We start from the raw sequence: 144,179 nt of genomic DNA on the forward strand, positions 1-144,179 counted from the left end.
ATATGTATAAACTAAAAATTATTGATAAATGTAAGAAAGATATTTTTATGTAATTGATATAAGACAGGGGTGTCAAACTCAATTTCATTGAGGGCCGCATCAGCATTGTGTTTGCCCTCGGGGGGCCGGGTGGGTATGGCCAGGGTAGGCGTGGCCTACTGGGTAGGCGTGGCTAGTGTATGACCTACTGGGTGGGCGTGGCCAGCTCTACATCATTTGTATCAAGGGTGCCTATGGGGGTCTGGGCAGGAGTGGGACGGATCTGGGGGTCTCTGGCAGAAGGAGGGTCTCTGGGCCACGGCCATGGGGGCCGTTCCCTCACTGTTTCCAGGATGGCTTTGCGGGCCGGATCCGGCCCCCGGGCCTTGTGTTTGACATGTCTAATATAAGAATTGTATTAGCTTAAACATGAGACAGTAAACACTAAGGGGAAAAGAGAAGAAACATTTAATGTAGTAATCTGAAAGTTGTACTAAAGATATTTGTACGTTATTGAATTATTGATTAACTCAGCCGCCACGTTGCTTTTTAAATATTTAAATGTAAAACTAGAAAATCAATACAACTTTTTTTTAAAAAAAATCTATTACCAACACTCACCTTCCTTTTGGGGGGGGCTGCAGTCTGGGATGTTTTTCTGTTTATCTCAGGTGTGTTTGTTGATGTGACTTTTTTAGGGATATTTGAAGTGACCTTTTAAGGGATATTTGAAGTTGTTTCTTTGCTAGGTGTCTGCATGTTTTCTTTGAGGGGGAGGTTGTGGGTCTGCATGTTTCCATCTAAGGGGAGAAATCAATTGCTCAGTTTTAATGGGGCTGCTTCTGTTTCGGTTGGACTGGGCAGAAGGGGTGAGTTGTATGCTGCTTCTTTCTCTGAGTATTGTGTTTCCTTCTATGTGTGACATACCTCCATTTGTCTTCCTCCAAGGGTTTATCAGTACGGTCAAATCCACTGGGTGTCATTTGTTCATTATTTGGTTCAGGATTTGCTTTTAGCTTTCTGCTCTCTGCCTAAAAAATCATCCCTTTTCTTAATTTGCTCCTTATTCATCTCTATCCTCTATGCCTTGCTTTTTTGACTGCCTTCCTGTGCTCAGCCGGTCTAATTGCCCCCAGTTGCCTCCAGCTATTACTCCTCTGAGGTCTTTTCTATGTTCAGCTCGACTTTCTGTGCTGAGCTGGTCAGGTTTGCTAGTTGGTTTTTCTCTGAGCAGGTTTAATAGCCAGGTTTTCTCTGCTGGGCCTTCCTACCAACTGCTTCCATCTGCTGCTCCGCCACGCCGGTGTTCTGGTTCCTTCAGCAAACAGGGCTGCCTGGATGGTTCTGTTGAAAGAAAAATCTTCATCAGGCTCCATTCCAAGCTGGGAATAAACAAAATGGAGACTGCTTTAGAAAGAAGGTTGTAGTTTATTGAAGAGCAAAGCCAGACAGAAAGGTGGCTCTGGGAAAGCTGACCACATGTTGCTGTGAGTGGTGGGCTTTTATACCTTCCTGGGCTTTTGTGTTTGGAGTTGTTCCTGTTCGAGGCTTTGTATTTTCTGTGTCATGTACTTTGACCTGAGTCTGAGTGTGCCTTTCTGGTATTCTCATGGTGGTGGGTTAATCCTACTATGTCCTAAAGGTCATATCCTGCTTCACTGTGGCTGATGGCTATATCCTGTGTTGCATTTTGGGGGGGGGGGGGTGAGGGGTTATTGATTCTAGGGATCCTTGTCTTCCTAATCTCATCAGCTTCTAAGCTTCCTGGTGCCAACCTTCCTGAATGGATTATTACATCTGCATTTCTAAAAGCTGGTTTCTGCTGAGTTTTGTGGCTTTGGGGGGAGGGAGAAGTTTCTGCCTTTGGGGAAATATATTCTGCCTTTTTAATATTCCCCAAAATATTTCTTTCTCTGGATTCTTCCCAAAGTTCACAGTAAGCTCTCCTCTCTGCTCCACTATCTCACCGGCTCCTGTTTCTCCTCTCTGCCGGTCTTGTGCTGCCCTCAGTTGGCTTTCCTCTCTGCCCCACAGCTGATTCTCCTCTCTGCAAAACAAGCAAGCCCAAAGAACACCAAGGACCCCACTCATTTCAACCCTGAGCTACAAATATTCTCCTTTGTCAGCAACCAAATTGTTAAAAACAATCATCCTGAGCTGGGTTCCTAAACGATTGCTGGTCTAGGCTCAGGTATGCTCCACCCAACTGTCACATGAGATGACACGGTAGCATTCTGTATTGGTAACTTGCCTTTCCCTGAACTTGCCAACTTCCCGAAATTGTCCCCCCCCCCCCCGCAAAACAGAGACCAATTGGGAAGAGATGGAATGAGGGAAGCAAAAGCTAGCACCCATACTCTCTAGGGACAGAGTTTACTTCAGGGGCAAAGTAACAAAGCAGTTATGTAGAAGACCCCATTAGGCCACGTGTGCATCCACAATGGAGAGAAAACACACCAAATATACAACGCTTAAAGAAGAATATCTATGCCCCCTTTCTCCTTTCAGCTCCGAAAATCGAAACTAACTTGCAAGCAAGACCGGTAACCCCCATCAAGAAACAGGAAGCCCACCTGCTTTGCTCTCTCTACGCACTGATTCTGATGTATAGGAGAGAAGAGGATCCCCTGGATCCAGGAACCGACCTGCTCCACCCCATCTCAGATGACTTTAAGCATACGAAGGCGATCATAGGAGCGTTGCATGCAAAAACGAGCCCGCACAGGAAACAAAAGCCCTCCATGCTGCAAGGGGGTAGAGGTGAATTAAAAATAACTCACAAACATCGTCCCCATACCACCTGGAACCACCGGGGCACCCAATGCCGCAAGTCCGTGAAGTGCCTCCTCCAACTGTTCTTGCTGCAGCAGCGCCCGTCTTGCCCGCAGAAAGAGAAATAGGAAGCGCCCGGGGAATGTATAACGGAGCTGCCACGATTCGGACTTATCGCGGCAGTGTCGTAACCTCTTCACATCCGTGTTTACAACGGCGGCGGCGGCGACTGCGCCCACCCCGGTCGCCGCCATCCCCTCTGCCTTCTTTAGGTTCCCGCGAGCCCTGCTCCTTTTTGACTTCTGCCGACGTGGAAATTTTGGGTTTGGAGACGAGCTGCACTTCTATTGGCTGGCAGAGAGCTGGGTCGGAGGTCATGGTTGTTGTCACTGCTCCGCGCCAAAGAGTCTCTTCCCGCCTCCCCACTCTCAAAAAAAAGGGGCGGGGGAAGAGTCAGAGCCTTGCAATTACGCTCACACGGGCCAAAGCTGAGCAAGGTGCAAAATGGAGGTAGTACCTCCGCGGGCCATCAACGCGCTGCGGTCCGCCTAAGTTATTGCACTGACCCACTAGGAGGGCTGCCAAGGCGGCGGGAGAGGGGAAGGCAAGGACGGTGTCGGTGGGTGGAAGCGCGAAAGGGATGTGTCCACACTTCAGGGTGTCGTTGTTAGCTGCGAAGTCGTGTCCGACCTATCGCGACCCCATGGACAACGTTCCTCCAGGCCTTCCTGTTGATAAAAATGCATTAGTTTAAAAATAAAATAGTTCTTTAAACCCATTCCTATCCTATGTTTCCTGGAGGAAAAGGGGGAAGAATGTATTGCCTCCTATGCAAACTATTGTTTATTGCTCTTTGATCTGTATAACCTTTTCTCACCATTGTATCCGCTGAGAGAGAGACTGATGTTAATTCTTAGGAAGTACTTAGCAAAACAAATGTAAACCAAAAGGTTTTTTTATGTACTTTGATTAGGCGATCTGGACAAGAATGTCACCTTTGAAGTCTTTCAAATGGACTGAAAGGGAGGGGAATGGGAAGGCATGGCGATAGGGATGTATATAATGCTATGGATTTGAACATTTGAGTGTGGTCTCTGTTTTTAGATGCTTCCTGTTGAAGTACAGGTGAAACTCGAAAAATTAGAATATCGTGCAAAAGTTCATTTATTTCAGTAATGCAACTTAAAAGGGGAAACTAATATGTGAGATAGACTCATTACATGCAAAGCAAGATAGTTCAAGCCATGATTTGTCATAATTGTGATGATTATGGCGTACAGCACATGAATACCCCAAATCCACAATCTCAGAAAATTAGAATATTGTGAAAAGGTGCAATATTCTAGGCTCAAAGTGTCCCACTCTAATCAGCTAATTAAGCCATAACACCTGCAAAGGGTTCCTGAGCCTTTAAATGGTCTCTCAGTCTGGTTCAGTAGGAATCACAATCATGGGGAAGACTGCTGACCTGACAGTTGTGCAGAAAACCATCACTGGCACCCTCCATAAGGAGGGAAAGCCTCAAAAGGTAATTGCAAAAGTAGTTGGATGTTCCCAAAGTGCTGTATCAAAGCACATTAATAGAAAGTTATGTGGAAGGGAAAACTGGAATTACCACCTCTTTTTGACGTAGGGTTGCTAGGAGCTGGGGCAGGAGCTAAGCCAAGAGCAGTACAGTAAAACAATATGGCACTAAGAATTTTATCATGGAATGTGAATGGTTTAAATTTGAAACCTAAAAGAAACCAAATCCATCACGTGTTGCAAAAACAGAATTTGGATGTGATATGCCTACAAAGAAACACATGTGATGAGAACTCATAGAAAAATCTTGCAAAATAAAAGATTAGGTCAAGAATTTATTTCGGCAGACAAAGTTAAAAAACGAGGAGTAGTGATTTATGTTAAAGAGAAATTTGAAGCAAAATTATTGTTTAAAGATGAGGAGGGAAGATATCTTGCAGTTGAAATAAACAGCACAAGGCGATAAGTTGCTCATGCTTGGAATTTACGCACCAAATGAAGGTAAGGCTGAATTTTACAAGAAGATACACGATGTACTTTTGGATTATATGGATTATAAGATAATTTTGATGGGAGACTTGAATGGAGTAGTCTCCACATTGATGGATAGATCACAAAGACAGAAGATTTCTAATGATGGAAGACTACCAAAGACTTTCTTTGAAATGATGGATAATTTTGATATGATTGATACTTGGAGATTGAAAAACCCATTGGAGAAAGACTTCACATTTTTCTCTGACGCAAATAAATCGTGTTCCCGTCTCGATTATATATGGACAACAAGAGATTTGGCCACGAGAATAAACAAATCAGAGATTTGCCCAAAGACTTGTTCTGACCATAATGCTGTGCTGCTGGAATTAAAACTGTTTCTACAGGGTTCGTTTAGATGGAGAATGAATGATGCCTTGCTGAGAAGTGAACATATTGTTGAGAAGGCCCAAAAAACCATAAGAGACTATTTTGAGATAAATTTGAATACAGAGGTAGAAAAAAGGGTCATTTGGGACGCAAGTAAGGCGGTCATGAGAGGGTTTTTTATTCAACAGAATGTAATAAGGAAGAAGGCTCAAAATGAAAAGAAAGATATCATTTTGAACTAATTGAAAGAGAAAGAGAAAAAATTGAGGAGTAATCCAAAGAATCAACAGGTTCAAAAAGAAATAAAAGCCCTTCAATCACAATTCTCTCAGATAATTAATCAAGAAATTGAATGGAAAATAAAAATGATGAAGCAAAGGTCTTTTGAATCGGCAAATAAATGTGGCAAGTTACTAGCTTGGCAGTTGAAAAAGAGACAGAAACAAAGTACAATAACTATGATAACGCAAGAGGAAAAGACTATTGAGAACCCTGCAGAAATTAGGAAATGTTTTCAGAAATATTATAAGCAGCTATATAAGAAAGAAAAAGAAGACTTAATTAAAACAGAACAGTTATTGGACAAATATGGATGGCAGAAAATTCCTGAAGAGAAAAGGACCCTACTCAATTACTGGATTACAAGACAAGAATTGGAAGCAGCAATTAATCAAATGCAAATTGGCAAGGCACCAGGACCTGACGGATTGACAGCAAAATATTATAAGACACTGAAAGACTGGCTGATTCAGCCACTGATGGAAGTATGCAATGAATTACTAGAGGGGGCTAAGGCACCTGAGACCTGGAGAGAAGCATTTATTACGCTGATACCCAAACCAGATAGACAGAGCTCAAGTAAAGAATTACCGGCCAATCTCCTTGTTAAATGTAGATTACAAAATTTTTGCAAATATCTTGGCTACAAGATTGAAGAAGGTCCTTCAAGATCTTATTCATCATGATCAAGCAGGTTTTTTACCTGGTAGACATATGAAGGATAACATTAGGAATATAGTAGATATTTTGGAAAGGTTAGAGGCCAAAAAGAACTGTAAGGCTATATTAATGTTTATTGATGCAGAGAAGGCCTTTGACAACATTTCTTGGAGTTTTATGAAGAAGAATTTTGAAAATATGGAGGTTGGGCAGAGTTTTATGAATGGCTTAAATGCAATCTATTCTGAGCAAAAAGCAAAAATTATAGTTAATAATGTGGTGTCAGAGGAAATTAGAATTGAAAAGGGTACCAGGCAAGGGTGCCCACTCTCCCCTCTGTTGTTTATTACGGTTCTGGAAGTCTTGCTGAATATGATAAGGAAAGAGGAAGGTGTGAAAGGGATTGTAGTGGGTTCGAAACAATATAAGCTAAAAGCCTTTGCTGATGATTTGGTGTTAACATTACAAGATCCAGACTTCCGGGTGGCAAGGCTCCGCCGCCGGCAGCCATTCTGGCTGTCAGCCCCGTCGTCTCCGTAGAGCCGCCAAAAACAGCGCCGATCAGCTGTTTTGACGGCTCAGAAGCCCGCTCCTCGGGAGAAGAGGAGGGGGTGAGCGCCCAGGCAGGGGTAGAGCTCTCCCGGGCTGCCAGAGTTGAAACTCTGGTGGCTGAAGGATTGAGCCCCCCCGAAGCCTGAGTTTGCTCCGGACTTCAGGACGCCTCTGCTCCGGGGCTTTGGAGCAGAGCAGGGCGTCGCAACCATCCCTGCCAGCAAGAGTGAACTTCAGATAACTTGGATGCAGGCAGAGCAACACAGGAGAATCAGGTGAAAGTGAATTTATGATCTTTAACTCGGTGGACTTTGTGGAGTTTGATAAAAGTGAAAGTGCGTAGCAGGCAATAGTGGGTGAAAATGGCTGCCAAATCTTCTAAAGTTCCTAGAAGTGCGGGGGCTTCTCCGGTGCAGCAATCTTCATTACAAGCTTTAATGCCCCCCCTGCACCTGCACCTGCACCTGTACCAACTTTTACAGTGAAAGATCTGCAGGATGTTTTGCAAGAGGCTTTGAAAAAGCAATCTCAACAATTAGCTGAACTTATGGAGGAGAAGCTTACAGAAATGAGGGCAGACATCTTACTTGCATTTCAAGGCATGGCTGTATGTATAGAGCGTTTGGACGAGAGAGTGGAAGATCTCAGCCAAAATAATATCAGACTAGATGCAAAAATGACAGAGACTGAAAATGTGGTGGATAAAATTGACGATGATTTGACCTTGGTATAGTACAGAGAGATGGAGTTCGCTGTGAGAATTAGAGGCTTAAAAGAGGATTCTAAGGAAAATTTGAAAAAAATAGTTTCAGAGGCTTTGGAAGGTGTTTTGGAGCGACCAGCAGAAGAAATTATGGAGGATATAGACAAAATATTTCGTGTTAATTCGTGGATTGCAAGACAAAGGAAACTACCCAGAGATGTGGTGGTTTATTTTACAAAGAGAGCAATTAGAAATGAGGTTATCCAAGCTTTTTACAATAATAAATTTGCAATTGCTGAACAAGAAGTTTTGATTTTAAAAGAGATCCCTCCAAGAATTTTAAGGAGAAGGAAGGAATTTGCTTTTTTGGCACAAGAGTTAAGAAGAAGGGATATTCAGTTTAGATGGGAGATACCAGTGGGTATGGTGGTGATGTTTGCAGGCACGAGACATCGTCTTCTTACAGTGTTGCAGGCACGTGATTTTTATACTAATGTTTTAAAAGCAGTCCCCATACCACTTTTGGAATCTAAAAAGAAGAATGGTGAGGGAGAGTGCCAACCACAAAGTGAGAACCTACAAGGTGCTGAAGGAGTTACACAGATGAAAGATGGAGAATTCCAGAAAGTTACAGGAGTGGATCAAATTTCAGTATCATCGGAGGAGGTTAGAGACCAGAGAATGACACGTGCTGCTGCTAGACGAATGAGACGAGAGCAAGAACAAGAACAGCAGAGAGTTATGATGGCACCTCCAAAACTTACTGACAGTGAAGCAGTGGGAGGAGCGCGACCTAAGAGAGTGCAGGTGATTTTGGAAGAAGCACTCCAGGTCACGAAAGATGGCGACAAAGTTTCTAACCTGGAATGTTAATGGCTTAAATTCACCACAGAAGAGAAAGAAAGTATTTCAATATTTAAAACAATTTAAGAATGATGTTATCTGTCTACAAGAAACACATATTAGAGCCACGGACCAAAAGTATTTGTTAAATTCAAGGTTGGGTACACAATTTATTGCTTCTGCAATGGACAAGAAAAATGGAGTGGTTATTTATGTTAAGAATACTTTGACAGCGGCTTTAATTGAAGCAGATAAGGAAGATACGTTATAATTGAACTGTTAATAGAAGGCAAGAAAACGCTTTTGGTTGGATTATATGCTCCTAATCAACAACAAGGAGATTTCTACAGTTTATTACACAGCAAGATTACTCAGTGGGATTATAAATCTTGTATTTTTATGGGAGACTGGAATGGCATTTTGGATGTACAAATGGACAAGGGGTTTTTTTTTAAAAGCACCTCAAGTCATGCTAAATTGCCTAAATCTTTTTTTGAGATGAAGGATGACTTGGAATTGCGAGACATTTGGAGAGAAAGAAATTTGCAAGAAAAGGACTATACTTTTTTCTCCGATAGACATCAATCTTTCTCCAGGATTGACTTTATATTAATCACTAATGATTTTTTTTCTAGGATTAAGAAGATCAAGATTTGTCCAAGAACTATGTCTGATCATAGTCCAGTATGGTTAGAGATAGAAAAAGATAATAGGGATAGGCGCTCCTGGCGCTTAAATGAACATTTGTTTAGATATCAGGAAAATGTGGAAGAGTGTAAAAAACAGATGAAGGAATTTTTTAAAATTAATATGTATAAAGGTACTTCTATTGAAATGGTTTGGGATGCTAGTAAAGCTTATATGAGAGGTGTACTAATATATTTGAACAATAAATATAGACGTAACTTGGAATTTAAGAGGAAAGAATTAGAGAATGAAATTAAGGAAAAAGAAAAGGCTTTAATTTTGAATCCATTGGATGGGAAGATTAAAGAGGTAATTAATTTACTAAGGGGCCAGTTTGATAAGTTGATGGCTGACCAAGTGGCAACTAACTTACGGTATGTTAGACATAATATTTTTTGTAATGCTAATAAACCAGGTAGATGGCTAGCTTATTTGTTAAGGAAGAAGCAAAGGGCTTCTAATATAGATAGAATAGAACACAAGGGTAAGGTAGTGTACCAGCAGAGTCTTATCAAAAAGACCTTTGTTGATTTTTATTCTAAGTTGTACGCTAGAGATAAGATTAGAGATGCAGATATAGATAATTACTTGGCAAGAGCTAATATTCCTGTTCTTACGCAAGAACAAAAGGAAGAGATGAACCAATTGATAACTGATGAAGAAATTTTTTCAGCAATCAAACAACTGAAAGTGGGCAAAGCGCCAGGTATGGATGGATTGACTGCTGTGTATTATAAAAACTTACAGTTAGAGATGGTGAAGCCTTTAAGGGAACTGTTTCAGACAATTCAAATGGGAGGAGGGGTACCTCCGTCTTGGAAAACTGCTTTTATTTCCTTGATCCCGAAGGAAGACCAGGATGTCACCCAAGCAAAAAATTATAGGCCAATATCACTTTTGAATACGGACTACAAGATATTTGCTAAAGTTTTAGCTAACAGATTAATGAGGGTAATGCAACAAGTAATTCATGGTGATCAAACTGGGTTTATAAGTGGTAGACAAATGAAGAACAATGTGAGGCATATAGTAGATTTGTTGGAATTTTTGGAAAGAAACAATCAGATCCCTGCAGCGTTGATTTTCTTGGATGCTGAAAAAGCCTTTGATCAATTGGACTGGCAATTTTTGTTGAAAGTATTAGACAAAATGAAATTTGGGGACAAATTTTTACAACCAATCAGGGCAATATATCAAAAGCAAACAGCCCGCATAATATTTAATAACAGTTTGACTGAAGTATGTAATATTGAAAAGGGTACAAGGCAGGGGTGCCCGTTGTCACCTTTATTATTTGTTTTAACATTGGAAATATTATTGACTAAAATACGGGATTCGGATAAAATTAAGGGAATTCAAATTAGAGACCAGGATTATAGATTGAGGGCGTTTGCAGACGATCTGGTTGTTACAGTGACTCAGCCTGATTATTCAGTTGTAGAATTGATGGAGATAATAACGCAATATGGGAAAGTTTCTGGATTTAAGGTTAATATACAAAAAACTAAAATGTTGTCTAAAAATATGACAGTTTCACAAAAGGCTGTCTTAGAAGAGCTAATGGGATTTGAAATAGTTAAAAGGGTTAAATATTTGGGGATATATTTATCACCCTCAAATGTAAAGTTATATAAAAATAATTATGAAAAGTTATGGGGAAAAGTACAAAAAGAATTAGATAGTTGGAAAAAAATACAATTATCTTTATTGGGAAGAATTGCAGCTGTGAAAATGAATGTTTTGCCAAAATTTTTATTTTTATTTCAAATGATACCTATACTTAAAAAGGATTTAAATTTGGAGGAATGGCAAAAAGGAATTAATAAATTTGTTTGGGCAGGGAAAAAGCCACGAGTCAAATTTAAGATTATGCAAGATACGCGTGAAAGAGGTGGTCTTAAAATGCCTAATTTTAAATTATATTATGAAGCTGCTGCCTTGTCAGCGATAAGTGATTGGTTTAATTTAACACAAGCGAGATTATTAAATCTTTTTTTTATTGAAAAGTTTTAACATACATTTTGTCTTTAACAATCCCCCCTCCCCCTCCCATACCCATCCCTCCCTACCCCTCCCCCCTTCCCCCCCCCCCGACTTCCCAGAGCTAAGTACAGGGTATAAAAACAAGAAAAAAACAATCATAAACATCCAAATGCTAACAACCACAAACTCTAAAATCTATCACTCTCTAGCTCATATAGGATAACTACAAACACTATTACTATTAAATATAAAAAAAAGAAAAAAGAAAAGAAAGGAAGACTTATTCAAATGCTACATAAAACTTTTTAGTCCCGTATTTGTTCTGGATATACTCAATCCATTTTCTCCACTCCATAATGTAACGTTCTTGCGAGTGATCTTTCAAATAAGCCGATATCTTTGCCATCTCTGCCAGGTCTGAAACCTTTAAAGTCCATTCTTCTATAGTCGGCAGTTCCTCCTTCTTCCAATACTGACCTATTAAGAGTCTTGCTGCCGTAATTAAATTCAACATCAACTTAGTGTCCACAACAGTAGCGTCTGTAATTATACCCAACAGAAAGAATTGCGGACAAAACTTTATCTTTTGCTTGAAGATCTTCTGCATATTCCACCAAATTTTTATCCAAAAGGCCTTAACCTTTTTGCAAGTCCACCATATGTGAAAATATGTTGCATCTTCGTCACCACACCTCCAGCATTTGGGCTGATAGTTCGGATACATACTTGCAAGCTTTTTAGGATCTAAATGCCATCTATAAAACATTTTATAAAAGTTCTCTCTTAAATTTTGAGCTTGTGTAAATTTTACGTTCCTCACCCAAATCTTTTCCCACGTGTCCATTGTAATAACTTCTTGGATATTTTGGGCCCATTTTATCATGCAATCTTTAACAAGTTCTGTTTCTGAATCAATTTCTATCAATGCAAGATATATCCGTTTGATATGTGCAGGACCCTGATTTCTAATTTGCTTTATCAGATTTTCATCAGTCATTGTAAAACCAATTTTCAGATCTTTCCACCTGGCCCGTAGCTGAATATATTGAAACCAAGTTTGAATAATCTTCTCATCTCGCAAGAGACCGTACGGTTTCAGACACCAGACATTTCTTTCCAGACTTAAAATCTCCTTATACGTAGTCACATCATGTTTAAAACCAACATTTATATTTTCTATTGCGTGTTTTGGAATTGCCCACAATGGTATCTTACAATCTAACTTATGTCTATACTTCTTCCAGACTCTCAACAATGCCTGTCTTAAAATATGCACTTTGAACACATTATCTACCTTCTTATCATACAACAAATATGCATGCCAGCCAAATAACAAGTCGTGGCCCTCAAGATTTAATAATCTCTCTTGTGTCAAATTAATCCAATCACTTATTCCTGCTAACGCAGCAGCTTCATAATATAATTTAAGATTGGGCATTTTAAGGCCACCTCTTTCACGAGTATCCTGCATAATCTTAAGTTTAACTCGTGGCCTTTTCCCTGCCCAGACAAATTTATTGATACCTCGCTGCCATTCCTCCAGATTAGAATCTTTCTTAAGAACCGGTATCATTTGAAATAAAAATAAAAATTTAGGCAGGACATTCATTTTCACTGCTGCGATTCGCCCCAACAAAGAGAATTGCAATTTCTCCCAGCTCTCCATTTCTTTTTGAACTTTTCCCCATAATCTTTCATAATTATTTTTATATAACTTTGTATTAGAGGGTGACAAAAACACCCCCAAGTATTTGACCCTCTTGACAATCTCAAATCCAGTTAATCCTTCTAAAAGAGCCCTTTGCGATACTGTCATATTTTTGGCCAGAATTTTAGTTTTTTGTGCATTAACTTTAAATCCAGAAACCTTCCCATATTGCATTATTATCTCCATCAGGTCCACAACAGAGTTCTCCGGCTGGGTCACCGTAACAACCAGATCATCTGCGAACACTCTCAATCTATAATCCTGATCTCTAATTTGTATACCCTTAATTCTTTCCGAATTCCGTATTTTTACCAATAATATCTCCAATGTTAACACAAATAACAAAGGCGATAACGGACACCCTTGCATTGTGCCCTTCTCAATATTATAAGCTTCAGTCAAGCTATTGTTAACTATTATTCGGGCAGTTTGTTTTTGATATAATGTCCTAATTGGTTGCAAAAATTTATCCCCAAAATTCATTTTATCTAGAACTTTCATCAAAAATTGCCAATTCAATTGATCAAAAGCTTTTTCAGCATCTAAAAAAATTAGCGCCGCAGGGATCTGGTTGTTCCTTTCCAAAAACTCTAACACATCAACTATATACCTCACATTATTTTTCATTTGCCTACCACTAATAAACCCAGTTTGATCCCCATGAATCACCTGTTGCAGAACCCTCATCAGTCTATTAGCCAAAACCTTAGCAAATATCTTATAATCTGTATTTAAAAGTGATATCGGTCTATAATTTTTAACTTGAGTAGCATCTTGATCTTCCTTCGGTATCAAAGAGATAAAAGCAGTTCTCCAAGACGGAGGCACCTTTCCCCCTCTCTGAATTATCTGAAACAGCTCCTTTAACGGCTTTATCAACTCCATTTGTAAATTTTTGTAGTAAACCGCAGTCAAACCATCCGTACCTGGTGCTTTATCCAACTTCAATTCCTTAATTGCTGTAAGAATTTCTTCTTCTGTTATCAATTGGTTAATCTCCTCTTTTTGTGCCTGCATAAGAACCGGGATGCTAGCATTCTCCAAATATACATCAATATCTTTTTCATTAATCTTCTCCTTAGCATATAATTTAGAATAAAAGTCCAGAAAGGCCTCCTTAATAAGATCCTGTTGAAACACAACCTTTCCCTTATGTTCAATTTTATCTATATTAGAAGCCCTTTGCTTTTTCCTTAGTCTATAAGCTAGCCATCTACCTGGCTTGTTAGCATTGCAAAAAGTATTATGCCTAGCAAACCGCAAATTGGTTGCCACTTGGTCAGCCATTAATTTATCAAATTGTCCTCTTAATAGCTTAATAACCTCCTTAGTCTTCACATCCAATGGGTTCAAAATCAAGGCCTTTTCTTTTTCCCTAATTTCATTCTCCAATTCTTTCCTTCTGCCTTCCAAAGTACGTCTGTGTTTATTATTCATATATATCAACACCCCTCTCATATAGGCCTTGCTAGCATCCCAAACCATGTCCATAGAAGTATCCTTATTCATATTAATTTCAAAAAAATCCTTCATCCGCTGTTTACATTCTTCCACATTTTTCTGATTTCTAAACAAGTTCTCATTTACGCGCCACGAGCGCCTATCTCTATTGTCCTTATTGATCTCTAACCAAACTGGACTATGGTCAGAAATAGCTCTTGCACAGATCTTAACCTTCTTAATCCTAGAAAAAAAGTCATTGGTCAGCAGAATAAAATCAATTCTGGAAAAAGATTGATGTCTATCAGAAAAAAAAGTATAATCCTTTTCATGCAGGTGAATGTCACGCCAAATATCTCGCAGTTCCAAATCATCCTTCATTTCAAAAAAAGATTTAGGCAATCTGGCATGACTCGGAGAGCGCTTAAACAGACCAGCCTTATCCATCTGTACATCCAAAACACCATTCCAATCCCCCATAAAAATAAATGATTTGTAATCCAATTGGGTAAGCTTTGTATGAAGTAAGCTAAAAAAATCAGCTTGCTGTTGATTAGGAGCATACAGTCCAACTAAAAGCGTTTTTTTGCCTTCTAGCAGCAAATCTATCATAAGATATCTACCATGCTTATCTGCTTCAATTAGTTCCGCTGATAAAGTAGTTTTAACATAAACAACCACTCCATTTTTCTTATTCATCGCAGAGGCAACAAATTGCGTGCCCAATCTTGAATTGGATAAATACTTTTGGTCCATAACCCTAATATGCGTTTCTTGCAAACATATAACATCAATCTTGAATTGTTTTAAATATTGAAAAACTTTCTTTCTCTTCTGTGGTGAATTTAGTCCATTAACATTCCAGGTTAGAAATTTAGTCGCCATGCGTGGCATCCCGAAGCTGTTGGAGCAGATCTTTAATAGCCCCTCTGTCTTCTTTGGGCCGTGCTCCTCCCACTGCTTCGCTGTAAATACGCTTTGAGAATTCCATAAACTTCTGTTGGTCTTGCTCTTTTATTTGTTTTGCTCGTTTTAAAGCAGCACGTGTCACCCTCTGCTCTCCAGCAACAGCCGACGAGATTGTACTTTGATCCCCTCCAGCACCATTCTCCTCTTTCTGTCCACCTTCAGCCTCTTGAGATTTCCCTTCTCCAAATCCCTTTGCAGCTTCCAGAAGTGATAGTGGGGTCGCTTTTAAAACATTATTGTAGAAATCACGCGCCTGTGTCACAGTAACCAGACGGTATCTTTTGCCTTCATGCATCACCACCAATCCGACAGGAATCTCCCATCTAAACTTTATTTCACGTTGCTTAAGTTCTTGCACGAGAAATGCAAAATCCTTCCTTCTCCTTAGAATCTTTGGAGGAATTTCTTTTAAAACCAAAACTTCTTGGTCAGCAATCACAACTTTAGTATCATAAGCGGCTTGAATAACTTCATCTCTGGTTTCTCTCTTTGTAAAATAGACCACCACATCTCTAGGTAGCTTTCTCTGTCTAGCAATCCATGAGTTTACATGAAAAACTTTATCCATGCATCCCTTTATTTCAGATGCTGGCTGATCCAATACTGCTTCCAACGCCTCAGAAATCAACTGCTTTAGGTCTTCTTTAGGATTCTCTTTTAAGCCTCTGATTCTGATAGCATGCTGCATCTGATGATACTGGACAAGACTCAATTCTCCGTCCATTCTATCCCTTAAATCTTCATTCTCCAGTACCTTTACTTCTAATATAGCATTCTTTTGACTCAGATCCTCCACTTTTTCATCCAAACTTTGCACACATTCAGCCACGCTTTGCACTGTAGACAAAATGTCTACCCTCATCGCACTAAACTTCTCTTCCATCCTCTCCTCCATTACTTTAAACTTCTCTTCTATCCTCTCCTCCAATTTCTCCAATTCCTCCACCTTTGCCAACTTGTCACCCAGCATTTCTGATATTACCTGGGATTGTTTTTCCAAAGCATCTTCTAGCTCTTTCGATGTCAATGCAGCAGGAGGAAGCAAAGCTTGCAACGATGTCTGTTGCACCGGGGAAGTTCCCGCACTCCGAAGAGTTTTTGAGGGAGGTTTAGCCGCCATCTTTTCACTTTCACTTGTTGCGCACTTTCACTTTAGGTTTATAAAGTCCATTAAGGTAGAGAATAAGAATAAAAGTCCTCTTCACCTTGACCTCCTGTACCGCTCTGCCTGCTCCTTTTTATTCCAAGGTCTTTCCTTCTGGCAGGGGTGGTCGCAAACGCCTGGCTCTGCTCCAAAAATCCCGGAGCAGAGACGCTGAACAGCTGGAAGCAACCCAGGCTACGGGGGAGTTCAATCCTTCAGCCGCCCAAGCTTTAAGCTCAGGCGGCCCCGGAGAACTCAACCCCTACCTGGGGCCTCACCCCCTCCTCTTCTCCCGAGGAGGGGGCTTCAAATCCACCCGAACAGCTGATCGGCGCTGTTTCGGGTGAAAACAACTCAGCTGAGCAGCGGGCAGCCCGAAACGGCTGTCTCCGGCGCCGCGCTGCCACCGGAAGTCCAAGATTATTAAATCTTGAGGGCCATGATTTGTTATTTGGATGGCATGCATATTTATTGTATGATAAGAAGGTGGACAATGTGTTCAAGATACATATTTTAAGGTATGCTCTGTTGCGAGTTTGGAAAAAGTACAGACACAAGTTAAATTATAAGATACCTATTTGGGCAATACCTAAACACGCAATAGAAAATATAAACGTGGGATTCAAACATGATGTGACTTCATATAAGGAAATTTTAAATTTGGAAAGGAATGTATGGCAATTAAAGTCATATAACATTTTAAAAAAAGAAAAGATAGTACAAACTTGGTTTCAGTATGGGCAATTACAGGCTAGGTGGAAAGAGGACCAGAAAATTGGTTTCTCAATGATTGATGAAAATTTGGTAAAGCAAATTAGAGATCAAGGTCAAGCACATATCAAAAGGATATATCTTGCATTGATAGAAATTGATTCAGAGACAGAACTTGTTAAAGATTGTATGATAAAGTGGGCTCAGAATTTTCAAGAAGTTATTACAATGGATACTTGGGAGGGGTTTTGTTTTTTTTTAAAAAAATGTACTGTAAAACTTTTCAATAAAAAAAAATTACAAGATCCAGAGACCAGTGCAATTAAAGCACTGGAAATAATACAAGAGTTCAGACATGTTGCAGGTTTTTATTTATTTATTTATTTTATTTAATTTTTATACCGCCCTTCTCCCGAAGGACTCAGGGCAGTGTACAGGGTAATACAATAAAATACAATATATAAAAATTAAAAAATATTAAATACAACGGCCCAATTCAATAAATTAATACAAAAGCGTTAAAATACCCCTAAACCCATCAGACCAGGCCGGCTTGTTCAAATAAATATGTTTTTAGGTCACGTCGGAAGGAGCGAAGGTCGGGAGCCGTCCGGAGCTCCACCGGTAAACAGTTCCAAAGGTCTGGCGCGCCCACAGAGAACGCCCTCCCCCTGGGGGCTGCCAGTCGACACTCTTTGACCGACGGCACCCTAAGGAGGCCCCCTCTGGGAGCGCACTGGATGAAGGGAAGTTGATGCCGGCAGCAGGTGCTCCCGTAAGTAACCTGGACCCATGCCATTTAGGGCTTTATAGGTCGTAACCAGCACCTTGAATCTTACCCAGAGGGAAACCGGAAGCCAATGCAGCTCACGGAGTAGAGGTGTTACATGGGAGTATCGGGAAGCCCCCACCACCACTCGTGCGGCTGCATTCTGCACCAGCTGGAGCCTCCGAGTAGTCCTCAAGGGCAGCCCCATGTAGAGAGCATTGTAGTAGTCCAAACGGGAGGTCACGAGTGCATGAGTGACTGTGCGCAAGGCAACCCGGTCTAGATAGGGCTGCAACTGACACACCAGGCGAACCTGGGCGAAGGCCCCCCTAGTCACAGCTCCTATATGATCATCCAAGGAGAGCTGTGAATCTAGGAGGACACCCAACTTGCGAGCCCTATATACGGGGGGTAATATCTCACCCCCCATAATTAACGATGGAATATTCTGAATTTCCCGAGACGCCGGCACACACAGCCACTCAGTCTTGTCAGGGTTGAGCCGAAGCCTGTTCCTCCCCATCCAGACCCGGACCGCCTCCAGGCAACGGGACATCACGGAGAGGGCATCACTGGGGTGGTTTGGGGTAGAAATAAAAAGCTGGGTATCATCAGCATATTGATGATACCCAACCCCAAAACCACGAATGATCTCACCCAGCGGCTTCATATAGATGTTGTACAGGAGAAGCGAGAGGACCGACCCCTGAGGAACTCCACAAACAAGAGGCCTCGAGGCCGACCTCTGCCCTCCTGCCAACACCGACTGCAAACGTCCCAGGAGGTAGGAGAACCACCGTAAAACAGTGCCTCCCACTCCCAACCCCCGAAGACGCCGCAGTAAGATACCATGGTCGATGGTATCAAAAGCCGCTGAGAGGTCTAATAGGACTAGGACAGAGGAGCAACCTCTGTCCCAAGCCCGCCAGAGATCATTCACCAGCATGACCAATGCCGTCTCCGTGCTGTACCCGGGCCTGAAGCCCGATGGTACGGGTCTAGATAATCAGCTTCCTCCAGGAACAGAGGGAGCTGCTGCGCCACCACTCCTCTCAACAACCTTCGCAAGAAAGCGAAGGTTGGAGACTGGACGAAAGTTGTTTAAAACAGCTGGGTCCAGGGCAGGCTTCTTGAGGAGGGGTCTCACCACCGCCTCCTTCAAGGCGGCGGGAAAACTACCCTCATTCAGAGAAGCAGTTATCACTGCCTGGAGCCAGCCTTGTGTCCCCTCCCGAGCTGAATAAACCAGCCAGGAGGGGCACGGGTCCAATAAACACGTGGTGGAGCTCAGCCTCCCCATAATCCTGTCCACCTCTTCCGGAGTCACAGGGTTGAACTCCTCCCAGATGACATCGACAAGACCACCCATGTTCTCACCGTCAGACTCTGCCCAGTCGGAGGCCAAACCGGTCCGGATCCGAGCGATTTTATTTTATTTATTTATTTATTTTAATTCCATTTATATCCCGCCCTTCTCCGAAGACTCAGGGCGGCTTACAAGCTTAGCAGTAGCCTTCATTCTATCTATATGCCTGCTTATTAGGGCTTTCACACACACCCCAAGCGGCATTATTACAAAGTCAGCTTAATTGCCCCCAACAATTTGGGTCCTCAACAACTTGGGATTTTGTCCAACAGATGCTGGCTAAACTCCTCGGCACAACCCTGCAAGGGCTCCTCCCTCACCACCTGATTCAGGAGGGAGCGAGTCACCCTAAACAGGGCGACCGGGCGATTATCTGCGGACGCGATGAGGGCAGCAAAGTAGTTTGACCTTGCTGTCCTCATCGCCGCGAGATAAGACCTAGTGAAGGACCTTAGTCGCAATCGGTCGGATTCAGACCGGCTGGACCTCCAACAGCTCACTAGGCCCCGTCTCCGACGCTTCATCTCCCGGAGCTCCGCAGAAAACCACGGAGCCCACTGGGATCTGCACCGGGTCAGGGGCCGCATGGGTACAACTTGGTCGAGTGCCCTAGTGGCTGCCTTTTCCAAGGCTTCCACTAGGGCCTCGGCCGAGCTGTGAACTAAGGCGGCAGGTGGGGACCCAAGGGCCGCCTGGAACCGCTCAGGGTACATTAGGCGCCTGGGGCAGAACCATCTAGTTGGTTCAACAGCCCCACGACGGGGATTGGCAAAATGGAAGACCAGCCGCAGGAGATGATGACCGGTCCATGACAGGGGCGTAACAATTGGAGAGCCCCCACCCAGATCATCCAACCACCGGCCAGATAGAAAAATCAAATTGAGCGTGTGACCCCCCCCCCATGAGTCGGGCCCTGAATTACTTGCGTCAGGTCCATGGCCGTCATGGAAGCCATGAACTCCCGAGCTAACTCAGATGATCCCCCCAGGGATGGCAGATTGAAGTCACCCAAAATTATAAATCTGGGGAACTCAATCACCAACCCCGAGAGGATATCGAGAAGCTCAGGCAGGGCTGCTGCTATGCGATTAGGCGAAAGGTACACAAGCAGCAAGCCCAACTGAGCCCTAGGGCCACATCTCATGAGGAGAGACTCACACCCGGCTATTTGGACAACGGTGGCCTCCCGCGGACATAAGGTCTCCCTCACGACTACCGCCACACCCCCGCCACTACCCTGAGCCCGAGGCGCAGCACCCGGAAACCCGGTGGGCAAATATCAACCAGGGGGACACCTCCCTCTGGGCCCAACCAGGTCTCCGTGATGCAAGCCAGGTCCGCACGCTCCTCCTCAACCAAATCACGGATGAGCGGGGCCTTATTAACTACAGACCTGGCATTGAAATACACAAGCCTGAGCTCAGGTGGCTGCTCATCCCTGTTCCCGGGACCACGGGACGAAACCAGAGGGTCGGAGCGCATCACTGCTTGAAGACAGCGGGGACGCACTCCCGAGTATTGATACGGCCCTCTGTTCGAGCATCTGCTGCCATTCCCTAACGTCGTGGGAATAGGTACTCCCACACCCCGCTCCGGGGCCCCGGAGGCAACCCGCCCAAGCCCCGTCCGACCGTGATCTATTCCAGGCCTGGCCTGAACAGCGAATGGTGGACACCTCCCAAAATCCAACCAAGAACGCAAACCCTCCCCCCTCCCTAACCCTATAAAATATTTAGATAAGAAACAAATCAGGAGCCTCTTCTTAAATTAATACAAGGGGTTCCTGTCCCTACCCAACCATCTCTCAGGGTCCCAATAATTGGGCCCGTCATCAAGAGGAGAAATAGAAAAACAGGCGGGTCGCACCCAGGAAGGGGGGGTACCCCTGAGAGCGAGTAAATCTGTGCTGGAGTAATGTAAACAAGCCATAATTGTCCATGAGGGTCCAGCAGAGGCAAACCCATAATTAAAAGGAGGATCTTAAATCAGAGGATAGATAAATGTCCAGACCACCTAACCAACTCCACTGCCACTCGAGTTGGATAACCTCTGAACAGGTCGGCCACCATTTAAAACCGTCGGTTTTAAATTGAATAAGAGTAAAACCAAAGTTTTAGGGAAAAACCTGTCATTAGAGGAAAAAAATAAGTTACAGGAAGCCACTGGTTTGATGTTTGTAAAAAAGGTGAAGTATCTGGGTGTAAATATGACGGCAAAAAATTTGAATTTGTATAAAGATAATTATGACAAAATGTGGAATGAAATTAAGAGAGATCTAGATATCTGGACAAATTTGAAATTGTCTTTGATGGGCCGAATCTCAGTTGTTAAGATGAATGTATTGCCAAAAATGTTGTTTCTATTTCAAGTACTTCCAATTATTGAAAACAGTGATGATTGATTGGGCTAATGATGTGGGGCATAACATTATGATGTTATGGGAGAGGATGTGGAAAAAGGGTATTAAGTTTACAGCATGTAATGTTTTGAAAGAAAATATGATGAAGATGATGTATAGGTGGTATTTAACACCGGTTAAACTTGCTAAAATTTATCATACATATGATAATAAATGCTGGAAATGTAAAGCTGTAGAAGGACCTTTTACCACATGTGGTGGACTTGCCCCATAGTAAAAGACTTCTGGGAAAAGATTTATAATGAATTAAAGAAAGTTTTGAAAAATACATTTATTAAGAAACCAGAAGCCTTCTTATTGGGTATAGTCGGAAAAGAAATTCCCAAAAAAGATGTTACTTTCTTTCTGTATGCCACAACAGCGGCGAGAATTTTGATAGCTAAGAATTGGAAGACACAAGATATACCAACGGTGGAAGAATGGCAGATGAAAATGATGGACTATATGGAACTCGCTGAACTGACAGGGAAAATCCGTGACCAGGGAGAAGAGTCGGTGGAAGAAGATTGGAAAAAATTCAAGAATTATTTGAAGAAATATTGCTATACCAACTAGTTTGAAATGGACTTGGAGGTGTTTATAGGTTGTAGTTTTAGAATTTAATGTTTAGTATTAAGGATAATATGAAATAATGATTGTTAAATGATAAGAAATTAAATATAGGTAGATATTAAATATGATTTAAAATTATGAAATAGAAATTGCTAATGAGGATTAACGAAGAAACGCAGGTAGGGGGGATTCGAGGAAGTCACCTGAAAATGATTAGAAAGATTAGGAATAATGGAAGTTAAGTATTCTTTTTGTATTTTTGTTGTTGATTGTATTGTTTATGTCATGTCTTGTTTTTTATATGTATTTTTGTTGTTTAAATATATGTTTATATAAAAGCAATAAAAAATTTAAAAAAAAATAAAAGGGGAAACTAATATATGAGATAGACTCATTACATGCAAAGCAAGATAGTTCAAGCCATGATTTGTCATAATTGTGATGATTATGGCGTACAGCTCATGAATACCACAAATCCACAATCTCACAAAATTAGAATATTGTGAAAAGGTGCAATATTCTAGGCTCAAAGTGTCCCACTCTAATCAGCTAATTAAGCCATAACACCTGCAAAGGGTTCCTGAGCCTTTAAATGGTCTCTCAGTCTGGTTCAGTAGGAATCACAATCATGGGGAAGACTGCTGACCTGACAGTTGTGCAGAAAACCATCACTGACACCCTCCATAAGGAGGGAAAGCCTCAAAAGGTAATTGCAAAAGAAGTTGGATGTTCCCAAAGTGCTGTATCAAACCACATTAATAGAAAGTTATGTGGAAGGGAAAAGTGTGGAAGAAAAAGGTGCACAAGCAGCAGGGATGATCGCAGCCTGGAGAGGATTGTCAAGAAAAGGCCATTCAAAAGTGTTGGGGACTTTCACAAGGAGTGGACTGAGGCTGGAGTCAGTGCATCAAGAGCCACCACACACAGACGGATCCTGGACATGGGCTTCAAATGTCGTATTCCTCTTGTCAAGCCGCTCCTGAACAACAAACAAGGTCAGAAGCGTCTTACCTGGGCTAAAGAAAAACAGACCTGGTCTGTTGCTCAGTGGTCCAAAGTCCTCTTTTCTGATGAGAGCAACTTTTGCATCTCATTTGGAAACCAAGGACCCAGAGTCTGGAGGAAGAATGGAGAGGCACACACTGCAAGATGCTTGAAGTCCAGTGTGAAGTTTCCACAGTCTGTGTTGATTTGGGGAGCCATGTCATCTGCTGGTGTTGGTCCACTGTGCTTCATTAAGTCCAGGGTCAACACAGCGGTCTACCAGGAGATTTTGGAGCACTTCATGCTTCCTTCCGCAGACGAGCTTTATGGGGATGCTGACTTCATTTTCCAGCAGGACTTGGCACCTGCCCACACTGCCAAAAGCACCAAAACCTGGTTCAATGACCATGGGATTACTGTGCTTGATTGGCCAGCAAACTCACCTGACCTGAACCCCATAGAGAATCTATGGGGCATTGCCAAGAGAAAGATGAGAGACATGAGACCGAACAATGCAGAAGAGCTGAAGGCCGCTATTGAAGCATCCTGGTCTTCCATAACACCTCAGCAGTGCCACAGGCTGATAGCTTCCATGCCACGCCGCATTGAGGCAGTAATTGCTGCAAAAGGGGCCCAAACCAAGTACTGAGTACATATGCATGCTTATACTTTTCAGAGGTCCGATATTGTTCTATGTACACTCCTTGTTTTATTGATTGCATGTAATATTCTAATTTTCTGAGATTGTGGATTTGGGATTTTCATGAGCTGTACGCCATAATCATGACAATTATGGCAAATCACAGCTTGAACTATCTTACTTTGCATGTAATGAGTCTATCTCACATATTAGTTTCCCCTTTTAAGTTGCATTACTGAAATAAATGAACTTTTGCACGATATTCTAATTTTTCGAGTTTCACCTGTATCTCTGAGATTCACCGCATTTTGCAAACTGCTTTTTCTATTTTCTGCAGAATAAACTCTTTTTTCCCAATCCAATTTTGTTAGTGTTTTAAACGCATTTCTAACACTTTCAATTTTATTTAGAGATTTGCATTAACTCTAAATCTTTGCACAACTTAACTTTGTACGTCACACAAATTAAATATTTCCTTTCTGCTCCCCCCTTGAATAACGCTTTGGGATGTATCAGATGTTATCTGCTTATCAGCAGCCTTCGGCGAAAAAATAAGTTTTCTTCAGTACGTATTTTTGTTGTTGTTGTTGTTAGTTGCGAAGTCATGTCCGACCCATCACGACCCTATGGACAATGTTCCTCCAGGCCTTCCTGTCCTCTACCATCTTCTGGAGTCCATTTAAGCTCACGCCTACTGCTTCAGTGACTCCATCCAGCCACCTCATTCTCTGTCGTCCCCTTCTTCTATTGCCCTCAATCTTTCCCAGCATTAGGCTCTTCTCCAGTGAGTCCTTCCTTCTCATTAGGTGGCCAAAGTATTTGAGTTTTAGCTTCAGGATCTGGCCTTCTAAAGAGCAGTCAGGGTTGATCTCCTCTAGGACTGACCGGTTTGATCGCCTTGCAGTCCAAGGAACTCGCAGGAGTCTTCTCCAGCACCATAGTTCAAAGGCCTCAATTCTTTGGCGCTCAGCCTTTCTTATGGTCCAGCTTTCACTGCCATACATTGCAACTGGGAAGACCATAGCCTTGACTATACGCACTTTTGTTGACAGGGTGATGTCTCTGCTTTTTAGTGTGCTGTCTAGATTTGCCATGGCTTTCCTCCCAAGGAGCAAGCGTCTTTTAATTTCTTGGCTACAGTCCCCATCTGCAGTGATCTTGGAGCCCAGGAAAATAAAATCTGTCACTACCTCCATTTCTTCCCCATCTATTTGCCAGGAATTGAGAGGGCCGGATGCCATGATCTTGGTTTTCTTAATGTTTAGTTTCAACCCAAGTTTTGCACTCTCCTTCTTCACTCGCAACAAGAGGCTCTTTAGTTCCTCTTCACTTTCTGCCATTAGAGTGGTATCATCTGCATATCTTAGGTTGTTGATGTTTCTTCCGGCAATCTTAATTCCAACTTTTGATTCATCTAGCCCTGCCTTTCTCATGATGTGCTCTGCATATAAGTTAAATAGGCAAGGCGACACTATACAGCCTTGCCGGATTTTTAGTTTTATTTATTTATTCAATTTCTATAGCCGCCCAACTGAACCAAATGACTCCGGGTGGTCTACAATTCTAAAGGCTTCTTCCACCACACACACCCCGTCGATCCTTTTCAGTGATGGGATGGTATTTTCATGTTTTATTTTCTCCCTGCCCTTTTTTGTTTTTGGTTCTCACTTGAGGCAAAGAGAACTCCGCGCGAACGCGGAGACATTGACTTTTAAACACAACGCGCTGGCCAATCAACGTTTTCATTGTAACGTGAGAGCATTCATTCGCCCGGGACCTGGGTGGTGGGGGGAAGGCAATGATACAGCGGGCAAAACAAGAGATGACGACGGACTAAAGTTCTTTAACTGCTGCTCGTAGAACGGTGAGAGAAAGGATCAGAGAGAAAAATCCATGAAACAGGAAGCCGAGGAAAGCCGCGCGCTATCGCGCGAGAATTTCTACACAGGCGCATTAATCGTCTTACTCAAAACTAGCCAGCGAGGGACCCTTAAGGAAAAGCGAGTGGGGTGGCGGACGTAATCCTGAGATTGAATGTCTGACTGACTTGGTTGGCTGTGGCAAGGGTCACGTAGCGTTGCAGCGTGAGCGGCGGGGAGGGCGAGCGAACGAAGGATAGGCAGAACCATGGTAGAGGTAGCTGCAAAAGGGGCAAGACCTGCCCTTTAAAACAGGCGGGTGCTCTAACCAGGGGAGGGTAGGCAGGAAGGAGGGCCCTGGCCGCCCTCTCCATTCCCCCTCCCCTAAGCATGGATCAACGTCGCGGCGGCGGTGGCGCTGATGGAGCTGTAAAGGCGACGACAGGCGGATGATCCCGGCCTGGGTGAGTTCGTACAAGGCAAGAGGCCCAGTAGTTGGCAGAAGGGGTAGATCAAGTTTTACTTGATGGGCCCCCGAACCTCATTTGTTTGTTACCTCCCACTTTTCCAGGAAGTTCAGTGGTACAGTTTTCCAGCACAATAAAAGTATGTTTCGTCAAATGTACAAAGTAACTGGTATCGATAGGCTTTGGATAAAGTTAGCAAGATTTAGCCCAGAGGACATGGGTTTCAGGTAGGCATGGTCATCTTGAAACTCTTACATTTGGAGCAACATTTCTTGCAGCGATCCTTAACTGTGCAGAAGTAGAGATTATAATTCTAATAGAGATGATTATGAGTGTTGAAGACTTGAAGGTTATTTGAAACACAAAATTTGGAAAAGTTGAGATAAAAGTTGGGTTGAGATAAATGTACAAAAAGTATTTACTTTGACATGTTAAAAATGGTTGGACTGCATCACCTGAAATGTTTGGCATTGAAATATCTCAGGATTAGGAAGCTGCATTATGTGTACTTTGCATCCTTACATTAACAATTTGTTTTCTGAATTCTACCTGGAAGCATAGACGTTCTTGGTCATTATAAACAAGAAATATTATATTTTTCTGACATGCATGGTTTTTTTTCCTGAGCTATGGAGACTGCATTATATGTCTACTAAAAATAATTCCTATTAAATATGTACTTAAAGATTTGCTGTTGTTCAAATAGTGTAAACAAAAGAAATCCTAAGTTATTTTCCTTTCCTTTCTTCAATTCTGAAGTATACTGAAGGTGCCCAAATAATGTCAATAAATAATATTTCAACCTGTGCATGGTTATAAAATACTTGACAACATGTGGTTTTCATAAAATATGGCTGTGTATTAGGCTTTTGATGATGCATTCATATGAAATTCGAGTTCAGACAAGAATGCTTCAAGTGCTAATCCTTGTATGTTGGAAAACAGTATATTTATTTTGATGATAGATGTTCAGAATGATATTATGAGAGAAATTCAGAAATTTTATTTGGGAAGCAAACATTGTTCTTGATGTTCTGCCTGACAGTATGGTGTAACTTCTTTCAAGTGAGTTGATCTTTGGGGTTTCATTGCTTGTTGAATAGGAAGAGATGGAGATTGGTGTGGGATTTCCCAGAGCAAGAACAAAATGGAGACAGATGCATCTGTTGAAATGTGTGGAGTGAGGAAGATTCTATACTTACAAGACTCTAAGTCTGCTATAGATTACAGGCAACAGATGTTAAAGGTGGCTGGCAATAAAGAATAAACAAGATAGTGGCTGGTATTATAGAGGTGCTTAACAACCTGGAAATCAACTCATCAAGAGTTATTCTGTTTTCTCTATTATCTTTATGTGTGATACAGTGAGGGGGAAAAATATTTGATCCCCTGCTGATTTTGTACATTTGCCCACTGACAAAGAAATGATCAGTCTATAATTTTAATGGTAGATTTATTTTAACAGTGACAGAATAACAAAAAAAATCCAGAAAAACGCATTTCAAAAAACATGACTTAGTATTTGGAGGCAAAACCCTTGTTGGCAATCAGAGAGGTCAGACGTTTCTTGTAGTTGGCCACCAGGTTTGCACACATCTCAGGAGGGATTTTGTCCCACTCCTCTTTGCAGATCCTCTCCAAGTCATTAAGGTTTTGAGGCTGACGTTTGGCAGCTCGAACCTTCAGCTCCCTCCACAGATTTTCTATGGGATTAAGGTCTGGAGACTGGCTAGGCCATTACAGGACCTTAATGTGTTTCTTCTTGAGCCACTCCTTTGTTGCCTTGGCCATGTGTTTTGGGTGATTGCCATGCTGGAATACCCATCCAGGACCCATTTTCAATGCTCTGGCTGAGGAAGGAGGTTCTCGCCCAAGATTTGATGGTACATGGCCCCATCCATCGTCCCTTTGATGCGGTGAAGTTGTCCTGTCCCCTTAGCAGAAAAACACCCCCAAAGCATAATGTTTCCACCTCCATGTTTGATGGTGGGTATGGTGTTCTTGGGGTCACAGGCAGCATTCCTCCTCCTCCAAACACGGTGAGTTGAGTTGATGCCAAAGAGCTCGATTTTGGTCTCATCTGACCACAACAGTTTCACCCAGTTCTCCTCTGAATCATTCAGATGTTCATTGGCAAACTTCAGATGGGCCTGTACATGTGCTTTTTGAGCAGGGGGACCTTGCGGGGGCTGCAGGATTTCAGTCCTTCACGGCATAGTGTGTTACCAATTATTTTCTTGGTGACTATGGTCCCAGCTGCCTTGAGATCATTGACAAGATCCTCCTGTGTAGTTCTGGGCTGATTCCTCACTGTTCTCATGTTCACTGAAACTCAGCGAGGTGAGATCTTGCATGGAGCCCCAGACCAAGGGAGATTGACAGTTATTTTGTGGTTCTTCCATTTGCAAATAATCACACCAACTGTTGTCACCTTCTTACCAAGCTGCTTGTCGATAGTCTTGTAGCCCATTCCAGCCTTGTGTAGGTCTACAATCTTGTCCCTGACATCCTTGGACAGCTCTTTGGTCTTGGCCATGGTGGTGAGTTTGGAATGTGATTGATTGCTTCTGTAAATCGGTGTCTTTTATAGGTAACAAGCTGAGATTAGGAGCACTCCCTTTAAGAGAGTGCTCCTAATCTCAGCTCATTACCCATATAAAAGACACCTGGGAGCCAGAACTCTTGCTGATTGATAGAGGATCAAATACTTATTTCATTAAAATGCAAATCAATTTATCACTTTTTTGAAATGCATTTTTCTGGAATTTTTTTTTTTGTTATTCTGTCTCTCACTGTTAAAATAAACCTACTATTACAATTATAGACTTTCTTTCTTTGGTCCCATTGTAACTTTGAACGGTCCCTAAGTGAACTGTTGTAAGTTGAGGACTACCTGTACTAGTTCAGATTTTGTTTCAGTGTACAACAACTTTATGGAACAAGGTAGTTTACAGATGCATAATTTACCTCATTTAGAAAAATGTTTCCACTTTATGTTGAGGTATGTATATATTTCTTCTAGATGCAGTTCAAGGTGCTGGTTGTCATCTTTAAAACTCTTCAGGTCCTTGGACCAGGGTATATTTGGGATCGCCTAGTTTTGATTACATCTGCCCACCCAATGACCCCTCCCCCCCAGAATAATGTTCATACACTGCTGATTCTACAGAGCAGACATGTGAAACACAAGGCCCGGGGGCCGGATCCGGCCCGCAAAGTGGTTTCATGTGGCCCACGACGCCATCCTGGAAACAGTGAGGGAACGGCCCCCACTGCCTTGGCCCTGGCCCAGAGACCCTCCTTCTGCCAGAGACCCTCATATCTGTCCCACTCCTGCCCAGGCCCCCATAGGCACCCTTGATGCGAATGATGTAGAGCTGGCCATGCCCACCCAGTAGGCCATACGCACTCTAGCCACGCCCACCCAGTAGGCCACGCCTACCCTGGCCATACCCACCCTGCCCCCTGAGGGCAACCGCAATGCTGATGCGGCCCTCAATGAAATTGAGTTTGACACCCCTGCTACAGAGGCTGTTAAAAACTTGCTATTCCATTAGGCCTTTTGGGATGGATATGTTATGAGTTTGGGTTTTTTGAAGTAGGGTTGTATTTGTTGTTGATGAATGATATAGTTACTTGGTCAATAAATAATGGATGATTTTGTGGTTTCTTTTTTCTCTATTTTTCTCTATTGTTTTAATCTGATTTGCAAAGGAAGTAATGTAAGCCAGGGCTTTTCAACCTTTTCATCCATTGTACCACATTTAGGATATGGCAACATCCGAGTACCACCAGTCGCCTAGCAAGGTGTCAAAAACTTAATGACCAAAAAAAAGGAAAAAAGTGATGAAGTACAGGTAGTCCTTGACTTACAACAGTTCGCTTAGTGACTTTTCGAAGTTACAATGGCACTGAAAAAAGTCCCCTCCAAGCCACAGCCGAGCAAGACACCTGCCTGCCCGCCCGGCGGCGCTCTTCTCCTGTCCGAGGTTTTCATTGTTGTGAACATTTCTGTTGAGGATTGGCAGCGGGGGTGGGGTGGAGGTGTTTGGTTTTTATTCCCCCCATCTGCTGGGTGGTTGCAGCAGGTTTTGGTCACTTCACATGACCCTGGGACACTGTGACTGTCATAAATATGAATCAGTTGCCAAGCATCTGAATGTAAATCACAAGACCCTGGAGATGCTGCAACATTCCAGCTGATTGGCGCTTCTTCTGGGCTCAGCTGGAGCCTGGCGCTGATCCTGGCGCTTCCGCTGAGCCCTGACAGCCCTGCAGCTCCAGCCATCTCTCGCTCAGGCTTGTCCGGTGCTGCCATTCCCCTCCCCTGCTACCACTTTTCTAGGATGGTTGCGTACCACCTGCCAGGTGCCAATGTACCACAGGTGGTACCCGTACCACTGGTTGAAAAGCTCTGATGTAAGCCACACAGAGTCAATAGCAATTGGAACAGCATATCAGCCTAACAAATAAAATAATAAATGGATAGGTGGTAAAAAATAAGTAAAAAATATATTCAGGTCAGTGTGTGTATGAGTAACACCACTTTCAACAGAAAGAGAACACTTTTAACAAGAGAAAGATGTTTATCTAAGTTGCACTTGTATTCTGTAATATTAATTAATATTAATATGGTTTTAACAAGAAGCAGCTGGGAGGTTATGTTCGGCTGGGAGGTCATCAGCGGTCATTATGGCCTCCTCCAAGGGATGACTTGATTCATTTAAGTCCTGCATCAGCTCCTGAGGGTCTTGTTGAGAGTGGATAACAATGACACCATTTAACAACGCTTCCTTGTGGAGGGCTTCTCCAGAGGTGTTGGGCAAAGAAATGTTAAATCATGCTACATTTGGCTCTGTGTCATTGAAATTGGTGAAGATTTATTTATTTAATTCAATTTATATACCGCCCTTTTCCCGAAGGACTCAGGGCGGTTTACAGGGCAAAATTAAAACAATACAATATAAAAATTAAAATTAAATTAAATCAATAGCCCCAAAATTTAAAATTAGAATTTAAAAACCTTAAAACCCCTCAGTTCAGGCCAGCTCGATTCCCCCCGTCAGTCTCTGCCCAGTCAGAATCCAAACCAGCCCGAATCTGAGCGATTTTGTCCGTCAGATGATGGCTAAACTCCTCGGCCTGCCCCTGCAAGGGGTCCTCCCTCACCTCCTGATTAAGGAGGGAGCGAGTCACCCTAAACAGGGCAGCCAGGCAATTATCTGCGGACGCGATGAGGGCAGCGAAGTAGTTAGACTTCGCCGTCATCATCGCCGCGAGATAAGACCTCGTAGAGGTTCTTAACCGCAATCGGTCAGATTCAGACCGGCTGGATCTCCAACAGCTCTCTAGACCCCGTCTCCTATGCTTCATCTCCCAGACCTCCACGGAAAACCATGGAGCCCACCGGGATCTGCGCCGGGTCAGGGGTCGCAAGGGTACAACACAGTCGAGCGCCTCGGTGGCAGCCCATTCCCAGGCATCCACCAAGGCGTCGGCCAAGCTGTGAGTGAGGGAGATAGGTATGGACCCAAGCGCTGTCTGGAACCGTTCCGGATCCATTAGGCGCCTGGGGCGGAACCACCTGGTCGGTTCCACAGCCCAGCGGCAAGGGGTGGCATAGCGGAAGACCAACCGCAGGAGATAATGATCGGACCATGACAGGGGCACAATAGTTGGTGAGCCCCCTCCCAGATCATCGAACCACTGTCCAGATAAAAAAACTAGGTCGAGAGTGTGACCCCCTCCATGAGTCAGACCCTGAATTACTTGGGTCAGGTCCATGGCTGTCATGGAGGCCATGAACTCCCGAGCTAATTCTGACGACCCTCCCAGGGAAGGCAGGTTAAAGTCGCCCAGAACTATAAGTCTGGGAAACTAAACCGCCAACCCTGAGAGGGCGTCGAGAAGCTCGGGCAGGGCCGTTGCCACACAGCTGGGCGCCAGGTATGTTAGCAACAAGCCCAACTGAACCCCAGGGCCACACCTCAGAAGAAGTGACTCACTCCCGACTATCTGTACGACAGTGGCCTCCCGCAGACATAAGGTCTCCCATATAACCACCGCCACCCCACCGCCCCTGCCCTGAGCCCGCGGCTGGTGAAGCACACGGAAACCTGGAGGGCAAAGCTCAGTCAGAGGGACACCTCCCTCTGAGCCCAACCAGGTTTCCGTAATGCATGCCAGGTCCGCGCGTTCCTCCTCGATCAGATCGCGGACGAGGGGAGCCTTGTTCACAACGGATCTGGCATTAAAGTACACCAGCCTGAGCTCAGGGGCCTGATCCCCCTCAACCCCGGATAAACGGGTACTAGACGGAGGGTCGGAGCACGCCACCGCTTGAAGACAGCGGGGGTGTGATCCCAGGTGTTGATGTGGCCCTCCGTGTAACCGCCTGCTGCCATTCCCAATCATCTTGGGGATTTGAGACCCCACCCCACTATTGGGAAAACCAGGGGCCCCCAACCCCATCTCGCCGGGAACTGTCTCAGGCCCAGACTGACAACCGGTTGGTGGGGCACCCCCCAATTCCCACCCAACCCTACCATTCCCCTCCTTCCTTAACCCCTTAAAACAACCGGCTAAAATACATACCAGGGGCCTCTTAATATATTTCCACCAGAGGCCCCTATCTATGCCCAACCACCTCTCGGGGTCCCAGCAATTGGGCCTGTCCTTAAGGGAGATGATGGAAAGGGCGGCAGGTCGCACACAGCAGGGGGGGGTCCTCCTGAGGGTGTACAGGTCCGCACTGGAGTAGCGCAAACGAGCCATATAATAATGTCCACGTAGGATGCTGAAAAAGCCTTTGATCAATTGGATTGGCAATTCTTGATGAAAGTATTAGATAAAATGAATTTTGGGGATAAATTTTTACATCCAATTAGGGCATTATATCAAAAGCAAACAGCCCGTATAATAGTAAATAATAGTTTGACCGAAGTATGTAATATTGAAAAGGGCACAAGGCAGGGGTGTCCTTTATCACCTTTATTATTTGTTTTAACATTGGAGATATTATTGCTTAAAATACGGAATTCGGAAAAGATCAAGGGAATTCAAATAAGAGATCAGGATTATAGATTGAGGGCGTTTGCAGACGATCTGGTTGTTACGGTGACCCAGCCAGAAAATTCTGTTGCAGAATTGATAGAGATAATAATGCAATATGGGAAAGTTTCTGGATTTAAGGTTAATATAAAAAAACCTAAAATGCTGTCTAAAAATATGACAGTACCACAAAAGGCTGTTTTAGAAGGGTTAATTGGATTTGAGATTGTTAAAAGGGTTAAATACTTGGGGGTATATTTGTCACCCTCAAATGCAAAGTTATATAAAAATAACTATGAAAAGCTGTGGGGAAAAGTTCAAAAAGAATTGGATAGCTGGAAAAAATTACAATTGTCTTTATTGGGAAGAATTGCAGCAGTGAAAATGAATGTCTTGCCGAAATTTCTATTTTTATTTCAAATGATACCTATTCTTAAAAAGGATTCAAACTTGGAGGAATGGCAAAAGGGTATTAATAAATTTGTTTGGGCAGGGAAAAGGCCACGAGTCAAATTTAAGATTATGAAGGATACACGTGAAAGAGGTGGTCTCAAAATGCCCAACCTTAAATTATATTATGAAGCTGCTGCTTTGTCAGCGATAAGTGATTGGATTAATTTAACACAAGGAAGATTATTAAATCTTGAGGGTCATGATTTGTTATTTGGTTGGCATGCTTATTTATTGTATGATAAGGTAGATAATGTGTTTAAGGTGCATATTATAAGACAGGCTTTGTTGCGAGTTTCGAAAAAGTATAGATATAAGTTAAACTATAAGATACCTTTATGGGCAATACCGAAACACGCAATAGAAAATATAAATGTTGGGTTTAAACATGATGTGACTACATATAAGGAAATTTTAAGTTTGGAGAGGAATGTATGGCGTTTGAAGCCGTATAACTTTTTACGAGGATAAAAGATTGTTCAAACCTGGTTTCAATATGGGCAATTACAGGCCAGGTGGAAAGAAGATCAGAAAATTGGTTTTTCAATGACTGATGAAAATTTGGTAAAGCAAATTAGAAATCAGGGTCAAGCACATATTAAACGGATATATCTTGCATTGATAGAAATTGACTCAGAAACAGAACTTGTTAAAGATTGCATGATAAAGTGGGCTCAGAATATTCAAGAAGTTATTACAATGGACACTTGGGAAAAGATCTGGGTGAGAAATGTAAAATTTACGCAAGCCCAAAATTTAAGAGAGAATTTTTATAAAATGTTTTATAGGTGGCATTTAGATCCCAAAAAGTTAGCAAGTATGTATCCGAACTACCAGCCTAAATGTTGGAGGTGTGGTGGTGAAGATGCAACGTATTTTCATATATGGTGGACCTGTAAAAAGGTTAAAGTATTTTGGATTAAAATCTGGTGGAATATGCAGAAGATATTTAAGGAAAGGATAAAGTTTTGTCCGCAATTGTTTTTACTGGGCATTATTACTGATACTACTGTTGTGGACACTAAGTTGATGTTGAACTTAATTACGGCAGCAAGACTTTTAGTAGGGCAATACTGGAAGAAGGAAGAACTGCCGACTATAGAAGAATGGACTTTAAAAGTTTCTAACCTGGCGGAAATGGGAAAGATCTCGGCGTATTTGAAAGACCATTCGCAACAACGATATATTGTGGAGTGGAAAAAATGGATTGATTACATTCAGAATAAATATGGGACTAAAAAGTTTCATTTAGCATTTGAATAAGTATTCAGGTGATATTTATATTGCTTGTAGTCATTTTATAAGAGCTAAAGTGCGATAGACCTAATAGTTCATTGTTGTTAGCATATGGTAGTTTATGATTGTTTTATACTTTTATACCTTGTATTTAGCTCTGGGAAGTCGGGGAGGGGGGAAGGGGAGGGGGGAGGGCTGGGTTGGGTTGGGAAGGGGTTGTTTTGTTAAAGATAAAATGTATTGAAAAACTTTTCAATAAAAAAATAATAATAATGTCCACGTAGGGCAGCTGTGGGCAGATAGATGGTCAAGATGGTATTAAAAGATGATATTAAGATGATGTTAAGTCTGGGAAATGTCTCAAGTCCACCAATCCGGCTCAGCTCTCACCCGAGCCGGTAACCAGGCGAAAAAACCACAACAGCCCTCTCACTACAGCTGAGGCATCCAACCTGGGGTAGACAGAGTATGAACCACTGGGATAAACCTATCCCAACTGATCTCTCACATCAGTGGGGTGGTTGATGGCCAATCCAAAAACTGCCCTCTCACCACGGTCACTTCCCGGGTTCTTCCGGACTATTAATGGGTTAGTCACAGGAGCAGGGGCATATGACCATGCCCAAATAACCAGCCAAGCTGACCCAGGTGGGTTGCAAGATGGTATCGTTGGCGCAGATGTTCCAGGGGCATGTAAGATAAGCATCGGTTGGCAGCCAGCGGGTCCGCCCACCGCCACAGTCCAAGCTGCAAGCCTCCAGGCCATCCCAAGTTCGAGCTCCCTAAGGCCACAGCAGCGGTCGGCCATCGTCCACACTGCCCAGGCCGTGACACCAGCGCGCCGCAAACAAACAGCTCCAGAACCGTGGCTACGGCCGTTCTACAGGTCGCTATCATCCAGGATTGCCATCCCAAAGGGGGGGTCTCCGTGTCATAGAAGCGGCACCCACCGTCATGCGGCTGATCACCAAGCCGCCATAATCTCCCAGATGCTCCTGCTGTTGCGAGGGGGGGCAAAGCCGCCCAAAGCCCCGGATCCAAGGTGCCACAGCTGCAGTTCCAAGGCCACTGCGTCCACGGCCGATCTCAAGGCCGCCATTGTCTCCTCGCTGCTTCTGCTGTTCGGGGGGGCCACCGTACTAAAAAGCGGTGCCCACCAGCTGCTCCCTGCTCCAACCTCCAACCAAGGCGCTAAAATCGCGGCCGTGGCTGATCTTCAGGCCGCCATGGTCTCCCAGCCGCTACTGCTATTCTGGAGGGGGGGCCTCCGCGCCGCAAAAAGCGGCGCCCACCAGCTGTTCCAAGGCCACTGCGTCCGTGCCCGATCTCAAGGCCGCCATTGTCTCCTCGCTGCTTCTGCCGTTCGGGGGGGCCACTGTGCTAAAAGGCGGTGCCCACCAGCTGCTCCCTGCTCCAACCGAGGCGCTAAGGTCGTGGCCGCGGCCGATCTTCGGGCCGCCATGGTCTCCTGGCCGCTACCGCCATTCTCGAGGGGAGGGGGGCCTCCGCGCCACAAAAAGCGGCGCCCGCCAGCTGTTCCCTGCTCCAACTCTCCGTTAGGCTTCACGAGCCTCTGTTGGGCTTCCCGAACTGCCCAACTTGCTAAAGCCCATTGCGGAGCTCACAGAGCTCAGCCGAAGACCGCCGCCATCTTGGGCTAAAAAAAAAGATCACCTACCCATTTTTTATTTTTATTTTATTTTTTTTATTTTAATCCCATTTATATTCCGCCCTTCTCCGAAGACTCAGGGCGGCTTACAATCTAAGCACAAATCAAATGTGCTTAGCAATAGCCTTCATTCTATGTATATGCCTGCTTATTAGGGCTTTCGGGGGGCCCCCAAGCGGCATTATTACAAAGTCAGCTTATTGCCCCCAACAATCTGGGTCCTCATTTTACCTACCTTGGAAGGATGGAAGGCTGAGTCAACCTTGAGCCTGGTGGGATGCAAACCTGCAATAATTGCAGGCAGCTGGTGTTACTTAAGGAGGCATTAGCCCACTGCTCCACCAAGGCTCTTACCCATCCTGATTTGTTGCTGGAATCCCTATGGAATACCCTGATGAAAGTAATGACTTCTCCTCAACTGGAAGATCCTCTATTGGCCCAAGAGGATTCAGACTTCTATTTTTATAGGGCCATTTTCAGGCAATCTGTTATTCGCTGAGGGGAAAGTGAACAGCTCAATGTTTCTCCCAGGCACCGTTTCCCCCAGGCTCAGTGAGAATGCTGCCGAAGGAATGCCTGCACCCTACACGCGTTCCTCTCTTGAACCCGTTGTATTTTTGGTGGTTGGGCTTACATATTCCTTCAAATTGTAGTCACTCTGTCATGCCTCCGTCGGAGCCTGAATCTCTGGAGGAAAATGAGCTGGAACGGAACCCTATGGAGGGCAAGGGAGAGGTGTCTGTGGCTTCAAAGGAATGTGGGGAAGAGCAGGCCAAGGCAAGCCAGGGCCTTTCAGGATTGGGACAGGATGAACAGGAGAGACAGAGTTCAGGCGATGAGCAAGGGCCACCAACTCCTGATCCTAGAGCACGGAGAGTGGAGAGAAGGAGGGAACAACGCAGGCAGGCTCAACTACTCAGGAGGAGAGCACCTTGCCCCTCTGCACAAGGCACACCTGGAGACTGAGACTTGAGACGCTGTGGGGAGAGTCATTTGTCGGGAACAAACACTGATTCCTTGGAGTTTTGTGTGTTGTTGCTGATCTCTTATTCTGTGACTTCTGGTTGGAAACCTAGAAACTGACCATTGGTCTGACTGACAATGGTGCTTGGATGTTCAAAGACCTCGGACTGTATTTTGGCTTCTCTTCTGAAACTGCTCTGGCAAGTTTGTATTCACACAGACTCATTAGGTTTACAATGTATGTGTCATTCCTTGTTATCTCTGTGGCCTTCAGTAAATTCCTCTTCTAATCAGACTGTATGTTAAACTACTTGCAGCCAGAGGCGGCTGAAAGTGTGTGTGTGTGTGTGTCTTCCTTTGTTTGGAGGCTTTCCAGAAACGTGGGAGCATTTGGGAAAAATTTGGCGCAATTAAAGGGCAGTTTGAATTGCCAGCTGACTGCATTGCCTCTGTGCTGTGCTGTCATCACACGCTGTGCTGTGCTGTGCTGTCATCACACGCTCCTGGAAGTCAATGAGCTGCATTCTTTTTTTTTTTAATCCCATTTATATCCCGCCCTTCTCCGAAGACTCAAGGCGGCTTACAATTTAAGCACAAACCAATGTGCTTAGCAATAGCCTTCATTCTATGTATATGCCTGCTTATTAGGGCTTTCAGCCCCCCCCAAGCGACATTATTACAAAGTCAGCTTATTGCCCCCAACAATCTGGGTCCTCATTTTACCTACCTCAGAAGGATGGAAGGCTGAGTCAACCTTGAGCCTGGTGGGACTCGAACCTGCACTAATTGCAGGCAGCTGGTGTTACTTAAGGAGGCATTAGCCCACTGCTCCACCAAGGCATTCAACCTCGGCCTTCCACCTTCCTGGCTTTTGGAGTTCTGGCCATGTGGAGGAGGGGACGGGGGTCTTGAAGAGAAGCCGAGGGGTGCAGGGAAAGCACAAAGCAGCAGGTTCTGTTTTCTCGAGCGCCCTGGTTTCCCACGGAATTTCTCCATGGTAGCCTCTCTATGTTCTGACTTTTCTTATTATTTTTGGGCTTTGTTTCAGCTCCCCAGGAGCAGGTACCTGGGTTGGTTACTTGTAATGGTGACTGGCTATCTTTTTGCTCTTCCCCAAGAAATGAGGAAAGGTCTAATAGTTGTTTTGCCAGCTCTGTTTGGAGGTCCCATTCTAGTGCTTCAAACTTGTTTGGGGGTGGGGGGGAATTTGTTTTACTTATAGTTCTGTTTCATGTGAAGTGCTTCTCAATTCTGGGCTGTTTTGCAGACTTCAAAGGAGGGAGATGTCCTGGGCTAACACCATGGTGTTTCTTTCTTTTCCCCATAACTATCAATTCCAGGCAAAATCTGTTATCTGTGTATTTGTCTTCACTATCGTCTCATCCAAACAAAGTTAATTAAATAAAAATAAGTCCAGTAAAAGTACTAAAAAACTAATTATGTAATAAAACTGAGCAGAGCTGTGTGAATGTGTGTTTCTGGGCTGACAGCTCAGGCTCCTCCCCTACCAGCTTTCAGAAGGCCATGAGAGTGGAAGCCATCCTTACCTCAGGGGATAGGTTGTTGCCCAGAAACAGCATAACCCCAAAGCCCATATGGTCCCACCTTGCGGGGCTTCCACAAAGACCTGGAGCAGGGTAGAGTGATCTGCTCTCTAATGGTAGTAGGTGTGGAATATATTTGGGTCAGCTATCCTCCCTAGTGCATATCATGTATTCTTCTACCGATTGTCCCAAAGGTGGTTTTCAAAACGCAACTGGACTTTCTTAGTTTTTTCTTGAAAACATTTCACTTCTCATCCAAGATGCTTCTTCAGTACTGAATGAATGGTGGGGAATGAAAGGATTTATATTCCTTGCAGTCATCTGGTTGTTAGCACTCTGAAGGCCGGTCATTAGCTGTCTAAGAGTTGTTAAGGCAATACGTTGTCTACAACACAGTTATTTCAGCAGTCCCAAAAAGGTTCCACACCCATTTGCACTCTGATTCAGGTGACCCTGAGGATACAGATAAACCCACAAGTGGCCTCAACAACTCTCAGAGAGCTAACAACTGACCTTCAGAATGCTAACAAATTCAGTCAAGAAATTCCAGCTGGCAGGGTCTAGGAGAAGAGCCTTCTCTGCTATGTCCCTGGCCATTTGGAACATTTTGGCTCCTGAGGTGAGATTGGCCCCCACCCTCCTGACTTTCTGCAACAGTCTGAAGGCCTGGCTCTGCCAGTTGGCTTGGGGACCCAATGGGGGAGTATCATGCTGGAGGTGGTTGATGGACCACTAACAGCTCCCACCTCCCCCCCCGTACATTCTGCTCCCTCCCCATCTTTTAGTTATCCTGTAATTTTATTGTGATTTTATACATAGATATATACATACAGTACACACATATATGGTTTTATTGTGATGTTGTAAATCTTCCCAGAGTCACCTTGCAGCAAGATGGGTGGCAAACAAGTTTAATAAACAAAATAAATAGTGATATGTACATTGTCAAAGAGAAGGGGGAAAACTTCTAATAAGTGCTCTAACAAAAAAGTGAGAGAAACACAACAAAAAAAATGCAGGTAGAGACTTCACAATATTTTGATTTGAATTCAGAAGTATTAAGCACCTGAATTTTTGAATAAGAAGTATGTAAAGCATATACAGTATTTGAAATACAATTATTGCTTATGCATCATACAAAAAGAAAATTAAAAATAAAAGGGGAAATAATTTGAAAGATGAATGGAAACATTTATGGGCACAGAAGGCTAGATGCTACAGTTTTGTACAGAGAAATACAGAAAAAGAACTATGAATTAACTACTATAATATCACAGTAGACAGAATTTATGCTGGGAGATACTGGGAGAATGGCAAAAGACCCAGTAAAATCTTGGCTAATCGCTTACATAAAAAAAAAGCTAGGGCAATAATTCCAATCAATAGAGGTGAAAGAGATGAAATCTATAAAACTACAGTGGATTTAAATGGTCATTTTTTTCAGAATTATATAGTAAATCAGACTGTATTGAAGATATAGAACCCTTTTAAAACAAAATTAATCTACCACATTTAGATGAAATAAAAAAACCTTATTTTTTCCACTATTGGAGATAGAGATTAAACAAATAATTTTGAAAATGGCAAGTGGTAAAACACCAGGATTAGATGGGTTACCTATTAAGTCAGACATGTCAAACTCGCAATGTCACATGACATCATGCAATGTATCGGGACAGTTTTGCCATTGCCGGCAATGAGGTGGGCACGGCTTCCGAATGACGCATCCGGCCTGTGGGCCGGCAGTTTGACACCCCTATATTAAGTGGTATAAAACATTTATAGAATTTTGTGTGCCAAAGCTTTTTCAAGTGTATGAAAAGATACTAGTTAAGGGAATTTTATCATTGGCATTTAATCAGGCTTGTGTTATAGTTATACCAAAAGCAGGTAAAGATCACACTCAGGCTGCTAAGTGTGATGGAGCAGTGGGCTAATGCCTCCTTAAGTAACACCAGCTGCCTGCAATTATTGCAGGTTCGCATCCCACCAGGCTCAAGGTTGACTCAGCCTTCCATCCTTCCGAGGTAGGTAAAATGAGGACCCAGATTGTTGGGGGCAATTAAGCTGACTTTGTAATAATGCCGCTTGGGGTGTGTGTGAAAGCCCTAATAAGCAGGCATATACATAGAATGAAGGCTACTGCTAAGCTTGTAAGCCGCCCTGAGTCTTCGGAGAAGGGCGGGATATAAATGGAATTAAAATAAATAAATAAAAATAAAATAATAATAGTCCAAGCTCATTGATTATTGTTGATACAAAGATGTTAACAGCTATGTTAGCAAATAGATTATAGCACATGATATTTATTAAGAATGATCAAGCAGGATTTATAAAAACCTGACAAACAGCAGACATTAGATTAGTTGTAAATTTAATAGACTTGAATAAAGATCAATTGATAATCTTAGCGTCAGATGCTAGAAAAGCTTTTGACAAAATACATGTACAGTACAGGTTTGCTATACTAAATAAATTTGGATTTTCTTTGGAATTCATAAAATGGATTACATAGGACACCCACATCTAAAGTAAAGGCTAATAGCATGTTTTCTCCTGCTTTTCCACTATTCAGAAGAACCAGACAAGGATGTCCACTTTCACCCTTGCTTTTTAATATCTGCATGGAACTCTTGTCTTGTGCTATTAGAGAACATAGAGAGATCTATGTAGTAGTAATTAACTCAGTTGAACACAAATTAGTTTTCTTTGCTGACAACATTCTTTTGTTTGCAAACCTCATACTACTATCGCAGGGTTGATGCAAAAGAAAATAGCAGAATGCTCTACAGGTGAAACTCAAAAAATTAGAATATCATGCAAAAGTTCATTTATTTCAGTAATGCAACTTAAAAGGGGAAACTAAATTACATGCAAAGCAAGATAGTTCAAGCCGTGATTTGTCATAATTGTGATGATTATGGCATACAGCTCGTGAAAACCCCAAATCCAATAAGAATAAGAAAAATGGAGTGGTTGTTTATGTTAAAAGTGCCTTAACAGCAGACTTAATTGAAGCAGATAAGCATGGAAGATACGTTATGATAGAGCTGCTGCTAGAAGGTAAAAAGACGTTTTTAGTTGGATTATATGCTCCTAATCAACAACAAGCTGACTTTTTTAGTTTACTTCATACAAAGCTTACCCAGTTGGATTATAAATCTTTTATTTTTATGGGGGACTGGAATGGTGTTTTGGATGTACAGATGGACAAGGCTGGAGCTTTTAAGCGCGTCCCAAGTCATGCTAGACTGCCTAAATCCTTTTTTGAAATGAAGGATGACTTGGAACTGCGAGATATTTGGCACGAGAGACATTTGCAGGAGAAGGATTATACTTTTTATTCTGACAGACATCAATCTTTTTCTAGGATTGATTTTATTTTGTTGACTAATGATTTTTTTTTAAGGACTAAAAAGGTGAAGATTTGTGCAAGAACTATCTCTGATCATAGTCCAGTTTGGCTAGAGATTGATAAGGAGAATAGAGACAGGCGCTCGTGGCGCGTAAATGAGAATTTGTTTAGAAATCAGAGAAATGTGGAAGAATGCAAACAGCGGATGAAGGATTTTTTCGAAATTAATATGAATAAGGGTACCTCTATGGATATGGTTTGGGATGCTAGCAAGGCCTACATGAGAGGGGTGTTGATATATATGAATAATAAACATAGACGTGCTGTGGAAGCTAGGAGGAAAGAACTGGAGAATGAAATAAAGGAAAAAGAAAAGGCTTTGATTTTGAATTCAGAGGATGTGAAGACTAAGGAGGCTATTAAACTGTTAAGAGGACAATTTGATAAATTAATGGCTGACCAAGTGGCAACCAATTTGCGGTTTGCCAGGAATAATACTTTTTGCAACGCTAACAAACCAGGTAGATGGTTAGCTTATAGATTGAGGAAAAAACAAAGGGCTTCTAATATAGACAAAATTGAGTATAAAGGAAGGGTTGTGTTTCAACAGGACCTTATCAAGGGTGCTTTTGTGGATTTTTATTCTAAATTATATGCTAAGGAGAAGATTAATGAAAAAGACATTGATATATATTTGGAGAATGCTAGCATCCCGGTTCTTACGCAAGTACAAAAAGAGGAGATTAATCAATTAATTACAGAAGAAGAAATTTTTACAGCAATTAAGGAATTGAAGGTGGATAAAGCACCAAGCACGGATGGTTTGTCTGCGGCTTACTACAAAAATTTACAATTAGAGATGATGAAACCGTTAAAGGAACTGTTCCAGACAATCCAGAGGGGGGGAAAGGTGCCACCGTCTTGGAGAACAGCTTTTATTTCTTTGATTCCGAAGGAAGACCAAGATGCTACTCAAGTTAAAAATTACAGACCAATATCGCTTTTAAATACAGATTACAAGATATTTGTTAAGGTTTTGGCTAATAGATTGATGAGGGTTATGCAACAGGTGATTCATGGGGACCAAACGGGGTTTATTAGTGGTAGGCAAATGAAAAATAATGTGAGGCATATAGTTGATGTGTTAGAGTTTTTGGAAAGGAACAACCAGATCCCTGCGGCGCTAATTTTTCTAGATGCTGAAAAAGCTTTTGATCAATTGAATTGGCAATTTTTGATGAAAGTTTTAGATAAAATGGATTTTGGGGAAAATTTTCTACAACCGATTAGGGCATTATATCAAAAACAAACTGCCCGAATTATAGTTAATAATAGTCTGACAGAAGTATGTAATATTGAGAAGGGCACAAGGCAAGGGTGTCCGTTATCGCCCTTGTTATTTGTGTTAACATTAGAGATATTATTGGTTAAAATACGGAATTCGGAAAAAATTAAGGGGATACAAATTAGAGATCAGGATTATAGATTGAGAGCATTTGCAGATGATCTGGTTGTTACAGTGACCCAGCCAGAGAACTCTGTTGTGGACCTCATGGAGATAATAACACAATATGGGAAGGTTTCTGGATTTAAAGTTAATATACAGAAAACTAAAATTTTGGCCAAAAATATGACAGTTTCGCAAAAGGCTCTCTTAGAAGGATTAACTGGATTTGATATTGTTAAAAGGGTTAAATATTTGGGGGTGCTTTTGTCGCCCTCTAATACAAAGTTATATAAAAATAATTATGAAAAATTGTGGGGGGAAATTCAAAAAGAATTGGAGAGTTGGGGAAAATTGCAATTGTCTTTGTTGGGACGGATTGCAGCAGTGAAAATGAATGTCCTGCCTAAATTTTTATTTTTATTTCAAATGATACCGATTCTTAAGAAAGATTCTAATCTGGAGGAATGGCAGCAAGGTATCAATAAATTTGTTTGGGCAGGGAAAAGGCCACGAGTTAAACTTAAGATTATGCAGGATACTCGTGAGAGAGGTGGTCTCAAAATGCCTAATTTTAAACTATATTATGAAGCTGCTGCATTAGTAGGAATAAGTGATTGGATTAATTTGTCACAAGAGAGATTATTAAATCTTGAGGGCCACGATTTGTTGTTTGGCTGGCATGCATATTTGTTGTATGACAAGAAGGTAGACAATGTGTTTAGAGTGCATATTTTAAGACAGGCATTGTTGAGAGTTTGGAAGAAGTATAGACATAAGTTAGACTGCAAGATACCATTGTGGGCAATTCCAAAACACGCAATAGAAAATATACATGCTGGCTTCAAACATGATGTGACTACGTACAAGGAGATTCTAAGCTTGGAAAGAAATGTTTGGTGTTTGAAATCATATAGCCTCTTGCGAGAAGAGAAGGTTGTTCAAAATTGGTTTCAATATACTCAGTTACGGGCCAGGTGGAAAGAAGACCAGAAAAATGGATTTACAATGACTGATGAAAACTTGATAAAGCAAATCAGAAATCAGGGACCAGCACATATTAAACGGACATATCTTGCGTTGATAGAGATTGATTCAGAAACAGAACTTGTTAAGGATTGTATGATAAAATGGGCCCAAAACATCCAGGAAGTTATTACAATGGACACGTGGGAAAAGATTTGGGTGAGGAATGTAAAATTTACACAAGCTCAAAATCTAAGAGAGAATTTTTACAAAATGTTTTATAGATGGCATTTAGATCCTAAAAAGCTTGCAAGTATGTATCCGAATTATCAGCCTAAATGTTGGAGGTGCGGTGATGAAGATGCAACATATTTTCACATATGGTGGACTTGTAAAAAGGTTAAGGCCTTTTGGATAAAAGTCTGGTGGAACATGCAGAAGATTTTTAAACAGAGGATAAAGTTTTGTCCGCAACTTTTTTTGTTGGGAATAATTACAGATGCTACAGTTGTGGACACTAAGTTGATGTTGAATTTAATTACGGCAGCAAGACTTTTGATAGGTCAGTACTGGAAGAAAGAGGAACTGCCGACCATAGAAGAGTGGACTTTAAAGGTTTCCGACCTGGCTGAGATGGCGAAGATTTCGGCCTATTTGAAAGATCACTCGCAAGAACGCTATATTATGGAATGGAGAAAATGGATTGAGTTTATCCAGAACAAGTATAGGGTTAAGAAGTTTCATGTAGCATTTGAATAAGTCTTCTTTCTTTTCTTCTTTTTCTATTTTTGTTTTTCTATATATATTTAATATATATATATATATTATCCTATATAAGCTAGAGAGTGATGGATTTTAGAGTTTATGGATGTTAGTATATGGTTGTTTATGATTGTTTTTTTATATACCTTGTATTTAGCTCTGGGAAGTCGGGGGGGGAGGGGGGGAGGGGGGAGAGGTAGGGGGGGAGGGAGAAGGGAGGGGGAGGGGGGATTTTTAAAGGAAAAATTGTATGTTAAAACTTTTTAATAAAAAAAAAAAAAGAAAACCCCAAATCCACAATCTCAGAAAATTAGAATATTGTGAAAAGGTGCAATATTCTAGGCTCAAAGTGTCCCACTCTAATCAGCTAATTAAGCCATAACACCTGCAAAGGGTTCCTGAGCCTTTAAATCAGACATGTCAAACACAAGGCCCGGGGGCCGGATGCGGCCCGCGAAGTGGTTTCATGTGGCCCGCGAAGCCATCCTGGAAAGAGTGAGGGAACGGCCCCCACTGCCTTGGCCCTGGCCCAGAGACCCTCCTTTTGCCAGAGACCCTCAGATCTGTCCCACGCCTTCCCGGGCCCCCATAGGCACCCTTGATGCGAATGATGTAGAGCTAGCCACGCCCACCCTGGCCATACCCACCTGGCCCCCTGAGGGCAACCGCAATGCTGATGTGGCCCTCAATGAAATTGAGTTTGACACCCCTGCTTTAAATGGTCTCTCAGTCTGGTTCAGTAGGAATCACAATCATGGGGAAGACTGCTGACCTGACAGTTGTGCAGAAAACCATCATTGACACCCTCCATAAGGAGGGAAAGCCTCAAAAGGTAATTGCAAAAGAAGTTGGATGTTCCCCAAGTGCTGTATCAAAGCACATTAATAGAAAGTTATGTGGAAGGGAAAAGTGTGGAAGAAAAAGGTGCACAAGCAGCAGGGATGACCGCAGCCTGGAGAGGATTGTCAGGAAAAGGCCATTCAAAAGTGTCGGGGACTTTCACAAGGAGTGGACTGAGGCTGGAGTCAGTGCATCAAGAGCCACCACACACAGACGGATCCTGGACATGGGCTTCAAATGTCGTATTCCTCTTGTCAAGCCACTCTTTTTTTTATTGAAAAGTTTTACAGTACATTTTTTAAAAGACAAAACCCCTCCCAAACCCCCTCCCCTCTCCCCAAACCTCCCCAACTCTTCCCTCCCCTCCCCCTCCCCCTTCCCCGACTTCCCAGAGCTAAATACAGGGTATAAAAATACAAACAATCATAAACTACCATATGGAAACAACAGTAAAATATTAAATTCTATCGTACTTTAACTCTTATTAAAATAACTACAAGTAATTTTTATATCACATAAATCCAATACTTATTCAAATGCTAGGTGAAACTTTTTAGTCCCATATTTATTCTGGATGTAATCAATCCATCTTCTCCACTCCACAATATATCTCTGTTGCGACTGGTCTTTCAAGTACGCTGAAATCTTTGCCATTTCCGCCAAATTGGAAACTTTTAAAGTCCATTCTTCTATAGTCGGCAGTTCTTCGTTCTTCCAATATTGCGCTACTAAAAGTCTCGCTGCCGTAACTAAATTCAACATCAGCTTAGTGTCCACAACGGTAGTATCTTTGATAATGCCCAATAAAAACAATTGCGGACAAAACTTTATCCTTTTCTTGAATATTTTTTGCATGTTCCACCAAATTTTAATCCAAAATGCTTTAACCCTTTTACAAGTCCACCATATATGAAAATACGTTGCATCCTCACAGCCACACCTCCAACATTTGGGCTGGCAGTTCGGATACATGCTTGCTAGTTTTTTAGGATCTAAATGCCACCTATAAAACATTTTATAAAAGTTCTCTCTTAAATTTTGGGCCTGTGTAAATTTTACATTTCTCACCCAGATCTTTTCCCAAGTATCCATTGTAATAACTTCTTGAAAATTCTGAGCCTACTTTATCATACAATCTTTAACAAGTTCCGTCTCTGAATCAATTTCTATCAATGCAAGATATATCCGTTTGATATGTGCTTGACCTTGATCTCTAATTTGCTTTACCAAATTTTCATCAATCATTGAAAAACCAATTTTCTGGTCTTCCTTCCACCTAGCCTGTAATTGCCCATACTGAAACCAGGTTTGTACAATCTTTTCTTCTTTTAAAATATTATATGGCTTTAATTGCCATACATTCCTCTCAAAGCACAAAATTTCCTTATATGTAATCACGTCATGTTTAAACCCAACATTTATATTTTCTATTGCGTGTTTCGGTATTGCCCAGATAGGTATCTTATAATTTAACTTGTGTCTATACTTTTTCCAAACTCGCAACAGAGCATACCTTAAAATATGTATCTTGAACACATTGTCCACCTTCTTATCATACAATAAATATGCATGCCATCCAAATAACAAATCATGGCCCTCAAGATTTAATAATCTCGCTTGTGTTAAATTAAACCAATCACTTATCGCTGACAAAGCAGCAGCTTCATAATATAATTTAAAATTAGGCATTTTAAGACCACCTCTTTCACGCGTATCTTGCATAATCTTAAATTTGACTCGTGGCTTTTTCCCTACCCAAACAAATTTATTAATTCCTTTTTGCCATTCCTCCAAATTTAAATCCTTTTTAAGTATAGGTATCATTTGAAATAAAAATAAAAATTTTGGCAAAACATTCATTTTCACAGCTGCAATTCTTCCCAATAAAGATAATTGTATTTTTTTCCAACTATCTAATTCTTTTTGTACTTTTCCCCATAACTTTTCATAATTATTTTTATATAACTTTACATTTGAGGGTGATAAATATATCCCCAAATATTTAACCCTTTTAACTATTTCAAATCCCGTTAGCTCTTCTAAGACAGCCTTTTGTGATACTGTCATATTCTTAGAAAACATTTTAGTTTTTTGTATATTAACCTTAAATCCAGAAACTTTCCCATATTGCGTTATTATCTCCATCAATTCTACAACTGAATAATCAGGCTGAGTCACTGTAACAACCAGATCGTCTGCAAACGCCCTCAATCTATAATCCTGGTCTCTAATTTGAATTCCCTTAATTTTATCCGAATCCCGTATTTTAATCAATAATATTTCCAATGTTAAAACAAATAATAAGGGTGACAACGGGCACCCCTGCCTTGTACCCTTTTCAATGTTACATACGTCTGTCAAACTATTATTAACTATTATGCGGGCTGTTTGCTTTTGATATATTGCCCTGATTGGTTGTAAAAATTTATCCCCAAATTTCATTTTATCTAATACTTTCAACAAAAATTGCCAATCCAATTGATCAAAGGCTTTTTCAGCATCCAAGAAGATCAACGCTGCAGGGATCTGATTGTTTCTTTCCAAAAATTCCAACAAATCTACTATATGCCTCACATTGTTCTTCATTTGTCTACCACTTATAAACCCAGTTTGATCACCATGAATTACTTGTTGCATTACCCTCATTAATCTGTTAGCTAAGACTTTAGCAAATATCTTGTAGTCCGTGTTCAAAAGTGATATTGGCCTATAATTTTTTGCTTGGGTGACATCCTGGTCTTCCTTCGGGATCAAAGAAATAAAAGCAGTTTTCCAAGACGGAGGTACCCCTCCTCCCATTTGAATTGTCTGAAACAATTCCCTTAAAGGCTTCACCATCTCTAACTGTAAGTTTTTATAATACACAGCAGTCAGTACAACTTAGAATAAAAATCAACAAAGGTCTTTTTGATAAGGCTCTGCTGGTATACTACCTTACCCTTGTGTTCTATTCTATCTATATTAGAAGCCCTTTGCTTCTTCCTTAACAAATAAGCTAGCCATCTACCTGGTTTATTGGCATTACAAAAAATATTATGTCTAGCATACCGTAAGTTAGTTGCCACTTGGTCAGCCATCAACTTATCAAACTGGCCCCTTAGTAAATTAATTACCTCTTTAATCTTCCCATCCGATGGATTCAAAATTAAAGCCTTTTCTTTTTCCTTAATTTCATTCTCTAATTCTTTCCTCCTAAATTCCAAGTTACGTCTATATTTATTGTTCAAATATATTAATACACCTCTCTTCTTGTCAAGCCGCTCTTAAACAACAATGTCAGAAGCGTCTTACCTGGGCTAAAGAAAAACAGACCTGGTCTGTTGCTCAGTGGTCCAAAGTCCTCTTTTCTGATGAGAGCAACTTTTGCATCTCATTTGGAAACCAAGGACCCAGAGTCTGGAGGAAGAATGGAGAGGCACACACTGCAAGATGTTTGAAGTCCAGTGTGAAGTTTCCACAGTCTGTGTTGATTTGGGGAGCCATGTCATCTGCTGGTGTTGGTCCACTGTGCTTCATTAAGTCCAGGGTCAACACAGCCATCTACCAGGAGATTTTGGAGCACTTCATGCTTCCTTCCGCAGACGAGCTTTATGGGGATGCTGACTTCATTTTCCAGCAGGACTTGGCACCTGCCCACACTGCCAAAAGCACTAAAACCTGGTTCAGTGACTGTGGGATTACTGTGCTTGATTGGCCAGCAAACTCGCCTGACCTGAACCCCATAGAGAATCTATGGGGCATTGCCAAGAGAAAGATGAGAGACATGAGACCGAACAATGCAGAAGAGCTGAAGGCCGCTATTGAAGCATCCTGGTCTTCCATAACACCTCAGCAGTGCCACAGGGTGATAGCTTCCATGCCACGCCGCATTGAGGCAGTAATTGCTGCAAAAGGGGCCCAAACCAAGTACTGAGTACATATGCATGCTTATACTTTTCAGAGGTCTGTTTTATTGATTGCATGTAATATTCTAATTTTCTGAGATTGTGGATTTGGGGTTTTCATGAGCTGTACACCATAATCATCACCATTATGACAAATCACGGCTTGAACTATCTTGCTTTGCATGTAATGAGTCTATCTCATATATTAGTTTCCCCTTTTAAGTTGCATTACTGAAATAAATGAACTTTTGCACAATATTCTAATTTTTCGAGTTTCACCTGTATTAACTGATCCAAATCAGAATTGATGGCAATAGGTGAAAATTGGGTTAGCCATCCATTTAAGGAACATCAATTCCATATTTGTATTTGTACCAACTCCATTAAATATTTAGGTATTAAGGATATAATTCAGTTACTAATATGTAATATAAATTAAGCATATACAGAAGTTTCTTCAGATATTGATAGATGGGAGTAATTAAACCTTAACCTTTGGGGAAATGTGAAAGCTCATAAAATGAACATTATTCCCAGATTAATTTGTATTTTGAGAGGGTTATATATCTGGAAAATATTTTCAGAAAATAAATTAGTTTAGAAATTTTCTAGTTCTTTGATCTTGAGATCATCTTTACAGAAAATGCAATTACCTTAATGATGGAGGACTTGGTTTTATGAATCTGGAGCTATAGCATCATGCTTACCTATTGTCAAGTATTAAATACTGGAAGCCAACAATTGGTGTTAATTTTCTGACTTGGGCATAGGACCTTTGGTTGGAGGGACAGGATTAGGATCTAAGTATACTAAAACTCTAGTATCTCTGGAAACAGTTAGAAAGTTATGGAATGGAATGTCTAATAAAAAGATATTTGACCCTTTTTCCCATGCCAAACTAGAGGCAGTTACAGTGGAATCTTTTTGACATTTGGACAGCCTGTAGTCCCCACCATGCTCTTTAAAATGAAACCTTTTTTGAGTACTTTTTCAATCTTTCCAAGCTGTGTTTTTTACTCTGAGGAAGTCAGTCCACTTCTAACTCAGTGCAGCTATGAGGGTACTGGTACACATAAAAGTAAAACTACTCAGACAACCTCAAGGATGCTGTATCAGACTTACGGTTCTGCCCTGTAGTGACGCGGCCGAGGGACCATGGGGCTCCTTACCCCACGGCTGATTTCGCCCTGCTAGGGGACCCTAAATGGGTCAAAAGTCACCCTGGAGAGGCGACGAAGAAGGAGGGGCACCCCGATGATCGCCGAACGACAGCGGTTGATCCGCTCGATCTGGGGGAAGCCTCTGAGCTGTGATCTTTAAGGTTAAGAACTGTCTGTAGAAAAAGAAAAACTTTAACTATTGGCTAATCTTCTGGCGGGGGAATTTTACTGGATAGTCAAAACATTTTGGACTGCAACCTTGGCTGGAAGATATATTGTAAGACCCCTGAACAGAAGAAATGTTATAAAATACTGCCTTCAGTGGTGCTTTGATAATTGGAAACACATTGGATTATAGAAAACCATATATAAAAAAATATGTACTATATAAAATTTGGTTGTTTGGATTTAAGATTGGCTGGTTTAAAAGGCAAAACACAAAGACTATGGTACCGGTGAAAGAACATCTGGAAGGGGGAGATAAAATGGATGCTGCCCACCTATTAAAAAGTGGCAGGAAACTACATCTAATATCCTCTTTTGAAGGCCCCAGCCTGGAACATCAGAGATCTGCAGGAGCAATAATTCAAGACAAGGCAAATACTTTCCAGGAGGGAATGTATGCAATGCTGTGACAGATTCAAATGACAATAATTTCAAATCATGATGAGATTAAAAACAACTTTGATGGCATAAACGAGCACATTTCCAGCTTAAACTTACAAGTAAAAAATTCTCAGAAAATGATGAAAAAGAATGAACAAACAGACCAGATAACAGGATATCAATCAGAGGTCAGCGATTCAAAAAGGGAAACTATAGATCAAGAGAACTACAAATTAATACAAACAAAAGAAAACTTGCAAGGTTTTACCACAACAATGGAAATGGAAAAGATATTCTATATTTCAGGACCTCAAAATCAACTTGAAGATTGGAAAGAAAATCTAACAAAATGGACTATAGAGCAACTAGGACAATCATTAAAAGTTTGGGAGACAAAAAATACATGTCTTACCTAACTTGTTTTTTCTATTCCCAACAGCATTCACAAAAATACAGGAAAAACTCCTGGGCAAGTTGAATACACTAATTTGGAAAACTGCTTGGCAGAAGAAGAAGGCTAGAATCAGATTTGAGAGATTTGATGTGATCTACCTGAGGGAGTACTATATGATTAAACACTTGTTTGAATATGGTTAAAAGAATAGATAAATTGTGGATATACAGGTGAAACTCGAAAAATTAGAATATCGTGCAAAAGTTCATTTATTTCAGTAATGCACCTTAAAAGGGGAAACTAATATATGAGATAGACTCATTACATGCAAAGCAAGATAGTTCAAGCCGTGATTTGTCATAATTGTGATGATTATGGCGTACAGCTCATGAAAACCCCAAATCCACAATCTCAGAAAATTAGAATATTGTGAAAAGGTGCAATATTCTAGGCTCAAAGTGTCCCACTCTAATCAGCTAATTAAGCCATAACACCTGCAAAGGGTTCCTGAGCCTTTAAATGGTCTCTCAGTCTGGTTCAGTAGGAATCACAATCATGGGGAAGACTGCTGACCTGACAGTTGTGCAGAAAACCATCATTGACACCCTCCATAAGGAGGGAAAGCCTCAAAAGGTAATTGCAAAAGAAGTTGGATGTTCCCCAAGTGCTGTATCAAAGCACATTAATAGAAAGTTATGTGGAAGGGAAAAGTGTGGAAGAGAAAGTTGCACAAGCAGCAGGGATGACCGCAGCCTGGAGAGGATTGTCAGGAAAAGGCCATTCAAAAGTGTTGTGGACTTTCACAAGGAGTGGACTGAGGCTGGAGTCAGTGCATCAAGAGCCACCACAGACAGACGGATCCTGGACATGGGCTTCAAATGTCGTATTCCTCTTGTCAAGCCGCTCCTGAACAACAAATAATGTCAGAAGCGTCTTACCTGGGCTAAAGAAAAACAGACCTGGTCTGTTGCTCAGTGGTCCAAAGTCCTCTTTTCTGATGAGAGCAACTTTTGCATCTCATTTGGAAACCAAGGACCCAGAGTCTGGAGAAAGAATGGAGAGGCACACACTGCAAGATGCTTGAAGTCCAGTGTGAAGTTTCCACAGTCTATGTTGATTTGGGGAGCCATGTCATCTGCTGGTGTTGGTCCACTGTGCTTCATTAAGTCCAGGGTCAACGCAGCCGTCTACCAGGAGATTTTGGAGCACTTCATGCTTCCTTCCGCAGACGAGCTTTATGGGGATGCTGACTTCATTTTCCAGCAGGACTTGGCACCTGCCCACACTGCCAAAAGCACCAAAACCTGGTTCAGTGACCGTGGGATTACTGTGCTTGATTGGCCAGCAAACACGCCTGACCTGAACCCCACAGAGAATGTATGGGGCATTCCCAAGAGAAAGATGAGAGACATAAGACCGAAAAATGCAGAAGAGCTGAAGGCCACTATTGAAGCATCCTGGTCTTCCATAACACCTCAGCAGTGCCACAGGCTGACAGCTTCCATGCCACACCGCATTGAGGCAGTAATTGCTGCAAAAGGGGCCCAAACCAAGTACTGAGTACATATGCATGCTTATACTTTTCAGAGGGCCGATATTGTTCTATGTACACTCCTTGTTTTATTGATTGCATGTAATATTCTAATTTTCTGAGATTGTGGATTTGGGGTTTTCATAAGCTGTACACCATAATCATTACAATTATGACAAATCACAGCTTGAACTATCTTGCTTTGCATGTAATGAGTCTATCTGATATATTAGTTTCCCCTTTTAAGTTGCATTACTGAAATAAATGAACTTTTGCACGATATTCTAATTTTTCGAGTTTCACCTGTAAAGGGATCTCATAGTAAGAGAGATAAGACATACAAGTAGTATAGTAATTTTTATAATATATGAAATGTGAAAATATTGGGATGGTGTATATGAATGAAAAGGTTGGATATTTAAAGGTTACTAACAGAAAACTATGACTGATAAGAATGGTTTGAATACAGAGGGGAAATTAAGTTTAAATAAGAATTTTGAAAACAGGACATACAGGTGAAACTCGAAAAATTAGAATATCATGCAAAAGTTCATTTATTTCAGTAATGCAACTTAAAAGGGGAAACTAATATATGAGATAGACTTATTACCGTACATGCAAAGCAAGATAGTTCAAGCCGTGATTTGTCATAATGGTGATGATTATGGCTTACAGCTCATGAATACCCCAAATCCACAATCTCAGAAAATTAGAATATTTTGAAAAGGTGCAATATTCTAGGCTCAAAGTGTCCCACTCTAATCAGCTAATTAAGCCATAACACCTGCAAAGGGTTCCTGAGCCTTTAAATGGTCTCTCAGTCTGGTTCAGTAGGAATCACAATCATGGGGAAGACTGCTGACCTGACAGTTGTGCAGAAAACCATCATTGACACCCTTCATAAGGAGGGAAAGCCTCAAAAGGTAATTGCAAAAGAAGTTGGATGTTCCCAAAGTGCTGTATCAAAGCACATTAATAGAAAGTTATGTGGAAGGGAAAAGTGTGGAAGAAAAAGGTGCACAAGCAGCAGGGATGACCGCAGCCTGGAGAGGATTGTCAGGAAAAGGCCATTCAAAAGAGTTGGGGACTTTCACAAGGAGTGGACTGAGGCTGGAGTCAGTGCATCAAGAGCCACCACACACAGACGGATCCTGGACATGGGCTTCAAATGTCGTATTCCTCTTGTCAAGCTGCTCCTGAACAACAAACAACGTCAGAAGCGTCTTACCCGGGCTAATGAAAAACAGACCTGGTCTGTTGCTCAGTGGTCCAAAGTCCTCTTTTCTGATGAGAGCAACTTTTGCATCTCATTTGGAAACCAAGGACCCAGAGTCTGGAGGAAGAATGGAGAGGCACACACTGCAAGATGCTTGAAGTCCAGTGTGAAGTTTCCACAGTCTGTGTTGATTTGGGGAGCCATGTCATCTGCTGGTGTTGGTCCACTGTGCTTCATTAAGTCCAGGGTCAACGCAGCCATCTACCAGGAGATTTTGGAGCACTTCATGCGTCCTTCCGCAGACGAGCTTTATGGGGATGCTGACTTCATTTTCCAGCAGGACTTGGCACCTGCCCACACTGCCAAAAGCACTAAAACCTGGTTCAGTGACCGTGGGATTACTGTGCTTGATTGGCCAGCAAACTCGCCTGACCTGAACCCATAGAGAATCTATGGGGCATTGCCAAGAGAAAGATGAGAGACATGAGACCGAACAATGCAGAAGAGCTGAAGGCCGCTATTGAAGCATCCTGGTCTTCCATAACACCTCAGCAGTGCCACAGGCTGATAGCTTCCATGCCACGCCGCATTGAGGCAGTAATTGCTGCAAAAGGGGCCCAAACCAAGTACTGAGTACATATGCATGCTTATATTTTTCAGAGGTCTGATATTGTTCTATGTACACTCCTTGTTTTATTGATTGCATGTAATATTCTAATTTTCTGAGATTGTGGATTTGGGGTTTTCATGAGCTGTACACCATAATCATCACCATTATGACAAATCACGGCTTGAACTATCTTGCTTTGCATGTATTGAGTCTATCTCATATATTAGTTTCCCCTTTTAAGTTGCATTACTGAAATAAATGAACTTTTGCACGATATTCTAATTTTTCGAGTTTCACCTGTATAGTGATTTAATAAGATGATTACTATAAATACAACTGAAATATAAAATGATAAAAAGATGCTATGTGCTGATGTTACTATTATTTGTATAAATACAAGAAGAAGGTTTATATTTATTTATTTAGTTAGTTAAATTTCTATACCGCCCTATTCCCGAAGGAATATTTAACTTTATATGTATTGATATTTGCTAAATGTTGATAAAAGAATACCATTGGATGAAGAGAAGGTCAAAGAAATATATTACTAATTAACATATTGATTGTGGAATTATAGAAATTAATTATTATTGATTGTTTTTTAAACATATGAACCCAGAGCAAACCGTCCCAACTTGGTCACTTTTGGCCAGGCACCAGATTCCAGCTGGGTTCCCTAGCTTCCAGCCTGAAACTCCGGGGCTTTGGCTCCTGCCTTTGCTCCCAGGTTCTTCTTCTCTTTGTCCTTCTCCAGAGCTTTGCCTGGGGGAGACATCTCTTCTCAGTCTCCACAGTGGTTGCTGTCTCAGGTAGACTGCTAGGACAGAGTCGGCTTAATGTCAGCCATCCCAACTTGGTCAATAGGAAAGAAAGACTCCCACAGCCATAGCAAGTATTACTTTATTAAGGCCAAGTTGTTACAGAGTAGCAAAGGCAAATTGAATGTTTCACACCCAAACAAAGCAATTATCTTTTCCCTTGGGATCCATCCCCCTCCCCTTTATCAGTGAATGTCCAATCACTTTGAAATAAATTGTTTTGGTAACAGTCCCCAGCTGCATGGGCTTGAAGCTCTTGCATTCCATTGGGTGACCTTGGAACAGGCTGCAGCTTCCACAGTATGGTACGGAAGCTTTCACTTTCCTTTCCTTGTCTACTTCCCCCCTTCACCCAACCGGCGCTTGTTGTGGAGAAAAGGTCAGTCACCACCCAGATCACTGTATTGCTGGGGCTTTGGGGCAATTCTACAATGAAGTCCATGGATATTTCCCTCCATGGGGCTGAGGGGGTCGGTGACAGGTTGCAATAGGCCAGGGGTCTTTCCAGGTTGTGGCACATATCAGACAGCTTGTTATGTAATAATAGAATAGAATTAGAAATTAGAAATTAATTAGAAATAGAACAGAACCTTGTAGGTATTCTAGTCTAGCCTCCTGCTGAAGCAGGAGAACCTATGCCATCTCAGAGAAGTGACTGTCCAGTCTCTTCTTAAAAACCTCCAGTGATGGAGCGCCCACAATTTCTGAAGGCAAGCTGTTCCACTGGTTAATTGTCCTCACTGTTAGGAGGTTTTCTCCTTGATTCCAGGTTCCTTCTCTCCTTGATTAGTTTCCAACCATTGTTTCTTGTCTTGCCTTCTGGTGCTTTGAAAAATAAGTTGACTCCCTCTCCTTTGTGGCAGCCCCTCAAATACTGGAATACTGCTATCATGTCACCCCTAGTCCTTCTTTTCTCTAGACTAGCCATACCCAGTTCCTGCAACCCCGCTTTATATGTTTTAGTCTCCAGGCCTTTAATTATCCTAGTTGGTCTTCGCACTTTTACCAAAGTCTCAACACCTTTTTTGTAATTTGGTGACCAAAACTGGATGCAATATTCCAGGTGTGGTCTTACTAAGGTTTTATAAAGCGGTACTAATACTTCATATGATTTTGATTCTATGTCTCTGTTTATACAACCAAGGATTGTATTAGCTTTTTTGGCTGCAACCACACACTGCTGGCTCATATTTAAGTGATAATCCACTAGGACTTCAAGGTCCCTCTCACAGTTACTGTTTTTGGGCCAGGTTTTGCCTAATCTGTACAGGTAACCCCCGAGTTACGAGCAATCACTTAATGCTCATTCGAAGCTACGCAATAATCTTTCGCTTTCTTGGCTGCCCCAGGCCTTTGGTGCATTCACAGAGAATGTAGACCTAAAGTAAGAGAAGAACATGCAAGATCAGTGGGGCGAGATCTCACGCTACTGATCTTGCATGATCTAATGGTACTTTAGGCCTCTGTTCTCTACAACACAGAATGGAACCGAAGCCGGGGGACGCTTCCGTGGCCCTCCAGGGGCCCGATCTAGGCGCTGGAGGCCTTTTCTAGGCCACTGCCGCTTAGATCTGAGGCTGGGGGACGCTTCTGCGGCCCTCCAGCTGCCTGATCCTGGCACCAGATGCCTTTTCCAGGCCGCTGCCACCCAGATCTGAGGCCAGGGGACGCTTCCGTGGCCCTCTGGTAGCCTGATCTGAGCGCCGGACACCTTCTCCAGGCCACTGCTGCCTGGAAACGGGCTGCCGGAGGGCCGCAGAAGCGTCCTGCAGCCTCAGATCTGGACAGCAGCAGGAACCGAGGCAGAGAGGAGACAGATCTTTTCCAGGTAAGTCCGGCGTGGCAGGAAGGGAGGGGAAAGCATGAGGTATCTTAGTGGGTAGGAAAGACCTTAGGGGCCTGTTCCATCACTAGGCCCTCCATGGCCTTCCCCACCCCGAGATACCTCATGTTTACTTAACGAGCCACATGCGTCTTAATGAGCAAGGGAGTGATCTTGTTCGAGGTACAAGATTCACTCCCAGTTTTCGAGTTACAAGTGGAATGGGCAGGCTCCATTACACTCGTAACTACCTGTACTTGTAGCTTTGGTTTTTGCTGCCTAAATGTAAAACCTTGCTTTTCTCCACATTAAATTTCATTTTGTTGGATAGGGCCCATTGTTCAAGTTTGTCAAGATCTTTTTGGATCCTGTGTTTGTCTTCTGGAGTGTTGGCTATTTCTGCCAGCTTAGTGTTGTCTGCAAATTTGATGAGTTCCCCTTCTATTCCCTCATCTAAGTCATTGATGAAGATATTGAAGAATACTGGGCCTAAGACGGAACCTTGTGGTACCCCACTGCTTACTTTGCTCCATGTGGATATAGTACCATTAAGAACTACACATTGAGTATGATTTGTCAGCCAGTTACAAATCCATCTGGTGGTGATGCTCTTTATCCCACATTTTACTAGCTTACCAAGAAGTAGGATGTGGTCTACTTTGTTGAATGCCTTTCTGAAATCTACGTCCACAGCATTTCTCTGGTCTACTAATTTAGTCACTTTGTCAAAGAATGAAATAAGATTGTTTTGGCATGATCTGTTTTCGACAAACCTGGCTTCTGGTTATAACTTTATTTGTTTCTAGATGTTCGCAGATAGTTTTTTGATTATTTTTCTAGTACCTTCCCAGGTATTGATATTAGGCTGATCCCTAAAAAGCTTGCAAGTATGTATCCGAAATACCAACCTAAATGTTGGAGATGTGGTGGCGAAGATGCAACGTATTTTCATATATGGTGGACCTGTAAAAAGGTTAAAGCTTTTTGGATTAAAATCTGGTGGAATATGCAGAAGATATTTAAGCAAAGGATAAAGTTTTGTCCGCAATTGTTCTTATTGGGCATAATTACAGATACTACTGTTGTGGACACCAAGTTGATGCTGAACTTAATTACGGCAGCAAGACTTTTAGTAGGCCAATATTGGAAGAAGGAGGAACTGCCGACTATAGAAGAATGGACTCTAAAAGTTTCTGACCTGGCGAAAATGGCAAAGATTTCGGCTTATTTGAAAGACCATTCGCAACAACGTTATATTATGGAGTGGAAAAAGTGGATTGATTATATCCAGAACAAATATGGGACCAAAAAGTTCCATTTAGCATTTGTATAAGTTTTTTTTATGTGATATTAGTATTGCTTGTAGTCATTTCATATGAGCTAGAGTGCGATAGACTTAATAGTTTATTGTTGTTAACATATGGTTGTTTATGATTGTTTTTTACTTTTATACCTTGTATTTAGCTCTGGGAAGTCGGGGAGGGGGGAGGGGGAAGGGGGGGAGGGTTAGGGAGGGTTAGGAAGGGTTGGGTGGAGGGAGGGGGGGAGGGATTGTTAAAGATAAAATGTATTGTAAAACTTTTCAATAAAAAAAAAGATATTAGGCTGATTGGTCTGTAATTTCCTGGGTCTTTTTTCTTCCTTTTTTGAAGATGGGACCCAACATCAACTCTTTTCCAATCCTCTGGTAGTTCCCCAGTCCTCCAGGATTTTTGAAAGATATGGTAGAATGGTTCTGAGATAACATCTGCCAGCTCCTTCAGAAGTCTGGGATGTAATCCGTCAGGTCCTGGTGATTTGAACTCATCTATAGCAGACAGATGTTCTCTTACCATTTTCTTGCTTATTTTAATTTTTATTTCTAGTCTGTCTTGTGTTGGGTTTTTTTGTTTTTTTGTGTGTGAAGACTGATGCAAAGAATGAGTTAAGCAGCTCTGCTTTTTCTCTACTGCCTATTATTTCCTTGCCATCTTCTCTCTTTAGTGGACTGAATGCTTTTTTTCTTGTTATTTATATGGTGAAAGAAACTTTTTTAAAATTATCTTTGACTTTTGTTGCAAGTCTTTGTTCATTCTGAGCCTTTGCTTTCCTGACTTTTATCTTTACAGATTCAGGCTATCTGCTGATATTCTGCCTTAGTTACGTGTCCCTCTTTCCATTTTTTGTACTTGTCCTTTTTGTCTTTCAGGTTGTCAGGGAGATCTTTTTTGCAGCCATGCTGGTTTCTTCTTGAATTTCTTGTTTTTCTTTTTCAGTGGTATTGTGCTGGACTGGGCTTTTGTGATCATATTTTTCAGAGTTTCCCATGCTTCTTGAGTTGTTTTCCCCTTTAGGATTTTCATCCATGGAATGTTTCTTAGGCTGTCTCTGAGTTGGAACATATTGGCTGGAATATGTTCTCCTGCTTGTGTTTGCATTATATTGAATTCCAATGTGACATGATCACTCTTGCCCAAAGTTCCAGCAACTTCAACTCCCTCTATCATTTCTTCTCTATTAATAAGAATTAGGTCCAGTATAGCTTTTCCTCTAGTTCCCTCCTCTACCTTTTGGATGACAAAGTTGTCAGCTAAGTTGGTTAGGAATCTGTTTGATCTCTCACTTGCTGCAGAGTTTGTCTTCCACTTCATGTCAGGGTAGTTAAAATCTCCCATTACTACTGTGGTATGTTTCCTACATACATTTGTTAATTGATTAGCAAAGAATCCATCTATTTGTTCTGCTTGGTTGGGTAACCTGTAGTATATGCCTATGGGAATGTCATTCTTTTTTCCTTTTATATTGAGCCACATGGATGCTAGGAGGTTTTCATCCTCGGTTTTGTGCATTTCTGTATATAGTGCCTTTTGGATGACAAAGTTGTCAGCTAAGTTGGTTAGGAATCTGTTTGATCTCTCACTTGCTGCAGAGTTTGTCTTCCACTTCATGTCAGGGTAGTTAAAATCTCCCATTACTACTGTGGTATGTTTCCTACATACATTTGTTAATTGATTAGCAAAGAATCCATCTATTTGTTCTGCTTGGTTGGGTAACCTGTAGTATATGCCTATGGGAATGTCATTCTTTTTTCCTTTTATATTGAGCCACATGGATGCTAGGAGGTTTTCATCCTCGGTTTTGTGCATTTCTGTATATAGTGCAAGTCCACCTCCTCTTTTGTTAGGTCTGTTTCTTTTGAATAGTTTGTATCCTTCCATCAGTACATTCCAGTCATGAGTTTCATCCCACCATGTTTCAGTAATGGAAACTGTATCATATCTGCCTTCATGTACTAATACTTCAAGTTCACTCTATTTGTTCCCTAAACTTTGAGCATTAATGTATAGCCATTTGAGTCCTTTATGGGTCTTGGTTATATGTCTCCTACTTTGTAACTGGGATTTCCATCCTTCCCATCACTGTCTACTTCATTATGTTTTTTTTAAAAAAATTTCTTTCTCTTTACTCTCTACCTGCTTATATGATTAGTTTCTAGTGGTTTTTGCTTGGAATTAGGTTCTAAAGGTCGTGAAGATTGGCCTCCCTCCCACCTTAATTTTAGTTTAAAGCCCTTTTGATAAGATGAGCCAGTTGTTTTCTGAATATATTCTTTCCAGTTCTTTGAGGTGCAGTCCATCCCTTGCCAGCAGCACGATCATGTAGTTAATGCAGACCATGGTCTACAAAGCCGAAGTTCTGTTAACAACACCAGTTTTTAAGCCAGTGGTTCATTTCTATATCAACTATATCATATCTGCCTTCATGTTCTAGCACTTCAAGTTCACCCTGTTTGTTCCCTAAACTTTGAGCATTAGTGTATAGGCATTTGAGTCCTTTATGGGTCTTGGGTATGTTTCTCCTACTTTGTAACTGGGTTTTCTATCCTTCCCACCACTCTCTACCTCATTATCTTTCTTCCCCCCCCTTCTTTCTCTTTAGTTTCTACTTCCTTATGTGATTGGTTATCTAGAGGTTTTTGCTTGGAATCAGGTTCTAAGGGTCATGAAGTTTGCCCCCCCTCCCCCCTGGATTTTAGTTTAAGGGGGGGAGGGGGCCCAATTTTCACGACCACACAATTATTCCAAGGATAATTTATTTCAGCTATCCTTAAGGCACTAACTTAATTTTCTCTTTCTTTTTCTAGACAAAATGTTCAGCTATTGAATGGCAGCTTTCTTCCTGTGAACTGCTGTCGATGTCTTCATGGTATAAAACCAAAGTTCCATGACCTACACGTGCTTTTGTGCTCTGCTCCCCCAAAACAGACATGAATTAGTTAGTTCCAGCTATTCATCTTGTTCCAAAGGAATTACTTCACTGATATTCTGGAATACAAGGTGCTCAATGAATCGGGAGCCCCCATGAATAAAACAGTCAGCTCTTGCCAGCAGATGGCTAAAAATTGCACCATACATGTAGCAGGGATGGCACAGGAGGACAGGGCTCAAGTACCACCCACTTTCTATCATGGTGCCAGCCAGGAACTTGATTTGTCCACCAGGGTGTACAAAAGGGAGTCTGGGAGTCCTTATTCTGTACTGGTGGACCCAAAAGCATGTAAGCCACATCTCCATGAAAAAGAGGAGCAGCCATATTTCAAGGAGGACAGAATAGTAGGAGAGGCTCAAGTTGTGAAAGAAGACAGGGAGAACTCTGACGACTTGCAGGAGGAGGACGAGGAAGAAGATGAAGTGACTTACAAAAGGGAGCAGATAATAGTAGAGGTAAACCTTAACAACCAAACATTAAATGTATCAAAAGGGGAAAAGGGGGTCCCCTCCCAATCCAAAGAAACTGCTGTTCTTAGGACCAGCAGTGAGGAAGAGGAGGGTGACAGTGGGGAGGAAGCGGCCACTGAAGACAGTAATGATGAAGAGGAAAATGAGAGGCAGAAGAAAAAAAAGCAAAGAGAGGAAAATGATAGTGTTGCACAAAGGAGGACAAGGAGAGCTGCATCTACTGCAGCCGCCACATCTTCTCCTACTTCCAGAGCTACAAGGGGCCATAGAAAGAGCGTTGAGCCCCCCAAGCGTAAGAAGAAAGCTGCAAAGGAGCCCAGGGCACCTGTGCAGAAATCAAAGTGTGAAGAAAAGGAGACTTTGACCTGTGAGAAGTGCCCCAGGGTGTTTAACACACGCTGGTATCTGGAGAGGCACATGAACGTTACTCATAGGCGCATGCAGATCTGCGACAAGTGTGGGAAGAAATTTGTTCTAGAAAGTGAGCTCTCCCTTCATCAGCAAACAGACTGTGAAAAAAACATTCAGGTAGGTTCTCTCACTGGTTTGCCAGATTTCCCTACCTTCTGCTGTCCCGTGGACACTTTGCAAGGGGGGAAATCCTTTGAGGAAGACAAGTTTCCAAGCTTTTCTACTTTCAACATTTTGTCTTGCATAGTCAAGGAAATTGACCTGCACAAATGTGGGGAGGAGAGGGAATAATGCCTCTACGCTATCTTGCAGAAGAAATGGAACATCGGGTACTAAACATGCACACATATTATACACTGGTTAGCATTAAATGGAAAATAAAGGTACATTCTGCATTTTCCTATAATTAAAAAAATATTCAGCCATTGAGCTAGACATGACAGAAATGCAAGACTAATTTTTAATAATGAAATTGTGTAAATCTATTTAGCTATAAATTATTTAGGAAATACTGTATATGAAGCAATGGGTCATCTCATTTAAACTAAACAACTTGTACTTTTCAGTAAATGTAAGAAACACATTGATCTGTAAGTTTGTCAAATACCTGTTTGCTGTTTAGCATACTATGGACTGTTGTTAGATTTTGAAATAATTATTTATAAATGGGAGGGTTATGTTTGGGGACCAAGAGCTATATTCCTGCAGAATCGTTTTGGAACTGCATGAATGGATAGAGCTGGGTGAAAAAGGAATAGAACATTCAGCCAGGAAAAACAAGCTCAAACCCATTCACAGTCTCACAGTTTAGGAAACAGTATTTTAGCCTTCCCATTTTTAGCCTTCCCTAACCCATCTTATCACAGATTTTCTTGTACCTATTACCAACATATATCCAGGATCTTCATAAAGATTGTTATGATAGAATGCTTTTCTTCTGCCTCCAGATGTCTGGAACAGATGGGGGGGGGTGAGGTTAACTAACCATAATCATGACGGAGGCAAAATATGGACTTCATGGCCATTAGTAGCAGATTGGAAACAACAGTTTCATAGCAGAACAGTTAGCAAGAAAACAGTTCTGGGTTTCATGATTATACCGAAAATAGTTGTGAATTATACACAAATAGCTCTGAATGAACTATTTTATCTAAACTATTAGATAAAATACTTCATTTTTATATGTAATTTATTCAGTTTAGTTCTTGCAATGAAACTGAATAAAGTATAATTAGATAAATATCTAAGAAATTCACATACTACAGTAGGTGTTGTATAGAGAGGCCATAAATGGATTTATACATCAAAGTGATAAGCTTTTTGGAGCAAGTTCCCTAAAAAAAAAAGCATTTTTTTGGTCATTTCCCTACAGCATTGGAAGTTGAATTCAAGTTAGTGGGTTAGTTAATCAGCAAGAAGAACCTATAGCTTATTCCTCCTGAGATTGTTGGTCCTGAAATGATAGAGAATGAACATATCCAAAAATCTTTGGATGAATATAAATGAAGAATCTTTATGGAAAAGTTCAGCATATATGTATGTTTAATAAATGGATCAGCCAGATGTTGCATTTGCAGCTACAAACATGATAGCATTTACTGTATACTTTTTATTGTAAGCAACTTTGATCTTCTAAAAAATATTTTAAATAAATATGATATAGTAATACAGAGTAACCTTCAAATTCTCCTTCTGTGGGTTTGTACTTTATCTTTTGCCTATTAGCTATGAAATGCCCAGTATGAATTAAAGGACAAGTGGTCCTCAACTATGTGAATGGTTTGTAGTTGCTTCCTTCAGTTTACTCATTGTAATTGCTGGGATTGAACAGTGGGATTTTGGTTTACTATACTGTTATTCCAGGTTCTGATTTTTCTGTCTCTTCTGTAAACTCTGATATTTTTGACACACAGGTAAAGCCAGTGGATTAAGACACAGTATTTCCTCCTGCTGCTGCTCTGTTCAATTTTGTCAACAGTTCCAGTTCCTTATTATTCCCCTGTGTCAGCTTTAACAATCCTCTGGTCCAGAATTCTGTTATGCCCTTGAAACTGGAATCCACTTACCGGTACTTCTGTCTTCCAATTTGAATGGAAAATGATAAAGAGTATCACGTCAGATGACCCTAACCTGCATTTTGTAGTAGGTTTATTATTTTTAGAGTGCTTTGGAGTAACTTAGAAATCTTCATTGAGCTTATATTTTTTCCTATTAAATGGGTTGCTTAAAATTATATTTTGAGGCTTCCAGTTTTGCACAGTTAGCGTGACAGCTGAGGGATCGTGAGGCTCCGCACCCTACGGCTGATTTCTCTCTGCTAGGGGACCCTAAATGGGCCTGAAGCCACCCTGGAGAGGATGAAGAAGGAGGAGTGCCCCGTCGACCGTAGAGAGACGGCGGTTGATCTGGTCGCCTGGGGAAAGTCCTCCAGAAACCAGCAGAAGAAAGGCTAGCTTCATTCCAGAGTCTAGCCCAAGCTACAAGCAGCCTAAGCCAAAAAGCACTAATTTAAGCTTGATCGTAAACAACGTGATTGGAACTGGATAAGAACATCAATTTTCTCTCTTCTACTTGATAATTGATTTCCTGGGAAAAAAAAACCCAAGAAGCAAACCCTCCAAAAGTGAGAAGGAAGCGGAGCTTTGACCTACCCTCCCACATAAGGAAGCGGTGAATTAAACTTTTATGGGGGACAGGACTTCTGCTTTTGTGCCCATAGCGCATGGCTGCAGGAGAGTGGACCTCCGCTCCTCACGGCTGGCTTCGTCCTGCCAAGAGGACCCTAGATGTGTCCAAAGTTGCCCCGAAAAGGTGACCGTGAAGGAGGGGCACCCCGTTGATTACGAAGCAACGGCAATCGCTTTGTTTGATCTGGGGGAAGCCCTCCGACCCGACAGGAGAAAGGCGTGAGATCAGCATCTAGTCCAAGCTACTTGCAGCCAAAGTCCCAGAGCACGAACCTGAACATCGGTGAACAGCATGCTTGGAATTGGTGAGAGTATTGATCTTCTTTCTTCTAACTACTAATTGAATCCTTGAGAAAGATCCCCAAAGCAAGAAAACCTCCAGAAGTGAAGGGAGGGGACTATATCCCCATTCCCTTATAGACGGAAGCGGCGAATTAATATTAAGGAGGAAATAGATATATTAAAATTCAATTTAAAATACTACAGTCTGGACAAATTTAGGAACTAAAAAACTGTCAAGATTATACCCTAAAGAGGTTTTGATGGAATTATAAAAATATATAACAAAAATAACTTTTGGATTGAAAAAAACATGAAAAAAGAAACAACTGCTGACATCTAGTGGAGAATCACAGCATAGAATACTAACAATAAAGACTCAGAAATTGGCAGAATGCCTAGAAATAAAGAAAAAGCTGTTCCTTTGAATTGCAAATAACCTTGAAGACAGCTGGGAACAAAGGAAGAGCCAGCTATAAGATTAAAAAGTGTTTGAAAGAAAAAAACAACACCTGGACTGTTGCTTAACTCTAAGAACTGTTTATGGAAAAGTAAAACCTTGGCTTTTGCCTAATCTTTTAGAGAAGAATCTACAGGAAGGATTTAAAGTGGCTTAACACACTGAACTGTAATTTTGACTGATAAATTGACTCTTGAATTAAAACATTGATGAAATATTATTTGAAGGGGGGAGACAACATGGATATCACATACATACGAAAAAATGACAGGACGCCACATTCAATATTTTCTCCTGAAGGACCTAGCCTGGAAAATCAAGGGCCTCCAGAAGTAATACTTCATGGCAAGATAAATACTTTCTAGGAGGAAATATATGTAATGTTAGGACAAATAAAAATGACAATCGACCCAAACCACGAGGAAATTCAAAATAACCTTGATGATTTAAATAAGCATATTTCTAATCTAAATCTACAATTAAAAAACACCCAGGAAATAACGAATGGTCAAATAAATCAGATAAAAGACCACAAATTAGAAGAATATGTTCAAATTGATGAAATAACAAATGAATTACAATTTAACACAAACAGCAAAAAAATCTACAAGATTCTGATACAACAAGAAAAATGGAATGGACCATAGAATTACCAGGAGAAGCATTAAAGTTTGTGAGACAGAAAGTATTCATCTTACTTACTTCTTCTTTTATATTCCCAACAACATTTGCAAAAACACAGGAACCACTGGGTAAGCGGATTACATCAACTTGGAAAACTACTCGGCAAAAGAAGACCAGAGACAGATACAAGAGATTTGACTCACCCTACCACATGAACAAACATTTGTTTGAATATGGCTAAAAGAATAGAGAACTTTGAACATAAAGGGGCCCTATAATAAGAGGGATAAGAGATTTAATTAATTTAATATGTTCCATAGTATATGAAATGTAAAAATAGTAGGTTGATGTAACTTTCATTAATATAAGTGATGTTATACCTAGATATTTTAAGATAGATAAAAAGTATAGTATTTTTATAATGCATGACATAAAATATTGGGATGATGTACTTAAATGGGAAAATTTGAACAGTTAGATGACATGAAGAAATTATGACTGATAAGAATTGGATTGAATATAAGGGAAATTAAGCATAAACAAAAATTATGAAAATAGGATGCATGCTGAACTAATGAGATGATGGTTATAAGAATAATATTAACTGTAAAAATGTCATACATAGATATTATTATTATTTGTATAAATATAAAAAATGCCTATATATAATCATTTACAGTTGCAAGAAAAAGTATGTGAACCCTTTGGGATTACGTGGAGTTTTGCATGAATTGGCCATAAAATGCGCTCTAAACGTCATGTAAGTCACAACAATAGAAAAACACAGTCTGCTTAAAATAATACTACACAAACATTAGCTGTTGTCATGTTTTAATTGAACATAACATGGAAACATTCACAGTGCAGGGTGGAAAAAGTATGTGAACCCCTAGCCTAATGACTTCTCCAAGAGCTAATTGGAGCCAGGAGTGAGCCAACCTTGACTCCAATCAGTGTGATGATATTGGATGTGTTGCTGACAGCTGTCCTGCCCTTTAAAAACACACACCTGCTTTGGGTTTACTGGTCTCAAGAAGCACTGTCTGATGTGAACCATGCCTCGCAGAAAAGAGCTCTCAGAAGACCTACGATCAAGAATTGTTGACTTGCATGAAGCTGGAAAGGGTTACAAAAGTATCTCCAAAAGCCTTGATGTTAATGTGTCCATGGTAAGACAGACTGTCTACAAATGGAGAAAGTTTAGCACTGTTGCTACTCTCCCTAGGCGTGGTAAAAATGACCAAGAGCACAGCGCATAATGCTTAATGAGGTAAAGAAGAATCCTAGAGTGTCAGCTAAAGACCTACATAAATCTCTGGCACATGCTAACATTTTTGTTGACACATCTACAATAAGGAAAACATTAAACAAGAATGGAGTACATGGGAGGACACCACGGAGGAAGCCATTGCTGTCCAAAAAAAAATTGCAGCACGTTTGAAGTTTGCAAAAGAGCACCTGGATGTTCCACAGCACTACTGGCAAAATATACTGTGGACAGATGAAACCAAAATTGAGTTGTTTGGGAAAAACACACAACACTATGTGTGGAGAAAAAAAGGCACAGCACACCAACATCAAAACCTCATCCCCACTGTAAAACATGGCGGAGGGAGCATCATGGTTTGGGGCTGCTTTGCTGCCTCAGGGCCTGGACAGATTGTTGTCATTGATGGAAAAATGAATTCCAGAATTAATCAGGACATTTTGCAGGAAAACGTATGACCATCTGTCCGCCAACTGAAGCTCCGCAGAGGATGGGTGATGCAACAGGACAATGACCCAAAGCATACAAGTAGTTCAACAAAACAATGCCTTCAACAGAACAGAATACGCCTTCTGGAGTGGCCCAGTCAGAGTCCTGACCTCAACCCGATTGAAATGCTGTGACATGACCTTAAGAGAGCGATTCACACCAGACATCCCAAGAATATTGCTACACTGAAACAGTTTTGTGAAGAGGAGTGGTCCAAAATTACTCCAGATCGTTGTGCAGGTCTGATCTGCAACTACAGGAAACGTTTGGTTGAGGTTATTGCTGCCAAAGGAGGGTCAACCAGTTATTAAGTCCAAAGGTTCACATACTTTTTCCACCCTGCACTGTGAATGTTTCCATCTTATCTTCAATTAAAACATGACAACAGCTAATGTTTGTATAGTATTATTTTAAGTAGACTGTGTTTTTCTATTGTTGTGACTTACATGACGTTTAGAGTGCATTTTATGGCCAATTCATGCAAAACTCCATGTAATCCCAAAGGGTTCACATACTTTTTCTTGCAACTGTATATATTGAAAATATTAAGAATTATATTTTGGTTAAGGTTGAAGGAGAATATAAATGGGAGAAGGGAAGATCAAAGAAATATATCATTAATTAATATACTAATTATGGAATTATCAAACAATCATTATTGATTGTTAATTAATTATTATTGTCTTTTTTCTTGTTAAAATATAAACCACGACAACACGTTGTACACCAGGCACTGGAGATTGTTATAGTTAAAAACCAATAAAATATTTATAAAAAAATAAACTTTTATGGGGGACAGAAATATATTGAAATGAATATAAGACTTAAATCTGGATAAGTTTGAAATTGGTGGAATTTGTTAAGATTTTCTTTTCAAAAGTTTATTGAAAACAAGAAAGTAATTGTTTTGAAAATTGAAAAAACAAACTGGTGCTGACATCTAGTGGTGGAGGAAAATACACAACTGTAGTTGCTCTAATACAGGAACTGACAGAAAGCCCAATAAAAAATATCTTGTTTTTGTGACCTTCAACGTCTTAACTAAACAAAGAACAGCTGCAACAAAAAGAAAACATGTTGGGCTATTTACAAGGCAAGAACTATAAACCTTAGGGGAAAAAATTGACCTTCCTGGATTATAAATAGAATTGTGACTTTAAAGTTGTTTGCAGAGAAACGAAAACTTTGATTCTTGACTATCATGGAACATCAGAGACCTGCAGAAAGTACATATCAAGAAAAAAACAAACACCTTCCAGGAGGAAATGTATGCTATGAAGCAACTAATTCAAACGACAATGCAAACCACAAGGAAATTAAAAACAACTTTGAAAATTTAAATGAACACTTCTTCAATTTAACCTTACAACAAAAAGACTCTCAGGAAATAAAAAAAGCGATCAGATAAAGCAGACAACTGAATATAAACCAGAGGAAAGAGATTTAAAGATGGAACTCAACGATGGAAAGAATTATGATTTAACACAGGCAGAGAAAAACTTGCAGGAAATATTGGACATGGAAAAGATAACTTACACTTCAAGATTGCAAAATAAGTCTGAGGACAAGAAAAAAGATTCTACAAAATGGATTACAGAGCTGTCAGGAGAACTACGAGAACTTGAGAGACAAAAAATGATAAGAGAAATTAAGAGAGAAAGAAAAAGATTTTCAATGAATACGAAGGGGTGAAACCCACAAAAACAATTTAGTGGATTTGTCTCTTGTACCTACAACAACATCTACAAGACTATGGGAAGACTTTTTGGTCCAGCAGAGCACATTGATTAGGAAAGATGTTTGGCAAAAAAAAAAAGGGCTAAACTTAGAATTAAGAAATTGAATGATGGGACCTATCAGATGGAATATTTAAACACTAAGCATTTTGTTTGAATATGGTTAAAAAAATAGAAAATTTCTGGATATAAATGTATTTTAGTTTAAGAGGGATAGGCCCCTCAAGTAACATAGTATTCCTTTTTTTTACGATATGAGAAACATAAAAATGTTGGGATGGTTTATATGAGGGAAAGGTTTTAGATATTTAAGTGTAGTTGAACTTGAGAAAATCTCAATTGATAATGCTCTGAATAGATTCAAAAGATTAGATGATTGGCTTTATTAGATGGAATATTTAAAGATTAAATATTACTTCTTACACAAGGGCTATATCTATATTGGTATGGAATGCCAAAAAAATAATGATGCTTATAGAAATGTAAGAATTTTTTACATTTACATTTCTCTTGTCTTTGTTAATGTACAAGGTGGTGAACAAGCCTAATACTCCTCCTTCCCGTTTTCCCCATATCAATAACCACAAGATGAGTTGGACTGAGAGTGACTGGCCCAAAGTCACCCAGGCTTTCATGGTCTCCATATTTCTAGTCTGGTGTCTTAACCAGTTATAATTATTTGGAGACAGAACACAAACAATTTAAACAGTTTATTGAAACAAAGTGTACATTATTCTTTAAGGCCATTGTCCTCCCACAGCTCATTAGGCATTGATATTTGGAATTTGTACTTGAACTAAAATATTTTTTCTTGCAGTTTGAGAAACTTATTTTTTGTTTTCAGATAACATTAAAACTCCCCACTAATCATGGATTTAATTAATCCATAAGAAAAACTGACTTACACATCTCTCAAAATTGCATAGCATTTTTCTAGTCTGTTATATATAATTCAAGTTTTATCTGCCATTTATCTGCCAGGTTTATGATTCATTGTGATAGATGCAAGGAATGGTTTCACGGGGATTGTGTAGGTATTTCAGAGGCCCGTGGGCGCCTACTGGAAAGAAATGGAGAATACTATATCTGCCCAAACTGCACCATTTTGCAAGTACAAGATGAAATAGTGACAGAAACAGATCGACAGAAAACTGCTGGGACAGGTAACAGGTGATGGCACAGAGTTCACAAGCATAGGAACTATTGAACAAAAGTCCATTGAGGATCAAGGCATCAAGGGTCATATTGAGAAAGCTGCAACTGCAAGTGGAAAGAAAAAACTCAAAATATTTCAGCCTGTGGTTGAAGATCCCGAAGCAGCCAATTGCATTGGCCCAGGATGCTCTAAGGTGGCTCAGCCAGGTTCAGTATACTGTGAGAATGAGTGCATCCTTAAGCATGGTGCTGCTACCATGAAATTCCTCAGTGAAGGCAAAGAACAAAAACCCAAAGAGAAAACCAGACCCAAGCCTGCTCTGATAAAACCTCAGACTATGGCGGGTACCAAACCTTTGTTCATGCAGAAGAGGCCAGTTGCTGAGAAGAGAGATGATCATGAAGAAAACACCAGTGGCCATTATTAAGACAGAAGCGAACGCTCAGACAGTTGCTAAAGAGCCAACCCCAGAGAGTAGCACGCCATCCTGGGCCAGTGATCATAATTATATTGCAGTAAAGCCAGAACAGACTCCTGCCATTTCACTGCCACTGTTATTCAAATGACAGGTAGTTCTCAACTTATAATCATTCCTTTAGTGATGGTGCCTGGAGGAGTAATACCTCCCTAAAAATCCTTGGTCTGGCTGGTAGCACCTCATAAGGGCCCCTTTCCAGGGTTACAGGAGAAGACGGTCAATGGTTTTGAAGGCGGAAGAGGGCTTTATGCCCCAATAGCGGATAAAACGGCAGAACCATATTCTAGGAGAAGGGAAACTGATTTCAAACCTCCACTGCCTTGTGGCTATATTTACTACTGGAAAAGGCTTCAGGAGTCAACCTTGAGGCAAAATCTGGAGCTGGAGTCCCGGAAGCAGTTCGTGACTGTGTACAATCACGTTCTGGTAACTCCTGCGACGCAGCTGGAACTAATTGTATCGGCCTCGCTGTTCCATTGGACTATTTCAGCGATGTGGAGAGGGGGGATCTGCTGCTTGGGTAACAGTCTATCCTCCATATTAATCTACCAGGCCTCGTGCTCGTTGCCCTTCAAGAGACAAGGCTGTCTTGGGATCTGTTAAGGAGAGAAACTTCTCGTTCTTCTGGCAGGGAAAACCATCGAATGAGACTAGGGAATATAGGGTTGGCTTTGCGGTCAGAAACACCCTACTAGGATTCATTACTCCACCTGCTGCAGGAAGTGAAAGAATTCTGTCCTTGCAGCTCCACTCATCAGCAGGGCTGGTCACTCTTAATAGCACATATGCACCGACATTATCAGCCTCAGTAGAATCCAAAGACAAATTCTACGACAATCTGGCTGCTACTATCAAGAAAATCCCTGAGAAAGAACTACTGTTTATCCTTAGCGATTTTAATGCCAGAGTTGGAGCTGATTATAGCTCATGGCCCACTTGTTTAGGTCAGTTCAGCGTCGGGAAGATGAATGAAAATGGCCAACGCCTGCTGGAGCTTTGCTGCTACTATGTTTTTTTGTGTTAGCAATACAGTCTTTAAAACAAAGCCTCAACACAGAGTCTCTTGGAGACATCCAAGATCGAAGCATTGGCACCAGCTCGACTTGATTCTTACCAGGTGCTCCTGTTCTGTTCCAGCCTACTACCGGCCCTGCAGAAAAGGCAGGGACAACCCCTTTACAAAAGGCAAAAGGCTGGAAGTAAGCCTGCCAAATTTATTTACACAAAACAGATCCAAAACAGAGCAAACTGAGCAAAACAAAATACGAACCACTAAAACAGGAGCTATTCAAACGGTTGCCTTCAGCAAACCAGCCCTCCCACACATTCCCCTTTTAAACAGTTCAAGGCGTGGCTTCTCTCTGCCTCCTTCCGAGGTGCCCCATTGCCTTCCTCTGTTTACTCCTGATTGACTGCCTCCTGCGTCGGGCATCCTTGAACAGGGCCAGCTGTGGGTCATCTTCATCCACGCTGTCAGGCTCACACAGCTGGGTCTGCATAGTAACCAGATGGGAGGGGCCTGGCTGAGAGCTCTGTGAAGCCTCAGAACTGTGCTCTGCAGGCTCTCCAAACCCCTCCTCCTCCTCCTCCTCCTCTGAACCGTCCGACCCAACTGCCGAACCCACAGGCTGACCCTGAATCACAACAGCTCCAACCTTCCCAGTATCACAGTCACATGCAGCTATCAGGGTGCTGATTGCGATACAGACCACTCTTTGGTGTGCAGCAAAATAAAACTGAAAACAAAGAGATTGCATCACTCAAAGAAGGAAGGAAGACCACGAATCGACATCAGCAAGACCATCAGGGCAAAGTTGATTTGCACAAGCACTTAAGGAAACTCTCCCAGGCCCGGCTGAAGCAAATGCATCTGAACAATGGGAACATTTCAAGAATGGTGTTTATAACACCGCCTTGTCACCATTTGGTAAAGAGATCAGAAAGATAGCAGATTGGTTTGAAGCCCATTCGGAGGAACTGACGCCAGCCATCGAAAAAAGGAGAGCTTTAATTGCATATAAAGCCTGTTCCAGTGAGCGCAACTTACAGGCTCTGCGAGCTGCTCGTAGCAAAGTCCAACAGACCGGCAGGAGATGTGCTAACAATTATTGGCTGCAGCTGACACAGGCAACATCAAGGTGAACACAGAAGAAATCTGCCCCTCTGAAGTCTGCTACAGGGGAGGTTATCCAGGACCGAGCACAGCAGATGGCACGCTGGGTGCAGCATTACTCTGAGCTATATTCCAGAGAAAATGGGGTAACTGAAGAAGCATTGAATAATATTGAGTGCATGCCTGTCTTGGAGGAGCTTGATAGTGAACCAACTTTAGAAGAACTAAACACGGCCCTGGATTTCCTTGCCTCTGGCAAGGCACCCAGGAAAGTTAACATCCCTGCCAAAATTCTGAAGTGCTGCAAAAAGAACATCCTCACTGAACTGCATGAAATCTTCTGTCTTTTTTTTAAAGTTTTTTTATTGTTATTTTTTATTCTCTACATACATATGTTAGTTTTTCAAACAGCATGTGAGCTGGGTTCATAACATGCTAATACATATACAAATTCTACTCTTTGGTTCTCTCTTCCAACCATTTATAAAATAGATTCCAGCTTTTATAGTATTCTGTTTCTTCTTTGTCTTTTAGTCTCATAGTTAATCTGTCCATCTCTGCGCATTCCAATATCTTCTTTATTACCTCTTCTTCTGACAGTATTTGTTCATTTTTCCAGCATTGCACATAACTTATTCTTGCTGCAGTTACAATATGTAAAACCAAGTATAAATTTTGTTTGTTAGTCTTTTCTGGTACTATACCTAATAAAAAAAATTCGGGATTAAATGCTACATGTTCTCCTAATATTTTTTCTATCCAAGCATGTATTTTTTTCCAATAAGCCTTTATTTTATCACATGTCCACCAAATATGATAATATGTACCTAAGTTATGGTTACATTTCCAACATTTGCCTGATACATTTTTAAACATTTTTGCTAATCTAGGTGGAGGTAAATGCCATCTATAAAACATTTTATACAAATTTTCTTTGTATGCAGTTGACATTGTCAGTTTGTAATTTCTCTCCCACAATTTTTGCCATTCTTCTAGTTCTATGTTATAACCAAAGTTTTCCGCCCACCTTATCATTGTCCCTTTAATTTGTTCACTTTCCATCTCTAAAGTTAACAAAAAAATATACAATTTTTTAATTAATTTCTCATCAGAAGTTAATAATATCAAACATATTTTGTTCTTTATAAAATCCATACATTTTCATATCTTTTTCATATCTGTTTTGTATTTGTAAGCATACCCACCATGACATGTTGATACGCTGATGTTCCAGTTCTTTTTTCGATTTTAATGTCCCATCGATATTTAAAATGTCTCTATACATCCAAGTTTTTTCAAAATCTTAACAAGTTTACATGTGAAAAAGCTTCAATTGTTGATAACCACCCTGGAATTTTACATATATTTTCATTTTAATTTTTCCCTATACTGTTATCAAAGCATTTCTAATACAATGGTTTTGAAAATATCCATGAATATTGTTTTTCCAATACCACAAAAACGTGTGCCATCCCAGCTGTAAATCATGTCCCTCCAAGCATAACAACCTTTTATTCCTAAGCATTATCCATTCTTTCACCCATGTCAATACAGATGCTTGATAGTACAAAGCCCACTCAGGTAAACCAAAACCTCCATTTTCTTTAGTATCTTGCAAAGTTTTCCTCTTTATTCTAGCTTTTTTTCCTTGCCATACAAACTTCAAAACTAAAGAATTCAACTCTTCAAAAAAAAATCCAAGTTTTATCGGAATTGTCTTAAACAGAAATAAAATCTTAGGCAATATATTCATTTTAATTGTAGCTATCCTTCCTAATAGAAACAATTTTAAATTCTTCCATTTTTCCAGGTCTAACTTTATTTGTTTCAATAACCTTGTATAGTTATCTTCTTTTAATGTTGAATGTTTAGCTGATAGATATATACCCAAATATTTTACCTTTTTCACTATCTGTACCTCTGTCACTTCTGATATTCGGCTTTTTTGCTTATCTGTAACATTTTTAACTATTATCTTAGTTTTTTCCTTATTAATTTTTAATCCCGCTACTTCACCATATTGTTCTAATTTCCCCCACAATTTTGGAATCATCTCCAAGGGATCTTCTAAAATAAATACCAAATCATCAGCAAATGTTTGTAATTTATATGTTTCACCCTTTATCTCCAAACCTCTAATTTCTGCATCTTGTCTTATATTTCGATTTAAAACTTCCAAAGTGAAAATGAATAACAGAGGCGACAGAGGGCATCCTTGCCTTGTGCCTTTCCTTATTTCAAAGCTCTCAGTACAATCTCCATTCACAATCACTTTGGCAGTTTGTTTATTATATATTGTTTTTACCATATTTATGAAAGTCTGTCCAAAATCCATTATTTGTATTTGATGAATCAAAAACTGCCATGAAAGATTGTCAAATGCCTTTTGAGCATCTAAAAATATTAATGCCATTTGTTTCCCTGGATGTAGTTCATAGTATTCCAATACATCTATTATCATTCTTAAGTTGTTTTTGATTTGTCTCTTTGGTAAAAAGCCATTTTGATCCAGGTGTATAAATTCAACCAGGTATTTTTTCAGTCTCTCCGCCATTATTGAAGTAAAAATTTTATAATCCACATTAAGTAATGAAATCGGTCTATAATTCTTAATCTGAGTCAAATCTGAATCACCTTTTGGTATTAAGGTAATGTTTGCTTCAATCCACGTCATCGGCATTTTAGCTTCTAATAAAAGTCCATTACAAACATCTTTCAACGGATCACTTAATATCTCTTGTAAACTTTTGTATAGTTCTGCCGGACGTCCATCTGGACCAGAAGCTTTACCATTTTTTTGTCTCTTTATAGCCTCTGTTATTTCCATCATTGTAACTCCTTCATCTAGCATATTTTTAAATGTCTCTGAAATCTTCGGAAGGTTACTATCTTTCAAGTATTTTACAGTTTTCTCTCTTGAAGTCTCCTTTTTATCATACAGTTCCTTATAAAATTCTTTAACTATCTTTTTTATTTCTTCATTTTTTATTGTAAATAACATTTCCCATCCAGTAGATTATATATCTTTTTTTTTCTTTCTGTTTTTTAAGTTTGTAAGCTAACCATCTTCCCGGCTTGTTAGCACTTTCAAAAAAAAATCTGCTTCACTCTTTTTATCTGTTCTGCCATTTTTTCTGAATCTAACAAATTTAATTTATGTTTTATCATATCCATATCTCTTATTAAAGTCTTTTTTTACAGATTTTTTTGCAATTCTAATTCTAATTTTCCAAATTCTTTTCTTAATATTGCTGTTTTCTCTGTTTATTTTTCCTTGCCATATACGATGTAGCTATACCTCTAAAGTATGCTTTAGCTGTGTCCCGTAGATTTTGTACCGTAGTATCTTCTTTCTTATTTTCTTTAAAAAAGAGTTCCATTTCTTTTTTTAACTCTATAAATTATTTTTCCTTTAATATGGAACAGTTTAAAGTCCATCTTATCCTTTTTTGTGTCCCTTTCCAAGTCATTTTCAGAGGGTTATGATCTGCCCATGTGCCTATTTCTATTTCAATGTCCTGCACATTCATTCTCAAGTCAGCAGTCATCCAAATCATATCAATTCTTGACCAGGATTTCTGGCTATTTGAGTAAAAAGTATATTGTAATTTTTGTGGATTTATTTCCCTCCTAATATCTTTAATTCCAATTTCCTCCGCCATATCAAAAAATGTCTTAGGTAATCTTCCTCTACCATTTTTCCTTGTTTTGTTACTTTTATAGTCAATTTTTCCATCTGTTATTGCATTGAAATCTCCTAGTAAACAGATATTTTGATACTCCATTTCTATTATTTTTCTATGTAGGTTTTTATAAAAATTTTCTTGATTGTTATTCAGTGCATAAATTGCCACTAATAATATTTGGTTTTGATGCAGATAAATTTCTACCATTAATATTCTTCCTTCTTCATCTGAATATACCATTTTCGAATTTATTGTCTCTTTAATATATAGAGCTACTTCTCTTTTTTTCTGTTGTGCTGATGTATAATAAAGTTTTCCAATTTTTGGATATTCCAATAGTTTATAATGTTGTGCTTTTATATGTGTTTCTTGCAAACAAATTATATCCAAATTCAATTTCCATAGTTTCCTAAAAATCTTGTTTCTTTTAATTGGAGAGTTCAGTCCATTTATGTTTACTGAAAAAATTCCACTTTCTTTATCCATTTCCATTTACTTATATTTTGGTCTAACCGATCTAGTAGTTCTTTGTTCTCTAGCAGGTCCTTCATCCTCCCCCTTTTGGAGACCTCGCTCTTTCTGTTCTTTTGTTTGTGCAGTTGCTCCTTGAGTCTTCTCTTCTGTTTGTTTCTGCTCTTTACCCTCCCCTTGACCTCTTTTTACTCCTTCATCCAAAATTGACCTATTCTTCTCTTCAAAGTCTTCTGCTTTACAAATTGAATCAAGTCTATATCTTGTATTGTTCCAGTTTATTAAGATGCCTTCTGGCATAAGCCATCTAAAGTTTATGCCATTAGCCATCAATTTCATAGTCAAAAAATGGTACTGTCTTCGTGAATCTCTGACTCTCTTAGGTATCTGTTTTAAGACCACAATTTCTTTATTTTTATATTGTATTGGTTCATCTCTTACTTTCCGCAGTATTTCATCTCTTGTTGTCTTCCTTGCAAATCGTACATGTACTTCTCTTGGTAACTTATTTCTTCTTGCGTAGCTTGAGTTGAAGTGGAATATCCCATCTAGTTCAATTTGAATTTCCCCTCGGTCTGCTTTCAGAGCCTCCTCCAGGATGTCAATAATCACCTCTTCTATGTTTTCAGCTCTATCTTCAGGAATATTTTGGAACCTTAAATAGTGTTCCACATTTGCCATCTCTAAAATCTTAATTTCGTTATCTAATTTTTCATTTTCTCGCAATAACATTTCTATCTTTTTGTCATTATCATCTGTTTTTTCTTCAATCTTATGTATCTTCTGTTGGTTTTTTATTATCATTTGATTTTGAGTTTCCAGTTTTTCCTTTATATCCAAAATTTCTTCATTCAACTTCTCCAGTGTTGTTTGTGTGCTTTTATGATTCTCTTGTGTCTCTAAATGGTTCCTTTCCAAAGTCTCTTATTCTTTAACATAAGATCCTGAAGAAATTTTAATGAAGTCTGTGTTTCACTTTGAGCTGTAGTCTTTTCCCTTTGCAACATAGCTTCAATAGATCCCTGTGATGTAGGACTAGATTGTCCTGAGGGTGCAGAAGTTTTTTTCATAAGTCTAGTAATATTCGATGAAGTCATTTTGAAGTTTACAGTCTATAGCCAAAACAACGTCTGTTTAAATTTAGTCAAATTCAATAGAAGTAACTTTGAGTTTCAGTCTCATAACAAAGCAGCCTTATCAGCTGCAGCTGTTCTCTTCAAGGTTAAATTTCAATCAACAGAGAATGTTGCAAAAATTTCGTTCTTTTTTCACCACTAGATGTCCTCCTTGGCTTATTTATCAATGTCCAGTATTTTTAACAAAGAGCCTCTTCCCTCCCGTGTAATTACTCGCCGCTTGTAAATCTTCTGGGGGTCTTTACTTTCCAGCTCTTTCTACTCAGGGGTTCAACATTTATAGTCCTCTAAGAGAAGAAAAGGAAACATCTTGCTCACCCAGCTTCAGCACGCAGTTGAAATTCCTCTGGTTTATAAACCTTTGCTTCCCGCTGGAGACGCCTATGGCCGGAGATTTAAAACAGCCTTACTCTTCGTTTTCCAGAGGGTCCTACAGTTTGCTCTGATCGGGTTCCCTCTGATCTGAGCTCCTGAAGTATCCCTCCTCCTTCATTGCCCCTCCAGGGCAACTTTCTGACCCTTTAAGGGTCGCTAGACGAAGAAAAACCAAGCTGGAAAGCCGAGCACTGACTTTCCCAACTTGTCCCGATGGCTGCCAAACAGGAAGTCCTGACATCTTCTGTCTTTGTTGCAGGGAAGGTGGAGTACCACAGGACACAAAGGATGCAAATATCGTCACACTGTATAAGAACAAAGGCGATGGGTGACTGTAACAACTACCGCGGCATCTCTCTTCTCAGTGTTGTAGGGAAGCTGCTTGCCCGTGTCGTACTGAAGAGGCTCCAGGTGCTTGCAGAGAGAGTCTATCCAGAATCACAGTGTGGATTCCGAGCCAAGAGGTCCACTACTGACATGGTATTTTCCCTTAGTTGCAGGAGAAATGCAGGAAACAAAGACAGCCACTTTTCATAGCCTTCATAGATCTTACGAAGGCTTTTGACTTGGTTAGTAGGGACGGCCTTTATAAAATTCTCCCCAAGATTGGATGTCCACCTCAGCTCCTTAACATCATCAGGTCCTTTCATGAGGAAATGAAGGGCACTGTAGTTTTTGATGGCTTAACATCAGATTCCTTTGACATTCAAAGTGGAGTGAAGCAGGGCTGCCTCCTTGTGCCAACTTTATTCATGATCTTTTTTGCTGTCATGCTGAAACATGCTTTTGGAACCGCAACAGAGGGTATCTATCTCTGGACCAGATCAGACGGAAAACTCTTTAATCTCTCCAGATTGAGAGCAAAGTCTAAAGTCCTGCTGAAATGCCTACGGGATTTCCTCTTCGCTGATGATGCTGCCGTTACTGCTCACTCTGCCGAAGACCTTCAACAACTTATGGACTGTTTTAGCAAGGCCTGCCAAGACTTTGGACTAACAGCCTGAAAAAAACACAAGTCATGGGTCAGGATGTGGATTCACCTCCCTGTATTACAATCTCTGCACAGGAACTGGAGGTCGTCCATGACTTTGTGTACCTCAGCTCAACTATCTCCGACACTCTCTCTTTAGATACTGAGCTGAATAAACGTATTGGTAAAGCGGCCACCACATTTTCCAGACTTACAAAGAGAGTATGGCTTAATAAGAAGTTGACAGAACATACAAAGATCCAGGTCTATAGAGGCTGCGTCTTCAGCACACTCTTGTACTGCAGTGAGTCTTGGACTCTTCACGTATGGCAGGAGAGAAAGTTGAACATCTTTCATATGCGTTGTCTCTGACATATTCTTGGCATCACCTGGCATGGCGCAGTCCTGGAATGTGCTGGAATTTCTAGCATGTTTACACTATTGAAACAGCAACGTCTACGCTGGCTTGGGCATGTCGTGAGAATGGCTGATGGTCGGATTCCAAAAGATCTCCTGTATGGAGAACTAGTGCAGGGAAAGCGCCCCAGAGGGAGACCAGAGATGCGATATAAGGATATCTGCAAGAGGGATCTAAAGGCCTTGGGAATGGACATTAACAGCTGGGAAACCTTGACCTCTGATTGTTCAACTTGGAAGCTAAAGACACAGCATGGCCTTCTCCAATTCGAAGAGACACTTGTGCGGCAGGCTGAGGCAAAGAGGCAGTCCCGGAACCAGCAAAATCTGGGGGCTGGACAGGGGACAGATGGTATCTGCCCTCAGTGTGGAAGGGACTGCCACTCTCGAATTGGTCTTTTTAGCCACACCAGATGCTGCTTTAGGACATCTTTCCATAGCATGATACCATAGTCTCTCGAGACTGAAGGATGCCAAGAAGAAAAATTTATTTGAATATGGTTAAAAAGAATAGAAATTTTTTGGATATAAATGTATTTTAGCTTAAGACGGATATGTTTTTCAAGTAGTATATTATTTCGTTCTTTTTTTTTCTTTTTAAGATATGAGAAACGTAAAACTGTTGGGATGGCTTGTATGAGGAAAAAGATTTAATACTTAAGTGTAATTAACTCTGAGAAAATCTTAACTGGTAAGAATGTTTTGAACATTGTGGGGAAAACAAATCTAAACAAGAACTTTGAAAATGATTTATGATGAGGTAATTAAGATTATTACTTAGAAAAGAAGCTTTATATTGATGTGGTTGGTAAATACTAGAAAAATGTTTATATTCAATTGTTATCTATCAAAATATTAAGAAATGTACTAATTTAAGGTGGGAAAAAGAATATTATTGGAATAAGAGAAAAAGAAAGCTACTATGTGGATTATGGAATTATAGAAATTAATTGTTATGGATTGTTTTAAATGTAAACCCAAACAACATGTTGTTTACCAAATATTAAGGTGAATATGTTAAAAAAATCAATAAAATATATTAAAAAAATAAAATTATAGTTTGCTAACTTATTCCTATATATTTTGCACAACCTCAATTACTGATAACATTCTAGTGTTGTGACACAGAATTTAAATTTGGGGACAGAGTGAGCATTACTTTGTTGTATAAGTGGTCTGCTAGAGTTTATGGTAAAATGTAGTGATGACTATTTGCACTGAAGAATGATACAAATTACATAATTTATATTTTAGTTTTGCTTTGTTTCACTGTCTCATTCTAGACAAGATGAAACTTAATTAGAACAGGGGTCTCCAACCCCCCGGGCCACGGCTCTGTACCAGGCCGTGGCCTGTTTGGAACCGGGCCGCACAAACGGTGAGTGCGCGCAGCTCCATTTGCACAAGCAGCTGGCAGTCACGCAGGAAGCTCCTTTTGTGCGAGCGCAGGCATGGTCACCTGCTGCTTGTGTAAATAGAGCTTGCAATGCAAGCGCATGCGCCTGCTGCTTGCGCGGAACCATCTCCTCTCCCCTCCAGTGGTCTGCAAAGCCAGAAAGGTTGGAGACACCTGAATTAGAAAGTATCCTTTCCAAATCAGTCATTAATGCAAAATCACATTACTTTATTTATATATGATCTGCCATGAGTTTGGGTAGAGGGAAATGTATTATTTCATTTTCTCTTATTTCCCATCCATAGTCCAACTTTCTGCACTCCAAATAAGGAAAAAAACCATTTGTTTCACTCTGAGTAACTTATTCTAAATATTCACAGCATATACTTCCTAGATGTGCTATACAAATGAGCTATTTTGGATATCAGATATCATTTCCAAGCTGGTAGGCCTAGTTCTCTGTCTAAATCCTTCTTCAACATCATTGCTCATTCCACCTGTGCGTCTGTGTGAAGGGCTGGTACAATCTGGAAGTTGCTGCTGATTTGCTCTTGAAGAAGCAGCAGGTGGCACTGTAATCGCATGATTATTCACTTTCTTAAAACTTGTATCTGTGGTTTTAGTGACATTACAATGAAGTGAGTGGCTTTTTAATACTTGCCTCGAAACAATTTACTTACAGTTGCAATCTTTTCCTTGTGGATTTTCATTTTGGTTACAGCTGCCTGGTACCAACTGAAGTGAACTTTGTTTAAATTATTCTTTGTCCTGTCCACCCATTCAGTGTGTTTCCTGTAATAAGTCATTCAAGAAGCTTTGGTCCCTCCATGAACATATCAAGATTGTCCATGGATATGCAGAGAAAAAATTCTCCTGTGAGATATGTGAAAAGAAGTTCTACACCATGGCTCACGTGCGAAAGCACATGGTTGGTGAGTTTTTGCTGCCTGTTTTTGCATAGCATTGTGCTTCCTTCAAATTCATGATTTTGAAGTTGAACAAACTGTCCATGTAGCATTATAGGTGGCTCCTTGTTTACAAATAGGTTAGTCATTTTTGAAAACCACCTCTCCATAACTATGCCCTTATTTATCTCCATTAGTCATTACTGGATGGGATAGAGAAAGCCATAGAAAGCCTTTATAGTAAAAGGGGAGAAAACCAGACCTTGGCATCTCAATCCGCCCAATGTAAGAGTATCTGGGGCTATAATGTGTGAAATCTGTTTTAAATTCAATTGAGAGAAGGTAAATGGTACTTCAGTCTATTTGCAACACAGAAGGTGTGGTGTCTTAGTTCAAATCCATGTAGTTATTTTTTCTTCCTAGTTTTATAGTAAACTTCTGTTCTTGGATGTATATCTTAACTGAGTACAAACACCAAGATTCAGGAGTTTATCAAAAAAAATTCCCTTTGAAATTAAAATCTGTATTTGGAAGAATTAAAGCACAAAACATTGGTAAAATGTGGGATAGCTTCATTGTAAAGTACCCTTCTGTAGATCTAAATGATACAGGAAGAACATGTCCATGCCAAGTTGAACTTCTTTTCAGGTAGAGCTGAACTTTTAAGAAATTATTCTTATTTGGCTGAAATAATTTAACCTAGTGAGATAGCTAGGAAGTTTGAATTTAGAAGTGGGACGTCGAGGGAGTTATTGAAAAGGGTACTTTTCCTTTGATGGCATGAAGTCTAATTAAGTAGTTCTCTGTGTTTATGCTTACCATAATTTATAGTCATATTAGTGTGCTTTGTTTTTACTAATTCTGTACTAAGCAGATTTCTGTATTATAAGGCACAATAAATAGCATTTTTATTTCCTGAGTGACAACTGCTACTTTTAATTATATTGTTTATATTTATAATTTAACTACAGTTTATTTAGACCACAACAGGAACCAATCTGATTGCATGGCACCCACAGAAATATTTTAAATAAAATAAAAACACAACTGAATCCAATCTTTATCTATGCTTAGATTGTACCTCTTGAAACCACTGAGGCTTAAGCTAGTTATGACTGACTTATTTAATTGACTGATGTTTCAGCACATACTAAGGACATGCCATTTACATGTGAAACCTGTGGAAAATCTTTCAAACGCAGTATGTCCTTAAAGGTTCATTCACTACAGCATTCAGGAGAGAAGCCTTTCCGATGTGAGGTATGAATTGTGCTCAATGTCTAATTGATAGTGACTTGAATGTAAAAAAACAAGCATATAATTATAAAGTAATACTAAACTTGAATAGACATGAACAATAAAACCTGTTCTACAGATCAAAGTTATCTCTTACCTAACATTCTATTTCTACAGTGGCCAGCATACAAGTAAGTCATGAGGATAGTAACATGCTCACACTATACTTCCCACTGCAAATTAATTTTGTCTCATGGTGCCTGCTTAAAATCTCTGGAAGAGAATGCATGTTATCCCCAATGATGATCAAAATTGGGACATAACAGTATATTTTTTATTTATTTATTTGTTTGTTTATTCATTTATTTATTTACTTACTTATATCCCATCTTTGTTACTTTTACAAATAAGGCAGTGAACATAACATATCCAACACACCTTCCTCCTATTTTCCCCACAGCAACAACCCAGTGAGGTGGGTTGGACTGAGAGTGTGTGACTGGCCATTTACATTGGTACATTAATATGTATCAATGCTTGATGAGAAAGCAAGAATATTATGGTGGGCACTGCAGACAGGTGAAGGTATGTTGGGCAGGGGAAGATACAGCAGGAAACAGGTTGGACCACTGTCAGACATGGGGTAGACCAGTTTAGGAAACGACTCCACAGAAAAACTAGAACTGTATTTATTGAGATAGGCTATAGTAACAGAATCTTATAAGTCTGCCTACGTTTTTCCTTCCCTCCCTCCTAGCCTCAGGGAGTCAGGACAGCCAGTCTAAGTCTAATACTTTCCAGCCTCCCTGGGTTCAAGACATGCTTCTGCACTTGCTGTTCTCTTAATGGCTTCTAGATGGTTTCTCCAATGTCATCTCCATGGCTCATTATAGCCACTTCCAGCGATTACATTCTTAGTGTTTGGTACCAATCTCACTTGCTAGCCTCTTGTGCTATACCCCAAGATCTGGTAATGAAGACTCAAATGCCCTGGTTTCCAAGTGTTGTTACTTAATGTATAGGAGTAGCTTATAATAAAGCTCCCCTCCTCCACAGCTTAATTGTGGATAAAAGGGCTGGACATTTTGTATTACCAAAATTAACCAAGGGAAGGGTGCCTTTCTCAGTTTTTTGTCCTGGATTTCATGTGGCACCAGCTGTGAGCACAGGATTAAGGTGGTGGTGTAGCCATTGTCATCTGAAAAACCTAATGGCTTTCATGGGCACTGCTCTGCATTTACCCAGTCCTGTTTGTGAATGTTGGGTGGCAGGGATCAGAGGGAATTGTGCTTATGTACCAGTCTCGCTGTTGGAGTTCATAGCTAGGTTGGCAATGGAGTTACCCAGGTTTATGATATTGCAGACTTTGATCTGCTGGTTTTGGGTGCAGATTCTGAGGCTGCTCAGACGTTCATGGTTATCAAGGACCTGACTGAAGTTACCTCTGTGCCAGTACATGGACCAAGAAGTGTCACACATTGGGCCTAGTCTTTATCTTGTGACAGTTGCAATGAAAGCTGGAGTTGGAGAGTATTACCACAAATCCCCTGCCATGGACAGATCACTCCCACTTGGCCTTGGATTTCTCTGAAGCTCTATCCTACCATAGAGAGGTAGGGCCTATTTGATCAGTCTGCCCCAGGCTGACTGGGTTTCAGAAGGGGATTGGGGTCATTCCTGGATGACTTGGAATAAGGGAGCAGTTGCATCCTTGGATCAGATCACACCTGTGCAGACTCTCTATGTAAGTAGATCCCAGAGAGTTGCCTAGTTTTCAAAGGAACTTCTTGTGATGAAGGGACCTAGAGTGTTGCAGGAGAAAAATGAAGAATAAACCTGACCAAGCATGGGTAAGATCTTTTTCTGAACATTACATTGTTATGATAAGGGTGGCAAAGTATAATATTTTCTGGCCTTATTTCATGTATGGAATGCTAGCCAGCAGCCTGTTTAAAGTGACCCAGTCATTCCTGGGTAAGGAGGGGCTAGGGAAATATTTATTTCATTTATTTTATTTAAGAAAATTTATATGGCCGCCCAACTGACTCTGAGTGATTCTGGGCAGCTTACAGTGATAAAACCCAATATAAAAAAAATAAAAGCAATACCCCCCCCACACACACACGGCAACAACAATTCAGTCAATCAAATAAGCCACTTGATGGGCTCCAACCCACTCTGGGTTCCCCAGGCCCATTGGCAAAACCAGGTCTTCAGGTCCTTGCAAAAGAGTGCCAAAGTGGGGGCCAATCTTATCTTCATGGGGATGATGTTCCACAGGGAGGGAGTCACCACGGAGAAGGCCCTTCTTGGTCCAGCTAGATGTACCTCAGGAGAGGGGACCCATAGCATTCCCTGCCTTGCTACTCTGGTGGGTTGGGTAGATGTGACCGGGAAAAGACCAGGTCCCAAACCATGTAGGACTTTAAATGTGACAACCAGCACCTTGAATTGGGCCCAGAAGCAAATTGGAAGCCAATGCAGCTCCTGCAGGAGAAATGACATGTGCAGATCTAGGCCTGTACAAAACCATGCGGGCTGCTGCATTTTGAACCAACCGAAGCTTCTGGATACTTTTCAAGGGCAGCCCACTGTAGAGTACATTGTAATAGTCAAGACAGGAGGTGACAAGGGCATGTGCGGCTGTGTGATGACCCAGAGCACAGCATAGAGGCAAACCAGTCAACTGGCAGTTCAAACCGCCCTTTATTTGCTCCAATTTTCCCCAAATGCTCCCACGTTTCTGGCAAGCTGCAGAACAAAGTAAGACACACACACCTTCAGCAGCCTCTGGCTGCAAGTAGTTTCACAAGTTTTTAACTCTTCAGGCTTGGAAAGTGTGTATGGAACAAGCTGTCCTCCTTCAGGTTTCAACTCACAGATTAGAAGAGTAATTTACTCAAGGCCATGTAGATAACAAGGAAAGTAACATACATCCAAAATCTAACGAGTCTGTAGAAGTACAAGCTTGCCTTTTTGAAGCCAAAATTCAATCCGAGGTCTTTGAACACCAAATCAAGTTTGTCAGCCAGTCCAATGGTCAAGAGTTTCAGGGTTTCCAAGCAGAAATCACAACACAGAACAAGAGATCAGAGTTGTTTCCAAGATCAGCAATGGCACACAAAACTCCCAAGCATTCAGCGTTTGTTTCCAACAAATGCCCCTCCCCACAGCGTCTCCTTAAGTCTCAGTCTCCAGGTGTGCCTTGTGCAGAGGGGCAGGGTGCTGCTCTCCTGAGTAGTTGAGCCTGCCTGCATTGTTCCCTCCTTCGCTTTACTCTCCCTGCTGTGGGATCAGGAGGGGATGGCCTTTGCTCATCACCTGAGCTCTGTCTCTCATGTTCATCCTGTCCCAATCCTGAAAGGCTCTGGCCTGCCTCAGCCTGCTCTTCCCCACATTCCTCTGAAGCCACAGACACCCCTCCATCCACCTCCATTGGCTCGGGTTCCAGCTCATTTTCCTCAGCAGATTCAGGCTCCGACTGGAGCATGACAGGCTGTGAGCATGGATTGTTGGTCCAGGAAAGGGCATAACTGGTGCACAACACGCAGTTGCACGAAAGCCCTCCTGACAACTGCCACCTGTGCCTCGAGCAGGAGTCTAGGAGAACCCCCAGATTATGCACTGGGTCTATCTGGAGGAGTGCCACCCCATCCAAGACCAGAGATGGCAATTATCCATGAACCAAAGAACCCCAAACACCGAGCCATTCCATCTTGCCATAGTTCAGTTTCAGCACGTTATCCAGCCCTTCACAGCCTCTAAGCACTGCGAGAGGGAGGTCATGACATTGCTCAACTCACCATGGGCAGAGACACATAGCTGGGTGTCATCAGCATATTGATGATATCTCAGCCCATGGTGGCAGATGATCTCACTCAGCAGCTTCCTGTAGATGTTAAAAAGCTGAGAAACTACCAAGCCTTGTGGGACCCCACAAAGCAGGGGATGAGGGCCGAACCTCTTGCTTCCTATCAACACTGACTGAGAGTAACCACAGAGGAAGGAAGTGAACCAGGAAAATACAGAGCCCCTACTTCCAACCTTCGAAGATGCTCCAGAAGAATACCATGGTTGATGTTATTGAAGGCCACCAAGAAGTCAAGTACAGAAAGGATGGATGCACTACCCCTATCCTCTTCCCACCAGAGATCATCAAAAAGTTTGACCCAATGCTATCTCCATCCCATAACCAGGCCTGAGCCCTGACTAGAAAGGGTCCAGATAACCCACTTCATCCAGGAACCTCTGAAGCTGTCGCACAACCACCTCAACAACCTTTCTTGAAAAGGGAAGATTGGAGACAGGATGAAAATTATCCAATATGACAGAATCTAGTAATGGCTTCTTAAGAAGAGGGTGGACCACAGCCTCTTTAAAATATTTGGGCACCATGCCCTCCCTCAGGAAAGCATTAATCACCACCAGAACCCACCCGCATGTCACCTTCTGGGAAGCTTTCACAAGCCAGGAAGGGCATGGATCTAAAACACAGGTGCTTCCGCTTATACTTCCTAGGATCCTTTCCACTTCCTCAGGATAACTGGGCAAGAACCTGCCCCAAGTTCCTCCACCAGACCAGCAACAACACCGGCATCGAGCTGGAAAAGAATCTGAGCAATTTTGTCTTCCAGAAAATCAGCAAATTCCTCAGCATGCCCCTTCAGGTAGACCTCTGTATCCTCCTTCCCCAGGAAGAGATGGCTCATCTTAAAGAGCCATGGTGGCACAGTGGTTAGAATGCAGTATTGCAGGCTAACTGCCGACTGCCAGCAGTTCAATCCTGACCGGCTCAAGGTTGACTCAGCCTTCCATCCTTCCAAGGTTGGTAAAATGAGGACCGAGATTGTTGGGGGCAATATGCTGACTCTAAACTGCTTAGGGCTGTAAAGCACTATGAAGCGGTATAAGTGCTGTTGCTGTTGCTATTGCTATTAAATAGGGTTGCTGGTTAATTTTCTGCAGATGCAATTAGTGCAGAGAAGTACTTACACTTCACCACCCAAATAACCACAAGGTAGGCTTTAATAGCAGCTCTTACCCTTGTTCAATCACGTTTGTCCCTTGTTTTCTGCCAGTGGCACTCTAGATGTCTCTTTATCCACTTCATCCCTCTCAATTCCTCTGTATACCACAGGGGACAAAGAGGTCTACGAGTTAGGAGAGGTCATATGGGCACAATCCTACACAGCAGATGTGCAGTTATAACCCCCAGTTCCTTCTGAAATCCATCCAGGATAAATAGGTCCTGCCTCCATGGAGGGCAGGGCGGTACAGCTGTCGAGAAACTCATTGCCACCAGACTGTGATCTGACCATGACAGGGACCAAAGATAGGTCCACCAATTCCAGGTCACCAAGGCACTGCTCTGACAACACCAAATCAGATGTGTGACCACTACATGTAGTCGGGCCCTAGATGACCTGGGACAGGCCCTTGGAAGTCATGGTTTCCTTGAAATCCCGAGTTACCTCCATCCCCACCCCCAGAGTTAGCAGATTGAAGTCCTCCAGAACTATAAACCTGGGGAACTCCACCAGCAGCCCTTCAGTGAGGTCCAGGAGCCTGGGTAGGGTACCTGCCATGTAGCAGGGAGACTGGTACAGCAGCAGCAGCAGCAGCAATCCCACCTGATCCTTCAAGCCCAACCTAAGAATAAGGGTCTCACAACCAGGCACTTGTGGAGCCATGGCCCTGGAGGCTGCCAGACATTCTATGATGACAACAGCCACACACCCCTCCCCAGCCCTGTAGACTGGTGCCATACTTGATAACCCACTGGGCACATTTCTGAGAGAGCAGCACCTCCCTCTGGGCCCAGCCAGGTCTCAGTGATACAAGCCAGATCAGCCTTCTGTGCAAGAAACAAGTCAGCAATAAGGCAAACCTTGTTACAGGCTGATCGGGCATTTCAAAGCAGCAGCCAAAACCTGGGCCCCCACAAATCTGCTGACCAGGTAAATGAGATGAATGCAAGAGGGCAGAACATGAGACTGGTACTAAATACCAAGGTTGCGTTCCCCGTGAATGACCCCCTTGCCTCCCGTATCTCCCATTACCTCACACCATTGAAATACACTGCCCTACCCTGGCGCGGGTGTGTGTGGTGCTCGTGCAAACGGAGCTTCGTGCACAAGCAGTGGGTCCTTGTGCTTGCGCATGAAGCTCCACTCACATGAGTGGAAAGCGCTCATGCATGAGCACAAGCATCCTCCGCTCACACGAGTGGAGCTTCACGTGCGAGCGCAAGGGTCCACCACTCATGCGGCCCAGTTTCAAACAGGCCGCAGCCCAGTAATGGGCTGCGGCCCAGAGATTGGGGACCCCTGTACTATAGCACTTGCTCTCAGTGTCTTTAAGCCACCACAACCTTTTTCCTCACTGCAGCAGAGGGGTCACATCCAACACTCCCTTATCCCCCAGAACACTATTTCTACATTAACTCAGTTCACAAACAGCATCCTGCCCGGTTGCTCTCGCCCAAGCAAGGAGCCACTCCTCTTCCCCCAGCTCTTACCCAGGGGTGAGGGACAAACACACTCACCTGACTGTCTGCCAACTTCCTTATACTTGTAGGAAGGTATCCATTTGTGGACCAGGATGCCCTACTCACAGTAACTCATGTCTTAGTAACTTCCTGGCTGTATTACTGTAATGCTGTCTACATGGGGCTGTACTTGAAAAGCATTTGGAAGCTGCAGCTGATTTAGAATGCAGAAGCACAGGTAGTTTTGGGTGCTCATAATACATCCATGTGACCTCTGTTCTGTAAGCCAGCAGTCCCCAACCTTTTTGGCACCAGGGTCCGGTTTTGTGGAAGACAGTTTTCCCATGGACCTGGGGGGTGGGGGGCAGGGGAGGAATGGTTTTGGTTTTGCTTCCTTGCCCGCTGCTCACCTCAAGCTGTGCAGCCCAGCAGACCTGCTGTAAGCTACGCTGGATATCACCTACAAAGACCTACATTGTATACAGGGCCAGGGTAATTGTGAGGCCACTTGCTTCTGATTGTTTCTGCTTGCCTGTGGAGGAATGCAGAGATAACTGACAAATGTAGTCAACAGCCATAAGGGTAAACAACAGCTTAGTCATGAAAAGGAGGAGGAAGTGAGGCAGAAACTCAGGATTGTCATTCCTTGATTCTCTTGCTATAAGGTGGTGGGGAGGATCTTTTTTAGGCTTTCAAGCTTCTGTCATACCTTGCAACAATAAAATAGAATGACAACAGTCCTTGTGGAGTCTGTTTCGTGACCTGGCCTACCTGGAAGGACTGACATCAGTTTTGAACGCCTCACTGCTTTCTACTTACAGAGGCATCAATCTTTCTTTTGATTGTGGAAATTTCATCAAGTCTTCAGGCACCCTACTGTCCACAGAACAACTTGCTCAAGCACTGATAGAACATGAACAGCAAGTGGAAATACAAATAACAAACCTGCACAGTATCATAGTATAATTAACACTGCAGTTCAGACAAGACTTGTCTCATCGTGGCAGTTTGACAGCTTACATCCCAGCCAGTAATTCTTTGGTCTCAAAGGATTTTCCAGAGGAGTTTTGAGGAGCCCAAGATAAGGGTGTTTTTTTTTACTTCTATGACTCAATTTGAGTTGTTTGTGTCATGTCAACCAACAGAATTTCCTACAAATGCTTCCAACATTGGTTCTGAGTCTTTTGAAAGATGGAGCAGTCAAATGGGCTGTGTCCCTCATTGAAGACAATGATCCATTACTTCACACTTACAGAATGTCATGCAAAGTTAGAGTTGCCTTTGATTATTCAAGTAGGGAATAGATCTGCAATCTAAAAGCAATGGGAAAGCTAATGAATACATACAAGATTTTCAGTTATTTGCCAGAGATGTGGGTTAAAATAATCTTTCTCTGATGGATTTCAAATTCCTGCTGATGGGGTTTCTTGCAAAAAACCCTACAGGGAGTAGTCCAGGGAGTCTCAGGAGTCAAAACACTCAGAGGCATAAAAAATAAAAACTGCTGTTAATAATAATAATAATAATAATAATAATAATAATAATAATAATAATAATAATAATAATAATAATAATAATAAGAAGAAGAAGAAGAAGAAGAAGAAGAAGAAGAAGAAGAAGAAGAAGAAGAAGAAGTTGGAAGGGACCTTGGAGGTCATCTAGTCCAACCCCCTGCTAAGGCAGGAAACCCTATACCATTTCAGACAAATGGCTGTCCAGTCTCTTCTTAAAAACTTCCAGTGTTGGAGCATTCACCACTTCTGGAGGCAGGTTGTTCCACTGGTTAGTTGTTCTAACTGTCAGGAAGTTTCTCCTTAGTTCTAGGTTGCTTCTCTCCTTGACTAGTTTCCATCCATTGCTTCTTCTCCTGCTTTCAGGTGCTTTGGAGAATAGCTTGGCTCCCTGTTCTTTGTGGCAGCCCCTGAGATATTGGAACACTGCTATCATGTCACCCCTCACCCTTCTCTTCATTAAACTACACATACCCAATTCCAGCAACCGTTCCCTATATGTTTTAGCCTCCAGTCCCCCAAGCATCTTTGTTGCTCTCCTCTGTACTCTTTCTAGAGTCTTGACATCTTTTTTACATTGTGGTGACCAAAACTGGATGCAGTATTCCAGGTGTGGCCTTACCAAGGCATTGTAAAGTGGTATTAGTACTTCATGTGATCTTGATTCTATCCCTCTGTTAATGCAGCCTAGCACTGTGTTGGCTTTTTTGGCAGCTGCAGCACACTGCTGGCTCATATTTAAGTGATTGTCCACTAGGACTCCGAGATCTCTCTCACAGTTACTACTATCGAGCAAGGTACCACCTATACTATACCTGTGCATTTGATTTTTCCTGCCTAAATGTAGAACCTTACTTTTTTCACAATTGAATTTCATTTTGTTAGATAGTGCCCAGTGTTCGAGTCTGTCCAGATCCTCCTGTATCTTAAGCCTATCTTCTGGAGTATTGGCTATTCCTGCCAGCTTGGTGTCATCTGCAAATTTGATGAGTTCCCCATCTATCCCCTCATCCAAATCGTTGATGAAGATGTTGAAGAGCACTGGGCCCAGAACAGAGCCCTGGGGCACCCCACTACACACTTCCTTCCATGTAGATGCAGTTCCATTGAGGACCACACGCTGAGTACGGCCTGTCAGCCAGCTACGAATCCATCTGGTGGTGATGCTATCTAACCCACATTTTTCTATCTTATCAAGTAGTAGGTTGTGATCTACTTTATCAAATGCCTTACTGAAGTCCAAGTAAATTATATCTACAGCATTCCTCTGGTCCACTAGTTTTGTCACTTGGTCAAAGAATGCAATAAGGTTTGTCTGGCATGATCTGTTTTTGACAAACCCATGTTGGCTTTTAGTGATAACTTTGTTCGCATCAAGGTGTTCGCTGATTTGTTGTTTGATTATCTTTTCCAGAATCTTCCCAGGTATTGAGGTCAGGCTGATAGGTCTGTAGTTTCCTGGATCTATTTTTTTCCCTTTTTTTGAAGATGGGAACTACATCAGCTCTCTTCTAGTCCTCTGGTAGTTCCCCAGTGCTCCAGGATCTTTGAAAAATATAGTTCAGTGGTTCTGAGATCACGTCTGCCAGTTCCTTGAGAACCTTGGGGTGTAATCCATCTGGTCCTGGTGATTTGAACTCGTCTAGGCTGGACAGGTGCTCACTTACCATTTTCTTGCCTATCTTAACTTGCGTTTCTATTCTGTTTTTTATGGCACTGGTTTGGGTAGGTTGGACTGTTTTTTCCCTTTGTGTAAAGACAGATGCAAAAAACGAGTTAAATAGTTCTGCTTTCTCCCTGTTGCTTGTCACCTTCTTGCCACTTTCCCCCACTAATGGACCAATCATTTCCTTAACTTTTTTCTTGTTTCTTATATGTTGAAAGAAGCTTTTTTTGTTATTTTTGACTTTGGTCGCAAGCCTTAGTTCATTTTGAGCCTTAGCTTCCCTCACTTCATCTTTGCAGGCACGGGCTGTTTGCTGATATTCTGCCTTAGTTATGTGCCCCTCTTTCCACTTCTTATACTTGTCCGTTTTATCTTTCAGTTTATCAGAGAGTTCTTTATGCAGCCATGCTGGTTTCTTTTGAAAGCTGTTCTTTTTCTTCTTTGTTGGTATTGTGCTAGACTGGGCCTTTATTATCTCATTTTTCAAAATTTCCCAAGCTTCTTGAGTTGTTTTCCCCTTTAGGATTCTCATCCATGGAATTCTTCCCAAGGTCTCTCTAAGTTTATTGAAATTAGCTCTTTTAAAGTCCAAGACTCTAGTTTGGCTGTATTCTATTGCTTGTGCTTCCATAATGTTGAATTCCAATATTGCATGATCACTTCCCCCCAAGGTTCCTGTGGCTTCGACACCTTCTATCATTTCATCTCTGTTTGTGAGAATTAAATCCAATATGGCTAATCCCCTAGTTCCCTTCTCTACTTTTTGGGAGAGAAAGTTGTCTGCTAGGTTTGTCAGGAATCTGTTAGATCTTCCACTTGGTGCAGAATTTGTCTCCCAGTTGATATCAGGGTAATTAAAGTCCCCCATTACTATTGTGATGCGCTTCCTACATACCTTAGTTAACTGATTAGCAAAAAGTTCATCTATTTCCTCTGCTTGGTTGGGCGGCCTATAGTATACACCTATGGCAATGTCATTTTTACAAGTTGTCTTTCAGGAGATGCCACAGTTCACAGCTTTCCCTTAACTGCTGTGTGGGTGAGAAAGAAAACTCTCACAACCTGTATTTCTTTTCTGACAATTAAAAGGAGGGGCTGGGTGGGAACAGACACAGAATAATTTACATACTACAACCTGGCCATGTCATTCATAGTCATGTGGTCTTTCTTCCCCTCCTTGAGATAAACCAATCTCACCAGAGGTAAAAACAACTTTATTAAGAAGAAATTATAAAAGCCCTGAAAAATGAAGAAAATGCAGTGTGCCAGGCAAACTATAAGATTATCACGGATTGTTACAATGAATGCTTTCTTGCTCTCATATAGAGATGTTGTAATTTATGTTTATAATCTATTACACGGGTGTCAAACTCGATCGCGTCACATGACGTATCAGAACGTTTTTTGCCTTTGTGGAGCCGGGGTGGGTGTGGTCTGCATGTGATGCATCCAGCCCACGGGCCGCCAGTTTGACACCCCTGATCTATTAGATTATATATAAAAATATAATCCTGCCCAATGTGAGAGATGGAATGTAAGACTGAGGTACATATTTTTTCTTATTTGAATTACCACTTATAAGATAAGCTAACAAAGAACTCTTCTGTCTTTTGATTATTAATGGCTAATATTCCTTCCATTACTTTCACATCCTCCCCCCAATTTATCAAATTTAGATATTGCCCATCTCACTCTCGTCTGCGTGGTTTACAGATAAAATCTCTCAAAATTACAATTTGTAAAAGCACAGTTTTCATTATCACTTTAGTCCAGGGGTGTCAAACTGCTGGCCCACGGGCCGGACACATCACAAGGAAACAGCACCCACCCCATTGCCAGCAATGGGGAAAAAGTTCCGATACATTGCGAGTTTGACATGTCTGCAAGTTTAGTCAGACTGCTAAGGAAAAGGGGAACTCCCCACTCTTGTTCAATTTTTCTCCCCAGTTCAACTTATTTGTCAAAATTATTTGCTGTCCATCTCGCAGTTCAGGCGACTCAGCTACACTTAGTTCTTTTTTTTCTTTTCTTTTTTTTCAAAAAAAAACACACCTTTCTAGCAGAGAAATAGGCTAGGGAAATTTGTGTGTGACACTTGTCAGTGTGGATTGACCATCTGGCATGAAGTTGGCTGGCTTTGAATGTCAACATTTAGACCATATACAATCACAACACTTTCAAATAATAAAAAGTTTGTTGTTGTTAGCTGCGAAGTCGTGTCCGACCCATCGCGACCCTATGGACAATGTTCCTCCAGGCCTTCCTGTCCTCTACCATCTTCTGGAGTCCATTTAAGCTCACGCCTACTGCTTCAGTGATTCCATCCAGCCACCTCATTCTCTGTCGTCCCCTTCTTCTCTTGCCCGCAATCTTTCCCAGCATTAGGCTCTTTTCCAGTGACACCTTCCTTCTCATTAGCTTCAGGATCTGGCCTTCTAAAGAGCAGTCAGGGTTGATCTCCTCTAGGACTGACCAATCAGGGTTGATCTCCTCTAGGACTGACCGGTTTGATCACCTTGCAGTCCAAGGGACTCGCAGGAGTCTTCTCCAGCACCATAGTTCAAAGGCCTCAATTCTTTGGTGCTCAGCCTTTTTTTATGGTCCAACTTTCACTGTCATACATTGCAACTGGGAAGACCATAGCCTTGACTATACGCACTTTTGTTGACAGGGTGATGTCTCTGCTTTTTAGTGTGCTGTCTAGATTTGCCATGGCTTTCCTCCCCAGGAGCAAGCGTCTTTTAATTTCTTGGCTACAGTCCCCATCTGCAGTGATCTTGGAGCCCAGGAAAATAAAATCTGTCACTACCTCCATTTCTTCCCCATCTATTTGCCAGGAATTGAGAGGGCCAGATGCCATGATCTTGGTTTTCTTAATGTTAAGTTTCAACCCAAGTTTTGCACTCTCCTTCACTCGCAACAAGAGGCTCTTTAGTTCCTCTTCCACTTTCTGCCATTCGAGTGGTATCATCTGCATATCTTAGGTTGTTGATATTTCTTCCGGCAATCTTAATTCCAACTTTTGATTCATCTAGCCCTGCCTTTCTCATGATGTGCTCTGCATATAAGTTAATATTTAATTTAATTTAATAATTTAATTTGTATACCGCCCTTCTCCCGAAGGACTCAGGGCGGTGCACAGGGCAATACATAATAAAAAACAGGGTACAAAAATTAAAAAGTGATTAAACAACTATGCCCGTAGTAATTGATACATATTAAAAATTAAAACTAATTATAAAAAACCCAACCCCATCCCGACAGACCAGGCCAGCTTGTTCAAAAAAGAAGGTTTTGAGATCGCGCCGGAAGGAGCGAAGGTCGGGGGCCATCCGGAGCTCGACCGGTAAGCGGTTCCATAGGTCTGGCGCGCCCACAGAGAACGCTCTCCCCCTGGGGGCCACCAATCGGCATTCTTTGTTCGGAGGCACCCTGAGGAGGCCCTCTCTGTGGGAGCGCACTGGACGGAGGGAAGTTGACGCCGGCCGCAGGTGTTGCCGTAGGTAATCCGGACCCATGCCATGAAGGGCTTTGTAAGTCATCACTAATACCTTGAACCTCACCCGGAGAGCAACCGGTAGCCAATGCAGCTCGCGGAGCAAAGGTGTAACATTGGAGTATCGGGAAACCCCCAAGACAACTCGCGCGGCTGCATTGTGCACCAGTTGAAGTCTCCGGGTGGACCTCAAGGGCAGCCCCATGTAGAGAGCATTACAGTAGTCTAGACGAGAAGTCACGAGCGCATGAGTGACTGTACGCAAGGCATCCCGGTCTAGATAGGGCCGCAACTGGCGCACCAGGTGAACCTGGGCAAAGGCCCCCCTAGTCACAGCTCCAATATGCTCTTCCAAAGAGAGCTGTGAATCTAGAAGGACCCCCAAGTTGTGAGCCCTATCTACGGGGGGTAATAGCTCACCCCCCATGGCCAGAGATGGAATAATCGGAATTTCCCGGGATGCCGGCACGAACAGCCACTCAGTCTTGTCAGGGTTGAGTCGAAGCTTGTTCCTCCCCATCCAGACCCGGACCGCCTCCAGGCAGCGGGACATCACGTCGAGGGCATCACTGGGGTGGTTTGGGGTCAAAATAAAAAGCTGGGTATCATCAGCATATTGATGATACCCAACTCCAAAGCCACGAATGATCTCACCCAGCGGCTTCATGTAGATGTTGAACAGGAGAGGCGAGAGAACCGATACCTGAGGAACTCCACAAATGAGAGGTCTCAAGGTCGATCTCTGCCCTCCTGCCAACACCGACTGCGAACGTCCCAGAAGGTAGGAGGAGAACCACTGGAGAACTGTGCCTCCCACTCCTAACCCCCTGAGACGTCGCAGCAGGATACCGTGGTCGATGGTATCAAAAGCCGCTGAGAGGTCTAAAAGGACTAGGACAGAGGAGCAACCCCTGTCCCGAGCCCGCCAGAGATCATTCACCAGCGCGACCAATGCCGTCTCCGTGCTGTACCCAGGCCTGAAACCCGATTGGTACGGGTCTAGATAATCAGCTTCATCCAAGAACAAAGGGAGCTGTTGCGCCACCACGCTCTCAACAACCTTCGCCAGAAAGCGAAGGTTGGAGACCGGACGAAAGTTGTTTAATATTGCTGGGTCCAAGGCAGGCTTCTTGAGGAGGGGTCTCACCACCGCCTCCTTCAAGGCGGCGGGAAAGCTACCCTCGCTCAAAGAAGCAGTAATCACTGCCTGGAGCCAGCCTCGTGTCCCATCCCGAGCCGCATAAGTCAGCCAGGAGGGACACGGGTCCAACAAACACGTGGTGGAGCTCAGCTTCCCCATGATCTTGTCCACTTCTTCAGGAGTCACAGGGTCGAACTCTTCCCAGATTAAATCGACAAGGCTGCCCGTATCCTCATCGTCAGACTCTGCCCAGTCGGAGTCCAGACTGGTCCGGATCTGAGCGATTTTGTCCGACAGAAATTGACTAAACTCCTCGGCTCGACCCTGCAAGGGGTCCTCCCTCACCTCCCGATTAAGGAGAGAGCGAGTTACCCTAAGCGATTTTCTGCGGACGTGATGAGAGTGGCGAAGTGGTTAGACCTCGCCACCCTCATCACCGCGACATAAGTTGTCGTAAACTACCTTAGTCGTAACCGGTTGGATTTGGATCGGCTGGATCTCCAACAGCTCTCTAGGCCCCGTCTCCGACGCTTCATCTCCCGGAGCTCCATGGAGAACCATGGAGCCCATTGGGATCTGCGCCGGGTCAAGGGCCGCATGGGTACAACTTGGTCGAGTGCCTCTGTGGCTGCCCTTTCCCAGGCTTCCACTAGGGCATTGACCGAGCTGTGAGCAAAGGAGGCAGGTGGGGGCCCCAGCGCCGTCTGGAACTGCTCAGGGTCCATCAGGCGCCTAGGACGGAACCATCTTAATGGCTCAACAACCCCACGGCGGGGAGTGGCAAAACGGAAGACCAACCGCAGGAGATGATGATCGGTCCATGACAGGGGTGTAATAATTGGGGAACACCCCCCCCCCGAGATCATCTAACCACCGTCCGGATAGAAAAACCAGATCGAGCGTGTGACCCCCCCCCATGAGTTGGGCCCTGAATAACCTGCATCAGATCCATGGCCGTCATGGAAGCCATGAACTCCCGAGCTAACTCAGATGATCCCCCCAGGGATGGTAGGTTGAAGTCACCCAAAACTATAAGTTTGGGGAACTCAACCACCAACCCTGAGAGGATATCGAGAAGCTCAGGCAGGGCTGCTGCTACGCGACTAGGCAAAACGTACACCAGCAGCAAGCCCAACTGAGCTCTAGGGCCACATCTCAGGAGGAGGGACTCACACCCGACTATCTGGACCATGGTGGCCTCCCGCGGGCATAAGGTCTCCCTCGCCACTACTGCCACTCCACCGCCCCTACCCTGAGCCCGAGGCTGGTGCAGCACCCGGAAACCTGATGGGCAAAGATCCACCAGGGGGACACCGCCCTCTGGGCCCAACCAGGTGTCCGTAATGCAAGCCAGGTCCGCATGCTCCTCCTCAACCAACTCACGAATGAGAGGAGCCTTATTCGTTACGGACCTGGCATTAAAATATACCAGCCTGAGCTCAGATGGCTGCTCACCCTCACTCCCGGTACCCCAGGCCGGAACCAGAGGGTCGGAGCGCATCACCGCTTGAAGACAGCGGGGACGCGCTCCCAGATGTTGATACGGCCCTCTGTTCATACACCTGCGGCCATTCCCTACCGCCGTGGGAATAGGCAATCCCACACCCCGCCCCGGGGCCCCGTAGGCACCCAACCCAAGCCCCGTCACGGCGCGATCAATCTCAGGCCTGGTCTGAGTAGCGGTTGATGGAACCCCCCCAGTTTCCAACCCAACCTGTAAACCCACCCCCCTCCCTAACCCCACAAAAACTTTTGCTAAAAAGCGCACTAGAGGCCTCTTATTAAATTTATGATAGAGGCTCCTGTCTCTGCCCAACCATCTCTCTGGGTCCCAATAATTGGGCCCGTCATCAAGAGGAGCAATGGGAACAAAGGTGGGTCGCGCCCAGGAAGGGGGGGCACCCCTGAGCGCAAACAAGTCTGTGCTAGAGTAGAACAAACGGACCATTTTCTGAGTAGGTCCCGTCAGGCAGTCCCATAGGTAGATCAATCAGGAAGATGTACAAAGGAAGGTCGAAAATGTCCAGTCCACCAGCTCCCTGCCACTGAGCTGGGTACCTTTCAGGTAGCTTCCAAAGTAGGTTGGGCACCTCCCTCTCACGGAGGGCTCAAATCCATCTTGAGGCGGACGGAATACCAACCCAAACAAGGCATACCTCCCTAGAACTCTCACCTCTAGAGAGGCAGCAGATGGCATAGGTTGGTATAGGTGATAGTACGTCCGAGCCACCCTCTCACAGCGGCTCGACACAGACCTTCTAAGTCCCACGGGTTCATAGGGGGAGAGAGAAGAAGAGCAGCAGTTCCTAGGCATAGCAGCCTGGAGATGACAATAATTAAATTGGAGAGCATAGTTCTTATCATAGCAGGGAGAGTAAGAGAGGCTGAGCAACAGATGGATGGACCCAACCCAGGCAACTGAAGTCCAGATGGCCAGAACGTAAAAGTCACGAGCTAACCCGTGTCGTCCGGCCAGCAACACACAGCGCCAGCAGTCAAGAGTCCAACACCAGCCATAGGTCTCATCCGCCGAAAACGGGCGTAGAGCAGTCTCAGATGACCACGAAAACAGACCGCGAAGAGACCATAAGCCAACATAACGCTCCCATGACGACAGCAAGTCTCGGCCCGACACTCCACAGCAACGCCGGGCATCCTCCATTCCACAAGCAACCAGCAGACAAACGGCATTCCTCAGGCAAACGGCAGTTCCGGAGGCCACTCTAGGCCGCGGCTCTATCGGCTCCGAAGATCGATTACTCAGAGCCCTCCAAGCCGCTCCTCCTAACTCCACCGGGACCTCCGAAAAAACGCCAAAGCTCTCAGCTGGAAAACGCCGAAGCTCTTAGAAGCTCTTAGAAAGGGAGGGCTGCAACTCCAATAAAAATGCCGGTAATCTCTCTTCTCAGGTCATTCTCAGGTCATTCGTCCCTTAAAACCTTCACACAGAGAAAAAACATCTCTGTGGACCCGTCGGACCCTGAAAGACCACCGCGGACGCCAAAAACTGGGAGCTCAGCACGGAGCTCAGCCCAGCACGTCCGCCATCTTGGGCATGCGCTTAGCAATAATCAAACAGCCCAATAGGCAGGGCAACAGTATACAGCCTTGCTGGACTCCTTTCCCAATTTTGAACCAATCAGTGCTTCCGTGTCCAGTTCTCACTGTTGCTTCTTGGCCCACATATAGGTTTCTCAAGAGACAAATAAGATGGTCTGGTATGCCCATCTCTTTAAGAACTTGCCACAGTTTGTTATGATCCACACAATCAAAGGCTTTAGCATAGTCAATGAAGCAGAAGTAGATGTTTTTCTGGAACTCTCTAGCTTTCTCCATGATCCAGCGTATGTTGGCAATTTGATCTCTAGTTCCTCTGCCTCTTCGAAATCCTGCCTGTACTTCTGGTAGTTCTCAAACCACATACTGCTGGAGTCTAGCTTGTAGGATTTTAAGCATAACTTTACTAGCATGTAAAATGAGTGCAATGGTGTGATAGTTTGAATATTGTTTGGCACTGCCTTTCTTTGGAATTGGAATGTAAACTGATCTTTTCCAATCCTGTGGCCACTGTTGAGTTTTCCAAATTTGCTGGCAAATTGAGTGTAGCACTTTTACTGCATCGTCTTTTAACATTTTGAATAGCTCAGCTGGAATACTGTCACCTCCACTAGCTTTGTTGTTGCTCAGCTTTTCTAAAGGCCACTTCACTTCACATTCTAGGATGTCTTTCTCGAGGTCAGTGACCACCTCATTGTGATTAACAGGGACGTTAAGCTCATTCTTGTATAGTTCTTCTGTGTAATTTTGCCACCTCTTCTTAATCTTTTCTGCCTCTGTTAGGTCCCAGCCATTTTGGTCCTTTATCATGCCCATTTTTGCATTAAACGTTCCCTTCATCTCCAATTTTCTTGAAAAGATGTCTGGTCCTCCCTATTCTATTGTTTTCTTCTATTTCTTTGCAGTGTTCATTTAAGAAGGCATTCTTATCTCTTCTAGCTATTTTCTGGAAATCTGCATTCAATTGGGTGTATCTTTCTTTTTCTCCCTTGCTTTTCGCTTCCTACTTTAGCATTCCAATCCCCCATGATAATAAGGACTTTTTCTCCTTTGCCTTTTGCTTCCCTCCTTTCCTCAGCTATTTGCAAAGCTCCCTCAGACAACCATTTTGCTTTCTTGCATTTCTTTTTCTTTGGGATGGTTTTAGTTGCTACCTCTTATACAATGTTGCGAACCTCTGTCCATAGTTCTTCAGGCACTTTTTCTATCAGATCTAATTCCTTAAATCTATTTGTCACCTCTACTGTATATTCATCAGTGATATGATTTAGTTCATAGCTGAGTGGCCTAGTGCTTTTCCCTACTTTCTTCAGTTTAAGCCTAAACTTTGCAACGAGAAGCTCATGGTCTGAGCCACAGTCAGCTCCTGGTCTTGTTTTTACTGACTGTATAGAGCTTCTCCGTCTTTGGCTGCAGAGCACATAGTCAATCTGATTTCTGTGTTGACCGTCTGGTGATGTCCATGTGTAGAGCCGTCTCTTGGGTTGTTGAAAAAGAATGTTTGCTATGACCATCGTATTCTCTTGACAAAATTCTGTCAGCCTGTGCCCTGCTTCATTTTGTACTCCAAGGCCAAACTTGCCTGTTATTCCAGTTATCTTTTGGCTTCCTACTTATCATTCCAATTCCCCATGATGATAAGGACATCATTTTTTTGGTGTTAGTTCTATAAGGTGGTTTAGGGCTTTGTAGAATCGGTCAATTTCATCCTCTTCAGGACCGGTGGTTGGGGCATAGACTTGGACTACTGTGATATTGAATGGTTTGCCTTGGATTCGAACTGAGATCATTCTGTCATTTTGAGGATTGTATCCCAGTATTGCTTTTCCTACTCTTTAATTGACTATGAAGGCTACTCCATTTCTTCTGAGGGATTCTTGCCCGCAGTAGTATACCTGATGGTCATCTGAATTAAATTCACCCATTCCTGTCCATTTTAGTTCGCTGATTCCTAAGATGTCGATGTTCAGTCTTATCATCTCTTGTTTGACCATGTCCAGCTTTCCTTGATTCATGGATCTTACATTCCAGGTTCCTATGGAGAAAAAATCTTTACAGCATCGGACTTTCCTTTCACCACCAGATACATCCACAGCTGAGCGTCCATTTGGCTTTGGCCCAGTCACTTCATTCTTTCTGGCGCTACTAGTACTAGCCCTCTGCTCTTTCCCAGTAGCATATTGGACGCCTTCCGACCTGAGGGGCTCATCTTCCAGCATCATATCTTTTTGCCTTTTGGTACTGTCCATGGGGTTTTCATGGCAAAGATACTGGAGTGGGTTGCCATTTCCTTCTCCAGTGGATCACGTTTTGTCAGAACTCTCTGCTATGACCTGTCCGTCTTGGGTGGCCCTGCACGGCATAGCTCATAGCTTCATTGAATTACGCAAGCCCCTTCACCACGACAAGGCAGTAATCCATGAAGGGGAGTCACATTTGCTGATGATCAATTGATCAAGGGCAGTTGATTAGCAGCACCTGGCTGATACTTAGCCTCTTCATACCTATGGATGCAGTAAGGGTGTACTTAACTTTTCACACATGGCTTCTCCATTTTGCCTTTCTTTATGTAAAATAAATCATGACATGGTATAATATGTCATGTGTTGTTGTTCATCAGAGGTTGTATTTACATACATTTAAGAACTACTAAGGACCAGTTGATTTTTACTATGTCCTGCTATGTAAAGCCATAGAACTCAAAGAGGGTGTACTTTGTTTCTCACATAACTATATAAGCCAGGGGTCTTCAAACTTGGCCCTTTTATGACTTGTGGACTTCAACTCCCAGCATTTTAACAGGGGTGTGTGGACTTTCTATATCCACTGTTTTAACCTGTAATCAAAATAATTTCTTGGTTATCCATTCATTCAAGGAAATAGAACAAAATACTCTAAGTCAGTTTTCATTTTACCTTTTATCTTTTCCTTATGTGCATACATATTCACTTGCTTCTAACATAGTAAAACAAATCTATATACCAGTAAAACTCTTGCGTCTGTAACCTTCAACTGAGCAAAAAGCTGTATCTTTGGTAAAAATGTTTTAGACCAAGATACCTCAAATGGGCTAACTTAAAGAATGCATCCAAAATCTGGGACCCATGACTCCTGTGGAATCAAAATTTGGCAAATTTCATAAAATATTCTATGACATTTAAAAGTATGATAAGGCTTTTTATCACATAATATAAAATTTCATAAAATAGTTTGTGTAGTCAGCTTTTGATGTTTCATGGTCTATACCAGGGGTGTCAAACCTTCGGCCCATGGGCCGGTTTCATCATACTGAAGGTGTGCCCACCCCATTGCTGGCAATGGCAAAACTGTCCCAATACGTTGCGCGACGTCACATGACATCGCAAGTTTGACATGTCTGGTCTATACAGTGCAGCATGGGGTATTTTCAAGGCAGATACATCTCTGAATATCTGCCTGAATTTTTAAGAACTTTTCAAGTATATTAGAACAGGGGTGTCAAACTGCTGGCCTGCAGGCCGTTTCCATCATATGGAGGCCGCACCCACCCTAGCTCCAGCAATGCAAAAAAAGGTCGCATCACGTCACGTGACATGGCGAGTTTGACACCCATGCATTAGAAGCTCTGCCATTGTTGAAGGCATTGAGGTATCTGGTAAGGAAATAGCTATGAAACAATGACCCAATGGTTCACGGATTTTCTAGTACAGATAGTCCTTGACCTAAAAAAGTTCATTTAGTGACTGTTGAAAGTTAGAACAGCACTGAAAAAAGTGACTTATGACCATTTTTCAGTTATGACCTTTGCAGCATCCTCATGATCATGTGATCAAAATTCAGATGCTTGGCAATTGGTTCATATTTATGACCGTTGCTGTGTCCCAAGGTCATGTGATCACCTTTTGTGACCTTCTGACAAGCAAAGTCAATGGGGAAGCCAGATTCATTTAAGAACCGGGTTACTAATCAACTGCAGTGATTCATTTAAAAACTGAGGCAAGAAAGGTCGTAAAATGAGGCAAAACTCACTTAACAAATATCTCACTTAACAACAAAAAGTTTGGGCTCAATTGTCGTAAATCGAGGACTACCTGTATTTACCTAAAATTTGTCTCACTTTGAAACTATACTTTTACCAGAATCAACTCATCCTGAATAGGATTCTATTGCAATTTTTTAAAATTCTAATTGTTTTATTGTGTATTGGTATGATCCAAATTTAGTGGTGAAGTTTTTGGTGGTAAAATACATTGTCAGATAAATTTATATAAAGTTAACTCTATTCTGTTTGATATACTGCTACTGTATCATAACTGGTTCCTCATTATGTGTTGCAGAATTGTGATGAAAGGTTTCAGTACAAGTACCAACTTCGTTCCCACATGAGCATCCACATTGGACACAAACAGTTTATGTGCCAGTGGTGTGGTAAAGATTTCAATATGAAACAGTACTTTGATGAGCACATGAAAACCCACACTGGTAAGGATACATTTTTATTGTTTGCTGTATACTAGACTTAACTGATGTGATATGTAGCTCATAGGAGAGTTAATGGATTTAATTTATCAGCACATAAGCCCTTTCCTTTAAAATCTAAACATAATACTGTTTTCAGTATAATTAAAATAAACAAAGGAGGTTCTTGTGTCATCTGAATTTCAACAGTGGAAAGCAAAAGGAGAATTAATTTAAGGATTGCACAGTGTCTTCTGAAGAAGAAAGCTTTTGACATAATGCATGAGAGAGCCTCAGGTATGAAGGGCAATATTAAGACAGAACAAAATACAAAAGGGGTTGTACTAGATGCAGAAAGAAGTGGAAAAGCACTGAAGGGATTTAGGAAGAGGTGTTGATAGAGATGTGTGAGTATGATATAAAGGAGTGGAGGGCAAATGAAGTAAAAAAGGAATGGGAGGTTAAGAAAATGGAACATTGGAGCTAGAAATGACCAGGGCATAAGGGCATGCACTGTATCAACTTCCAGCAGGTCTGGTGAAGTCTATGAGGAAATCCTGATGAACTACTATCAGGCAATGTGGTTGAAGAGTTGGATATACAGTGAATTAAAGCTTGTCGGGGAGAGGGAATTCATAATATAGTTAAACACTTAAATACAGTAGAGAATGTACTTTATGCATAAAAGGACTTTGTGCCAAAGAGAAAGGAAAACATGAAAGAATGAATAAAAATAATGGGAGGGTTATTGGTGTTGTAATATCAAATGAGATTGAAAATGGGAAAATGATTTAAAAGTATATACCAAAGGAGGGATTGGAATAAATTGTATGGATGTCTTCAGTTTCATATTAAAGGGTGAGGAAGATGAAGGGTATAACATGTAGGACCAGAAGTTGAGAAGTACTAAGGATTATTGAGTATAAACCAAGATAATGTGTTGGAGTGCTAACTTGAGACATCTTTGAGCTAAAGTATGAACCTTAGCCAGAATGACCAACTATGGACAATTCTGGAAATTGTAGATCAGCAACATAAATGAGTCTCTGACAACTTCTTGAATGTAGGATTTGCATTCAAAATTATATTAATGAAAATGGAATTTGATTAAAGGTGCCATTTTATAATTTTTAACAGGAGAGAAGCCTTTTATTTGTGAAATCTGTGGCAAAAGTTTCACCAGTCGCCCGAACATGAAGAGACACCGCAGAACTCACACAGGGGAGAAGCCATATCCATGTGATGTGTGTGGCCAGAGATTCCGTTTCTCCAATATGCTTAAGGCACACAAGGAGAAGTGCTTCCGTGTTACTAGTCCTGTTAACGTGCCACCTTCTGCCCAAATCTCACTTGCCACAACATCTTCTGCCACCACTGTACCTTCTGTTGTGAACACACCGAATTCACTTGCCCCGGCAATCAGTGTAAATCCAGCAAACACACTTCCTCCTCGCCCCATTGGCCATCCGTATTCTCATCTGCATCTTCATTCACACCATCCACATCATCTTCCAGTCCCTGTCCCCCCAGTCCTTCATTTGCCTCCACCTCCTGCTCTATTTAAGAGTGAGCATTTAAATCATAGGGACCAAGGTGAGGACAGTTTTCTGCGACACCTAGCAGAAAAGAACAGTTCAGTGCAACACCACTAACTGCTTTGTCTTCTGCCTGCCATTGTCCTGGTCTTAACCTGGAATTGTGCTGCCCCCTAAGAAAAGGTACCATTGTGACCCCAAGTGAATTTGTATTAAACGTGGTTGCTCAGCAAAGTGATCATCCAACCTAGGGGGACAATAGAACAGATGCCCAATTTGGCCTGCATGTTTTACTGTTGACTTTTATAAATTTCAACTTTTATACATTTCAAAAGGACTGAGAATTGTGGATTTTTTTTTATAATTTCATATGAGCTAATGAGGTATGCTTGCTTTTCTATCCTGGATTTTCTCCTCAGATTGTGGGGTCTGGTTTCCTTTGTACTAATAAGACTGTGAGACTAAATCCCAGAGCATTAATGATCACTGTGTATTTCTTTTCAGCTCTGTATGTGTGTGTGAGCATATACGTGTGCACGTTTGTGTGAGTGTGGGTGGGTGTGCTTGTTATGGAGTGAGCCAGCCACATGATTGCAGAATATCTAGCATTATAGCAAAATCAACAGTAAACGAAATTTAATCTCATTTCAGTTGTTCTAACACACTCTTTAATATAAAAAATATTTTAGAGTTTTTGTATAGACCTATTTAGTTGCCTGTTTCTAAAATGAAATGTATTTCAAATAAGCAATGTAAGTTTTTTTTCAGTGTAGCTGGATTTATGTTGTTACAATAGATAACTTTTATAATCATTCAAATGTGATTCTTTAAGAAAAAAAGATGCAAATAGCTTCTATAGTAAAAAAATTTCTTACATCTGTACTGCTCTAAAAAGGTGCTTTGAAGTGTAGGGGAAGAAGCCCCAAGAAATCTCTTGTAAAGATGTCTCAGAAGTGGAGATAATTTCAGAACTTTATATTATTTATTAAGTGGAGGAGAATTTTTACTGTGACACATATCTTCTTTCCATGTCACTTGAGGGTGATTCGATAAGGACTTTGGACTACTCTATGCCCACAGTTTTCAATTCTGTTGCACTGAAGCATGAAGCATTTCAGAAAGGATATTCTCTCAGATAGAGGGAAAATTGTGTATGAGGGACAGTCTCAACTAAGTATGGTATTTTCAAACATAGTTTATGCTAGCTTATCATGGACATACCTTAGAACCTAGTTTATTATAGAGACATGTATAAGGTATGAGTTAATTTGGGACTGATTTGATGATGCTTGTTTTTTTCTTACGTTTGGTAGGTGTTAAGAAAAGTGCAAATTTGGTGTAGTTTAGTTGGATTTATAAAACCTAAACCTGAATTAGGCAAACTGGTGCAAAAGCCATTGTCATGTTGACTGAAAAAATGTTTTATCATGGAGTATATGCATACATTAAAGTTGTGTTAAGGACAGATAGTACTGATTATAGAGGATTATGTCTTTCAGGTTTGACTTCATGTTCCACAGATAAATAGAAAAGAAATGTTGAATGTTAAGCAAGTTGGTAGTTGTGTTTCTCTCAGTCTCCAGTGGCACTGAGTTGTAGCGAACTAGTTTGAAAAAAGAGAATTGTGGTAATTAACTTTGGATAAAGTACAGCCCCATTTAAGGATCCACTTAGCACTTTAAGGAGAAGGCACAGAGATTCCTTCATAGTTGGAGTCTAAATTTCCCTAAGTTTAATTTTCTCACTCAACAACCATCATGCCGATTCCTAGGGTATTGTTCTGTTTTTGAAAATTAGGCTTTAAGTCTAATTTAGAAAGGGGTATTGTCTTGGATAAAATGGAAAGCCCTGCATTCCCTGAAGCTGATGATAGTTGACTTTTTGGTATCTATTCGTATTTGACTGAAAACATCTTAACACCTTTCTTTTTTTCTGAAAAAAGTATTTTTAAAATGTTGTGATAAAACTTATTTGTTCCTTCTCCTTTTATAAGCAGTAGCGCTAACTATAAAAATAATATTTAACAGTTTACCATCATCTACTATCTTGATTGGTTTTATACATTTCATGTCATGTTGCAAAATTGCAGTTCTGTATCGAATGTACAGTGTGCCCTGTAAAATCTGCTTTTCCAAATTTAAAGGGAAAAATCATTCCTGGTAAATCAGTTGTAATCCAATTCTGCAAAAAGCAATTTTTCCAATAAATTTACAGTATTTGGATGCTATTTATGAATCCTACTTGAGATGAGTGTATTTCTGTGCTCTCTGTTCTAAAGATTAATGTTGCTTATTTCAGATATGTGTTCTAGATAGAATGGGTAAAGGGAACTAGCAAAATGAGTCAAGTGCCATTGGACTTTCTTCATTCCTACATGGCTGAATTTGCATCTCTATTGTAATACTTAAGGCTTCTTTTTCGAGCTATTTTGGTTCAGTGCAATGGCATCCCTGTATACAGATAACAATTATTAATGTATGTATGATCTGATAAAGATCTACAATTATGTCCTTAAGCAGTGCTCTAGAATACTTTTGGCTGCTTTTCATTGTTATGTTAAAATATTTTCAAAACACAAGCATTATAAATATGTAGCAATTCAGATTCCATTCTGTACTTTGAAATGTGTGAGACATGAATGTGGCATTCTCTGTAACTCTTTAAAGTGGCTGCATATTTTCCTAGGAACATACAGCTTTGGGGAATTAAATTGAAAACACTGCACAGCAGAAGCACAAAAAATATTCAATCAATATATAAAATAGGCTTTATTAGACTTTGGATTTGAAGTAGAATATAATTTTGGAAGCCACCTTGTACCAGCAGGCTTTTACTTATAAGATGTATAAGTTTTCACGCTAAATCTCTAGAAAGATTTCTGCTTGTTCATTTGATTGTATATTTTTTCCTTTTGCTCCAAATTCTACTACTTCCTGTTTCAGTTGCAAAATACTAATTTTGTATTTTTATAATTTTGCACTACAATTTGTTTTCCTACTAGCCATAGTATTATAGCAGTAGGATCTGATCATTGTTGTTTAACCATCAGGAACATCCCATAAATTCACCATCTTTGGAGTATGATCATAGTGAATAGAATGGCCTTGAGAAAATTGTATATTTGCCCCAAAAGGTATGGTAACAGAGCATACAAGTAACTTTTGCACCAGAGCTGCCCCAGGACAGTTGCATTGCCAGCACCCATTCTCAGCATTAGAGCATTTTGACTGTTCTTGTCAAGCAGTTCACAAAATTAACCAATCACATTCAAACTGATGTTAAATAGCAGTCAGTACACACCTGCCATCAATTAAAGCAACTCTGTTGAAGCCCATATAAAGTTCAGCTGTTCTAGTATTTTATTTTTATACATTTTATATTTTTGTTAAAATATGCCTGACTTAGGAATAAATGCCTTCCTTTCCTCCCCACTAGATTCAGTGATTTTGTAGTTTTATAAGTTTTAAGTCATTCTTTTAAAGAACATTTCATTAGGTTGGCAACACAAATGTTGTCTTGTTATATATTGTGTGTGAACTGAAGATTTAATGAAGTGCTTGGATTTGATTCTAATTTAATTTTATTTTTTGCTGTGAGTGGAACAGTAAGGAGTATTCCTTTGCTGATTTACCTTAGTGGAATGTTTCATCCAGTTACATATTTAACATTCATTGGGTGCTTCATTCTCCAAAAAACTAGGAACAAGGGGGAAAAAACAAGAAATTAAACTGTTGAAAATACTAGAGTATTTGCTGAAACTGTTTTCTCTCATATTCTTCCCTTCCCCACTATCAGTCTGTAGAGCTGATTTGAAAGCTATTTTTCTGCTTACCAATCAACATACTGTACAATGTATTCATAAACTATTCAGACCCCCTTCACTTTTGTCAATTTTGTTATACTGCAGCCTGATTTTACAGCTGTTGAAATTCGTTTTTTTCTCATTTATCTACACATAGTACCCCATAATGACAAAGTGAAAACAGAATTTTAGAAATGTCTGTAAATTTATTAAAAAGAAAAAACTGAAATATCACATTGGCATTAAGTATTCAGACCCTTCACTCAGTACTTTGTTGAAGCACCTTTGGCAGCAATTGCAGCCTCAAGGTCTTTTTGGGTATGACGCAACAAGCTTTGCATGCCTGGATTGGTGGATTTTCTGCCATTGTTCCTTGCAAATCCTCTCAAGCTCAGTCAGGATGGATGGGGACCATTGGTGGACAGACATTTTCAGGTCCCTCCAGAGATGTTCAATAGGGTTCAAGTCAGGGCTCTGGCTGGGCCACTCTAGGACATTCAGAGAGTTGTCCCTAAGCCACTCCTGTGTTTTCTTGGCTGTGTGCTTAGGGTTGGTGTTATGTTGGAAAGTGAACATTCGGCCCAGTCTGAGGTCATGAACGTTGTAGAACAGGTTTTCATTGAGGATATCCCTGTACTTTGCTCCATTCAGCTTTCCCTCAACCCTGACCAGTCTCCCAGTCCCTGCTGCTGAAAAACACCCCCACAGCATGATGCTCCCACCACCATGCTTCACTGTTGGGATGATATTGGGCAGGTGATGAGCAGTGCCTGGTTTCCTCCAGACATAACATTTAGAATTGAGGCCAAACAGTTCAATCTTGGTTTCATTGGAGTAGAGAATCTTCTTCCTCACAGTCTGAGAGTCCTTCAGGTGCTTTTTTGCAAACTCCCAAGTGGGCTTTCATTTGTTTTGCACTGAGGACAGGCTTCTGTCTATCCACTCTGCCGTAAAGTCCAGATCAGTGGAGAGCTGCAGTGATGGTTGTCCTTTTGGAACTCTGTCCTGTGTCCACACAGGATCTCTGGAGCTCAGTCATAGTGAACATCGGGTTCTTGGTCACCTCTCTTACTAAGGCCCTTCTCCCCGATTGCTCAGTTTGACCGGGTGACCAGCTCTTCAAAGAGTCCTGGTTGTGCCAAACTTATTCCATTTGAGAATTATGGAAGCCACTGTGCTCTTAGGAACCTTCAGTGCAGCAGAATTTTTAAAAAATATGTTTTATTGATTTTTAACATACACCTTAATATTTGGTAAACATCGTGTTGTCTGGGTTAGTGTTTAAAAAACAATAACAATTAATTTCTATAGTTCATATAATAACTTTGCTTGATTTCCTCTTCTTCCAATAGTATTCTCTTTAGCTAACCTTAAATTAATACAGTTATTATTTAAATAAATGACAATTAAATATAAACATTTTTCTCATGTTTCTGCAAATAACCACATCAGTATAAAGCTTCTTTTCATTGATCATCTTGATTGCCTCATCATAAATCCTGTTTACATTCTTATTTAAATTTGTTTTCCCCACAGTATTCAAAACATTCTTACTGGTTAAGATTTTCTCAAAATTAGTTACACTTAAGTATTTAAATCTTTTTTCTCATACAAGCCATCACATTTTTACATTTCTCATATCTTAAAAAAAAAGAGCAAAAAGAAAAAAAAGACAAAACAAAGAAAACATTTCTTTTATATAAACCATCCCAACATTTTTATATTTCTCATGTCAAAAAAAAACCCCAAACACAAAAGAAAAAAGAAAGAAGGCATACTATATTACTTTAGGGGCTCATCCCTCTTAAACTAATCTTCATTTCTATTCAAAATCTTTCTATTTCTTTAACCATATTCAAACAAATGTTTAATTTTTAAATACTCCCTCTGATAATTCCCATCATCTAATTTCTTGATTCTCACTTTAGCCTTTTTTTTTTGCCCAACATCTTTCTTGTTCAATATGCTTTGATGAATCAAAGAGTCTTCCCATAAACTTATAAATGTTATTGCAGGTACAAAAGGCAAAACAGGTAAGATGTTTTTATAGGAAGGCTTTGCCCCTTCATATTCATTGAAAATATTTCCTTTTTGTCTTTCTTGATTTTATTTATTATTTTTTGTCTCTCAAGATCTCATAGCTCTAGCAAAATCCATTTTACCAAATCTTTTTTCTTGTCCTCAAACTTATTTTGTAATCTTAAAGTGTAGTTTGTCTTTTCCATGTCCAGAGTTCCCTGTAGATTTTTTTCCATCTGGGTTAAGTCATATTTCCTAGTATTGTTAAATTCCATCTTGAAATCTCTCTCCTCTGTCTTGTAATCAGTTGTTTGTTTGTTTGCTCACTCTCTATTTTTATTTTCTGAGAATTTTTATGTTGTAAAGTTAAATTGGAGATGTGTTCATTTATGTTTTCAAGGTTATGTTTAATTTCTTCGTGGTTTGAGATTATTGTTGTTTGGGTTAGTTGCAACATAGCATAGATGTCCTTCTGAAAAGTATTTGTTTTTTCTTCGTATATTCTTTCTGCAGATCTCTGGTTTTCCATGATAGCCAAAAATCAGGGTTTTCCTTTCTCTGCAGATGGCTTTAGAGTCACAGCTGAGTTAGTATTTGTAATCCAGAAAGGTCAATTTTTTTTAGAGTTTATAATTCTCACTTTATAGAAAGCCCAAGATGTTTCCTTTTTTTTAATCACAGCTGTTCTTTTTTATGAAGACATTGAAGGTCACCAAGATCAAATTTACATTTTCCTGGGCCTTGCCAGTCTCTGTAGTAGAGCAGCTGTTGTTGTAATATTTTCATCCACTACTAGATGTCAGCACCAGTTCTTTCAGTAATAAACACTTAATTACTTCTGTTTTAATGATATAAAAGGAAAATCTTAACAGATTCCACCAATTTCAAACTTACCCAAATTAAGTCTTATATTCTTATTTCAATATATTTATATTCCTCCTGAAAGGTTTAATTCGCTGCTTCCATCTGCAGTAGGGTGGAGCAAAAATACCCCTCCTTCTCACTTTCAGAGGCTTTTTGCTTCTTGGGGTTTTTTCCCCCCAGGAAATCAATTTCCAAAAGGAAGAGAGAAAATCATTGTTCTTACCCAGTTCTAAACATGTTGTTTACAGTCAGCTTGGAGTAATACTTTTGGACTTCGGTTGCTTGTAGCTTGGGCTAGACTCAGAAGTTGAGCTAGCCTCCTGCCAGTTTCTGGAGGGCTTTTCCCAAACTGATCGGATCGACCGCCATCTCTCCACAATCAGCAGGACTTCCCCCCTTCTGTGTTGCCTCTATGGGGCAACTTCAGGCCTATTTAGGGTCCCCTGGCAGGCAGAAATCAGTTGTAGGGAGCTGTCATGCGTCCGTCCAAGCCTGACTTCGAGGACGACATGGAGTGCTTTGTTGAGGCCCAGGAGGGGGTGTCTGTGGCTTCAGAGGACTGTAGGGAAGAGCAGGCTGAGGCAGGCCAGGGCCCTTCAGGTTTGGAACAGGAAAGGCAGAGTGCAGGTGAGGAGCAAGCCCCCCCCACCTGATCCTAGAGCAAGGAGAGCAGAGAGGAAGAGAGAACAACGGAGGCAGGCTCAATTGCTCAGGAGGAGAGTGTCCCGGCCCACTTCACAAGGCACACCTGGGGACTAAGATATAAGGAGACACTGTGGGGTGGGGCATTTGCCGGGAACAAACGTGTTATCTGGAGATGTGAAATGTGCTCTTGTCTAACCTGGTCACTTTGAAATCCGGACTGTTCAGTTTCCTTCTTCACAGCCACAGAACACATTTCTGAGTCTTTCCTTACAGACTGCAGGCAAGCCGAGAGTTAAAAGGACTATTTACGTTCTGTTTTTGTGTTATCTGTCTTGCCTGTGTGTGCATTGCTTGAACTCTTGCCAGCTTCTGTGGGAGCTTTTGGAGAACTTGGGCAATGATTAAAGAACTGTTTCTTTGCTAACTGACTGCTTTGCCTCCGTCGGGGCCCTGGTTCATCACAGGAGCGGAACCCTGCTATCCCTCGGCTGCTGTGCTACTGTGCAAAACTGGAAGTCCTGCAGCAGAAATTTTTATTGTAGCCTTCCACAGATCTGTGCCTTGCAGTAATCCTGTCTCTGAGCTCTGCAGGCTTTTGCTCTGCTACAATATGCATTGTCAGCTGTGAGGCCTTCTATAGAGAGGTATGTGCCTTTCCAAATCATGTCCAATCAATTTAATTTACTGCAGGTGGACACCAATCAAGGTGTAGAAACATGTCAGCAACTATCAAGAGAAATGGGAGGAATCTGAACTAAATTGCAAGTGTTGTTGCAAAGGGTCTAAATACTTATGCCAATGTGATATTTCAGTTTTTTTCTTTTTAATAAATTTACAGACATTTCTAAAATTCTGTTTTCACTATGTCATTATGGGGTACTGAGTGTAGATTAATGAGGAAAAATGAATTTCAACAGCTGTAGAATCAGGCTGCAGCATAACAAATTTGAAAAAGTGAAGAGGGTTGAATACTTTCTGAATGCACTGTAGATTCTTTGAATGAATGAATGAATGTCTGCTCTTAACAGTTTCATTTTCAGGATGGTAACAGGTGGCACTTTAATAAGGTTGAACAGATTGGAGAGATGAGATAATAGTGACATGTTACAATTCTGTCAATGTGTTGTAGCATACAGTAAATAGATTGTGTTCATGCTTAAAAGAAGAAATGTACAGTGTTCTGAGGTGGGTGGGTGGGTTTTTTGCATAAATAAAGGTAGATAAGACATTTGGCATAATTGTCAGCTAACATGTTGGTTGCTACTGCAAACATTTTTTGCAAAATTTAGAAACTGTTAACAGACTGCTGTTTTCTGACAAGAACTCTCTGCTTTGGCAGGTCTACTGTGTACTGGTGAATACATTCCCTGTTATTCCTTTGTAGTCATTCATATATCACCCTAAAAAAATAAAGTGTAAAGATAATTTTAGAAATTTTGAAAATAGATTTTTTTCCTCTTTTCATTGTTTCATATTTTCCAAATGAAAAACTGACTCCTTTGAAATTATCCTGAAATAACATCTCTGTAAAGTCCTCTGAATTAAGTATATATACTTTTATAGCAAACCTTATTCTTAAGTGAAATTGAATGAATTATCACAGCAATAGTCTGTTGGACCTATGTTAACAGTTCTTTTTGCTCAAAGTTAATATGATTGCTTTCTGTTAATAACAGTATTTCTGTTCTGATAGGCTGCATTGGGTGCTAAACTACCCTTAGGCTGCATGGGAACGAAAATTGATATCCATGTAGCCACCTTGAGTCAAAACTAATTCAGAAGCCCAATTACAACAACAAAAACTTGCTTTGTAGTGAGTGAGCTTGAATATTTTTGTTCTTTTTAATTTTTCTGTTTGAATTAACTTTGCTGTACTCCCAATAAAATAAAGTGGTCCTTGAAGTCAGTTAACTCCTGGTGACTACACAAACACATCCACGTACAGGTAATCCTCGAGTTACGAATGTAATGGAGCCTGCCCATTACATTTGTAACTCGAGGATTCATAGGAGTGAATTACGTAATTTGAACGTGATCACTCCCTGCTTTTGCCCACGCATTTTGCTAATTGAATGTGCGGGTTGTTAGGTGCACGAGGTATCTCAGGATGGGGAAGACCATGGGGGGGCTTAGTGCTTCCAACCAACCAAGGCCTCCCCCAACCCACTGAGATATCTCATGCTTTCCCCTCCCCCCCCCATCCTGCCTGACTGGGTCACTTACCTTATGTAGATCTCGATGATCAAGGGAGCTGTCTCCTCTCCAGCCTCTCTGCCATGGTTTTGCCTTGAGCAAAGGCTTGCCGAGGCCTGCAGGGATGAGAGATTGTGTCCCTATAGGCTCCAGTCGTCAGGAAAGGACTTTCTCCTAAATGGAGGACTGGAGGGACACACGCACCCCTCCAGGCCTCCGTTCTCAGTGGTAAAGGCCTTGAGGAAAGGCCTTTGCTGCCCTAAACGGAGGGTAGGAGGGACACACATGCCTCTCCCAGTCTTCATTTTCAATGGCAAAGGCTTTTTGCAAAGATGGCAAAAGGCTTTGCAAACGGAGGGAAGACTTCAGTTCTTCAGGCCTTCCCTCCGTTTGCAAAGCCTTTTGCCACAGATCTTGTTCAGGCCTCCGTTTGCACAGAACAGAGGCCTAAAGTGCCATGAGATCAGCGTGAGAGCTCGCACTAGTGATCTCACTTGATCTTGCAGTAGTTTAGGCCTCCATTCTCTGCGAACACACCAAAGGCCTGAAGCAGCGAACCAGGCCAAGAAATCAAAGGCTTGTGAGAGCTTCACAAGGTGAGTATCCACAGGACCAGTGCCTGTGGAGACCCGGCGCGAAGGTGAATAAGCAGGGTGAATGTTGCAGTGCCTGTGCGGTTGTTCGTAAGGGTGAATGACTGCCGTGGTGCTGCAACATTCGTAACTTTGGGACTGTGTCATAAGTACTTGGGGGGGGAGTTATGTCGTAACTTTGAGCAGTTGCTAAGTGAACTGTCATAACTCAAGGATTACCTGTAGTTTTGTTTGACAATGAATACTGAAATGGCTTACCATTGTCTTTTGGGGTTCTGTTTCCCCAATTTGTAGAGGTTTGCAATATTGTTACAATGTTATTAGATAATGTCTGTCCACTAACCATTTATAAAAATAAAAATAATTTAAAAATGCAAATACTTCACAAGATAAGCTATAACTCACAAAGGTTATATATTCTTAATGAGATTTATTTATTGGAAACATTTATATGGCCACCCAATTCAAGAAGGTGATTCTGGGTGAAATACAAAACTCAACTAAAGGTACAAAGAAACAAAATAAAAATCAGCTAAAACCATTGAATGGTGACCAGACTAAAGTGTGCTGCCACACAGCAAATGGGACTCTACCTATCCAGACCCAAAGCCTCAGGGCAAAAGCCAGTCTTAACTGCATTTCTAAAGGCCTATAGGGTAGGAACCAACCATATATTGGAGGATAGATTATTCAAAAAGTAGAGGTGGCCACTGAGAAGGCACATCGTTTTGGAATAGAATAGACCTGAAAGGGACCTTGGAAGTCTTCTAGTCCAGAGCCCCCTGTTCAAGCAGGAGAACCTATACCATTTCAGACAAGTGACTGACTAGTGGTCTCTTCTTAAAAACCTCCAGTGATGGAGCGCTCACGATTTCTGAAGGCAAGCTGTTCCATTGGTTAATTGTCCTCACTGTTAAGGAAGCTTCTCCTTAATTCCAGGTTGCTTCTCTCTTTGTTTAGTTTCCAACCATTGTTTCTTGTGGTACCCCACTGCTTACATCTCTCCATGTGGATGTAGTACCATTGACGACTACTTGCTGAGTACGGTTTGTCAGCCAGCTACAGATCCATCTGGTGGTGATATTGTCTATTCCACCTTTTTCTAGCTTACTAAGCAGCAGATTGTGGTCTACTTTGTCAAATGCCTTACTGAAATCTAAGTATACCATGTCCAAAGCATTTCTCTGGTGTACTAATTTAGTCACTTTATCAAAGAATGAAATAAGATTGGTTTGGCATATCTGTTTTTAACAAACCTGTGCTGGCTGATGTCAACACTGCTAACATTGGATTTTCCTGCTCTTGACAACTGATGAAAATGCAGCCCTTTTCTCTATTCCTTTAACATGCTTTTTCTTACTTTTAGAAATCAGGTCCAGCAGGGGTGGTGGTTGGGATGTAAGCTCATCTAGCCATAGTAATAACGCTGCTGTAGGAACTCAAGGACGAGCTGATAACGTTTTGCCAGGCTGAGGAGCTGAGGAGAAAGCCTGCGCTTGAAGCTAATTGGGGGATGTGTTTTATGGCAGTTTATTGGGGGTGGAAATTGTACTTTGTTACTTTGTATCTGGGGGAAGAGAATTTAGTTTTGCAGTTCAACTACATAGTGCCGATACTTTGTTTCCCGAATAAATGCTCTTTAAGGAAGAATTTTGCCTCAAAGTTCTTTTGATGGGTTTCATCTGTGGGAGCCATGACATTAACCCTCAAACTCCCATTTTCTACATTAACCACCTTGGGGTCCTGAGCTCCAGTCACCGTCCCTAAGTCGAGGGATAGACTGACAAAGACTTGGGGAAGATCTCAACATGGAAAAGGAAGAAGTGCCTGGATCCAGCACACTGGCCAGGGCTGCAGCCTCAGCAGAGGGAGAGCAAGCCAGTGCACCGGTGGAGAAGGAATCTTCTCAGGCCTTACAGCTGGGGGAGAGACCCAAAATGCGGGAGCTGATCTGGTCATCGGAGTGGACCCTGCCCAGTGGAGACTCCAAGCCCCTCGAGATGACCCTGCTGAAAGCAAGTTCTTCAAAAGTGACCAAAGTTGATTTGCAAGAGGGAACCTCTCGAGAATTGTGTTCCCTGGGGCATTGGAGAATCAGGAAATTGACAACTACTGAGGACTCCAGAGAGTGGAAGTACCTGTCCGCAGCCCATAGCCAAACCGTGGAGAAGTTGGAGAGGTTTGAGGGGCTAGAGTTGAAGAGTGGGGAGTAATCCTCTCTTCCCATGCAAGTGATCACGATCGGGGGAGCAGATGCCAATCCGTGCCTAAAAGAAGCCCCAGCCCCGCCTATGGAGCACAAGTGGCTTCCCCATCTTCAAAGCCACCAACGTTAACCTCCAGCCCTGCAAGGATGGACAGTCCTGGCCACCACTCTGAACATGGAGGCCCGAGACGTCATCGCTCCTCTAGAAGCCCAGATCGCCACAGGTACCGTGAAAGCCCTGACCGTCGCTACCATTGGTCACATAGCCCAGAGCTTCACCGTCGGCACCACTGAAGCCCAAAGCCTATGTAGGGGGAAGACTCAGATGTGAGTGTTCAACATGATTTAATGCAGCAGCTGTCATGGTTCTGACAGATGAAACTCTTCAAAGAACTTTGAGGCATTGTTTACCTTAAAGAATCTATTCAAGTAGCATGGCATCGGCATGTACATGGTTGAAGCCAAAATCTGAATTCTCCTCCTCTAAACATATAAGTATCAAAGCACAATTCCCTCCTCTAATTAACAGTCATAAATCACATTCTCCAATTAGTTTGAAATGCAGACCTTCCCTCCAGTTCTCCAACCCGCCATTTCTTATCATCTCTTATTTCAAACAACCATGAAAAACATTCTACTACGATGTTGTTATGTCTAACTAATTCCCATACACATTCTTCCTCCTCCCCCCCAGCATCATCTAATTCAGGGATGTCAAACTGCCGGCCCGTGGGCTGGTTGCATCATCTGGAAACCGCTCCCACCCCATTGCCGGCAATGGCAAAACAGTCCCAATACGTCTCGCAACGTCACGTGACATTGCAAGTTTGACATGTCTGATCTAATTCTAACTCTAAAAGTAACACACAAGTTAAGGGGAAAATGGCTGCATCTTCTTATATTGTCAAAGCAAGAACATCCAATGTTAGCAGTGTTGACATCCGGCCCCCCTTACAAAAAGGATAGATCCTGTCATGTAAACAAAAGCATACTGTATGTTAGGGACTGCCTCTCGGTTTGTTGTGTTTCTCATAAAACCTTTTGATGAGTCTGTCGGCTTTCACATTGCTAGATTTCACCCAAGTGGCTTCAGACAACGAGTATCCCTTCCATTGTACTAGGTACTGCAATTTCCCTTTAAAAATTCTAGAGTCAAGAATACGTTTCACTTCATAGTGAGTTTGTCCCACCACTATGAGGGGCTTGGGTGCCTTTTTAGGGGGAGGTCTTAAAGTGGAGTCCCAAAAATGTTTCAACAAGCTGCAGTGGAAGACAGGTTGAACTCTCCATAAAAGCCTAGGGAGTTTCAATTCTACTTTGACCAGGCTGTGACCGGCTGTTCCCCCCTTAAGATGGGGAAAGGCCCCAAGAATTTTGGTCCTAATTTACTGGGTAATTTGAGGGGTAAATATTTAGTCGACAGATAAACCTTTTCCCCAAGTTGGAATGTTCTTTGGGGAGCTCTCTTCTTATCAGCCTGCTTTTTATAGGTCTCGGAAGTCTTTTTTAAAGCAGTTTTCATGTTTCTCCAAACTTCTTCCCACCCCCTCACCCATTGATCAAGTGTCTGGGAAGCGAAGGGCACCTGAGGGTATTCAGGTATTAGGCTGAACTCTTTTCCTGTGGCTGCTCTGAAAGGTGTGTAGCTGGTGCTGCTGTGAACAGAATTGTTATAAGCCACCTCTACGAAAGGGAGGAGGTTGGTCCAGTTTGTTTGTTGGTATGAAACATAACATCTGAGATATTGCTCCACCATCTTGTTAGTGGATTCCGCGGCCCCATTGGTAGATGGATGAAAACCAGATGATAGGCCTTGAGATGATCCAATTAATTTAAGAAAGCTCCTCCAAAACTTCAATGTGAACTGCAGCCCCCTGTCTGAAATTATTCACTTAGGGGCGCCATGCAGCCAGTAGATATATTTCAGGAACAATTTAGTCAGTTGTTGGGCAGATGGGAGTCCTTTGCAGGCGATGAAATGAGCCTGCTTCGAAAACAGGTCTATCACAGTCCAGATGACAGTATTTCCTCTACTTTCAGGTAGGTCTACTATAATGTCCATAGCTATTTCTTCCCATGGTTGAGAAGGGTCTGACACCGGCTGCAATAACCCAGGGGGTTTCCCTGGAATTCTTTTCATGGTGGCACATAGAGTACAACTCCTGAAATAGTTTTCCACATCCCGTTTTAGCCCCGGTCACCAAAATTGCCGGCAGATGAGATGTAGAGTTTTTAAATATCCAAAGTGTCCAGCCTGTTTTATGTCATGGCTGTGTGAGAGAGCATTAAGATGGAGGACTTCAGGCAAATACAGTTTCCCCCCCTTGTAAGCCAAACCATCCCTGCATGTTAGGGAGGTTTCATTGTCTTTGAACCATTGATCGGTGAGGAGCTCTTGTTTTATTTTCTTTGCCCCAGGGTCATCAGGATTAGGGGCCCTGCGGGGCGTCAGTTGAGCAGCAGTTTGTGGATTGGAGATAATTGCCTCATTAACCTCTTCACGTTCGCTTTTGTACTCAGGCAATCTTATTTTTTTATTTATTTATTTTATTATATTTATATATTTATATATTTATACATATAATCTTGATAGCGCATCAGCTAGGAAGTTTTTTCCTTCCGGTATGTACTTTAGAGTGAAGTTGAAATGGTTAAAGTACTATGCCCACTGCACTTGCTTTGGGGACAATTTGCGGAGAGTTTTCAGTGCCTCTAAATTTTTGTGATCTGTCCATACTTCAAAAGGCACCTTGCTCCCCTCTGAATAGTGTCGCCATTTTAATAGCCCCCACCTAATTGCGACGCGGTGGCTCAGTGGGTTAGGACGCTGAGCTTGTCGATCAGATGGTCGGCAGTTTGGCGGGTCGAATCCCGAGTGCCGCGTAACAGAGTGAGCGCCTGTTACTTGTCCCAGCTTCTGCCAACCTAGCAGTTCGAAAGCACGTAAAAATGCAAGTAGAAAAATAGGGACCACCACGGTGGGAAGGTAACAGCGTTCCGTGCGCCTTTGGCGTCTAGTCATGCCGGCCACATGACCACGGAGACGTCCTCGGACAAGCGCTGGCTCTTCGGCTTTGAAACGGAGATGAGCACCGGCCCCTAGAGTCGGAAACGACTAGCACGCATGTGCGGGGGAACCTTTACCTTTACCTTTACCTTCTCCCAGACTGCCCATCTCCTTTCGCTTTCAGTAATTTTTTTAGAGGTGTAGGCGCAGGGTTGCAAGACCCCACTTTTGTTCTTTTGCAGTAATACAGCTCCGACTGCCACGTCACTGGCGTCAGCTTGAATTACAAAGGGCTCCCCTGGGCAGGGGTGCTTTAGGACCGGTTCAACAGCAAATAGTTTTTTTAAATTCTCAAAAGCTGTCTGACAACTCATAGTCCATGCTAGTGGTTGGCCCAGTTGCAGCTTCCCTCCTCTGCCTGTTTTGAGTAGTTCTGTAAGGGGTAGGGCAGTCTCGGCAAAGGAGGCAATGAATTGACGATAGAAGTTGGCAAAACTTTAGAAAGCTCTGGAGCTGTTTGTGAGTCTTTGGGGGCTGCCATTCAATTATTGCCTTCATTTAGGCAGAGTCCATTTCAATGCCCTCGTTGGAAATTCGGTAGCCAAGATAATCTAATCGGGTCTGGTAAAATTCACATTTTGACACTTTGGCATAAAGTTTGGCATTCAATAGTTTTTTTAACACTTCTCTCACCACCTTTATATGATCAGTCATATTCGTGCTGTATATCAGATGTCATCAAGATACTGAGCAGTTCGCTGCTCGATGTCCCTGCTGCCTGCATCGGAAACACTTGATTGGCAGGCTTGCAGGTGGCCTGAGTCTTTCGACAGTCGCAGCAGTTGAAGGTTTTCGGGGTGGTGGTTGCCATTTGGGTTGCTCTGGCTTTGACTCAGCTTCAGGTGGAGGAGGCTTCTCATAGCAGGTGAGCTGAACATCTAGTCTTACCATTGCCTGGTACCATTCTTGCAGCTGAACAGGTACTGCTCGATAGATGCAGGCCTGAGAGAGGTGATCATCCAACTCTTCCCTGAAGTGATGGACAATGGACTGCTCAGGCCACCTCTCCATCTGACCGGCTAACTTGCAAAACTCTCGTATGTACTCCAGGACAGGGCTGCCGGCTTGTTTTATCTTATGGATTTGTTCTTCTGCTTTGAGGGCAACCGATGGGTCCTCAAATCTTTCTGTCAGTCCTAGGAGGAAGAGGTGGGGGTCCTCCAATTCAGGGGATTGCTCATTATATAAATTGTTCAGCCATTCGGATGCCTCTCCCTCTAAGCTGGACGCAATCACATCAACCATAGTGCCTGGGTCCAGGTAGAGATAGGCCCAATGAGATAGGTTCAAATGAGAGCGTACTTGGTTGAGAAAAAAAAATCAGCTTCTCTGGGTCCCCATCAAAGTTTGCTGTGAAAGGTGGAGCAATCATTGGCTTCTGGGGCCCCCACTGTGGCTGTTGCACCCCCAGTTGCTGCTGGCCCCACCTTGGCTGCTGATACAATGGCTGCGGGGTTCCCCACTGTGGCTGTTGCACCCCCAGTTGCTGCTGGCCCCACCTTGGCTGCTGATACAATGGCTGCGGGGTTCCCCACTGTGGCTGTTGCACCCCCAGTTGCTGCTGGTCCCACCCTGGCTGCTGTTGTATTTCCAGGGGTTGCATGTCCAGGGACTTCAGGCAATTTTTCTTCCTCCAAGATGGAATCTTCCGCGAATCTTCATCAGCTTATCTCCCAAGTCAGGGACAGCGACTGGAGCTCGGGATCCCTAGATAGTTTGAAAAGTTTGTACATTTTGGCTTAATGTCATGGTTCCAACAGATGAAACTCTTCAAAGAACTTTGAGGCATTGTTTACCTTAAAAAATCTTTATTCAGGTAGCATGGCATTGGCACGTACATGGTCAAAGCCAAAATCTGAATTCTCCTCCCCTAAACACATAGTATCAAAGCACAATTCCCTCCTCTAATTAACAGTCATAAATCACATTCTCCAATTAGTTTGAAATGCAGACCTTCTCTCCAGTTCTCCAACCTGCCATTTCTTATCATCTCTTATTTCAAACAACCATGAAAAACATTCTACTACAATGTTGTTATGTCTAATTCCCATACACATTCTTCCTCCCCCCCAGCATTATCTAATTCTAACTCTAAAAGTAACACACCATTTAAAGGGGAAATGGCTGCATCTTCATATATTGTCCAAGCAAGAACAACCGATGTTAGCAGCATTGACAGCAGCTGCAGGAGCTGTGGGCCGACCAGCAACAGGTGAGAGCATTGCAGCCGTTGGGGCCCCTGCAACAATTGGGGATGCCGCAGCCTCCATCGCTGGGAGGTCATCCACGGTGGAGCGCCACAGCAGTGGGGCTGGTACCAGCCCTTGAATGTGCAACAACCGCTGGGAGGCTGGCATCAACTGGGGATGCCGCAGCCGCCACTGCCAGGAGGTCAGCAGCTGTTTGGAGTGCAGCAGAAGTGGGGGTGGCAACAGTCCCTGAATGTGCAGCAATCGTTGGGGGACCTGCACCAAATGGGGATGCCGCAGCCACCATTGGGAGGTCAGCATCCATTCGGGGGTGCAACAGCCACAGCACGGAAGCCAGCAACCACTAGGAATGCAGCCACACTGGGTGAGGAGCAACCCATGATGGCGCCACCCCTTAGAGCAACATTTGACGGTGACCCGGAGAAGCTGATTTTCTTCATCAATCAAGTACGTTCCCACGTGAATAGCAATGCCAATTTCTACCCGAATCCAGCTGCTACGGTCGATGTGGTAGTGGCCAATTTAGAAGGGAAAGCTTCTGAATGGCTAAACAATTTGTACAATGAACAAGCGCCTGAGCTAGGGAACCTCCATCTCTTCCTCCTTGGATTAAGAACCAGGTTCAAGGACACATCCATAGCCCTCAAAGCGGAGAAACAAACACATAAGATAAAACAAGATGGCAGACCTGCTCTGGAATATGTATGAAAATTTCATAAGGTAGCAGGTTGAATAGAAAGGTGGCCTGAACAGTCCCTAGTGCATGGCTTTTCAACCAGTGGTACGGGTACCACCTGTGGTACAATGGCACCTGGCAGGTGGTACTCGACCATCCTGGAAAAATAGCGGGGGAGGGGAATGAGCTGAACCGGTGGCAGCACTGCACAAGCCTGAGTGAGAGACGTCTGGAGCTGCAGGACTGTCAGGGCTCAGCAGAAGTGCCAGGATCAACGCTTCTTTGGGGCTGTCAGGGCTCAGTGGAAGCACCAGGATCAGTGCCAGGCTGGAGCTGGAGCTTGACACTGATCCCAGTGCTTCTGCTGAGCCCAGAAGAAGCGCCAATCAGCTGGAATGTTGCAGCATGTCCAGGGTCTTATGATTTACATTCAGATGCTTGGCAACTGATTCATATTTATGATGGTCACAGTGTCCCAAGGTCATGTGAAGTGACCAAAACCTGCTGCAGCAGATGGGGGAATAAAAACCAAACACCCCCACCCCACCCCCGCTGCCAATCCTCAACAGAAATGCTCACAACAATGAAAAACGTGGACAGGAGGAAGAGCGCCACCGGGTGGGCAGGCAGGTGTCTTGCTCAGCTGTGGCTTGGGGAGCACTTTTTTCAGTGCCAATGTAACTTCGAACAGTCACTAAGCAAACTGTTGTAAGTCGAGGACTACCTGTACTTCATCACTTTTTTTCCTTTTTTTGTCATCAAGTTTTTGACACCTTGCTAGGTGACTGGTGGTACTCGGATGTTGCCATATCCTAAAAGTGGTACAATGGGTGAAAAGGTCGAAAAGCCCTGAATTACAGCACTATGTGAACAAGAACCTAGCAAGAGGATTTATTGAACGGGCCGAATCTCAGGTGGGAGCTCTAGTGTTATTTAAAAAGAAAAAAGAAGGGTTGCTTCGTCTTTGCATAGACTATAAAGGGTTAAACACTGTGAGCGTAGAGAACAAATATCCCCTCCCCCTCCTGAAGGACTTACTAACCCACCTGGAGAAGGTGAGTGTCTTCACTAAGTTGGACCTGAGAGAGGCATATTACCGAGTAAGAATAAGAGAAGGAGATGAATGGAGAACTGCTTTTAACTGTCCCATGGGGAGCTATCAATTTAAAGTCATGCTGTTTGGACTACAGGGGGCTCCAGCTGTCTTCATGCAGCTGATCAACCAGGTACTACATGATCATTTATACAAAGGAGTTTTGGTGTATCTTGATGATATCCTGATATACAGCATGAATATGGCTGACCACGTAAAACTAGTGCGAGAAGTGTTAAAGAAGTTGAATGCCAAACTATATGTCAAACTATCAAAGTGTGAGTTCCATCAGACCCAACTAGATTATCTTGGCTACAGAATTTCCAGTGAGGGCATTGAAATGGACCCTGCTAAAGTGAAAGCCGTAATCGAATGGCAACCCCCAAAGACTCGCAAACAGCTTCAGAGCTTTCTGGGATTTGCCAACTTTTACCGCCAGTTCATCCCCTCCTTTGCCGAAATTGCTTTACCCCTCACGGACCTATTGAAAACAGGCAAAGGGGGTGGGGAGCCGCGACCGGGCCAGCCGCTAGCATGGACTATGAACTGTCAAACTGCTTTTGAGAATCTGAAAAGACTATTTGCGGTCGAACCAGTCCTAAAGCATCCTTGTCCGGAGAAGCCCTTTGTGATTCAAGCCGATGCCAGAAACGTGGCCATCAGAGCTGTACTATTGCAAAAGAACCTTGATGGAGTCCTACAGCCCTGTGGCTGCACCTCAAAAAAGTTCACCGATTGCAGGTGGGCAGTGTGGGAAAAGGAAGCCTTTGCAATTTGTTGGGCTCTATTAAACTGGCGACACTATCTAGAAGGGAGCAAGGTGCCTTTCGAGGTATGGACTGATCACAAAAACCTATAGGCACTGAAAACTCCCCGCAAGCTATCCCCAAAGCAAGTATGGTGGGCGCAATACTTTAACCCAGACATGTCAAACACAAGGCCCGGGGGCCGGATTCGGCCCACGAAGTGGTTTCATGTGGCCCACGAAGCCATCCTGGAAACAGTGAGGGAACGGCCCCCACTGCCTTGGCCCTGGCCCAGAGACCCTCCTTCTGTCAGAGACCCTCAGATCTGTCCCACTCCTGCCCAGGCCCCCATAGGCACCCTTAATGCGAACGATGTAGAGCTGGCCATGCCCACCCAGTAGGCCATACGCACTCTAGCCATGCCCACCCAGTAGGCCACGCCCACCCTGGCCATACCCACCCGGCCCCTTGAGGGCAACCACAATGGTGTTGCGGCCCTCAATGAAATTGAGTCTGACACCCCTGCAAACCGATTTAACTTCACCCTGAAGTACATAACGGGGGTGGGGGGGACTTTTTAGCTGACGCTTTATCCAGATTAGGTTTATTTATTTTATTGCATTTATATACCGCCCTTTCCCTGAGGTAAAGGTAAAGGTTCCCCCGCACATGCGTGCTAGTCGTTTCCAACTCTAGGGGTCGGTGCTCATCTCCGTTTCAAAGCCAAAGAGCCAGCGCTTGTCCGAGGACGTCTCTGTGGTCATGTGGCCGGCATGACAAGACGCCAAGGCGCACAGAACGCTGTTACCTTCCCACCGTAGTGGTCCCTATTTTTCTACTTGCATTTTTACGTGCTTTCGAACTGGTAGGTTGGCAGAAGCTGGGACGAGTAACAGGTGCTCACTCTGTTACGTGGCACTCGGGATTCGACCCGGCAAACTGCCGACCTTCTGATCGACAAGCTCAGCATCCTAACCCACTGAGCCACCGCGTCCAGATTACCTCAATACAAAAGCCAGCGTGAAGAGGTTAATGAAGCAATTATATCTACACCACAAGCTGCTTCTCAACTAACCCCATGGAGAGCCACATCTTCGAAAGTCCCGAACCCTGATGACCCTGGGGCGAGGAAATTAAAACAGGAACTCCTCAACGATCGATGGTTCAAGGAAAATCAAACCTCCTTGACGTGCAGGGATGGTTTGGGTTACAAAGGGGGGAAGTTGTATTTGCCTGAAACCCTTCGCCTCAACGCTCTCCAGCACGGTCACGATGTGAAACAAGTTGGACACTTTGGATATTTAAAAACACTACATCTGGTTCATCAGCAATTTTGGTGGCCAGGTCTGAAACGGGATGTAGAGAACTATGTCAAGAGCTGTGCTGTGTGTGCCACCATGAAAAGAATTCTGGGAAAACTCCCTGGACTATTACAACCGGTGGCAGACCCTTCCCAACCCTGGGAAGAAATTGCTATGGATTTTATAGTGGAATTACCTGAAAGTTGGGGGAATTGGCGAACTCAATGGTGGAGCAGTACCTCAGGTGCTATGTGGAGTATCAGCAAACGAACTGGACTGACCTTCTCCCTTTCGCAGAGGTGGCTTACAATAACTGTCCACAGCAACACCAGTTTTACGCCTTTTAAAGTTGCCACAGAAAAAGAGTTCAACCCAATATCCGAATATCCTCAGGGAAATTTACAACTTAAGTTGCCTAGTAAGAAGTTAGGACCAAAGTACCTAGGTCCCTTCCCCATCGTAAGTATCATTAACCCAGTCACAGTAGAATTAAAGCTCCCCAGACTCCTAGGGAAAGTCCACCCTGTGTTCCATTGTAGCCTACTGAAACCTTTTCAGGGTTCTACCTTATGACCTCCCCCTAAGAAGGCACCTGGGCCTCTTGTAGTAGCTGGACAGACTCATTATGAAGTGAAGCGTATTCTGGATTCTAGACTTTTTAAAGGAAAGTTACAGTACTTAGTGCAGTGGAAAGATTATCCATTGTCTGAAGCCACATGGGTAAAATCTAGCAATCTAAAAGCCAACAGGCTCATTAGCAAATTCTATGAGAAACACCCTAACAAACCAAGGGGCAACTCCTAACCTATAATTTTGTTTGAATTGCAGGATTTGTCCTTTTTGTAAGGGGGGGTCGGATGTCAGCGCTGCTAACATTGGATGTTCCTGCTCTGACAACTGATGAAAATGCAGCCATTTTCTCTATTCCTTTAACATGCTTTTTCTTACTTTTAGAAATCAGGTGCAGCGGGGGGGAGGGGGGAATGTAAGCTCAGCTAGCCATAGTAATAACGCTGCTGTGGGGGTCTTCCGGTTTGGGATCGCGGCACTGGCGCACCTGTGGGGCGATCGCTCTCCACCGTCTGGTTTTCTCCCGCCGGGGGACCCTGAAGAGGGTCAGAAGTCGCCCTGTAGGGGTGACGAGCGCGAAGAGAACTCCCGAGTGATCGTGGAAAGGCGGCAGCCCTCCCGTTTGATCTGGGGCAGCTCTTCAAACTGACGGGGAAAAGATCATCCACTAATATGGCCCATCATCAAGCTGCTGACAGCCGAGGCCAAATTTACTAACAAGCACCTTGAAAGCAACGTGGAGGAATTGGGTGAGATCTTATCTTCTCTGTACCCCAAGTACTTTTCTTGTTAAAAGCTTCTTGAAAATGTTTCCCTTTGTGAGGAGAGGGAAGGGAATTTTTTTCCCCCACCCTCTAAAAAGGCGGCATCCTAGGGGAAACAAAGCATTGAAAAGATCGACTCACACCCTGGCCGGTACCTCTTTACTCTCCTACCATCGGGTAGGAGATACAAAAGTATAGCCAGCCATACCAACAGGCTGAAGAACAGCTTCTATCCATGGGCTGTCAGGCTCCTGAACAGGAAATAACTCTATGTATGATTGACTTGCAAGGCCGGTGTCTTGTGCAATTAGCTCATATGATGTAACAAGATGGTGGGTTTGTTGTCACTGTGAGTTGTGGGCGGGGGGGCACGAAGGGAGGCTCAGCCAATCTCACTGTACACATGTTGTACTTTGATAATAGGGCGGCATATAAGTCCCAAAAATAAATAAATAAATAAATAAATAAATAAATAAATAAATAAATAAATAAATAAATGATATAATTGGATTTTTTTTGAATTTGGGGACCCCAAAAGTTCCTATTCTTACTGGAACCTATTATTTTATTTTATTTGCAAAAAAAGAACTTAAATCGGATAAGAACTTAGCCCGGGATCTGAAAAAGACTCTAAATGCTAGCAGGACATCTTGTGGTAAAGCTTGGTACAGCAATTTATTGCTTCTGACAAAGAGACTTGCTCACAGCCCAGACCTGACCTTGGTATTATCTATGAGAGATTTAACTCTGAGAGAAGCTGGGCAGTGAAATTGGCTTCTAGGAATGCTGGAGGCGTACATTTACTGACTTTTGTTTAATAAATAGCCTTCACTAGAAAGACTGTTTATATCTATGTCAGAAATGGAGGAGGATCAGCAAAAAACCTTGGCTATGTTAAAATTTGTACTTGAAAGTATTCTTGCAAACACTGAGAAACTCAAAGCTCTCTTGGAAGACAAAGGTGCCAGCCTAGAGCCATAAAACAAAACCCTGATTGCAGCTAAAGAACTATTAATTAAAAAAACAGGAGTGGAAGAAGTGAATATCAAGACAGAGGACTTTACAGATCAACAAGTACAGTTTACTGAAAATCCAGACAACGAAACAATAACTTTAAAACTGGAAATGACTTTTCATACAAACCAGAAGAAATCTGAGAAAGAAGAAGACCAGATCGAACTGAAGACAACTATACCAGAACAAACACGGGGATCTGGGTTACCAGGGCGACAACCTAATGATTATAAATGGGCCAGATCTTTCAGAAAATTGGCAATTAGATGGTCTCTGTCAATCCAAGTAACATATACAAGAATGAAGGGAGATCTATTCGATGAGTTAAAAGCATTGGTATGGAAGCCTGGTTGGCAAAAGAAGAAAGCTAGAATTAGGTTGAAAAACTGGGCCTTTTTGGTTTACTAGAGAGGACCCTAAACTGTCAACTAGTGGGCTAAAGGGAGGTTTTGAGACAAAGGGAAATTTGATTACTAGATTTAAAATAGTTGGAAAATAGTAAAAAATAAGGGATTAATCTGTCTAATACTGAGGATTTAGATTTACAAGGGAAATGTAAACTATTAGGAAATAGGCTTGAATTATTGACTAGCCCAGATAATATACATGATGGATTTGAACTAATAAAAGATACTCTATTATTAGGGTGAGAAATAGAAAATGTTTACAAAATAGAATAAGAATATATTTAAATAACTAATATGTGTATTTGAGACATTATAATTTTTATGAAGTGAGATTGAGGAAATTTGGGTTACCTGAAAGTTAAATACTATGGATATCAAAGGTCAAATTGGAATACTGTAATTAAAAATTAAAAATTAGTTAAAACTTAATAACAGGACATGGATTGTTTATCGAGATTTATTAAGATATGTATAAGCAAAAAAATGTATTTATAAATGCAATAATGAAGTTTTTACTGAGTTTGTTACAATTATAAATTTACTAGCTTAAATATGAAATAGCAAATGTTAAGGGAACAGAAGAAATATTTGATGATGTAACCTTAGATACCTACTAAAGATTTTATTATTGAACTATTGTTTAACCCAATCACCACATTGCTTTCCAAATACTCAAAGGTAAAACTGGAAAACTAATAAAATATTTTTTAAAAAAATAACGCTGCTGTGGGAACTCAAGGACAAGCTGATAACGTTTTGGTGGGCTGAGGAGCTGAGGAGAAAGCCCACGTTTGAAGCTAATTGGGGAATGTGTTTTATGGCAGTTTATTGGGGGTGGGAATTGTACTTTGTTACTTTGTATCTGGGGGAAGGGAATTTAGTTTTTGGGTTCAACTATGTAGTGCCGATAATTTGTTTCCCGAATAAACATTCTTTAAGGAAGAATTTTGCCTCAAAGTTCTTTTGATGGGCTTCATCTGTCGGAACCATGACAGCTACTAGTTACAACTTTGTTTGAATAGAATAGAATAGAGCTGGAAGGGACCTTGGAGGTCTTCTACTCCAGCCTCCCACTCAAGCAGGAGAACTTATACTATCTCAGACAAGTAACTATCCAGTCTCTTCTTAAAAACCTCCAGTGATGGAGCACCCACGATTTCTGAAGGGAAGCTGTTCCATTGGTTAATTGTCCTCACTGTTAGGAACTTTCTCCTTAATTACAGGTTGCTTCTCTCTTTGATCAGTTTCCAACCATTGTTTCTTCTCCTGCCCTCTGGTGCTTTGGAGAATAATTTGACCCTCTCTTCTTTGCGGTAGCCTCTCAAATACTGGAATACTGCTATCATGTCACCCCTATTTCTTCTTTTCCAAATCCAAGTCCTGCAACCATTCTTCATATATTTTAGTCTCCAGGCCTTTGATCATCTTAGTTGCTCTTCTCTCAACTTTTTCCAAAGTGTCAACATCTTACCAAGCAGTAGACAGTGGTCTGCTTTGTTGAATGCCTTATTGAGGTCCAAGTATACTATGTCCACAGCGTTTCGCTGGTCTACTAATTTAGTCACTTTATCAAACAATGAAATAACATTAGTTTGGCATGATCTGTTTTTAACAAACCCATGCTGGCTACCAGTTATAACTTTGTTTGCTTCTACTTGTTCGCAGATTTGTTTTTTGATTATCTTTTCCAGGATCTTCCCAGATATTGATGTTAGACTGATTGGTCTGTAGTTTCCTGGGTCTGTTTTTTTTTCTTTATTGAAGGTGGGAACCACATCAGCCCTTTTCCAATCCTCAGGTACTTCCCTTGTGCTCCAGGATTTTTGAAAGATATGGTGCAATGGTTCTGAGATAACCTCTGCCAGCTCCTTCACAACTCTGGGATGTAATCTTTCAGGTCTCGGTGATCTATATTCATCAAGGTCCAAAGAAACAGCATTTCTAGATGAAGGAGCGCAACATTGACAACAGGAGAGAAAAGAACAGAAACAACTGGGTGAGATCTACCTCTCAAATTCCAACTTTTTTTCCACCTAAGTAAGCTGCTAAAGTACTTTTCCCCCCTGTGGAGAGGGAAAGGGGATTTTAGCCCTCCCTCCAGAAACAGCAGTGATTGAATATAAAGGGGAGATTTTAAAAATGTTGAAAAAAGAATTGGATCCCAACTAGAACTTTATTTTCTAAAACTTGTGGATTAAAAGCTTTTGATTGTCTACTTTTTACTTCCTATTTTTATTTGAAAGTTTGGGTTTTTCCTCCTAAAATAGAATAAATAATTGAAAGGAATTCCCTAAACAGTTGGAGGACATCTTGTGGCCATACCTGAAGTTGCAATGTGTTATTCTTAAAGAAAAGAGACTTGGCTGACAGTTTAGATTTAGAAAACAAGATAAGATTCATGTAACCTTGAACACCAGCTGTGAGAGTCTTAGCTGTGTTTCTTATTTACTAAGGGAAAAAAACTGTAAAAGTTTTCAATTCAACTCATCACTATGGAAGACCAGGAACAGACTTTTAATATGGAAGAAATGCAAAAACAAATCTTTGCTATGATGAAAATAACTCACCAAATTCTTCTTACAGCCGGTGAGGAAATAAGAGCTTTTGGGGAAAAAACTAGAAACAGTCTTAGATAAGCAAACTCAAACTTTGACTACAACTAATAAACTATCTATACAGAATACAACAGGAAAAAAAATCAAACAATCAAGTATTTTGACAGAAGATCTAATCGCCCAGCAAGATACCATCGACCATGGTATCCTACTGCGGCATCTCAGGGGGTTGGGAGTGGGAGGCACTGTTTTACAGTGGTTCTCCTCCTATCTCCTGGGCCGCTCGCAGTCGGTGTTGACGGGAGGGCAGAGGTCCACCCCGAGGTCTCTCATTTGTGGAGTCCCTCAGGGGTCGGTCCTCTCTCCTCTCCTGTTCAACATCTACATGAAACCACTGGGCGAGCTCATTTGTGGTTTCAGGGTGGGGTATCATCAGTACGCTGATGATACCCAACTTTTTCTTTCCACCCAGAACCAACCCAGTGATGCACTCGACGTGATGTCCCGTTGCCTGGAGGCGGTCCAGGTTTGGATGGGGAGAAACAGGCTTCGTCTCAATCCTGCCAAGACTGAGTGGCTGTGCATATCGGCATCTTGGGTTAGCCAGGCTGTTCCATCATTAATGATGGGGGGTGAGGTGTTACCCCCCGTCAATAGGGCTCGCAACTTGGGCGTCCTCTTGGATTCACGGCTCAGCTTTGAAGACCATATAGGAGCCGTGACCAGGGGGGCTTTGGCCCAGGTCCACCTGGTGTGCCAGCTGCGGCCCTATCTGGACCGAGATGCCCTACGCACAGTCACCCATGCACTCGTGACCTCCCGGCTAGACTACTGCAACGCTCTCTACATGGGGCTGCCCTTGAGGACCACTCGGAGGCTTCAACTGGTGCAGAATGCAGCCACGTGAGTTGTGATGGGAGTTTCCCGATACTCCTGTGTAACACCTCTTCTCCGCGAGCTGCATTGGCTTCCGGTTGCCCTCCGGGTGAGATTCAAGGTGCTGGTAATAACCTATAAAGCCCTAAATGGCTTGGGTCTGGATTATCTAAGGGAACACCTGCTGCCGGCATCAACTTTCCATCGTCCTGTGCGCTCCCACAGGGAGGGCCTTCTCAGGGTACCGCCGGTTAAGGAATGCCGGCGGGTTATTCCCAGGGGAAGAGCGTTCTCTGTGGGTGCGCCGGCCCTATGGAACCAACTTCCCACGGAACTTAGGACTGCCCCTGACCTTCATTCATTTCGCCGGGACCTGAAAACTTGGCTCTTCGAGCTGTCTGGCCAGACTGAGGGGTTTTAATTTTTAATTGGGTTTTAGTTTTAAATTTCGGGGACTTGAATTAATTAAGAGCGTTCTCTGTGGGCGCGCCGGCCCTTTGGAACCATCTTCCCACGGAGCTTAGGACTGCCCCCGACCTTCGCTCATTTCGCAGGGATTTGAAAACTTGGCTTTTTGAGCTGTCTGGCCCAGACTGAGGGGTTTTAATTATTTATTAATGGGGTTTTAGTTTAAATTCAGGGACTTAATTTAATTTTAGTTTTAATCGATTTTAACTTTGTATGTATTTTTAATTTTTCCCTGTAAACCGCCCTGAGTCCTACGGGAATAGGGCGGTATACAAGTTTAAATAATAAATAAACAAATAAATAAATAAATAAATAAATAAATAAATAAATAAATAATTGTTTTAACTGATTTTAATTTTTATATGTTATGCTTTTAATTTTCCCTGTAAACCGCCCTGAGTCCTACGGGAATATGGCGGTATATAAATTTAATAAAATAAATAAATAAATAAGTACAGACAACAGAAAATTCAGAAAAAAATCTGACAAAATGGATGGAGGAAAAAACCTGCTATATAAATCAGAAGGAATTTGAAGATCAAAATGAGAAACTGATGGAAGAAAAGATAAACAGTCCAGGACAACTAAGTCAAGAGGAGAAAATAACAAGAAGATCTGGTAGTTGTGCCAGACCCCTCAACTTTCCAAAAATGGCGACTGGATGATCATCCCAATATGATACAATAATACAAGAATTCTTTGAAGATCCTGAAGCAAGGACACGGAAGATGACTTGGCAAAGGAAAAAAGCCAGAATAAGACTGAAGAAGAATGCAGTGTGGACATGTTTATGAGGTCTAAAATAGAATAAGTAGACAAGACCCGTATTTTGAATATGAGATATTGTTATGATGTGAAGATAAAGAAAAATGTTGGCTAATTAAAACCTAAATGTATGAATGTCAATAGTTAAATTGAAATACTGAGTTTATAAAGGTTAGATAAAGGTGATTAAGACATATATACAGTATGTTAAGAGTGATGTAACGTAATTAGTATGTTTGGATGTAGTGATAATAAAATTATAAGCTTAATTATGAGAAAGTGGACATGAAGAAGAGAGGATGTATTAAATGCTGAAATGGGAGAAATCTTTGGTTATTGAATACAATATTTGGAAATTATAATGAAAATAAGAATATTACACTATTACTGATCTGTTGATATGGAAGTGAGATAGATATGTATCTGGAACACTAGATGTTAGGGGGAATTGTGACAAAGGGAATTGAGGTCATTCAAAAATTTGGAAATGATAAATATTAAACGTTTAAATATCAATGCAAAATTATAGCTGGGAAAATGTATAAGGTTATTGATGGTTCAAAAGATAGAATGTCAAAATAAATAAGATATATAAAATTATTGATAAATGTAAGAAAGCTACTAAGTAGCTGATGGATAGAATAAGAAGTATATTAATTTAGACAAGAGACAGTATGTATTAAAGGAAAAAAGAGAGGAAATATTGGCTGTAATAGTTGGAGATTTGTATTAATACACATTTGTATGTAATGGAATTATTGTAACCCAGACACCACATTGTTTTTCAAAGATATAATTGTAATATTGGAAAATTAATAAAAAGTTTTTAAAAAAAGAAAAGAACAGAAACAAACGGAAGAGGCAGCTGAAGAAGCACCTACACAATTAGAACAGAAAGAGAACTCTGAGCAAGAGAGTAAAGGAATGGCCAGAGAACAGAGGATTACGAGATCTACTAGACCTAAATATAAATAACTGAAATGGAGAAAGAAAATGGAATTTTTTCAATGAATATAAACAGATTAAACTCCCCATCAAAAAGAAGCAAAATCTTTAGGAAACTACAGAAATTAAATATAGATATAATATATGCACCACATAACAACCAGGAAGAATTCTATCAATGATTGCCGTCCGGTTGCACTGACATCCACCATTATGAAATGCTTTCAGAAGCTGATAAAAGACACCATCATATCCAGCCTCCCGGCACCATTTGACCCATTTGTTTGCCTACCAACCAAATCGCTCTACAGAAGATGCTGTTTCTTCCATTCTCCATCTGAGCTTGAAGCATTTAGAGGAAAGAAATACGTGCATTTGTTGTTTGCCAACTTCAGTTCGGCGTTTAACACAATCATTCCCCAGCATGGGGAATGGGCCTTCTAGGCTTCAAAACTCCTTTGTGGAACTGGATTCTTGATTTTCTTACCAACAGGCTCCAATATATGCGACTTGGAACAAATACCTCTAATACCATTTTCTTAAGCAGGGCTTTTCAACTTTTTCACCCTTTGTACCACTTTTAGGATATGGCAACATCCGAGTACCACCAGTCGCCTAGCAAGGTGTCAAAAACTTGATGACCAAAAAAGGGGAAAAAAGGAAAAAGTGATGAAGTACAGGTAGTTCTCAACTTACAACAGTTCGCTTAGTGAATGTTCGAAGTTGCAATGGCACTGAAAAAAGTGCCCCGCAAGCCACAGCTGAGCAAGACACCTGCCTGCCCGCCCGGCAGCGCTCTTCCTTCTGTCCGACGTTTTCATTGTTGTGAACATTTCTGTTGAGGATTGGCAGCGGGGGTGGGGTGGGGTGTGTTTGGTTTTTATTTCCCCCCCCCTCTGCTGGGTGGTTGCAGCAGGTTTTGGTCAATTCACATGATCCTGGGACACTGTGACCATCATAAATATGAATCAGTTGCCAAGCATCTGAATGGAAATCACAAGACCCTGGAGATGCTGCAACATTCCAGCTGATTGGCGCTTCTTCTGGGCTCAGCAGAAGCACTGGGATCAGTGTCGAGCTCCAGCTCCAGCCTGGCACTGATCCTGGCGCTTCTGCTGAGCCTGACAGCCCTGCAGCTCCAGCCATCTCTCGCTCAGGCTTGTGCGGTGCTGCCACCAGTTCAGCTCATTCCCCTCCCCCACTACAGCTCATTCCCCTCCCCCACTCCCCCACAGGTGGTACCCGTGCCACAGGTTGAAAAGCCCTGCTATAGGATAGATAGATAATTCATAAATAATGATAGCGAGACAGCCAGAGATAGATAGATAGATAGATAGATAGATAGATAGATAGATAGATAGATAGATGATAGATAGATAGATAGATAGATAGATAGATAGATAGATAGATAGATAGATAGAGATAGACAGGAAGAGATGGATAGATTATCAGATAGACAGACACATAGATAAAGACAGAGAGACAGGCAGTCAGGGATGGATGGGTAGATAGACACAGACAGATAGAAAGATAGATAGATAGATAGATAGATAGATAGATAGATAGATAGATAGATAGATAGATAGATAGATAGATAGATAGATAGATGATAGATAAACAGGCAGAGATGGATGGATAAATAGACAATCAGACAGATAGATAAAGATAGGCAGTCAGATATGGATGGATGGATGGATGGATGGATGGATGGATGGATAGACAGACAGACAGATAGATAAAGATAGACAGGCAGAGATGGATGGATAGGTAGACATAGACAGATAGACAGACAGATAGATAAAGATTGACAGGCAGTCAGAGAATGATGGATGGGTGGGTAGATAGATAGATAGATAGATAGATAGATAGATAGATAGATAGACAGACAGAGACAGACAGACAAGTAGATAGGCAGGCAGGCAGGCAGAGAGGTAGGTAGACAGACAGACAGATAAAGATAGACAGGCAGAGATGGATGGATAAATAGACAGATAGACAGACAGATAGATAAAGATAGGCAGTCAGAGAATGATGGATGGGTGGATAGATAGATAGATAGATAGATAGATAGATAGATAGACAGACAGACAGACAGACAGACAGACAGACAGACAGACAGACAGACAAGTAGATAGGCAGGCAGGCAGAGAGATAGGTAGATAGATAGACAGACAGACAGACAGATAAAGATAGGCAGAGATGGATGGATAAATAGACAGATAAAGATAGACAGGCAGTCAGAGATTGATGGATGTGTGGATAGATAGATAAACAGGTATAGATGGATGGATAGATAGACAATCAGACAGACAGATGATAGATAGATAGATACAGACAGACAGACAGATAGATAAAGATAGGCAGAGATGGATGGACAGACAGATATACAGACAGACAGATAAAGATAGACAGGCAGAGATGGATAGACAGATATACAGACAGACAGATAAAGATAGAGAGACAGGCAGTCAGGGATGGATGGGTGGATAGATAGATAGATAAACAGAGACACAGGCAGAGATGGATGGATAGATAGACATTCAGATAGAGACACACACAGATAGTTAAAGATAGAGAGACAGGCAGTCAGAGATTGATGGATGGGTGGATAGATAGTGTTAAATAGCGGGTTCTTTGGTGCAGGAATGAAGACGTGAGGCTGAGTACAGGATAACTCATACTTTATTTCTTGCTGGAACTGTACTGAGGCAAAGGCTGCAACCAACCGCAATATATAGTCTAGCCCCTAGGCAGCAGCCAATAGGTTTGAATCAACCATTGCTGCCTCACCAAGTTGGCCCACCCCAGAGTCAGTCTGTTCGGCAGAGTAGGCACAGCAGTTGCTGAAGTTCAGTTGGCTCGCTTCGTCAGGGAAGAGTCCTGGCAGTCCATGTGAGGGCTGGCTTGGCCGCAAGTTTGAGGACCTTGGGAGGGACTTATGACACAGTCCTCGCTTAGTGGCCGTTCTGGAAACCTTTTCCTGAGCTGATCAATGTGTCTTCTGACAACTTGCCCTCCCTCCAACCCCACTTCATAAGATACGGGTCCGGATGCCTTGGTGATTTGACCAGGAACCCACAAATTCCCCTGACCATAGTTCCTGGCCCAAACCCAATCGCCCATGTGCAGCCCCCTCGGGGGTTTTGGTCGAGAGGCTTCTGCTGCCACTCTGTCTGGATGCAACCTGTCCAGTTTAGTAATCAAACGCCTCCCCCAACATAGTTCTGCAGGACTTTTGCCTGTGGCAGTGCAGGGCGTAGAATGCTGGCAGAGTAAAAAATCTGCCAATCTGTGATGCCAGTCACCTGTGACAATGCGCTTGAGTGCCTCCTTCATTGTCCTCACCATGCGTTCAGCTTGACCATTAGAAGATGGATGAAAAGGCGCAGACGTTGCATGTCTGATGAGATTAGCTCTAAGGAAAGCCTGAAATTCAGCAGCAGTAAATTGGGCCCCATTGTCTGAAACTAAGACATCATGCAACCCATGTGTTGCAAAGAGTTTTCTCAGCACCTGGATTCTAGCAGTAGTCATGTTAGGAACTGGAATTACTTCCAGCCATTTTGAGTGGCTATCCACTACTATCAGGAAGAGCTGCCCCTGAAAAGGCCCAGCATAGTCTATGTGAACCCTAGACCAGGGAGTGTGCGTTTCCTCCCACCTGTGAACTGGGGCCTGTGGCATTTCAGACCTAGATTGCTGGCATATATAACAACCATGGACTTGACCCTCAATGGCCTTATCAAGGCCAGGCCACCAAAGGTAGCTTCTAGCTAAAGCTTTCATTGTGAGAATGCCTGGATGGCCTTCATGTAATGATTGTAAAACCTTGTCTCTTAGGGAAGTGGGAATTATGACTCTGTTCCCCCATAATATGCACCCTTTATGTGCAGACAACTCATGCCTCCTGACAAAATAGCTTTGAAATTCAGCGCCTGGACTTTTTTCCAACCAACCCATGTATACCCATGACAACTACTAAGTAATTTATCTGTGGCAGTTTCAGCAGCAATGTCCCCTGCATGGAGGGGAAACTCAGGTATGTCCTGTATGGACAGTATTCTAGCAGCAGGAGCTGGATCTGGATCCATTAGTGGCAGTGGTAGTCTGCTGAGGGCATCAGCATGGCCCATTTCTTTGCCCGGTTTGTGAATTAATTTAAAATTGTATGCCGATAGGAAAATAGATCATCTCAACATTCTTGGAGATAGTATGGGAGGTTTGTTTGTCTGTTGTGAACAGTCCCAACAAAGGTTTGTGGTCAGTGTAGACAGTGAAATCCCTGCCGTATAAATAATCATGATTTTTTTTTATTCCAGCAACGATGGCCAGAGCCTCTTTGTCAATCTGAGCATAGTTGCGCTCAGCAGAGGACAAGATCCTTGAGTACAATGCTATAGGAACCTGTTTCCCATTTTTTTCTATGTGGCTTAAAACTGTCCCCACCCCATAGGGAGATGCATCACATGCAAGACATACAGGCTTAGACTATGTAATGAGTTACAGTGGACTTTTCTGACAGTAGTGCTTTTAAGTCCTGGAAACTTTTTTCGTGTAAGTTAGTCCATTTCCAAGGAGCTTTTTTGTCTAGAAGCCTGTGGAGGGGCTCTGCTATTGCTGGCTTATGAGGTAGAAATGTGTGATAGAAATTTAGGAGACCCAAGAATGCTTGTAGCTCTCCTTTTGTTTTGGGCCTAGGAGCCATTTTAATGGCCTTCACTTTAGAATCAGCTGGGTGAATGCCGTTAGCATCAATGCGGAAACCCAGGAATTCTGTTGAAGAAACCCCAATACTACACTTGTTCTTTTTTAATTTGAGGCCTGCTTCACAAAGCCTCTGCAAAACAGCCCTGAGCCTTCTGGCCAACACTTCTGGGGATTCCCCTGCAATAAGAACATCATCAAAATAAGGGCAGACGCCCTGAATACCCTTGAGAATACGCTCCATGATCCCCTGGAAAATACCCGGTGCAACACTGACTCCAAACTGTAAGCGTTTAACCTTGAATACCCCTCTGTGAGTCACGATCGTTTGAGCCATGGCTGTGGCCTCATCAACTGGCAATTGCTGATAGGTCTGTGCTAAATCAAGTTTAGCAAAAATAGTACCTCCTTGCAAGGAGGCTAAAATATGGTTGACCACTGGGACCAGGTAAGCGTGTTGCTTGAGGGCCTTATTTAATGTGCATTTATAGTCAGCACAAATGCGAATTTCCCCGTTGGCTTTAAGTGGAGTGACTATAGGAGTTTCCCACTCCCCCCCCCATCAACACGCTGTAACACGCCCTGTTCTACAAGCTTATCGATTTCAGAATCAATTTTATGTTTTAAGGCAAAGGGGACCCTGCGAGGCTTAACCCTGATTGGGACTATGTTGGGATCTAACTTAAATGAGATAGGCGGGCCTGTGTATGTACCTAGGGTTGAGTAAAAAACATCCGCATATTCCTCGCACACTGACATGAGGTCTGCAGTTTGTGTCCAGTTTATGCCAGTAATCTGAATACCTAAGGCATCAAACCAATCGAGTCCAATGAGACTCGTTCTCAGGCCCCCAACTACTATTACATCCAGGTGCCCCCAAAACCCTTTAAACTTTACCAACAAGGTGGCTTCTCCCTTAACTTTAACGTGAGCATTTTGAAAATCCATTAAAATTATATCTGAGGGTCTTAGTTTGGCCCAATTGTTACTGCGCCTACACACGAAGTTGAAAGTGTCTTGAGAAATGATTGAGACTGCAGAGCCGGAGTCTAATTCCATCTTTTTTTTTTTTTTATTGAAAAGTTTTAAAATACAATTTTCCTTTAAGAATCCCCCCTTCCCCCTCCCTCCTCCCCCCCTACCTCCCCCCCTCCCCCCCTCC

The 144,179-nt window shown here is 41.9% G+C and overlaps 3 protein-coding genes across 3 annotated transcripts in view; all 3 read left to right on the forward strand.

Annotated features, from left to right (window-relative positions):
* Nucleotides 1–25,847: 25,847 nt before the first annotated feature.
* Nucleotides 25,848–108,651, forward strand: LOC308676046 (zinc finger protein 652-like; the record flags this gene model as incomplete). The annotated part of the gene is made up of 6 exons (XM_081341755.1): nt 25,848–25,871; nt 62,318–63,440; nt 83,848–83,995; nt 85,113–85,228; nt 106,879–107,023; nt 108,137–108,651. Exons 2-6 carry the CDS (start codon nt 62,535–62,537, stop codon nt 108,649–108,651), a joined length of 1,830 nt encoding a protein of 609 aa, XP_081197881.1. The 5' UTR covers nt 25,848–25,871; nt 62,318–62,534.
* LOC308676814 (death-inducer obliterator 1-like) lies at nt 63,614–72,448 on the forward strand (the record flags this gene model as incomplete). Its single annotated transcript, XM_081342843.1, is given in 5 exon segments — nt 63,614–63,652; nt 65,645–65,708; nt 66,043–66,229; nt 71,847–72,033; nt 72,035–72,448. Coding segments are annotated over 5 exon segments (891 nt in total).
* A 27,905-nt stretch (nt 108,652–136,556) lies between the features above and the next one.
* The window catches only part of LOC308675969 (uncharacterized protein), a 16,700-nt gene continuing 9,077 nt past the window's right edge, over nt 136,557–144,179 (forward strand). Inside the window, exon 1 of the mRNA XM_081341660.1 lies at nt 136,557–137,398. Within this exon, the coding sequence (XP_081197786.1) occupies nt 137,388–137,398 (11 nt within the window). The 5' untranslated portion in view covers nt 136,557–137,387. The remainder of the gene's footprint in view (nt 137,399–144,179) is intronic.

Source organism: Vipera berus, assembly GCF_964194415.1.
Source record: "Vipera berus genome assembly, chromosome: W".
NCBI lineage: Eukaryota > Metazoa > Chordata > Lepidosauria > Squamata > Viperidae > Vipera > Vipera berus.